A 136957-nucleotide genomic window follows, 5' to 3' on the forward strand; every position below is an offset into this window, starting at 1 on the left:
GTGCCAGAAGACTGGAGGAAGGCCAACATCACTCCAGTCTTCAAAAAGGGCAAGAAGGAGGACCCTGGGAACTACAGACCAGTTAGTCTCACCTCCATCCCTGGGAAGGTAATGGAGAGACTCATTCTAGATGTCATCTCCAAACAAGTTGAAGAGTGGGGGGTTATTGGAAGTGGGCAACATGGGTTTACCAAGGGTAAATCATGCTTGACCAATCTGATAGCTTTCTATGATGCCATAACTGGTTGGCTGGATGAGGGGAGGGCAGCAGATGTCATCTACCTTGACTTCAGCAAGGCTTTTGACACTGTCTCCCATAACATCCTCATTGGGAAACTAAGGAAGTGTGGGCTGGATGAGGGGACAGTGAGGTGGACTGAGAACTGGCTATGTGACAGGACCCAAAGGGTAATGGTTAAATGGAACAGGTTCAAGCTGGAGGCCTGTAACCAGTGGTGTCCCCCAGGGGTCAATACTTGGTCCAGTCCTGTTCAACATATTCATCAGCGACCTGGATGAGGGGACCAAGTGTATCCTCAGCAAGTTTGCTGATGATACCAAGTTGGGTGGGGTGGCTGACACCCCCGAGGGCCGTGCTGCCATCCCGAGAGACCTGGACAGGCTGGAGAGCTGGACAAAGAAGAACCTCATGAGGTTCAACAGGGAAAAGTGTAGGGTCCTGCACCTGGGGAAGAAGAATGTTAGGCACCAATACAGGTTAGGGGTGGACCTGCTGGAGTCAAGATCTGAAGAGAAAGATCTGGGGGTCCTGGTAGACAGAAAAATGACAATGAGCAAGCAATGTGCTCTTGTGGCCAGGAAGGCCAACGGAATCCTGGGCTGCATAGGGAAGAATGTGGCTAGTAGGTCGAGGGAAGTCATTCTCCCCCTCTACTCTGCACTGGTGAGGCCACAACTGGAATACTGCATCCAGTTCTGGGCTCCCCAATTCAAGAGGGATAGGGAACTACTGAAAAGAGTCCAGCGAAGGGCAACGAGGATGATTCAAGGATTGGAGCATCTCCCTTATGAAGAAAGGCTGAGAGAGCTGGGGCTCTTTAGCCTGGAGAAGAGAAGGCTGAGGGGAGACCTTATCAATGCTTATAAGTATCTGAAGGGTGGGTTGAAGGAGGAGGGAGCCAGACTCTTTTCAGTGGTTGCCAGTGAGAGGACGAGGGGCAACGGGCACAAGTTGGAACATAGGAGGTTCCACTCAAATATAAGAAGAAACTTCTTTACGGTGAGGGTGCCAGAGCCCTGGAACAGGCTGCCCAGGGAGGGTGTGGAGTCCCCTTCTCTGGAGATTTTCAAGACCCGCCTGGATGCAGTCCTGAGTAACATGCTCTGACGTGCTCTGGGCAATCCTGCTTCGGCAGGGGAGTTGGACTAGATGATCTTTATGGTCCCTTCCAACTCTAAAAAATTCAGTGAAATTCAGTGAAATTCAGTGAAACAGGCAGGTCCTGCCCACAGCCTCACATGACGTGACATGCTTTTCGTTGCACATTAGGACCACGTCTGCCCCAGCCAACACAGAGTGCTGCAATAAGCACAATGCTGGCAGACAAATCAGTAGGTTAGCAGGGTTTATCCTTTTGTTAAGTATAAACCTGTTGTCTCTACTCTTATTTGTACATAAAGGAAGAAAAAGTGGAAAGAATGAGAAACAGCTCCTGCATGGGAATTTTGTTCTGCAGGAGTGGTTTTTAAGGCTATTTTTTCTTTAACGTGATGATGGCTGCAAACATATTTAAAAAATGAAAGAAAAGCCTTTTTCTGAAAATTTCTTTGAGCTCCCAGAAGCTTCTATATGTGCCTTGTAGTTTTCATGAGATCTATGGGGCCCTCGGATTTCTTTGCTTGTAGTCCAGGAAGAGAGAGGTAATGGAATGACCAGACACATTGTAGCAATAAGACCAGAAGTAATGGTTTGACACCGAAAGAGGGGAGATTTAGATGAGATCTCGGGAAGAAATTCTTTGCTGTGAGAGTGGTGAGAGCCTGGCCCAGGTTGCCCAGAGAAGCTGTGGCTGCCCCATCCCTGGAGGGGTTCAAGGCCAGGTTGGAGGGGGCTTGAACAATCTGGTGTGGTGGGAGGTGTCCCTGCCCAGGGCAGGGAGTGGGACTGGATGGTCTTTAAGGTCCCTTCCAACCCAAACCATTCTGTGCACAAATGTCCCTTCCAACCCAAACCATTCTGTGCCCAAATGTCCCTTCCAACCCAAACCATTCTGTGCCCAAACCTGGGCACACTGCTGGCTCCTGTTCAGCCCACAGTCCACCAACACCCCCAGGTCCTTTTCTGCCGGGCAGCTCCAGCCACTCTGCCCCAAGCCTGTAGCGCTGCAGGGGGTTGGTGTGACCCAAGGGCAGGACCCGGCACTTGGCCTTGTTGAACCTCATCCCGTTGGTCTCAGCCCATCCATCTAGCCTGTCCAGATCCCTCTGCAAAGCCTTTCTACCCTCAAGCAGGTTGACACTCCCACCCAACTTGGTGCCATCTGCAAACTTACTGAGGGTGCACTCGATCCCCTCGTCCAGATCATTCATAAAGATGTTAAAGAGAACCAGCCCCAATACCAAGCCCTGGGGGACACCGCTCGTGACCGGCCGCCAATGGGATTGAACTCCATTCACCACCGCTCTCTGGGCCCAGCCTCCAGCCAGTTTTTAACCCAGCAGAAAAGCTCACTGTTCAAAGCTCACTGTTCAGCTAAGTGTCTCCACACAGAGACTGAGAAGACAGGAGAGAGGCATTGAGCCTCCAGAGGCTGCAGGAACTTGAACACAGGTCTGTGCCCAGCAGTTCCAGTGGCAACTCCAGACTGCTCCCAGCTCGGAGGTTTTTGTATTTCTGTATCTCTGCGCTTAATTCTTGCCACTAAATTTATAAGATATGCAGGTGCATATTAGCATTCTGAAGAGAAGCAGATGCCCAGGAGGACCCCAAAAAACAGAAAGCTGGAAGGAAATTGAAATAGGGTAACTGCTAGGTTTTCAAAATGAATTTTATTTATTTCTTTGAGAACAAGAAACATGCTAATTTTTATTTAGTTGAACCAGAGGTGAGATATGCTTAGGAAATAAAAAAGGACAAAGTCTTTATTTTAGAACAGTAACAAATAAGTTTATTAAGAGAGCAGGAGCTGTGTTGTACCTCAGTGTATACTAAGAATAACTCTTACTAGTTTGCCTATCTGTGAAGTTAGAAGGGGAATTAAAATGCTGATTTAAAAACACACCATGCACACACAAAGCTCATCACTTCTAGGCATGGTGCCTGCTCCTCCTTTGAGGTCCTGGGGGAATGGATGGAAGTGGGATTCATTCCAGTGACCTACAAGATTCTCTTTCAAGCCTGCAGGGCCTTTTGCTAGGAAAAGGGTAAATTGTGCTGAGAGTTACAGTCTTTGCTTATATCTGTGGCCAACATCAGGCCTTGTACAGCTCTAAAAACTTTCTGCAGAAAACTGAAATTCTCAGATATGAAACTGCACTCCCATGTGCACCATTAGCAGACAAAGCACAAAAGGACTCAGGGTTTGACCCTTTTCAATCACGCAATAAATTTGGTCTAATTCACCTCATACATTTGTTCTAATTCTATGAAATAATAAGTCCTCTTTATGTTTTCAGCCTGGGACAAAACAACTCCATGTATCAGTGCAGACTGGGGATGGACTGCGAAGGTGCAACCCTGCAGGAAAGACCTCAGGATTCTGGTGGAAAACAAGTTGGACCTGTGTCGGCAGAGCTCCCCTGCAGTGACAACACTGACCAGCCACGGGATTGCACTGCCGGCAAGAGGCCAGCAGGTGGGGGGACGTGGTTATTCCCCTCTGCTTGGCACTGGTGAGGCAGCATCTGCAATGCTGTGTTCAGTTTGGGGGCCCTCCCATTGTATGGTACATGTTGACATGCTGGAGAGGATCCACTAAAAGCCCCTGGTATCAGTCAGCTGGAGCACATGCCTTATGAGGAGATGTGAAGGAATTGGGTTTGTTTGGCCTGGAGAAGTGAAGGCTAGCGGGGGATCTAATTGCAGACTAACAGTGCTGATAACGAGGTTGTGAATTAAGATGCATCCAAGCTTTTCCTGCAAGCATACAGTGAAAGGACAGGAGGCAATGGTGTTGCAAACCAGGGAAATTCTTTTTCAACCAAAGGAACACATTATTTACCGCAAGAGTGGTGCAGCCCTAGGACAGGCTGCCGAGAGAGGCTGTGAAATCTCCATCTTTGGGGATTTATAGGATACATGTCGACAAGGCCCTGAGCAACTTCATCTGGCCTTGAAGTTAGCCCTGCGTTGAGTAAGAGATTGGACTAAAGACCCCCGAGATCCCTTCCAACCTACACTTTTCACTGATTCAGCTGAACTCGCTAATCCAGCAGGAACAGAGTTGTATTCTGCTGTTTGAAGACTGATCAATGCGCTAAAAAGGCTGAGGAACACAGAACTAGTAGCAGCCACAGGAAGATCAGGACCATGCAGCTAGCAGGAAGAGTGGTGGTTGGGAGAGGATAACATGGGAATGAGGCCTCTGTCTCAGGTGCCATCCAAATAAGCCATCAAATCACCTCCTTCAGCCTGTGAGTCCTCAAAGCAATGATTCCAGGGATAAAGTGCAACCTCTTCTTCTCATGATATTTTTCCAGCATAGATTTGTAATCATTGTCCTTGGAGATATTCAAAAGCTGTCTGGACATGGTCCTGGGCAACCTGCTTTAGGTGACACTGCTTGTGCAGGGGGTCTGGACCAGACGATCTCCAGGGTTTCCTTCCAACCTCAACCGCTCTGTGATTCTGTGACTCCGATTTTATCTGTTGATTTTAACGTTCTGTTGTGTTTTGTTTTGTTTTTTTATACTAATATGGTTCACTGCCCCAGACAGTCCCTATGGCCAACTTCACAGTTTTTTAGGCAGCTCCAGGTCCAGGCATAGCTTGCAGGGCACTGAGCAACCGCTAAGTGACCCTGCTTTTTCCCGCTCACCCAATGCAGTTGGCAAAGATGCAGAGTAGCCTGGAAATATAAGGGAAAGGGCTGAAGGCAGTCATCTGTGGGTGATGAGAAGAATTTGGGAGGTGGAAGAGTCACTGAGTGGATCCTCACTGGAAAATGGAGTGAGGAAAAGGTTAGCCACAGCGAGCAGTGTGTGCTGGGTCTTGGTCAGAAGGAAGCGGTGGAGTTGCAGCACCCATTTGCAGAGACAGTTTACTGCCGACCTGTTGTTGCAAATGTGTGTCAGCAACAGCAGATTTTAAAGATTAAAGCTGTCAAGGGAAAACTAATGCTGAGTTTCCAAGAGCTTATGGAATTGAATCCTCATCTTCAATACTACTCAGGATGAACATAGTTCTTGCCTAATTCTTAGAGACTTTCCTGTATGAGTCATTGTTCACAAGAGAATAGCAGCTTTATACACAGATGGTTGCAGAACAGAGACACCATTGAGAGTAAAACACTGAGACGTCTATGTCTTGCAGATACAGGCACATACATATACTCAGATCAACAACTTTATCCATAGAAAGCTGTCAGTCCTGCTCAGTGTGTTCAGGCAGAATCTCTGCTCTTTCATGACATAAGAAATCCCTGATGGAATTCAAGTAATGAACAATTCATGCTGAAGAGGGAAGTTTAGTGTCAGTGAAATGTCAATGTCCAAACTAGCACAGCCAGGGGGGTTTGGCTAGAGGACTGACTAGCTGGATTGCTCTTCTTCGCTGGCCAGAAGCCCGGTTCTCCATGGGATCAAAAGAAAAGATCAGATGTTCTGGGACCCACCAAGCTGTTGTAGATGATCTAGGAAGTCCAGATCACACCAAACCTGATACTAAGCCAGAGAGAAGGAAGTTTGAAGGAAGGTTTAGGTACTTTCACGGGAGTCCTCCTGGCATGTTTTCCTCCTTTTCCAGTGCTTCTCCATGTGATCTTGGACAAGTACCCTTAAAGTAGGTGGTTCATGTAGGCTCATGCCCACACCTCCCCATGCAGGAAACTTTCAGTTCAGTGGTTCAGGTTTGGACATTAGTGCTGCTATAACAGTACAAAGGCCACTGTGGTGAGTTGTGCCTATGATTCTGGGCCAGCACTGCCTCAGATGAAACAGGCAAGGGATAGCTTCCAAAATATAGTGCCTGCACTGGAAACCCTTGCTACAGAATTTTATGGATGCCAAAAGTTTTCATTGCCTCAAAAAATAAATGCCTTAACTAATGGAAACAAGCTGTTAAATACAACTTACCGCCTCTAACTGTGAAAGACCTGAGCTATCATTTGCTGGAAATCAAGAAGATTTTCTGCAGAAGTATGTCTCTGCACCCTAGATTTCTGCTATTGGATATTGCTGGAAACAGGACCTGTGGTCTGATCCAGAACTACTTGTCTTATGTTGTTTTACAAGACTTAGAAGTTGAGACCCAAACGGCCACAGCTTGCTTGTTCCTAATAATGAAATGATTTGATTTATAGATAATGCCTTTCTTCCTTTCAATGGCTTTTCCATTTAACATGAAATGGTTAAAAATTCAGTAAATAAAACTGTGTGACCTAGTGTTTATAGAGGTGGAAGAAGAGAGGACAATGCTATAGTATCTGCTCTAGTGAATATAAATGCTTAGGAATCATTGAGGTGGTCTAGAGGTAGGCCTGGCCTCTTCTTTGTGAGCATCCTGACCACCATGAAATACCCCAGATCTGCACTGCATATTTAGTTTGCACCAAGAGGAATAGCAGCAAGATGGACTGAGGGGAGCTTTCTCCTGAAATTCTGTAGCCAGATGACTGGAGCACATTGCTGTGACTTTTGCTTTCCAGAGCCTCAGGAAGACAGAGATGAACACTGAACTGCTGGAGAGAAGGCAAGGCATCACCATTTCAAACAAGGGTTTTGTGACAACTGGCTGCTGTTAACACCTAACTCTAAGGCGAAGAGTCAGAGTTATGAGTCACATTTATATGACCAAACACTTGCCTGTCATGCAACAGGGTGGGACCTGCCCTGCCTCCCAATAGGAAATATGTTGACTGGAAGTAGGCTGATGTTATCGGAACAGTTTGTTATTCTCAGCCTGCTTCCAAGAAAGGAGGTGAATGGAAGCAATCAGCTCTCCAGGTGAATTATCCTGGCACGCAAATCCAGTTTAGTCTTAGGTGAATCACCACAAGCTGTTTGTTCATGTAATATCACTGTCCATTTATAGACAGAGACTATGTTTGTTTATGTCTGACTCTAAAATAGTAGGTACAGCTCTGGGCACTGTTAAGACAAAGATGACTAAACCTGCCCTGGAACATCACTAAGTTTTACAATGGCCACTGCCAGGCAGGGCACTGCACGGATGATCTTTTCAGAACTGACCTTGTTCAAGGGCAGTTCCAAGGTCAGCAGAGCCACAAGAAACACTGCTAAAGTCAGAAATCAAAAGCAAAGCTATTCTGTACCATTAAGAGCATTTTTTAATTGTGTTTGAATCACACATTTGGTCATATGAATATGACTCATAACTCTGAATCCTCTCCTTGGAACGTTTGAGGTCCTGGATGCCTAAATGTCCAAGTGTGATACTCAAGAATATCTGGCTTAGGAAATCCCTAAACTGCAGTTTGGTGCACGATGAGAGAGTACTCAAGGGAAGCACTGCTATATGTTTTTCTGCTCTTTCACTCCACCCTATGCATTCTATTCTGTCAGAAAGAAGACTGTAGCCTAGATGTTTGTTCTGAGTTCCTGCTGCAGTTCTTATGTCTTGGCTGTTGAAAGCCTTGCGAATGGTCCCTTCCATCAAAAGCTACAGCTATAGCTTTTAAGCATTTTAACAACTGGAAGTATCTTTTGTGTACAGGCTCAGAACATTTCTTCTCCAACAATAGGCCTACTTTCTACTAGTCATTTAGACTTCAAAGGTAATTTAAAGATCCGGGGCTACATGTGGTTTCTTTTCAGTCTCTTTCTCTGCTGGTTCTTGGCCTTGGGAGATCTCCTGGTGTCGCTGTGTCTTGCAGACAGGTATGGCCAATCAATTATTCATGTGAATCTCCGGTGTAGCGTGACTAAAAAACTCCCCTATGCACCTATGCCAACCCGTTCTCATTTTGAGCTCTGCAGGATCTTCTCAGTGAAGACAGCAGGAGTAATTTAGCTCTCTTCCATGGGCTAGACAGGTTGTTGGATGATGCTTTAAACAAACAAAACATTGAACATGATGCTTCTACAGCTGTCAGATGTGAACTTTCTTCTGGTACTCCCTAGATGTTCTTAGGTCCCTCTTCAGGGAATCTGCCCGTCTGTATAGGGCTTGTTTTAGTGGTGGTGTTTTAAGTTCCAGGTAACAATCTGTAAAATCATGGAATAAGTTCTCTGACTGGATAACCATAACTGAGGCTCTCTGCAGTGTTATATGAAGTTGGCTCTTTCTCATTCACAGGTAGCATTTCAGTAACACTAAGGTTTGTTAAAACGTTTGATGTCTAAGATTGAGATCTTCACCCTTGACCTCAGTAGCAGATAGGGAGTAAAAGGTCCTTCAAGGGGAGATCTGTTTCACCCTAACACAGAATATGTTCGTGACACTAATTTTAGAATCGGTTTCTCATTGTTAAGCGGAATACCCTACTAGAACAGATGACAAAGTGAGTATGACGGTTGTGATGGGTCAGGAAATAAATTTGGAGAGATCTTACAGGCAGAGGGACTGTTTTGATCAGTCAGTCAGCCCTGCTGAGTGTTGGCCAGAGAACACTTGCATCCAGCCAAGATGCTTTAGCTGAGCTGGAACAGATGATAGAAAACAAGGCTGAGACTGAAAGGTGACCAATTCATTCTGATGCCTGGTACCCTCGAAGTTGCAAATCTGCATGTTTCTGGGATGGCTTCTATATCTTCCATCTAGTGACTCTGGCTCTGATATCTTCTGCTAGCTAAAGAAAGCTTTCTATGCTCAGAAATAATTTTCCTCAGAGAGGAAGGTTTAGAAAGAAAATGTAAAATAAGAATGAAGTTAGTGTTTACATTTACATTACATGTGGTGTTTACACCGGGCTTGCCTGCTGAAATGCTGAAGTTTGTAATTGCTTCAAGAAGTGACCAACCAACCCTAGGACTAAAACCCAGCCATAGGCTTTCTCATCAAGAAAGTTCATGCAGAGAAGGATAGAAATCCGCAAAAATATCAGAAAAGGAGATAAAGAGACAGCAGAACAAGTTGGAAGTATAAAAATAGCAGAGGAAAAAAATATCAGAGAATAAACCGAAGAAAAAATATTTCAGTATTCTTGCAACATTAAACATAAAAGAAGTAAAATTTAGACTAAAATTCAATGTTGTACATGAAAGTTGGGTTTGTATATGCTGAAGAAAAATATGGAGGTTTTTGGTTCGATTTCAGTTCTTGCCATCTATAAGAGGCATTGTTAGAGAGGACTGCTGATAGATGTAACTGGATGTGTGCCATGACATCAGGTCTGTTGCTTTTTGCCAAACAAGGCACAGCTGGTGTGATAACAACACATAATAGTTCATAGTTCAATAGTTATCAGCATAAATGCTTATCAAAAGGGGATGATTTTGAGCAATTTACCACAAATTCAGAGAATCAAAAATAGAACTGTGGAAAATAGCCCAAAAGTTGTTGAAAGAATACGAAGAAAAAAAAAAAAAAAATCCCTCAGATTGGTGCTTAGCCCATGTAAAATGAAGGACAGCTACACTGGAAGTCACCTTTTGAAATGTTCAGGAGAGGGGCTACAGTCAGGCTGCCTCATTACTCACATTAAAGGAAAAGGTATTGCAAACTAGCAAAACACCAGGAAAAGAGAGGTAGAAAATTACTCTAATAAAGTGTCACAGAAATAAAAAGCCTGTGCAGCTCCGGGCCAGAAGACACACACATGAGGGTAGATTATGGGCACAGAAAATGGTAGTTGTTCTAAACTTGCTCCTCACTACGGATTGCAAAGCAAGAACAAATCAGGAGAAATGGGAGGCTCTTCCTCCATGAAAAAAAAGGTGGAAGAGAAAGGGATCTGAATCTTAGAAACCAGCCAGGCCATGTGGGAGTGAGTGGAGGGTCTGTGAGAAGGACTGAGCCCGCAGCCAAACACTGCAAATTGTGCAAAACTTGTGATGCACAGAAGCACCTGCATCCTTTCCACCGGAGCAGAAGTTGATGCACGTGCCTTGAACCACCAGACCCGCACCAGCACCTTCTCCCCAAAATGAGCTGCACAAGCCCCTGGCTGTGCCACACATGGAGGGTCACCATGGGCCAGGATGCCTGACGCATGTGCTGCGGTGGGTCACATACACACGCAATCTGGGCAAGGAGCTCACACGCAGGCTGCAGCCACAGGAAGCCCTGCCTGCCTGGGCTCTCACAGAACAGAACAGGACACGCGGTGGGATATAGAGATGGTTTGTGATGTGCACGGGGGAATCACGTGCACTGACACAGGTCTCACTCTCTGGAGCAGCGTGCATGAACACACGGTGGCTTATATTGGTGCACACCATGTCTCAGCCTCCCTGGGTGGGTGATCTCACCAAACCACAGAGAAATGCCGTGGATGCCAGCTGCTGTTGAGATGTACACACACAGGGCTGAGGCAAACCACACCTCCCGCGTTTCCCGAGCTCACACATTCTGAGATTTTGCCAGGTTCACAATGGTCTGTGTCAGCGTGTTGAAACGAGTGATGTGTATACACATAGACAAGCACAGTCTCACACACCTGTGCGTATTCTGGGGTCAGTCCTGCACCCCTGAACTGCAGCTTCTCCTGTGAACCAACAAGGTTCTCAGACACACACACGTCGAGTTCAGTGCCCACACACTTGCATACACCGCAGGGTCTCACCAACATGCCAGAAGTAGCCGTGCGGCTTCCTGCTCACCCATGGACTCGCAGTGCCTGGAGGCAATCAACAGAGGGGACCTGGACATGTCTGCTGGGCACGTCTGGCTCCCACCCATGAGTGGGGAGAAGGACCCACTGGTGTCTGAAGGTTTGTGCCCTGCTGTCCCCTCTCCACCAACTGCCCACATGAGGATGCTGGGTGACAGGCGGGGACATGGCCATGGGGCTCCTCAGGCAGAGCCACCTCCTTCTGCCTCATCCCTTCCACACTCATGCAGGTGTGAATCTTGCACACAAGGAAGTGAGCAACACTTCCTCACACACACACACACACACACATGCAGAGCGGGTCAGGCAGCCCACCCTGCAGCAAGTCACACGTGTGTGTACCTGGGCTTCACACACACACAACCACACCAGTGCTCACGCACACAGGCACACAGGCACACAGGCACACACACAGACACACCAGTACTCACACGCGTGCAGGCAGGTGTGTATAACATGTGCAGTGAGTCAGGTGTGCAGAGACAACCTGTGCAGACACACACTCTCATACACACCTGTGTGCACAAAGGCAGGTGTGTCTTACACACACACACTTACGTGCTGCAGAGTAAGTCAGGCATGCACACCCGGAGCAAGCTGTGCACACAGAGTGGCTGTTCATAAACAAAATAAGCACACAGACATGTCTCACACATGCGTATGCACAAGTGTCACACAGATGAGGGTGTCACACACAAACACACATGGTGCATCTCTCATACACAGAGGTGTCTCACACGTGTGATTCACGCACGTGCTGCAGTCAGACGCACACTTGGAGCAAGTTGTGCACTCAGCTGAGTGTTGCAGATACACGCACTTGGGGATGTGTCACACGCACCTGTATGTTTCATACATGTTTGGGTGCGTCACACAGCGTCTTTCAGGCAAAATGGATTTCACGCACTCGGGTGTGTGTCACAAATGCACGCAGGGTGTCTCAGACGCGCAGAGCTGTCTCACACGGACACCAGCGTCTCCAGAGGTACAGGTGGTGTCTCGGACACACCGGGCCATACAGGTGGGCGTTACAGTCGCGCACGGAGTCTCAGGCGCTCACACGCGGGTGTCAGGCACACCAAGCGTCCCGCGGGGACGCGGAGGCGGACGGGTGTCTCGGTGTCACGGAGACGGTGCCCCCCCCACACACGCGGCCCCCGCCGCCACCGCGCGCCACCGGCCCCGCCCCGCCCCGCCCCGCGCGGGAGGGCGGAGGGGGCGGGGCAGGGCGGTCCCTCGCGCTGCCCTCGCCCCGGGCGGGCGCCGAGCGGCGGCCGAGGCCGGGGCGGTCGCGGGCGGAGGGCGGCCGCGTCCCCCCGGCGGGATGTCGGGGTCGCGCTGTCAGACGCTGTACCCCTTCTCCGGGGAGCGGCACCGGCAGGGTCTGCGCTTCGCCGCGGGGGAGCTGATCACGGTGCTGCAGGTGCCGGACGGCGGCTGGTGGGAAGGGCAGAAGGAGGACGGGCTGCGCGGCTGGTTCCCGGCCAGCTACGTGCAGCTCCTGGAGGTAGGAGCGGCGCCGGGGCCGGGAGCGGGGAGGGGGCGGCGGGGGGAGCCGGCCGGCGGCCGGGCCGGGCCGGGGGAAGGAGCCGTCCCGGGGCGCCCCGGGGTTGGTCGCCGGGCACGGCTCGCGGTGCCCCCGCCGCCGGCGCTGTGGGCGGGGGGGGGGGGGGGTGTGTGCCAGCAGTGCGGAGGGGACGCGGGGTTGCCCACGGGCGTTGCTGTCGGGGACCCGGCTCGGCGTCGTCCCGGCCTGTGCCGAGGGCAGAGCGGGCGCCGCGGCCACCCCGGGGCTGGAGGGTGTCCGGTAAGAGGACGCGGCACCGGGAGGAGCCCGCCCGGCCCCGCTGTAGCCGTGGAGCAGCGGAGCTGGAGCTGCGTGGCGACCTGCGAGCTCCTCCGGACACGGGCGTTTTCACAATGGCTGAACAGCAGCGTAAGTCAGCGGCTGAGGTGATAGCGCTCCTGTCAGTCCTACGTCGTGAGGCCAGATACTGGGCGAGTTCCTCTCCTCTTCCCTTTCCCTCCCATTTTCTTCCACTGAACATCTCTTGGCTTTATGGTGTGAAAGAAGTAATTCAGGTGCATCCCTTCTATTCCACCAGTTCCCCAGCTGGCTGGAGGTACCTTGCTGCCCTATGTGTGGCACTGCCCTGGGGAGCTCCAGCAGAGTTAGAGGCAGCTGCCCAGGCTCAAAGGTCATGGACATTCCATCAGGATGCTGAGAAGCATCAGTTGTTTTCAGGGCCCTGACAGCCAGGGCAACAGTTGTATTCCCCTCAGGACTGCTTGTTTCTGAACTTGCTTATTACTTTCTCTCCTGTGCAAACAAGACACAAGGTGAGTGTAAAATATACGTCCACAAAGAGTGCCTTCACAATCTCTGCATTTCTGAAATGTCTCATGCACCAAAGCAAGAACTTGCCGTGAGTCCATTGGTCCTTCCCTCGTTGACCATGCCCTGTTGTCATTTGGAACTTAACCTGGGATGTGGGTATGGAAATGGTCTCCTTAAGCCGTGTCCCTGCAGTGACTGGGCTGAAGTGGTTAGCAGCATATTTCTCGAGTCAGCCTCTGTTTGTCCTCCAGGTTTCTAGGGGGAACCTGACAGCCTGCTTTGCTTACATGTGAGGCCGGCACCACCCGCCCCAGGTTTTCCATGCAGACCCTCTGGGGAATTCAGAGTGGCAGGAGGCACTGCCTGGGGCAGACCGGGCCCACCAGATGCACGCAGAGCAGCGTCCTGTGAGCAAAAGGTTCTCTGCAAAAGGACATTTTGCCTATAGATTGGGCATTGCCTTTTGGTTTCACTAGTCCAAATGAATTTTAAAATCTGTGACGAATTTCCATTGAGTTCCTGTTTCTTATTCTTACCTGGAAAGACAGGAAAATAGAAACAAAATTTCCCCACTCAGTGCTACAGGAGTGAGACCAGGCAGTTTTCCCAAGTGCCACTGAAGCACTTGGGAATTTTTGTTAGTTTAAGAATGTGGGAGTCCTTTTGTTTGTCAGTTTTGCCACCTAGAAGATCATTTACTGAGATAAGTGAATGATTGTGGTTTCACAAATTGCTAAATATTTACACATCTAACTAGGAATTTAGGAATTGTTTGAGGCAAAATGTATCATAAGATGAGACAAACTCTGCTCAGCAAAGGCAGTGGGAAATCACTTCTGTGTACACAATAACTTTGCTTTCATACCATCTCCCTCTTGGAAACACCTCTCTTCCTACTTAAGTCTGAGCAAATTGCACTCGGATCGGTGCCTGCGCTCCCTCAGGTGTGCCCTTCTGACCTCATGTACCGCTGAAAACGTTGCTGGAGACCAATTGCCCACACAGCCCAGCCTCTCTTCTCTTGAGCAAACTTTCAGAAAGAAGGTAAGAAAGACAGCAGGTGCCGAGACGTGTACACTCTAGCATGTTTTCCAGAGGTGGTGCCTAATAAGGACTATGAGCCAGATTGAATAAATATGTCAAATGAGAGCTAATTAACCAAATTTATGGGACCACAGGTACTTGGCACATATTACAGTAGAGTAGATGTGTGAGAAGAAGACATCTCTGTGTGTCTCGCTCATGGCTCTCTGCAGGTAAGCTTTCACTCCTTTGCAGGTATGCAGCTAGCTGGCTCAGGGATCGGATCTAACGGAAAGACACCACGATAGAAATACTCTCCTTCTCCATTCTCTGATTCAAGCCCCTGCCCAACCACATTGACACTGGAGCTGGTGTCAGGGAGGTGATGACAACGCACAGTCAGATGGGGCCATGAACATGCTTCTCCTTCAAGTACCAACTGCCACTTATGTTGGCTTTGGGTGGCCCTGGCCCTGCAGCTTTTGCTAAGGTTCAGCGTTATGTTCTCAGCTGAACTTAACCACATGCTGTTGTTGAAAGAGGAAGATGTTATTTATTCCTGCCCTGTGCCCTGCCATCACTTCCCCATGCCTGGTACATAGCAGGTACCTGTGCTCCTCTCTCTGGCGCCCTGTCACTCACAGGACATCTTGGCTGCATTGTCTGCCACAGCAGTGGATGCACGTGGCTCGCGGCATTGTCCAAGGTGTGCCTGGGCCAGCAGGGTTTGCCCTGCATGGCACACACCCTTCCTCCTCCCAGCAGAGTTTGTCAGGGGGCTGGGTGCTACCAAAAGGAGATGGCCACCTTCTGAAGCCTTCATAGCTTTAAGCCTGCCACTGTGTAGAGATAGGCAGTCTGGATTTTCTTATTCATATGACTTCACATTTACCAACACTGAAGTCTTCTCCAACAGCGCTGCTCTAAAGCCTGCACTGAGCTGAAAGAGGCAAGTGAGAAAGGTATGAAGGACAGCAGCTGAGAGAGGAGTCTCCTCCACCCTGGAGCCCGTCTGCAGTGTGCTAATTCCTGCTGGGTGAAACAGAAGAAATGACTATTCCTGATGCTATCTCCAACTTGGGAGGAACTGCTCTGCACCAGCAGCACCTGCATCTCCTCACAGGCAGCTGGGCTGCGGAGCTGCCAGCCCTGGTCATCAGCTGCCTCGTGGTGCTGGTTGTCTTATCCAGGGGCTGAGGAGCTCTTCCTCCTCCTGTGCACGCACACTGAGTGGTAGCCCTTGGCTCTTGCAAAGAAAAATAAGTATCCATGGCTAGTGGTTAACCAGAACTGGTTTTAACAGCAAATGTGGAGTTGGACAGCTCTGAGAAAACCATGAAGGTAGCTTGTGGGAAACAAACTCCAGTCCTAGCGTTTGTGAGGGATTGCTGCCTTTCCCTCCAGAGCTCTCTTGCTAGCAAAAATGTGTTTTCAATTCATTCATCACTGAAGATCAAGGAAAGACCAAAGTTGTAGTAAAGTAAGTGTGGGGCAAAAGAGACACAGGGAGGTAAAGATGTTTGGCACCCGTTGGCTCCCATAAGCCCTCAGTGGTGGGTTAGAAGAAAATCATGATGACTGGAGGTTCCTGCTCATGGCAGTGATGGAAACAATAAGAAGGTTTAAAAGGGATTTCCTGTGTTTTAATATGTGCCCATTGCATCTCATCCTTTCACTGGATATCACTGAGAACAGCCTGTCTCTGCTTTTATTACTGTCCCCGCCATAGGTTTTTGTACACACTGATAACATCCCTCTTGAGCCTTTTTGTCTTGATGCTAAGCAGTCCCAGTTCTTTCAGCCTTTCCTTGTATGACAGATGCTCTGATCCCTTAATCATCGTTGTGGCCCATTGCTGGACTCTTTCCAGTATGTCCTTGTCTTCCTTGTGCTGGGAAGCCAAGTACTGTTTCTTGTACTGTTTCTTAGACTGTTGTGCTCTTGGAGATAGTAGGTTAATGGAGAAACAGCCCCCCACCAATGTTTCCTTAACATAAGAATCCATTGACACCAGAGGAATCCAAAGGAGTGCTGCCAAATTCATATGGTTTTGCTTTGACTGAGCTTGGAAGTGAGCAAGGAACACTCTTCTGCAAACTCAAGGGCTTGGGGAAGGAGGGATGTTCTTGCTTGTGATCCATATCCCATTGAGTAGATACACCACCAGCTTCAACCTTCACCCGTCCTTTGGTGATTTATAGCTACGTCAGTCATGAGACCTGAAAGTCAGGAACTAGCAGCTGCATCTTCTGACCATTTCCTCCCTTGTGAGTACTTCTATATTTTTGCCTGACATTTTGACCAGAGCCATACAGGGATCCCCTGTACCAGACTGCTGCAGTCCCAGGTTAGGCAATCCTCCTTCCCAGCCTGGTGCAAAGAGGAATCTGTGTAGATATGGGCGATAAGCAGTCCTTCAAGCCAGCACTTCCACGGTGAACACAGATATGGAGCAGGTGGAATGTGGGGTGTGATACAGTGAGGAATTTCTGAGCAGCTGAAGGTAACATGATGTTTCCTACCCAGAGGCTGATTGCCTCCTCACTCCACCTGCATCAGAGATGCTCAGGATGATGATGTGTAGAGAGAGATCTGTGCAGCTCCAGACCTGAGAGCAACCTAGGACAAGTCTCAGGTGTTTCCCAGTGTGTCACAAGCTTTATTGGTGCAGGACAGCATAGATGTCAAGAGGGTGAAGTGGTGTTAGACCTCTGGGGTATGTACTCTGGGAGGTCCTTTGCACGGGACCCTCTGGGGAAATACTGGATGTTGCGTCTGCCTTTTCTAGAGAAGTAATTTTCAAAGGGGTGGGGAGATGTGTCATTCAGTCACATTTGCAAGTGGTTTGTTTTAAAATCTATTTTAGGCGTTGCTTTTTGTATTTGTGGTTAGCTAGAAATCTCTTATATAAGCAGCAGTAGCAACATATGCAAATTTGCTGAAAATTGTCAGCACTTTTTATAGCTTCAGTCATCCCACAGATGTAAGTCTCTGTATGAAGCACAGTGTGTGCTTCCAGCAGGGATGGAGGTGGCTCTGGAATCTGGCTGAGCGAGCTGGGCTGAGTAGGATGAGAGCTGCCACTGATCCTGTGTGTGCTTTCACAGCTCGATTTACTGGAACCGCGAGGCGCTTTGGAAGGGAAGAATCGCGTGGTTCTCCCTGGTGTTGGTGCACGTGCCGCATCAGGAAGTGTTATACGTTACTGCCACTGCTGCCTGATACTCGGGTGTAACTCATCTCATCCAGCCCGACCTGTGACATCTGCCATGCAAACACTGCAGCGTGCAAGCAGCTGAGCCTGGAGGTTGTGGCACGTTCAGCTGCAGGAGACATGGCACGGCACAAACTGCTTCATTCTCTGTGCCCAGGTATGCTGAGAGAAAAAGGATGAAAGGAATTAATAGAAAGGATAATGCCTTTAATTTATTTTGTAATAGCAGAGAACGTGTAGAGGATTTCTGTGCCAAGCTGTACCTTGTTGTAAGCTGATATGATCCAAGAAGATGGGGTGCTTAAGGAGAAAACAGAACCTGCCAGCTGATTAGCAAGTAGAATTCCATTTCATGGCAAAATTCAACTTCCAAACATTTATGTGAAACACTATTGTGATGAAACCTCTATTTTTAGAGAGAAAAAAAATTATGGTTTATATTTCTCTTTCTTCACGTTAATGATGGAGCATATTTTGATCAAGGAAAACCCCAAAATATTTTGTCAGAAGATATCCAGCCAGCCCTAGAAATGGGCATTGCCCTCCCCAGGGCTGCGAGGCGACGGCGGTGCTGTGTGCTGGCACCAGCAGCTGCTGGAGCTGCTCTCTGCTGTCACAGGAGCTACATAATGCGTACAGTGCATTTGGAAGAGAGGAGATGTTGGTACCTATTGCAACAGAGCCTCTCCTGATGACTGTACAAAGAAGAATAAGGTTGCATATGGTCGGTTCCTGGCTGGCTGTGAGTATCTGGGGCCTGGGCTCTTTGTCTGCGCCCTCGGTACCTCCTGCACGCAGCAACAGTGCTTTGCTTTCTTAGCAGGTTCTTCTACATCCTTGGAGTTTGTTCTCTCACACTCTCTTGTTCCTCCATCTCACCTCTCAAAAATCAGCTCAACACAAAACGTCACAGACAGCAACAAGGACCGAGGGGATGTGTGATGATCTCAGGTACAAATGTGGCTGTTACCACTGCTATTTTCTAAGGATACTCCGTGGAACAAGTAATGCTCTGATGTGCAGTCTTGTGTGATGGGAGAGGAATCTGGTCTTTAATCCAGTGTGACAAGGGTGTGGGTGCTGAACTCCTCTGTGGTTTTAGGGAGTGAGCATGGGTTGTGCTCAGGAAACATGTAGGGTGTTCAGCTTCTGATGCCACATGCAGTTAAGCTACTTGGCTGATCAAGTGCCAGGCTGGGACTGGTATCCCCGTCTCCTGCCAGTCCCGCCCAGGGATGCCTGTGGCACCTCTGTGAGATTTCTGCTTTTCTGCTGCCCCTGGGAGATGGTGCTGGGGAGGAGCAGCCGCGGCCAAAGAAGGGATGGTGTCTTCTCCAGGCACAGAAGGATGATTTTGATTCTCCTGGTGCAGGGGGACCAAGGAGATTCACAAGGCTGCTGTGGGTGTTCTTTCAGGGGGAAGGATGGAGTTTTCAAAATTCAGCACTCACAGCCACTGAGGCTGGTCTGCCTTGCGAGATTCAACTGCAAACTTCTGTCCAAAGTGGAGCATTTGTGAGATAGGAGTGGTATTGCTTTGTGTTCTAGTTTCAAAGTGTTGCTTTTTATATCTGTGACTTTCTGTAACTGTATATTTTCAGACTTGAAACTTCTGGTCATCTGACTACTGACATTTCTGGAAAATGTGAACAAAATGAAATATTTTTTTTTCTCATATTAAAAGGGTGAGGAAATTGTGTTTTGCTGCCAGAAGATCACTTTTCAGTCGAGGTTTCTGAGGGATTTTAAAGCCCCAGAGGTATGTGAAGGAGATGAGATGCTACAGTTCACAATCCCTCACTCATAAGAGTGTCATCTATTGTGCATTGCCATCTATCGATAATTGTCTTGAACTGTTGAATTTATAGATAGAACTTAAAAACTGAAGAGCAGCATAAATACCCAAAATTTATGAAAGAAAGGGTGTTACTGATGGATGTGGCTTTTTTTGTGAGCTCTTCTGTCCTCTGCAGGAGTTGGGGTGTTGCAGATGCTGGGCTCATGGATGCTGCACCTGTAGCAGGTGAGAACAATCACATTGGTGGCCTTGCAGAAATTGCAAAGGACAGAATTTTTAAAGAATTTTTTCTTTATTCTTAGCTAAAAGATTAAAACGTGTCATGGGAGTCTTAATCTGGTAGGACCTCTTTCTGACCATGGATTACAGAGTCTAAAAATGGTCTCGCTGCAGATGCCTGCCTTGTAGATGTTAAAGATTAAAGGAGTTGCTGTGCACCTGCACATTAAAGGTGGTTACAGCGACGATGAAAAATGTGGGTCATTTTAAGACTTACTTGAAGATCACTTAGTTCCCTAAAGAATTCCCTGTTCATTCTGTGCTCTGAATAAGGAACGATTCCTGTACACAGACACAGCAGTGATTTTGGCAGTGTTAGGCATGGGGTACTCTAGACTCTCTTTCCAACTTGGGTGCAAAATTCACCTTCAATGTTTGAGTGTTGTGCTGCAAACACGTGCTGAATATATTATATGTTACTTTATACTGAATGTACTTAAAAAGACACAGTGGGAATAATGAAATATGCCAGATACTCAGCATTTTCTAAAAACTGTCTTTACTTTGGTGTACAAAATGGAAAATTTAGCCCTGAAACCAAGACCAGAAGATTCTGGCAGATTTGGTGGGATTTGGTTTTCTCTACTTATTTCACTTTTACCCATGTGTTAATAAATGACCACGTAAAATTAACTCATAATTTAAATAGCTGGATTAAACCTTTGTTTTATTCTCCATGGTTTCTTATCTTCCATGGTTGCTTATGTCCCATGGAACACTTTATTATCAGTAATGTACCCTGATTCTGCATTACCAGAGTCTTAAATCTCTGAGTATGTGCTCAGGACCTGTTTTCATTATTTCACTGACTACTGGCATCAAGTGAAATCCCAAAGATTGGACATTCTTCTGTTTTGGAGAGGTCCCACAATAATGGGAGCAAGCATGTGGTGCTGCAGCATTGAAGATAGTATATGTCTTGGAAATATTTGTGACTGCTGCAGTTGTTTTCGTACAGCACAACTCAGGGCAGCAAGAGTGGTATTTCTCATGTTGTGGGTGTCCGTGCTATCGGCAGAGCTTGGGGATCCAGCCCGGAGCCTGGCAGACAGGCAGCTCTGCTAATTTGTGTCTTGAAATATTTGATGGAAGGCACCGATATTTCTGTCTTTGATTTCTGACACATCCAGGGAGCACTTGTTCCGTGCAGGTTTTTCGGAATGCAGTGCTTCCAGGCTGTGCCTCGCTCGCTGTGCGCACACGGCAGATCTGCTGGAAGGCTCCCAAAGGCCTGGGGCCGTTGCAGCGGCTGCTCCCCGACAGGCGCATTTCCAGTAACAGAGCACGGCTCCGGGTTTACAGACAGGGAAGAAGGACCTGGGCAAGTCTGAAAGAAGCATAATGGACTTGATAGCCCCCGCTGTGCTTTGCATACTGTCATCAGTTTACATCAGTTTAAAGTGTCGTTGGCCATATTTGATTACATTTCATGCTCCCTTTTATTGGTATGACCCACTTAGAGTGCAGAACAGTGTAAAATCAAGGCTAACAGTTAGTTCAGCTGCTGGTTTTCAAGAACAGGGTGCTTCATCAAGTGTTTGTCTTGAAAACTGTAAGTATGCTTTAGCGCAGTTGGAATTTTTTATGTCACTCCGCTGTGTAAAATATTACCTATTAAGGGGACCTAATGTAAAGGGTTGGTATGTGGCAGGAACCTGGGCTATCAGCTCTACAGCTTTGCACTGTCTGTGATGCAGGCTTAGCCTATGCACATTGTGCTGAGTCCAGAAGAGCCCCTGGCATACCTGCCATACCAGCAAAAGTGCACTTTTGGCTGGTAAAACCTCTTCCATCTGAGGGGGAGAGAAGTCTCTACTCCATGGCCTGCAGAGTTGCCATTAGTCCTCTGCCTGCCATGACACCTTCTCTGTTCTCACTGTGGTGACCGTCCTGGGAAGCGCTCCTTTTACAGCTGTGTGGAATAGCAGAGAAGGTTTTTTTGCTCATACTAGTAATTAATTTTTACACATTATGCTATCAAAATAGCTTTTGTATTAGCCTAATACATCTGTGGCTTCCTTTTTTTTTTTTTTTGCTGGCAAGTTCCAGAAGGGAGATGCCATGGGTTACTCAGGAGCTACCACTCTGCATTTTGTAGAACACATCCAGCAGTCGAACAGACCAGTGTTTTTCAATATACACCTTTTTCAGCATTTATGAGAAGTTGTTGTTATGGGCCGCTTTGGAGTGAATTTGGGTTGACTGAATTTAGGTGACTTTGGTCACTGATCTTTGAACTCTTAGATGGGTGCAGAGCCAAAGGTCAAAAATCTTTCTTTGACATTGTTTGATATCTGTCTGGCACCTCTTCCTGCATTCATTGTTGGTGAGAGCAGACTGTTCTTGAGCCACAGATATTCCCACTGTGATGCTGGCAGCAAAAGCACCGTGGTCTTCCATTGCTGCTCTGAGCACCGGGTTTGTTTACTGCACAGATCTCCCAGGGCTTTCCCAGCCCTCTGCATCTCCGCTACTGCAGGGTCTATGCTAGGAACAAAATAACCTCAACAGTAACTGTTTTGTCTGCCATCACTTCGTGTGCCTCTGTTGATCAGTTTTGTGCCTATTTCTTCTGCCCTGTCAGCTGGTTTTTCCACTGAGCTCAGTACAAGTTAATTAAAAATAAGCCTTGTAAAGGCCTGGGGTGTTTGTGTCATAGGATGGATCAGGGCCAGGTCTGCAAGGAAGGTGTGTGGGTGAGTTTTCCGTTCAGTGCTCGGCAGCAGAGGAGGCAGGTGGCCGGGGGGACAGTGGAGAGGGTCAGCCCAGCCCAGAGCTGGGGGAGCTGCCACAGCAGGGGCTGTGACACCTTACAGAGAGAGCAGGAGCTCACTCTGAGCTGGACACACAACCTGGGGTTATCAGGCTGCCCCATTAGCACTGGATTTTAGTCTCTGAAATGCCCTCTGACACTCAGCAAGTCCAGGAATTGGTAAAAAGGAGAAAGGCGTGAGAGTGAGGACAGAGCAGAGGCACATCACAATATAGTTATAAGTCCCAAGCTGCTCATTTTATCTTCCCATACTTGCCCCTGTCTTTTACTTGAAAGCCCTGTAAAATCTTCCTTAACTTTCAGAGGCAGATCTGTTAGCTCAGAGTTAAGTTTGATCTCTTACTGAACCTGCAGCGTGCTCTGGCATTTCAGCATGGCTCATGGCCTCTGTCAGCCTTCTCACGCCCATTCAGAGACACGGTCAAGCACCCCCAAGACTGTTGAGGAAAAACAGAGCAATTGAATGGGGAGCATGGAAGGGGTTAAAATGAAGCATCTCCCTTCTCCTCAGAGCTCCCTGGATTGCCAAAGGACCAGCTTTTGTGGAAGACAGAGAGAAGGTGCAAGGATCTTTGAGCTGGTGGACATTGTTTGGGACGTGAAAGATACACGTATATGTATGTAATATTTTGCATTTATTGCTAGTGTAATTTGTTTGCTGTGATGTTACCTATTCATTGAAGACTTACTGAAGCTCTTCAGGCTTCTGCCTTACGTAAAAAAATATGTAAAACTTGAACATATTTACAACACACTTCTCACTCTCCTTTTCTTGAATCGCTTGAGGAGCGAGTGGCATCGTCAGGCCTTTGTGGTTGACTTTTTTTGACTTGAGGAAGACTAACTCTTTTTGTTTCTGCTCCTTGCTCTCTGGCTTATCTTTTTTTTTACTTTGCACAGTAGTTTTCTCAGTCCTTGACTGCTTTTCTTCTAAAAGTCTTTACAGAAAGTTTATGTTTTCACACTCATGCTTGTGATAGTTGGTCTAACAGAAGATATCAGCACTTCCAAGAGTACCAAACACACAGGTTTATGCCATCATGGCTGTAACATTTGCTATTGAGTGTATTCTGTCATTCTGCCTTTTTTTCCTCTGGTAATCTGTAAACATTTCAGAATGTTCCTCTGAATTTGCTGGCTGGATCTGCTTTGTCTTCCTGATCCTTTTTAATTCAGTTATTTAGTACTTTATTCATGTTTCCAAAACAAAACCCCTGCAGTTGCTGTGTGCCCAGTGCTCCTCCTTGGGCTACGTGCCACAAAGCCACAAAGCCAGACCTACAATGGTGCATGACAATAGCAGTTTCAGTTGCTGCAGAAATGAGACTTGGTTACAGGAGAGGCAGCGCCAAGAGCTGGCAAGTTTTTAGTAGTGAGGGAGAAGGAATAATTACTGTGGAGGAGTTTGGAGGAAAAAAATGGAGTGACATGAGTTTGCAAGGGGTGGCAGTAAATGAAGAATTAACACAGTTAGAATTTGATACTGATACGGCGAAGTGCCATGCAGAAATTGCACAGAAGAGGAATTCTATTTCTGAGGACTGGGCAAATGCTTAACTCAGAAAGGAAACTGGAATGATGAACGTAGTGTATTTTGCAGTCGCGGAGAAATGTGTGTACTGTCTGCGGAATTCCGTTTAAGAATCCTGCTGAGAGCTGTGTGTGCATCACATGGCCAAGCAGTTCCAGCCCTGCCCGTGTAATGAGCTGCCTGAGCAGCAGATTTGCTTCTCCTGTGCCAGTGCTGTATAATAGGACTAATTCATTACCCAAGGCCAAGTAATCACTCTCAATAGCACAATTTAGAGGAGCGCCTGAACTTGTCTCATTGCGCTGTGAACTGCTGATTATCACAGTGATAACTGGCACCAAGTGAAGACTGGAATTGAACCTCAGTCTGTTATGGGATGAAGAATAGAACTTCAGGTATTTCCAAAAATAAATCATGTTTAAAGTATCTGTGGGTCCCTTTTGGAAAATGATTTGAAATGAAACTGAGTCAGTGAGCTCCTGTGCCCAGCTCCAATCTCAGCTGCGTTGTCTGCTGGACCCCCTCACTCCTGCTCCCTCCTCTGCTCTTGGCCATCACGATTTACCAAGGCTGAATATGGATCTTTGGTGAGGGACAAAGTTTTCCCTCAGTGCTGGCCAGAGACATAATCGTGGGATCTAATTCAGCTCAGGGATGGAGCCATGGCAAATTCTTCTGATGTGGACTTTGCTGGCTGTGCTGGTAGTGGTGGGGAGGAGAGCTGGTGCCCATCACTACTGCCAGCACACTGCCATCCCTGTGGCCAGTGCTCTGCGATGGCCAGTGTGCACCAGGCAGATGCTGCCCTCCTTGTCACTGTAGGGGAGAACAGGGCATCTTCCAACTTATCTCTGATTAATGATCCCCTGCTCTGGCATTTTGTCAGCTTTGAGGTGGCACCTGCCACTTCTCAGAAGTGGGACTCTCTGCTGGAGCAGGACAGAAGGTGGTCTGGCCGTGTTGAAGCCTCATGGACAGGGAACCAAAGGTGAAGACCTGCTGCCCTCATGGTGAATTGGAGAAAGTGAATGCTACAACTCTGGCTGCAGGTTTTTCCTCAAGTAGGTTGGAGAACTTGATCACAGAGCTCCGCCCAGCGATGCCCAGCAAGTTCTTTATATTGCAGCCTTATAGGCTTGCACCCATGCACTACTCCTGTGTGTCCAAAGGAGGACCACTCCAGTCTGATCTGGGAAGTACAGGGACTGCCACCTCCCCTGTGACCGTGACCCAATGTCATGGTGTTCCCTAGGTCCTCTTCTCCAGGCCGAGAGCTGCTCCACCCATATCTTCTGGGCTGAAAGGCTTGTGACCAAGTGCAGATCATTCCAGATGCACAGATCACCTGGTTGTATTGTTTGCGTGGATGTCCCAGGGGAACTGCCACCTCGCGTCACCCCGGGCTGGCAGCCTGCTGGCACAGCCTGCAAACAGGTGGCACATCCCGGGACAGCCGGCATGGCCTGGGCAGCAGCTGGCCGCCACCACAGCTTCAGTGCCAGACAGCTCCTCTTGGGAAGGACTCTTCTGCTTCACCGCATTTTCTGTCTCAGCTGACCTCAGCGGACTTTGCGTTAGTCTCAGAGCCCCCACAGCCAAGGGCTCGTATCTTGTCCCCTGAGCTGTGGAGGGGCTTGTTCAGAGGGGCCGCCTGGGCCCGTGCACTGGGTCTCATGCCGGGCAGCAGCTCTGGGACCCTGCTCCTACAGCTGAAGACAGAGATTTGTGACACAGGGAACAAAGCCGGCAGCACTGAGTGGAGTGGCTTTTTGCTGGACAAGATGTGGATCTCTGGAAATGTCTCTTTTGGGTCTCCAGGATGAGAAATACACAAGCGGGAATGCCTGTAGCTGACTCTGTGTGTGTTCCTGCCCGATGCAGTGCTGTTAGAGCCACACAGCCGAGCCTCCTCCTCCCCCTGGGCCAGGGCTGCTCCTCCGCTTGGTCCCACTGCTGGGGTTGGGGTATGGCGCTGGTGAGGAGCAGCTCCGGAACGCCTGGCTGTTCCCAGCCTGCATCTGCCCTTGCAGCCAACGAATCCCAGCATTCATTTCCGTGGTACGGGATCCGCTTTTGCTCTCAGTGCTGGGGGATCCAATGTTTGCCTGTGGTTAGAGGGAAGAGAGTTGAAAGCCCCTTTCCCCCTCCCTTTGGGAGGGGAGGGTTTTGAGGAGGTTGATTTGAATTGCTGTGCTCAGGCCTTTCCCTCCCTGTGCTGGGATGGGATGTTTCCTCCTCACCACCAAGCGAGAGCCTCGTGCAGTCTTCTGCTGCTTTTTTCTCATCTCAGAGGCTTCATGCTCTAACCTCCGTGCAACCGTCACCCTCTCTGACACACATCACATATGGAAGAATCAAAATCAATGTGAGTTATTAGTCCTTTTTTGAAAATAACGATGATGCTGGTTAATAACCTTTGCCTTGCTCTGTGTGGAGGCCTTGTGGGTTTTTCATGGCTTATTCTAACGCTGCAGCTCCCAGCATCTCATGGTGGTGCCTGCCCGAGCTGCACACCCCTATCCCCATGGGGAAATGCAGCACTAGCATTGTCAGGACTATTTGGCTTGAATGCAACAGACAAGTGTCACGGGTGCTTCTCCTGACAGCAAATGTTTTTAGGTCGTGGTCTGTCATTGTCTCTTTGTTGATGTGGCATGCAGCTTGAGGGGCAAACATCCCCCAGCTTCTTATGTCTTTAAATGCATTGCAGTTAAAATCCTTTAAAAGACTCTTATTTTAACAAATAAGGTTACAGCTTGGACTCTGGTAGAGCTTGTACACCTAAGATGTCTTATTCTGCTCCATGGGGAGCGGCAATTGCCTCTCTCTGTTGTGTAATGTGTTACTGCCTCAGTTTCCTTATCAGAATATTTCCAAGGAGTAGAACTGAATCGTTGATCATTACAACGTAGGACACAATTTTTCCTCTGTTGTAAGCTTTTCCCTTTATTTATGATGTTGTCTTCCTTGACAGCTTCCACATTTTATTCTCAAGGTAAGAAATTTATTTATAAATATGTAATTCCCCCCTTTTTCTTCAGCGTTGACTCATTTTCTCCTCTATCTACTAGGCTTCAGCTCCAGCAGTAGGAAGGTAATTTCTTCAACTGAAGGAGTTAAATATATCACCCCAGAAAAGAGCAAGACAGATTTGAAAGCTGTTCCTGTAACACTAATTTTGATCTCAGCCCTGTTTCCTGTCTAAAGACTTTTCTCTTTCAGTGGAGATCATGAAATGTCACATTCATTATTTTTGCTCACAGCATGCTGAGAAACCGGCTTTCAGCTCCAGAGATTCCCTCTCTGAGGAACAGCAAACACGAGTTGCAATGAGTGAAGTTGCAGTTCTCTATATTTTTAAACAATGTTATTCTGAAGAACAGTAATATTAATATTAAGTGTGTTGCTGTAGTGTAGTAGGGTGTGATTAATTAGATACAGATTCAATACGTTTAGGTGTGCGAGTCTGGCCAAAAACAGGATAACCTCCCAGATTTCCCTCAAATAAAGCAGGTTTTGTTTTTCTTCACATGGTGAGATCCTGCAGCTGGGCAGGATTCACCAGGGAAATCAGACCAACTTCTCTCACTTAATCCAGTTAATTACAGGAATTTGGGATGGACAGCACAGAGCTCCTGTGGCAGGAGCACCACCGCACTGCTGGCACCCCCCAGAGTGAGGGTGGGAGACAGTCCGTGGTGGTGGCACCCGTACAGATGTCACAGGCACACACAGGTTGCACTCATCCCAGGTTATCTGTAAGCTTTTGCTGTTTAAGTTCAGCAACGCACACAATATTTATGCCAATGTGAAGGATGTTTAGGCTATGACAGGTGAAGACCTATGGTGAGGATGGAGAGCTGACCTGGTCTGACCTCCCCTTCAATCCTCCTCTGCCTCTTCCACCCCGCCTGCATTGGGCAGTGGTCCCAGGATGCCCCTGTTGAACCTCCCACCATGAACCCCTCCAGCTCTCAGCAGCCTGCGACCCGCTGTTTCCCAGAGTGGCTTCTCTGCTCGGTGAGCTCACAGGGCCACTGAGCACTGGAGATGGTTCAAAGTGAACGTCAGGAGTGGGGACAGGAGCAGGACCCTGCTGGGAGACAGCTCAATGCCTCTCCCCCTATTTTACCCTGTGGTTGCAGCAGCGGGTCTCCAGGGATGCTGAACATGTCCCTTGCCTCTCTGGGGCCAGGGTGGGGGATGTGTGAAGCAGTTGAAGCACACAGATCACTAGGTGTTACAGATGGCACCAGAGGCAGACCTCCACCTGGTCACTAACATGTAGGTGACTGCTCAAGCAGGTTATCTCCACGTCTGAGACGTCCAGCCATTTTCTGCAGACAACATGAGATGCTGGTTTCTCCAAAGGGGACTGAGTGTTGCTTTATGCTCAGCAGGAGCTGCCCAGAGCTCACCAGTGGGAAAGGGCAAGTCCTGGGTGTGGGATGAGTGAGGGCTCCTCCTGGCAGCTGTGGTGCCTGACGTGGCGCTGTGCGGGAGGGCTGTGCAGGTTCGGTGTCCACCACCTCGTTAAAAGCTGCAGTGAGAGGAGGCGGTTAACCACCACCCTCCTGAGCAGGCCAGCAGTTCGAGCACAGGATGTAGGAGATGTGGCCTCGGTTCTCTCTTACTCTGCACGGAATTGAGCGTGTTCTTCTCCATTCCTCAGTAAGCATGTGCACCGTCCTCCTGCCCCCACGGGGGCTGCACTCAGTCGGCGGGAGAGCAAGCATGGGGAGTCCAGGGTGACAGCAGCTTTCACATAAGCTTCAAGGATTGTTTCTGCTGGTCCAGTGTGGACAGGCAGACAGTCCTGGAGCAGAAACAACATGCAGACAGTGAAGAACAAGTTCATCCTTACTTTAGAGACAAAGCAGTCAGTTGGATTCCTTTGTAGCCAAATGAGGAAGAGGGACTTCTGAGGTCAAACTTTCACAATGCTTTTTCAGGTGTCCAGACTGAAGGAGCTGGGTGCACTGTTTCTCCCCGGTGATCAGAGAGCACCAGCCCAACGGGCTCGGCTGCAGGCACCGGTGCTTGCTTGGGTGAAGTCTGCAGTGCCAAATGGAGGCAGGAACGTTGACCAGCTCTGCATATTCACGTCCCTGCCCTCTAAACAGGCTGTATGGCAGTGTCCATAAGGAGCTACACTGAAATGTAATTTTCATGTCCTGCCAAACTGTTCTTCCTATGGCTAATTCAGAGCAGGAGCCTGGGGGTGTTGTTATCAATCTGTAGTTTGAATACAGCATCTGTTCTGCATCGTCCGGCTTCTTTCCTAGGCATGAGGCCAAGGCTGGTGTTTGGTGTCCAGGAGGAGGTGGGACCTGCCTGTAAACACAAGGCTGTGCTGGGGCTCCTCCATAAGCGAGGCTGTTGCAGCAGAATAGGAAGGTGCAGATACAGTTTTTACAAGCCAGAAAGTGGCTGTTGGGTTTGAATTAAAACAATTTTTGAAGAATTAAATTCTTTCTTTTCCCACCTGTGTCTTTCTGAGCCCAACACAAATATTCAGGCAGCTGGGTGCAGCCCCAGAGATGTCAAGGAGAGGTTGGCCTGTGGACTTTGTGGGAAGCTTCAGAAGGGAAGTGGTACAGACAGTGAGGTGCCCTGAGCAAGGCAAGCTCCTGACAGAGGTTACCTCTTAGGAGCTTGGGTTTTGGATATTTTCAAGAGGGTGTTGCCATGACTCCTGGATTGGCCGTATCAAAAGTTGTGTTCTAGTTCTCCTGTTTTTTCTGCTCTCCACAGGGTAGCAGCTTGTTAACAAGAAATTTCTGACCCTTTATTTTTACATCAAGTCTAGATTAAAAATAGAGTTCTACCTTTTCACCAAAACACATGAATTAAAAATCCTGTGGTCTTAAAAACCCCATCTAAAGCAGTGGATATAAGTGGCAGACTCATCAGAACGTTCTTGCTTTGCCTAGGTTGAGTTTTTTTGCAGGCTTCAAAGTACCTCAGCTTCAAATACTACTGTAGTTCACATGCAAAAGTTCTCAGTGGTTCACATGGAGAGGGTTTACAGTCTAGGAATCATTTCTGTGTGCCTTGGAGGTGACGATGTCTGGGTAAGTGGAAGTGAGAGCAGTGGCCGTGCCGGGAGCAGGGGGATGTGAGTGCAGGATGGCACCTTTGCTGGGCTGGGGGTGAAACGGCGGTTCCCAGTTCAGAAACCCTCAGTTGTTGGAAGCACGTGTGTGCTGCAGTGCCTCAGCTCTGCCCAGCGTACTTAGGACCAATCCAAGGCCATTGAGCTGAGAATCCTTTGAGTAATACAGCACAGGCTTGGATCTGCGATCCGATCAACCTCCATACAATTTTTACCAGGCCTTTTCAAAAACAATGGCCTCGTGTCTCTGTCATGCAAGAACATTCATTTTTTACCTGCATTTTTAAAGGCCTGCTGGATCAGCCCAGAAGCTTGTCTGACTTCGTGATTCAGAGTGGGTTGGAAAAGTGCCATCCATTTGGCTGATGGATGGAGAATTGTCTGAATTCAAGGGGAACATGGCTGATCTGGGAAGTGGTCGGTGAATAAAACTGAACCTAGGCCTTCCACCCCCCTTTCGAAATGGCCTGGTTTGGGTGTCTGCGGGGACACGTTACTGGTTTGTCTGGTGGTAGTTAAATGACTCGTAGTTCTTCTTAAATATCAGGATCAAGGAGAGGTAAAACCCACATCACGGTGGTCTCCAGGGCCTTATTCCCAATTGCTGTCAGTATAAATTGTTGCTTTTCCAGCTGAGTCCATTACCCTCATAATAAATTTCCCCCCAGAGGACGGAAATGAGGTAGAGTTAAGCAATTTCTCAGTAATCACATAACTCAAGCATCAGAGGCCTGTGGAAGAAAATGATTTGTGATAATATTATTAAAGATTGCATTCTGTATGCTGTCACAAAGATTACATAGTCCCCACCCCAATTCTTCTTAACTTTCAGCTCCAAGTGCTGACCTTTTCTAAGTAGCATTTTCTTACATTAGATTTTGGTTTATTTTTAATGCATGATGTCATACCTTAAATAATATTTCCATTTCTATATCAAGTGCATCTATTCCAAGCCACCTCAGGGAATGTCAGCATAATGTGATCTTCGAAAACAACTGCCCAGGATAAATACGTGTATGTCATATTATAGTCATAGACTCACTCCTCTGCTCCAAGAAAGACTCGGTAATACGTACATCATTTCTTATAAACAGCTGGTCTTTTCTTAAGGACATCCAAGCTATACCATGGCTTCAATATCACCTCTATCTTGAACCTTCCTTTCTGCAGTTTAAATCCATTTCTATCCCACCTATGATGGATTGGAAAATAAACTATCCTTTTTCTCTTTTCAGCAGCTTGATGATGAGACACTCCCTTCTCACTCATTCCTGCTCTATATTAAACAACTTTTCCTCTTTCCTTTCAGGTCATATTTTCTAGCTCTCTGGTTTTTACTCTCTTTTGGACTAGCCCAGTTTGTTCACGTCTTAAAGCGTGAAGCTCAAAACTCAACATGTAGCTCCAGCTGACGTCTTACCAGGTCCATCTCTCTCAGGCTGCTCTTGTTTGCCTTCCCTGTAGGATATTTGTCCCTGGTAAAGTGTACCACTGCTGACCCCACTACAGCCCCTCTTCCACCTTGGGGCTAGTGTTCAGTCACATGCAATTGATCGGATTGGTTCAACAGATCTATCCGTGACAAAATGATACAAGCTTTTAATTATATCCTTGTTGTCTGTCCAGGGTCCTTAAAAATTGTTAAGTAATTCAGTCAATTATTTTTTTAGGAACTGGAGTGTTCCACAACTCCGTTTCTTCTTTTCTTATTTCTCCAAGCTAGACACTATGTTTTGCCTTTCTCTCTTAATGGAACTCTACCTCTCTGATTTTCCATGAATTCTCAGAGATGATTAGCAACGGATCTGAGATTTATGAGCCAGTTCTTTAAAAGTCTTAGGATGAATTAACCAGCCTCAGTGTTCTCCAACTTATTCCTTCCCTATTGCAGACTGAGATCTTAACCCTTTGTTGCTAGTATTAACTGTGACAGCCACTTGATCATGGGTGACTTTTTGTTGAAAATATTGAAAATACTGAACGTGATCATCCATGGGTAGCTGCTGCAACTCGTTCCTTTACTTGGTCTTCCTCTTAATACTACTACATTTATAGAACATTTCCTGTTACTGTTAATGCTTTTCTGCTGATTTTATCTACTTTTGTGCCTACACTTCTGTACTTGTCGTAAGAGTAACTGGCAGCTTATTTTTAATTTAAAAGCAATCTAAAAGGTTCCTTTCCTTACATGCATAGCACCAAGCAAGGGTTCCCAGTCCCAATGACTTCTGTTGTTTTCTTTTTATAGTTGTTAAAATTCACTGCAGCAGTAAGAGGTAATTATATCCAGTGGACATAAGAGGAAGACATATATTGAAATGCTGAATTTCATAAACAAGATTAACTTGCTGGATGTAGAACAACCAAGCAGATAGATTTTCTGTATCTGCTTTGAGACACAGTGTGGCTTGGTGATGAGTCTTGAGTAAGCAGCAGGTCACAGTGTCTGGACCATGTTGGAAATGCATCCTTATTGCAGGACAGTCCCAGGGATTAGGGGGGCAGCCTTCCCCCAAATGAGTATGTTCAGTTCTCAGCTCTGTGATGAGTTTTATCTATAATGTCAATTAAGTCATACAGGCTTGGTGCCTCTGGCTCCCTTTGCGTAGCTGCAGTACCTCAGAGCCAAAATTACATTTAAACTTTCTTGTTGTGGTAATAGGCAATTTCAGTGCTTGCTCGTTCTGTAGGTAGCATGCTCAGTCTGAAGTTTACTTCTCTTGGAACAGCAAAAGTTGTGAATTGCACAGAAGTAATGATATTTGGGGATGAGTTCAGTGCTGAATTCTCTACTTCTGTGTCTCATCCCAAATCAAAGGGTAGTAGTGTAGTCACATATTTCATCAGTGGTGCATGTCACTGACTAGCAGTTCACCAACAGAGTAGCTGGGCTTGAGAAATGTGATGAGCTCTGGCAATATGGCAGCATTACAGTTTACAACCGGCTGTTCCCAGGGCCTGTGGAAGACCTGACAGGAGTACTACCACCTCCTAGCAAAACTTCTAAATTTCCTATGTGTATCACCCAAGTACTGGTTGACTATTGGCATAACCATGCTTTAACATTGGCCTTTTTTCTAAGAACTTCTTCCATCCTTTTTGCTGCATAAACAAATCTGACATGAAGCAAAAATGCATCCTGACAGACACCTGATGGGGGGCCTGAAGTCTGGCAAAGTCTGAAGACCATGGAGGGTCTAGAAGGAAAAGTGGCAGTCTTTAAATGTGCAGTTTATTAATTTCCTCTAAACCAGTGTTAGTGGAACAGAGGAGTGACCGGGCAAAGAGAGCAGGAGGGAAGTGACACAGTGACACTATCTGTGTTCTTCTGAGGATGCTCAGTTACCAGGAGAGGCGAATTAAAATTCATCAATAACTATTTCCAGGGATTTCCCTCCCACTGGCTCGTTTTGAGGCTGTTTTCTTGTACTTGCATTTTTTCCAAGCTGAATCTGGTCTTGATATTTCCTGTCTATGTTTCTGCCCACTCCACTTTGTGGTGTGCATCTGCCCCAGCTGCAGCTGATCACCTCCGACCGATGAGTCTCCCTGTCCTGAACCTGCTCAGTTGCGCTGTTTCCCGGCACTTTTCTTGAGGTCTGCCTTTGTCATCCCTTTTCTCCGCAGTCCTTCCCACTGTCGGCAGTGTGCTGGCTGAAATGTATGTGGGCCATCCCAGGACTAAATTAGTTTCACTGCACAAATGTGGTGACCTGAATATTATTCTTCTCTGATGAAATGCTTGTATGGTGGAGTTTTGTTAAAAAGAGATAGCCTGGGCAAATGAGATCTGAGTTTCCTTTAGTGTGCAGAAGGCCAGAAGCAGCAGCTTCAAGGACAAGAAGCTGAGGTTTTTCAAATGCTCAAAGGTATGCTGCCAATTAGAAAGTAAACATGAACAGACTTTTTCATGTCAGCAGTGGTATGTCAGAGATAAGAGGCATCCACCTTACCAAGGACTGCCCGATCTGTTGAAATGGCAGCTCACTTTGTAAGTCCTGGGTAGGTGGCATGTGGGAGAGAGACACAGGTGTCCTCCAAATCAGAAAGGCCAGAAGAAGGAGCAAAGCCTCTGTGCAGGAGTGCCAGAGAGGGGACAGCAGCTACGGAGAACACCTGGTGCTGCCAGGATGGATGCAAACCAACTCAGTCCCTCTTGGGAGCAGCAGGAGCTGCAGGGGGGAGAGTGGAGCACGGGGCTCTCGCACAGCCCGGACATCTGCTGCTGCTCTGCCCACCAAGGGTCATGTTCAGAAGCAGCTGATGGTGCTGCATTACCTGTATGTCGCATTTGCACTTTTTTCCATTCCTGTAATGGGAAGAAGCTTGGAAATGAATATAGCATACTCTGGTGCCAGCAGCAGGCAGCTCTGCCATGCTTGTCCAGACCTTCCTGTGGGAGGGGGTGAAGGCAGCCAGGCAGAGATGCTCTGGTCATGCTCAGCACATCCTGCCCGAGCAACCTCCAGAATCATTGAGCCTGGCAGAGAAGGAGGATTTTGCTTTAGTAACATCTCAGTCCTCTGACGGGGTACAAAGGCAGTCCCACACTTGGCATTTTTAGAGAAGGGACCCCTGGGAAAGTGCTGCAAATGCGGGAAGTGCTGGTGTCTGCAGGGCAGGACATGCCCACTGAGCCCAGCAGGAGACCTGTGTCCCAGCTGCAAGGGGGCAGTGGCTTTTCTGCACTGACCCAAAGCCCCCAGTCCTCCCCGTGCCACCTCGTCCACCCAGCAGGGGTGGGGACGTGGCCCCCCACTTGCCGTCACACCGGCCCCACTCCACACCAGCACCCACCCGTGTCCCTCGGTCTGGCTGCCACGGCAGGCAGGGGTCCAGGGCAAGACATGGCCTGGCCGGGGTTCCAGCTGCCTTGCTCGGCCTTGGCAAGTTGTGGGAACCGCCTTTTTTTTTTTTTGTTTGCTCATTTATTAAGAATTGTAGCAGCAGCAAAAATAAAAACTAAATATCATGTGTCTGTCTGAGTGTGCTTTGCTGCAGTTACAGGCAACAACAGTCACATTCCCCGCGCATGAGAGAGATTACGAGGGAGGGCGCAGGAATGTGCATCTGGTAGCACTTTTTATCTTGGCCATTTCATTGTTTTCTCTGCATCTGAGGTTCACAAAGTTTTGGTTGTGGAGGGGCATTTAATCCAGGGAATACCAGGTCGGGGCTGCATAATAGATTTCCTCTGCAGAGAAACATCGTTTGAGAAAAATTGAGGATGGTCATAAAAAAAAAGGCCCCATCCAGGCTGACTGAAGAAGTAGCTAGGAGCTTTATTTGGGGATCCTGACCTACCACAGCAACAGGGGGAAGCAAATTCCATTTTAAACTGCAGGAAAATGTAGCTGTAATATGCCAAAACATTAATAGCTTTGCTTAAGGCCTGGGGCCAGGAACAGAATCTGAATTAACTATTCCAATTTTATTTTAATTGCATAGATTTTGAGATAATATTTATAATAAAAATATGTTATTAGAAATGCAGATCATTAACATAAGGTTCTCAGGGACCTGATCCCAACCTTCTTCCTAAAAGAGAGAGGATATTTAAAGTCTTTTAAGAAGTAATTAAAAATAAATACAGATAACTAAGCCAGATTATTATTTGGACAATCTCAGAATATCCTGTCATTGACTTCTCTCGAGAAGGTGAATATGCCATCTCTGGAGGTATGAACAGAAACTCTTCTATGATGCTTTTACTTGCTTTTCTAACTTACAGATATGTTACTCACTTGCTCCAAAATGTTTTTGTAAATAGCCATTTTTGGCAGATGACTGCAGCAGAGGTGGAGGTTGCTGTGCCTTAGCTTTGCTATGCATGCTTGTGTGTGCACATGGGAGAGAGTCTATCTAATTTAAGGGAGAATCCTTTCCTTCCTAAAAGAAGAGTCATTAATTATTAGTTGTTATGAAGTGATTTTATTGTGTCTGTGAAGCTTCAGAACACAGCAGTGGAATCATGCTTGTAAAAAAAACATAGTGTTGTATGAGAAATGAAGCAAGTGAAGGCATGTCCCGGCACAGCCCCCTTGTCAGTGGCGTATGTTTAGGCAGGTATGTTGCACAGGTACATTGTACCCCTGAGAGAAAAATTTTCTTTCACAGTGATTCGAATATTTTTCATTATTTCATTTTTACTCTTAACAACTTCTTTTTGCACCTTGTGCACTGCTGGAATGGCAAAGCGTCCCAGTTCCATGTAAACCATGAAAGCAAGTGAGTCTGTGGCCAGTAGCTCCTGCAATGGCACCGTGTTCTTGTTGTCCCCGGCTGGAATGCTGCAGGTTTTTTTACCACTTCTTCTTGTTTCTGCTAGGTTTCTGTTCAAGTTTTTTCCTGTTTAAGCAGTTACTTTTTCACGTTTGTCTTCAGATAAAACCCTGTGGCATTGTCTGGGGGTGGTCACAGCAGGAGAGGGTATGGCACATCCCCAGAGTGGGTTGGGGCTCCCTTCCAGCCCTTCATGCGGGCATTTTGCAGCTCGCTGCAACGTCTTGTGAAATACCCAATCCTGACACGGCACCAAATCCCACAAAGCCGTCACTGCTTCTTGGCCCTGGCTGGAGAGGGGGGACATGTTCCCGAGCATGGGCTGGTGTGGGGCTTGGTCCTGGGCTGGCGAGAGCATGTTGTGTCAGCACATACAGCAGAGAGCACTGCGGCAGGCTGAGCCTGCATGGGCCGGTGGCCCCATATAAAAACATTTGGCGTTATTCCCAGATGTTTCATTTCTCCAAAACTAGCTGCACTCACAGGGCCCTAGGAGTGCAGAAGACAGTCCTGCTGCCCAGCTCTGCCTGCCCTCAAGCCTGCTGTGGGTGATTTCTCTGTCCCCTTTTACCATGGAGCAGCTGAGGAAAAGGTTCAAATTTAGGTGGCTGGGGGAAGTTTCTTTTTTTAACTGCTTCCAGCCATCTTTCCAGTGCAGAGCACCTGGAGCAAGCAGCACGCTCCCAGCTTCTCTGGGTGGCTCCTGGGCCTTTGACCATCTTGCTGGTGTGCCACGCTCTGCAGTCACTCAGAGGGGGATTTGCCCCCACAGTCATTTCAAACTGGAGACAAGTGGTGACACTGCAGCTGGTCTGACCTGGCCTTGTGACGCTCTGGGCGCATGGGGATGACTCCTACAGTACAAGGTTTGCTCAACAATAGCCCTGTTGTCTCTGGCTGCTCAGGACAGCAAAGCCCTTCAGAGCGCTTGGCCCTGGTGTTCTGCCTTGTACCAGATGCTGATGTCAGAGACGGAGCGGCACGTCCCTCCTGCGCCGGGTGCGAGGAGGAGGGCTCCTGCCCAGGGCACATCCAGCCCACAGCTCTGGGAGTGCTGGCGCTGCCTCATCCCCAGGCTTTGACCATCTCCTGCCCATTCCCACTCTACCAAGTCACGGTAGAGGTGGTAACTCTTGCATGGGGAAGTCTTAGGATCCAGGACAACCAGCTCATGGCAGTCTGTGGCAGAACTCCAGGTCTCAATTCCTATTGAGGGGATGGGGCTGAGACTCAAGTAGCTTGTGTCAAACTTTGTCATATCATAGAATCATAGAATCGTTTTGGTTGGAAGAGACCTTAAGATCATCAAGCCCAACCATTAACCTAACGCTGCCAAGTTACCACTAAACTATATCCCTCAGTGCCACATCTACACATCTTTTAAATACCTCCAGGGATGGTGACTCGACCCCTTCCCTAGGCAGCCTGTTCCAATGCTTGATAACCCTTTCAGTGAAGAAATTTTTCCTAATATCCATCCTAAACCTCCCCTGGTGCAACTTGAGGCCATTTCCTGGGGGAAGAGACTGACCCCCCCTGGCTACCCCCTTCTTTCAGGGAGTTGTAGAGAGCGAGAAGGTCTCCCCTCAGCCTCCTTTTCTCCAGGCTGAACACCCCCAGCTCCCTCAGCCGCTCCTCACAAGACTTGTGCTCCAGACCCCTCACCAGCTCTGGTGCCCTTCTCTGGGCAAGCTCCAGAATCTCAATGTGCCTCCTGTAGTGAGGGGCCCAAAACTGGACACAGCACTTGAGGTGGAGGCTCACCAGTGTACAGAAGTACAGCCACTTTCCGAGTCCTAGTGAGCCAAGCGTATGCAGCAGCATGCGGAGCTTGGGCGTGGAAACATGAAACTTTGCTACAGTCAGCTCTGGATCTCTTGAGAAATCAGCTTTGTCCCAGCTCGCCACATCCTGTTATTTTGAGACATCATGGTAGGAAGACACCATGGCTTCATTTTCTAATAACAGAAAGGGAGTGGGGCAGAGCACTCGGTGCTCTGCTTGTTGGTGACCCAAGCTGTCTGTATGCTGACAGCTGAACCATTCCCAGACCTCCACAGACCATATGTGGAGATGGCAAATGCTAACTCTGCGCAGCAAGAAATGATGGTGTTGAAAGGAAAACAAGAGGTAAGGGGGAATGCTAACTGCTGTATTTCTCTTTGGGAAGAAGAAAATGGACTACTGATATTTCAGAGAAGCTTCTTGACTGCTACAGGAAAACGGACTGCTGGGAGGGATTGCTCCATGTTTGAGGGAGGCAGTTGGACACCGGTGTGCTTGGGAATGGGTGAGAGGTACCTGCCTGTTCCTTCCTGGGATTCTTGCCTTTTAATTTCTGTATGGTACATATGCTGACTTCCTATGAGGGTTCCAAGGCCACATGTTGAATCTGAGATATGCCTCTTTTCAGTAAACTCTTTAGAGTTTAGGCAGACGTAGTGTGCGAAGGTATTTCTTAAATGGGTGCTGCAGAGCTAAGCTTCTGCATGAAGGCATTAACACAGAGATATGCTGCAATGCTCTCCCGTTCCCCCAGAGATATAAACGGGGGACAGGCACAGGAGGTATCTCTCTTCATCATTGCTTAGCTTTGTTTTGGACTGGGATTATTCCTCCTCAGCGAACTGTCCTCTGTGTCAGCACCTGGGAGGACAAATACCAAGGGCTGGGAAGTGCCTGTGCCCATGTTAGGGGCTGCTGAATCAGGCAAGGCTGCCACAGGTCCATATCCCTAGGTCCAGAGAGCAGTGAGGCTTAGCATGTATTCCCAGCAGGCACACAACACAAACTCACCTGCGTGGTTATTCTGTACGTATTGACATGGCCAGTCGCACAGATCGACACAGACAGAAACACTTGGCACCCTCACAAACGGCACCAACAGCCTCATCCCGTTACCCTTTCTGGCTGAAAATCTTAGTGGGATTTGCATACATATATAGAATGTGGAGCCCTCCAGTAACTGGCCTGAGACAATCTTTTCAGGAGCTGGTGCTGGATCCCAGTCTCCTGCTGGCACCTGGTCATCCAGGCCCCGAGACCACAGCCTCACTCTGCTGGTTCGCAGACCTCCTTGCACACACCAGCACGTGCACAGACACATACTGAAGACCCTTCCAGTAACTGGACGTAGATATCATGTCTACCTGGCAGCTGAGCCATGGAGCCTTTCGCCTGACACACACAGACACACATAAGCAGATGGGTCTCAGCCAACAACCAGAACTTATGGTCCCTACGGTAGTTGGCTTGGATCTCCTGGTCCCTATGGTAGCAACTCAAAGACCCTCTGGTCTCTCCAGTATCTGGCCAAGACTTATGGCTGTTTTGATACCTGGCTAGTCCAGCTTGATATGCACCCACATGATACACCCGTACTCCAGTGAACCTATGACTTGTCCCCACTGCAGTTGCTGGCACTAATTAAATCTCCATGCATGCACATGCATAATGAATGGAGAGGCCTTTACCCAGCAAGAAGTTAGAAGTGGATTTTAATAAAAAGGCAGAACAGACTGCAGTGATCAGACTGAGGGCATGGACAGACAAATGTGATGACCAGCTTCCCATTTACGCGTGACTAGCTCCTTTCATCCCCTTAATCCTCTGTTTTCCCACAATGTTTTCCTCCCTTCCTCCACCTTTGTTTCTTCCCCTAGCTGTCCCTTGTCTTGTATAATTTCAGGATACTCTTTGCCTGCATCCTGTAATGAGTCCCATACCCTTAGAGGCAGTAGCAGTCTGTAAGATGATCTAGAGAGCCTTTCCCTTGACTCATTGTGATAGCTTTCACCTCAGACAGTGGAGCTGATTGCTTTTATGCACAGAGGAGGCTCCAGGCAGGGTGCTCTGTGAGATTAGGTTATCATCTCAGTTACCCACCCATCATTGTCCCTCTGTGTTGCTGTTACTGTTCCTCTCTGCTCCATTGTGTGTGGAGCTGAGCCCTTCATCACAGCTATCTGCCAGTTGACCACTCCTTGGCCAAATGCACATTTCCCTCTCCCAGCCACGCTGGAGAAGCTCCACCTAACAGTGCCAGCTCCTTGCTGCTGCCCAATGTGGCCGCCCACAGCTTCTTTCCCATCCAGTCTCACTCTGGCCATCACATTTCCGTGCAAAGCTCAGCTGTATAACACTAGCTGGGAAGAGCTGCTCAAAGGGAATGGGATACTAAATGACTTTTTGTCCATTAGCACAGAAAGGAAAAACAACTGTGTATTTTCCTACAGGGTGATTCTTGAACTCCCTGTGAGTGAGTGAATGTGCATTATACTTGCAGAGAAACACGTGTGTGTGTAGCTATGGTCACCATGTTCTAGACGGGCTTTCTTACTCAGAGCAGACACCACTCCCATCTGGAGTTCGGGGTCTTCGGCTCCTGCTGTGAGGGTGGTACTTCACTTCCCCTTTCTTGGTTGCTAATTCAGTGCCAGGACTCGATGCCCTTGTCAGGTAGTGCTAAATCCTGTCTCAGGATAGCACTCAAACAGGCTGAGACCGCACTGAAAAGGGAGTGTAGGAAAATGATGAGCTCGCTTGGGAGCGTGCCAAGAGCTCCGGCAGAGAAAGGTGAGGAAGTCAGCAGCGCTGTCCTCCTCTGCCCTGTGCTCCCCCCGCCACACCTGCACTCCTCAAACTGGGAGCCGTCACAGGCTTTTTGTGCTCTTTCTTCCCAACCACCCTCCCCAAATCAGGTCTCCACTCCCATGCTCTTTCCCCGCACTGAATCTCTCCCTCACCCCTTCTTATCGTTCCTACTACTTACACCTGCCTAGTGTCCCTCTCCTCAGCCAAAATAGTCTATAGCCACTGCCAAGCAGCTCCCTTGGGAGCCTCCCAAGCACTCCCACCTTTGCCGGGGAATGAGCATCGTCTGTGGCAGGACCTGGACCAGACGTGGTGCCATGGGTTCCATGAGACCCACCAGAGGGGACAGGCTCAGATGCAGCTCAGTGCCGTGGCTTCTCCCAGTCTGGCCCCTCAGGTGGCTTCATGTACCAGGCACACGTTGAGAAGGAAGGGAGACGACTAAGCTGCACTGGAGTTACTCGGATTTTTTGCCTCTGGCTCAACAGGCCCTGTTTTGAAGGGGTCTAGGTGGGACTCACAGATCAGATTCTTTCTCTTCCCATCTATTTTGGTCTCTCGCACAGCACTGAGCCAGAAAACACCACCCAGTCTTGTCTCCCTGGGCCATGTATCCTTCAGAAACAGTTTGTATTTCCGTAGTTTAGGGTACTGGCAGAGAAAAGTATACCAGTCCCAGAAGTCTAATTCTCTGCAAACATGGTGCTATTCATGGGTATTAGCTTAAAGCAAAGTCCAGGGCAAATGCCTGCACCACAGCCAGGGACCTGGGTGGGAGAGGAGGGAAGATTTTGGCAGCTGTGGATCTGGCTGCGCCCTTGGCGGGGGGAAGATAGAGCTGAGGGGGAAGCATCCACCCTGCATTTCAGAGCTAAATGTGAAATAGAGGGGTGCAGAGCTACAGGAGAGTTGGCTCCAGAGCAGAGACCCATGCACAAGGGCCATCTGCTCCTCCTGGTCCGAGCTGCAGTGGGTTGGTAGGAAGATGGCAGAGATGGCATCCAAGGAAACAGCAGCTGCACGGAGATGCTGAAGTTACTTATAAGGAAGAAGGGGGGAAGAAGACTTTGGCATGGCACAGAGGAGACTTACAAGGGCAGGGAGATTTTTTAAGACTGGGAAAAATGAGAGTTGAGCTGCTAGACTGGCGTGTGGGTCTGTGCTGGGCATAGCTCAGCCCACGGCTCCAGTGCTCTGAGACACCGAGCACTTGGTAGAGGCAAAGAGACCATTTCTCTTCAAGGAAGAGGGTTGGTGTTACAGAACGTGGCCAGAGAGGAGGCACAGTGCCTGAAGGAGTGCCATGGGGGCTGAAGGGGCAGCGGCATTGGCAGTGTGTTGCTGTGTTTCTGCTGCAGAGGTAGTGCCCGCTGGGCCACCCAGGGAGGGCAACTTGTCCCCAGCAGCCATGTGCCATGAGATTCAGGCAAATGGGAGCTGTGCTGGTTGCCATGACAACCTAGACAGGTCATATGACCCGTTCCACTTTCTAAATATAAATCTGTTTCACACAGTGTATGGGACTCCATGGAAACCAAATGTTGAGCAAGAAAGATTGCATAAAAATGAACAAAATACAGAATGACTCAAAGTATGAGAGAGAGAGAGGCTGTGGGTAATGCTGAGGGGTTCAGCGCTGCCCCAGGCATCCCCCTTTTCCAGGGCACACGTTGGTGCAGTCACACCCATGCCCAGCCTGGGGAGGGTCTGTGGGATGCTTCTCAGTGCTGGCATCTTCATGCCAAACTTGGGGTGGACACGAGTGTTGATGTGGGTATCTGTGCTGCCAAGGGTCTTCTGTGGACTCCACTCACTAGGACATCCTATTTGCAGCATCAGCTGCATGAGCCTCACTTCACCGGCCACACCATATCTGCCTTATTTCTGCTTCATACCCTTGCTCTGACGCACACCTTTGCCAAGTTCGGTATGCATGAAAACTGCAGTTAGACGGAAACATGAGCTCAGTAATGTCAGTAGAGAGCAAGGTTTTCCCCACAGGACAGTGGGCTGTTGTGGTGCAGGTTCATTGTTGTGGCCATTTTTCCCTGCTGTGTCCTTGCATTGCTTGTTGCAGGGAGTTTGCCCCCCTGCATGTTTTGTCCAGTTTTCTGTCCCCAGTGATCCTCCAGCACTGGGCAGGGCACTGCAGAGGAGCTGCTTAGCTGGACTCTGTAGCCTTTCTTTGTGCTGTTGGATCTCAGCAGAAGTGTGGTGTGACTCTGAGCAAGTGGCAACAGCAGGTAATGACACTGCGTTTAATTCAAACCTTTCCCACAGCTAGAGGCATCCTCTTCATTTTCTCCAAAGCCAGATGCTTTATTGAAATAAAATCATAGAAGAATTTAAATTGGAAGGGACTTTTGGAGGTCTCTGGTCCAACCCCCTGTTCAGAGTTAGATCAGGTTGCTCAGGGCCTGCGTTTGTGGTTTTGAGATTGTTTTGCTTTACCTTGGGTTGTGCCTTCAGGAGAGCCCCTGGGCTGCACACCGCTGGAGTGCAATGCGAGCCAACACATCTTCAGGGAGCTCAGGCTTTTAAGTGCACAGATGTTTCCTCCCTAGGATCCCTCTTTGAAGGGGAATGGGGATTTCCTGCAGTTTGAAAATGAGAAGTGATTTTCCTCTATTGAGCAAGGCTGAACTTGTATGAGGGGGTTGGTCAGCATGGGATGGACTGATGTCTGCCAGCCCTTCACTCCCTGTTGCCTCACTTTGCTGCACAAAACGCCTCTTGGCTTTCTTTTTTTTCCACCACTGGGAGGGGATCACATTGCCAGGTAGTCTGAGCAGGATGATTTCATATGCTCGCCTTTGCAAGCTCTCTGGCTCATGGTTTGGTGCTGAAGAGCTCCAGTGCCCTCTCTGCTTTGAGGTGCCTTTTGCATTTGCTGCTCATTTCTGTTCCTTGCTGCTGTGCGTATACCAGGAGAATCTTGTCCCTGTGTTTCTGCAGGCAGCAAATGAAAACCATCGCTTGTCATGGAGAATGAGACCTGTTGGGTGGCTGGCTCTTGTCTACCCCTGCACGTACCCTTGCTATATGGACTTCTCATCCTAGGAAATCTCATAGGAGGGAAGAGCTTGTGTTCTTGGGTTTGAATGTTTTGAGAGATACTTTGGTCCCTTTTCCAGGCAGCAAACAGAGACGCAGGCAGATTTCACTGGGGTCATACATTCTCTGCTGTGCTCACATTGTTTAGGTTTCCTGTTTCCTCAACTGTGTGTTGCCGACATCCTTTTCAAGTCTAGATCTGACTGTCCACCACCATGCGGTGGCTGGTGACGCTCCCAGAAGTGACAGAGAAGGGAGTGGCGTAAGTGTTTCTCTCAGCTCAAAGGCACTGCTGGAGTTGCACGATTTGGAAGGCAGAAGCCCACCCAGCCTGAGCTTCTGCACCACCGGGTCAGGGGCTTCAGGGTCCCATCTTTTTCTCCAGTTGGAATAGAACAGATCTTCTAGAAAAAGGCACTTAATCTGGTGGAGGGACTAAAAGAAATGCACAGCCTCCTGGTAAGCTGCTCCAGTCAATACTTATCCTCATGACTGGCAGATTCTTTCCAACCTGAGCCTGTCTAGTTTCAACTTCCAGTCGCTGTTTGCTGTTCTGTTTTTGCTGGTTTGTAATTCTCTGTGCTGATATTGAAGCCTCCTCTCCATGTAGGCAGTCCTCTGTTGTGAGTTACTGTTCTCACGAACTATCCTGGCAGTACTTGTAAAAATAGGAACAAGAGATCAAAGTAATAGCACAGTCTTGCCGAAGAGGTGTCCCAGCAGAAGCACCTCACTTTTCTGTGCCCTGTGGCTGGGCACAGGCTGTGTGCCCATAAGAGCTGGGTTTGAGCAGCACTTTGAAGCGGGTCTGGGGCCCACTTGGCCACCTGTGCCAGCGTGGTGCTGGGCTCCTGAACACCATCTGCCTGTTGCTGCCCCTCTCGGTGCTGTCTCCTGGCCCCATCTTTGTCGTGTATCAGCAGCAGGAGTGCCTATCATTACATGCCAGGTTAGCCCGAACTTCTCCCATATGGGTGTGCAAACGTGGTTCCAGTTTAACTGTGCTGATGCCAGAAGAAGGGACTGCCTAGGGCCTGGATAGGACAGGGTTTGTCTGCTGAGAGCAACGGAGTGAGAAAGTCTCTCCTGTTATTCAGATCTCCTGTTTTGGCAGAGAAGGGACGATGTGCTGCCACCATGGCCTCCATGGCACTCTCATTTCTGAAAGGATGCACTGCTGAGTGTGCCAAAACTATGAGGTACTTAATCTGTGATGCATTATAGAGCCCAGCCCCATATGCTACTGCCCCACACCATCTATCCCAGAACCTCCAGTATCTTTGCTTCAATGGGTGTAGGGTGGTGAGAAGTAGAGGATGAAGCCAAGTTCCATTTCTTCTTTGGTTCCTCCCCTATGCCTTTTTCAGTTCCTCTTTCCCCCATAGAGTGTCAGTTTGGAGCAGAGCTGCTATAGGAGTGGGAGTTCAAGTGTGTGTGGGAGGGGATGGCACTGGGACCAGTTAGGGGCTCTAACAGAGAAGTGTTCCCAGCATCCAGAGGATCTTCCTCTGTGGTCCCCAAGGGGGTATAAAGTCCTACCCAGTAGTGAGCTGCTGTTTAGGGTCACATTTGTCTCAAACAAAAGGAAGAGATCCACACATCCACACTGTCATGGTTTCAGCTGGGATGGAGCTGACTTTCTGGCTAGCAGCTGGTGTAGTGCTGTGTTTTGGATTTGGGATGGGAATAGTGTGATAGCACACTAATGTTTTTGTTTGTTGCTAAGCCCTCCAAGGCCTTTCTGCTCCTCACACCACCCTGCCAGCGAGCAGGCTGGGGGGGCACAAGGAGTTGGCAGGAGACATGGCCAAAGGCTAGTCCATACTGTGTGATGTCATGCTCCATATATAAAGCTGTGGGGAAAAAGAAGGAAGAAGGGGATGCTCAGAGTGATGGCACAATAGAGCCCTGCTTTCCTGGAGATGGCTGAACATCTGATGGCTGATGGTGGAAAACAGTGAATTAATTCCTTGTTTTGCTTTGCTTGTGCTTTTGCTCTACCTATTAAACTGTATTTATTTCAATCCACTGGTTTTTGCTCACTTTTACCCTTCCCATTCTTTCCCCATCCCACTGGAGGGGAGTGAGTGAGCGGCTGTGCGGTCCTGTCTGCCAGGTCCTATCTGCCAGACAGGGTTAAACCACAACATGCACACACATCCAAGCAAACCATTGCCCGATTGTTTACAAGACCTTCTGCATTTGGCAGTGCTGGAGTTTTCCTCATATTCAGTCCTCTTGACCATCATTCAGAGTGACTATTGTGTTCACAACACTTCTTTACTGCAAAATCAGAAGCAAAGGTAGAAACATTAGTATATCAAAAATAGAATTAGTAATTGCCAAACATAATGCTTGTGTGCTTTTTTTGAAGTGATACACATTTTGGCAAGGACTATAGCTAAAATATTGGATTAACTTTGGTCTTTGTACTATTTCCATGCAACTTTTGCTGGTGTCCACTCTATACTGTTCATATCTGTCTCTTGGCATGACCTTTGTTTAACAGTACAACCATGGCACCAGTCTGCTTTTCCTGCAGTCCACCAGGGAAACCTGAAGCAACACTGAAAATGTGACTCAAAGGATGTTGGGGCAATTGCAGAGCTTCACTTAAGCAAACCAGCGGTATCTGTCCTTGCAGGGTACTGATGCTGACCATGTGAAATGAAGTAATACCATGAGCCTCTAAAGTGAGCTGAACCTAGTCTTGACCTTTTTGGTACATGGTATCACTGTAGGACCATATTAAGAAAGACAAGTAGCGGGAATGGATAGGACTTTAGTTCCAGAAAGGAAAAGAAGGTGTTAAGGACAGAAGTGGTGACCGTGCAGTAAAAATGTGTGAAATTCTGTACCTTCTAGATTCTGGAACAGAACCCAGGGTTGGATTATCCCAAATTCCTCTTATTGGGGTGATCATGCACGGCAGAGATAGCCTGGTGTAACTTTGTTATCTTCAAGGCCAGAGATCTGTGCAGAGATTCTAAGGGACCCAACCTGCTACCAAATACTTCATGAGCTGGTACATACACTGTGGAATTTATGTTTCCTTGTGTCTGCTTTTGCAAACAACAATGGGGGACCATTAACCCTGTGATGGGGAGAGTTCAGGAGCTCTCCCAGGATTTGTCCCAGTGCTCTGTGCTATCCCTTGGAATATGCTAGGAGAGAGACTGGTTTTGTGGTTCAAAAAATAGCTTGAGGAGATCATGCTTTCCCTTCTGATCTGACCTTCCCTGCATATGCTACTTGATCCTGAACCTCTGAATGCCTTTTAGCCCTGGCTTTCTCACAAGACCTACTTGTGTGTGGGACAAGGACTGTGGGTGGGTAAGGTGCAGGGACAGCCCCTCTGGAGACAGGAATCAACCAGCCACCTTCTTAGCTGTTATTGCAATTAATGGGGTGACTGCACTGGTCAGACATACTCTTTCTCTTCAAAAAGAAAGAGTTCTTTTTTCTCCCCAGTGTTTCGTTACTGGGGCTGAAACTGTAGAGAGAGGTGCCTGAGAGATGTGAGATAGAAAACTCCCCTGCATGGCAGGTCACAGGAGCTGAACAGGACCAAAAGTAAGCTTGCACAAACCAGCTTTTGTTTGTAAGGCCCACGTGATAAAAGTCTGTGTCAGTGCCATACACCAGTCCACGTACCTTCATCACCTGCACAAGCAATGCGATGCTTCCAGTCATCATGTCTGGGGAGCCTGCAGTGAGTTATTTTCAGTCTTGACTGAGAGTAAAACCAAACAAAAGGATGATGCTGGATATTAGGGCCATACTGCAGGTGTCAGGGCTGAATGAGCAAGTTTCTGGTGGTGCCAGTATGTGGCTGTAAACAATTGGAAATAAGTATGTGGTTGTTGGAGCTGTGGTAGAAGTGGCATTGCATAGTGAAACGAGGCACTTCCATAAACACCCATATCATGTTGGAGAAGAGCTCAGGTAACCTGGAGGTAAAACTGGGATAGCTTAATTTTTCTGTCATATCTATGAGGTTTAATTTTTTCATTAGTAGGATTTAGAGCTTTCACAGAAAGCTATGTGAAACAGGGAGGTGTTTCAGTGCATATATGGAGGGGTCCTGCCCCTGTGTTCATAGAAGAGGCATGGTTGTGCTAGCTTCACTAAGACAAGAATTTCCGTTAGTGCATTTCTAGGCAATAGACTAACACCAGCAATAAGTGAGAATATGTGCCTTTGGGCAGGCTAATGTGTAAGAGAAGTTTTCGCTTCTGTCCTAAGCTGAGATCAGAAAAAGAAAAAAAATCAAGTAGTAACATAAATTGTGAAAGCTTCTGCTTTCTCACATGTACAGCAGGGTAAGTGGAGCTGTAACTTGATTTGATTAAACCTTAGCAGAAACGCAAGGGATAGGAATAGATGGCAGAGATCCTACTGATTAATTCTGTATACCACCCTGCCAGCCATAGGCATGCAGAGCATGAGATTTGAGTCATGCAGCCAGCAGAGTCCCTTTGTAGCTCCCAAGCTAACTTGTTCAATTCATGTTGGGCCAGCTGAGTCTCCCAGTCTGTATTCCTGCTGAAGGAGAGGAGCTGAAATCCGAACCAGCATAGGCTCCATCTGTGCTGCAGCAGTGGGACAGTATTCATCTCACACTGGCCGTGGGTCCATATGGCTGCCTTGCAGCCTGTGACCTGTCTGTGCAAGCATGCTTGGTGAGGCATGAACACAAGATCATTCTTGAATTCAGTGTCTCTTGAGAGTCATTGTAATCAGAGTTTTCTGAAACTGAAAAGAAACATAAAAAACTTTTGGCTCCAAAATCATTGAATGTCCATTTTATTCTGGGTTGGAACAGAGTTAGAGTTTCACTCAAAGACTGAATGTGCAGGAGAAGGACACATCACAGGTTTCTTTCTGATGGTACTGTTCATACACCTGTCAGTGTTTGAACACTATATGCACCCAGATGCTGAAACCTTGCCTGTCGCCAGGAGGGGGCTGCTTGTGAATCTAGTGCAGTCACTTCAGACCTGTCCTGGAGAGAGATTAGCTTCCATGAGAGAAATAATTCCATTTCACACATTTTTCCTTGTTCTTTTGTATTTCTTCTTTTGAAAGCAATGCAAACAAACGAAAAAAAACATGCATGCCTGGTTTGCCTTAGGGAATTGCGGAAAGGCAAAGTGAAGCTCTCTGAATGTGAGCCAGGAGGAAGCTGTTGGGTTCATGGCTGCAGCCTTGTAGGGCTGCAACTGGCAGTCTTTGGCCATGCATTGTGTCTCTCTCCCTTTGCCTTACTCAGTGTTCCTGGTTGAAGGGACCAGATGGGGTTCATGCCTCCTGTGGGATGAAGCCCTCTCTACCAGTCTCACATCAAGCAGCTGCTGTAAATCCCAGGCTAACAAGGAACCACCAGAGCTACTTGGAAAAGGGAAATAGTCCAGGTGATGCCATATAGTGTGGACAATTACTTGCACTTCAGCTCCACCTCTTTCTTTTCCTTGCACCCTGAACCTGCACTGAGGCTTGCAACTGTGTTGGTGAAGAGATGTACAGCTGAGGTGGAACTTGAACCATGATAGCAGTTCTCTGTGTTCCTGAAGAGCAGGTGACAGCATGATGCTCATCTCCTGCTGTTCCTAGTGATCTGGATCACTCCTAGAAATCTGGATCCTAATGATCCTGTATCTGGATGCTGTGGATCCAGATTACCTCTAGATCACTAATGTATGCATTGCTAATTACATGCATTATTAGTATATAATCAGCATACTGATAAATTTACTTCACCAAAATACTGCTATAGGCAACATGGATCTGCAGTGCTGCTTCTTGAAAATATCCGAAGGTGGTGGTGCCCCTGTAAATTAAATTGGTGCAGCACCTCCATGACCAGCGCTTTGACCCACCAGTATATCCACATGAAAGTACCTGAGCGCCAGACGGATACCTTACTTTCTCAGACAATTGATTACTTTATGCTTTGCATTTTACTGCTTAACAAGAGTCATTTTCTTGGGTAGGTCCAAGTGCTCATGGGATATCATTTCTCTCCCAAAGGATGTTCTGTGTAGCCAGTGCTCCAAGGGAAGGTTGTTTCATGTTCTGGATGAAGCTAGGACAGATGAGGGGGGAAATGGACTGAAAGTCCTTGGGTATATTGCAATCTCTAGAATGTCAAACCACATGGTCCCTTTCCAGATGTGTATCTGGTTAGACTTTACATTATCTAGATATTAATTTAATAGGTTGGGTTTTTTTCTTTTCTCAGCAGAAACCCCGAAAGGCAGCTCCTCAGACAGGAGAAGATAGCTTGAATGGCCACCTTCCCCCCGGCTGGCAGAGCTATATGTCTCCCCAGGGACGAAGGTACTATGTGAACACCTTCACAAATGGTAAGTGGGGGTGGGGACTGCAGTAAATGTGTCACCCTAGCAGTACAGATCTGTTGCAGGAAATTGTCTCTCAAGTTGATTTTGATAAGAAGGTAGGCCCAGAGTCACAGGAATTAATATGACTGTGCCCCATATGAAAGAAAATAATTATGAGAAGATTTAATCTTCTAATCCTCTGTCATCTTAATTCTGACCATTAGAAGACATCTGAAGCTTTTACAGAAGACAGAGAATGTAAAGTAGAAACACTCCTGCCGTAAATGTTTTAGAATATAAAATACTGTTAAGGATATAATTTTTTACTACATTCCTTATTTCCTTCCCCTTAAGTTGGAGATATTTATGTCTGTATATGTACATCTAAGTAAAGTAGTTTGATAGAATGTCAGATACCACTAAAGCACCATTAGGGGAAAACAGAAATAGTTAATTGAAGAGTTTCTCAAGTCAGAGTCAACTTGCCCATGGAGACAAAGGAAGAAAAACACATGTAATGGGACATCAAAGACAGAATTTTCATTTTATATTTGTGTGCTTTTTTCACTGTTGTATCAGTAGATAAGCAGCCTTAACTCATCATCTGCTTATCATCTGCTCTAGACCTGTCAAACTTGTACAACCTCTGGCTTACCTAACATTCTGTGTCTACCTGCTTTTCTTGTCATGAGCTCACAACAGCGTTGCAAAACAAGGACTTGTCACCAGCAAAACCAGATTTCTTTAGCAGAAAGAATGACAGAATAAGGGAGGAGAGGACATCAGGAGTTCACCTTGTTCACAACAGAGTCAAAGCCACCAGGAATGACCACTAGCATTCCTCTTTCTGAGTCACTGTGAGTGCAAGGCGAGCCATGGACTGGCACAATGCGCCTCAGTTTATTCAGGGACTGATGTGTTTTATTTCAGAAGCCTTTGGCCTAGAACTCGGGCAAGTCATTATTTACCTGAGTTTTATGAACTGACATCTCATAGGAATCTCCAGAAGGCACGTCACCATTAAACACTGCCTTCATTTTCAAGCAGTCTGCTCTGGCTCATGGGCAGCATCCCCTGCTTGGCTGGGGAGGTCAGTAGGAGTTAGATACCCTGTCCCCACTGCAATTCACAGGTAGGTGAGGAGGTGATTAAGCTCAGTCCTGAGCCATCGTGGTGATGGACCCTTACTCGCATGCACTGGTCTGAGGTCAGATAAAAACAGTAAGAGACAGAACCTGGCTTTTATGTGATAAAAGCTCTTGTCACCCTACCCAGAAAGGTAGATGACCTGGACTCAGTTTCTTCATACTGTCAGGCAGCTTTTTACTTTCTTCACAAAAGTTACAGACAATATAACAATGGCCAATAGCAACATCCTGATTGGTAGGTCCAGGTCAGATATCAGGAAAGCAATTTTCTCTAGGAAGGCAGGCTAGCCCTGGCACAGGCTGACCAGGGAGATGGTGGAATCTCCGTCCTTGGGAGATCTTAGAACCTGGCTAGACAAAGCTGTGGCTGATCTGATCTGTTGCTTGCAGTGGTCCTGCTCAGAGTGAGTAGCTGGGCTGGAGACTTCCAGAAGTCACTTCAACCAGACCTTCTCAGGACAATGCCCAAACCACCTATGGTTCTGCTCTCAGCTACTTCAGTGGGATTGCTATTCAGCAAGAAATATGGTTCTCAGTCTAGCAAAGAATAAAGAGAGGTTAGTAGTGGGATTTCTGTGTTCTCTTCCTTGGTTTAGGGAGCAGTTATTCAAGTTCTGTTTAGATGAGAAAGATCCTCACCAGAGTAGTCCTGAGCCCAACTGGCTTTGAAGTTAGGCTTGTTCTTGTTTCTTGTGCTGGACTCAAGAATCATGCATTTCTGAGCCCCCCACACCTTCCACAAGAGCTGTAGCCTTTTGTGAGACAACAGGATTCTCCTGCAGCATGTACAGAGTCACTCTGGCCCCTCCACTCCTCCAGCTTAGCTGGTGTTCCTGGCAAGCTCAGTTTCTCGCAGACTGCTCAGTTAGAATATGCTGCTACCTGAAAGTCTTCTAGCTGTGTATATACTACTTTTTACTAGTTTATCATTTTAATGATATTGTTTGGGAGTATTTTTTCTCTAGTTGGGCTATGTTGTGCTGTCAGATTCACATCCCAAATGCCTATGCTTCCTCAAAGTGGATTATGTGGCAAAGAAGTGTCACCTGTGGTATCATCTAGGCCTCAGACAAAGCAGAAGCTGAATGCAACCTCCAGGCCTTTCTGTTGAAGTGTGTGATGAAGCATCATCCAGCCCTTGGCATGAGCAGCTGTCTGGACACTGTTTTGATTTAATCTGACTAATTGGCTCTGACCTTTGTCACTGCAAAACTAGTAGTGCAGGACTATCCATAGGCAGATTGTCCAGTCTCATGTTGGATATGTGCTTTCTTCCTTGACTGTGCTGCAAGGTTGGACCTGCTGAGCCATGCAGTCACCATAAAGCCACATTTGGCATGCAAGGCTTGCTGTCTAACAATGGGATTGCACCTTGACACTCAGGAAGTATTCTTTGGCTTTGAGTCATATGATAAGTCAAAGACAATATGCTATAAAACTGCAGTCCCCATCTTTCCTACAGTAGAGTTGCATCGGTGTGGGTAATGTTTATGGTAAGTCTCATAGACCGGACAGCGCACTGACTGCACCCGCTGACTTGTCTGAACCACTTATTTGTCCTCTCATTGCTGCAGCTGCTGCTGGGAGTATCAAGATAAACACTGGCAGTGTTTGTCGTGGAGACACAGTGCCAGCACATGTCTCTGTCACAGGGTTTCATGGGCCTCCTTCCTGCTTTGCCTCTGTAGCACCATTGTTTCAGCAGCAGGAGCTAGGTCTCTTTTCCATCAAGGTCTTATTTGTGTAGATGTACTCCTAGGTTGCTCTCTCTTTGTCATAGTTGTCACTAGATGATGAAAGTATGCTGGAGCACTTGAGAGACATACCACTGTTTAGTGCACAAACATGATAACTCAGAGGTCAGTGGAAGCTAGCTGGTTGGCCTTTGGTCTGATCCATGTAGTTAAAGGTCTTCTGCTCACCATTGCCCACTAAGAGGAATTGATGCAAAACTCCTGGTTTGTAAGGTCATAACCATTTCTCAGATCTCCAAGGGACCAGTCATCTCTTTACTGAGATGGATGCTCAGAAAGTGTTTCAAGACCTCCTCCACACTCTTCACAAATTCTCTTTTTTTTTCCCTTCCATGGGAAGTCTGGGTGTTTCACACAGTGACTCATAAGTGGCTGACTGACTGCATGTTGACTTGCTGTAGAACTGCTGTAGGAGTGACAGCCATTGCTAGAATGTACATCTGGTCTCAGCTGAAAGAGAAGGGACGTTGGTAACCCATCAGGAAATACTGTAGCCCCTGCATACATTGCTTTCCCATGGTCTTTCCCCTCTGATTCCACAGCTGAGACAGTCTGAAATGATGATTCTTCTCATGACACACACAGGCATCAGGAGACTCTGAGGGGTCAGGGAATACAGCTGTGGTTGCTGATGGCAATGGTGCCTCCCAGGAGGGGCGTGAGCACTTCTCTTGCTAGGACACTGCACATCCTGACAAACTATATTGGTAACTTCTGCTTGCCGGACAGAGGTCCAGCTTCAGTGGGGCTGATGAAACGTAGGCTCTTTTAGGATATAGCATAGCATGGGAATTAATAGCTCTGGGATCTGTCGATGCAGCCCAACAGAATCTGGATGCTGAGTCTGCCTAGGAGAGAAAGATGTTAGAGATTACCCACCCAAATTCTGCTGTGTCTGGTCTCAACCAAATGCCGGCAATGTTCTACATGAATTAATCCCATACAGATGGGTGCAGCAAGTATACTTGTTAATGTACGGACTATTACAAAATACAAGATTCTGTGTAAGATACATTTCATAGTTAACCATGCCAGCGAGTCATTAGAGGGAAGAAAAGGGAACAAAGTGTTAACCAGTCAGGGTAGGTCCCACCCATCTGAGGCAGAAATATTTGCATCTCCAAGAGAGTGATTCAGTCCTTATTTTAATGAATACAAATGGCCAAACTATCTCCTGGGCAAGGAATAAGTACTGTAAGATTCAGAGTGAAAGATTAAATCTGTCTGAACCCCCTTCAAAAGGCTTGGGAAGGAGCCTTCCCTGAGCCAAGGAGCTTCCCAGAGCTGTGGAATGAGCGTACATTGTGATGCAGACTTTCTCATGGAGGGCTCTCCTTAACAGATGCAACAAGGCATAAGGGATGTGCTTGGAGAAGAAAGCTCTTTCTAGCACCCTACCAGGAGAGGACAGCACTTCAGAGCGATAAGGGAATGAGAAAGGACTTTCTGGTTATTTTTAGTCTAAGTGGTTTAATTGTGGTGTTTTGTTTTTTTTTTTTTCCCACTTCTGTCTTTCACAAACATCTGTACCTGCTTTGCTAAAACTAGATGTTGTGAATAAAGTATTTTATTAGGATTGTACATTAACAGAGCTGCACTGGAAGGTGAGTTTAAGGCAACTTGGATAACAGCAAGGCACTTTCACTGAAGGTTAAGGTAGATGTTTCAGTTGGGGGTGACCTCAATAATACCCCTGTTTCAGGGGACCTCATCCAGTTCACTATCTACTCAGCCCTCCCAGGGCCTTCTGCTGCATGGAGTAGGTGGAGAGCTGGCACCAGAGGGGTGGACCCTCTGACATGCAGCAAAACACTGGGAGACGTACTTGAACTGTAAGGGTTTCCAGGGACCTTATTACACTGGGCTACACCGAAAAATGAGGTTTTCTTCCCTTCCATTTGGAGCCCTCTGTCACAGAGAACTTCAGTTTTCAGTCCCGCAGTGGAAGGAGGTTCTGACTTCAGATCTGTTTAGGTGTGTGCCGTGGTTTGGCCTCAGACGGCAACAAAGAACCAGGGGGCAGCCGCTCGCTCAGATGGGGCCCCCACCGCCACCGCGGCTGGGAGGGGAGAACGGGAAGAAAAAAGGCAAAAACTCGTGGGTTGAGACAAAGGCAGTTTAACAGAACAGCAAAGGGAGCAAGAAACAACAACAACAATAACACCGACAGAGGAATATACAGGCACGAGTACGGTACCACCGCTTGCCCACCGCACCCGGGATGCCCCCCGACCGCTCTGCTCCTCCGGGGGATGACTTCCTCTCCCCGCCCCCTCCCCCCCCCCCCCGCGACTGCCTGTCCCTCCCCTTCCCCGGCCAGCTCCGGCTACCCCCTGGGCATGGCTCCCATGGGATGGGATACTTGTGTCCCTGCTAGGTCCTGGGGAGAATTAACCCTATCCCCGCCAGACCCAGGACAGCGGGTCCCTCTGCATGTCTCATGTCTCCTGTTATCAGGATCTACAAAGCTTCCTATTCAACAGGAAGAAACATGAATTTGTCCTGGAAAGGCTCTTTTGTTGCTATCTGTCATTGACCAAAGATAGGTTCCCTCCCAGGCACCTCTGAAATGCTCTGCAGAGTTTCCTTCCGTTTCCAGGTGCAGAATCTGGACATGGATCAGAATCATCATGCCAAAACAAGGCTGTCTTCTTCAGGTGCTGAAGCACCGAATTGTCTAAAGGGACTGTACCACTTTATGTAGCCTTTTTTTATTTCCTTAAAATTTTTGAATTTTTTGAATTTTTGAATCCAAGAAGGGATTTCTGTGTCTCAACCATGGTCTGAGCTCTGCTTGCCAAGAGAACAAAAGGTTTCAAAGAAAATAAATATTACTGATTATTCTAGCTTACAGCAGGTCTCTCTGGCTGCTGTGGAGACTGTTTTTTATGCCTTTTTTTCCCTCTTATTTTAAATAACTTAGAATATCCCTTTTCTGTATTATTTGCTCTTTGCTTCTCCTACCCACTGAGGCTGAGCCAGGCAGTGGAGCTAAAGTAAAGGCAAAAGGCTATCTACTTCTACTCAAGCATGCAGAAATTTGAGAGAAGAAATTAATGGCAAGTAGAAGAAGCACAGAGCTGTTCAGTAGATGGAGTAGGAGATGCTAGTCCTCTTTCGTAGGTAGTGATCCGGGGGAAAAAGTAGCCAGAAAGTGAGTGGAAGGAAAGAAGGGCTCCTCTCCACGATGCAGAGCATCCTCAGCTCTCCACGCTGGAGCCCTGCTGGTGGTTCCTTCCAGCTGTGCATTGCGTGGGCTGTAGACACCCCGGGACCCGTCCAGCCTCCGCCAACAGCATGCGGCTGCAGGAGCTGTCCCTGATCCCACCTTTTCCAGAGGTACCCAGACTTGGCCGGCCAGTAAACTCAGCTAATTGCTGCAGTGCGATATTGTGGTTTTTCCTTCAGGGCTGATGTTAGGTGGCAAATGTGGTGCTGCATTTTTGGCTGAACAGCACTCTGCAAGGTCTCCTGTAGCCTGAAGCTCACAAATCCATGCTCTTGCCTTCTTTGTACACATGTAACACATCCCTTAGGCTTTGCTATCATGCTTCCTCCCTTTGATTGTTCCTTCCATGATATGTCTCTCATGCGTGAGGCAGAAGACAGTAACTTATCTCAGCCATATGCTAAGCATATGTGGAAGCTCCAGGCATTGGGTTCACTGTCTGTTCTTTTAAATGTTATATCTGGACATCCTCTGCATGACGTGTCCTTCTCTTGCAGCACTGCAGCATCCTGCGTGCCCAAACAGTTGCTCTGGCAGTCAGTGGGAGGCATATCCCAGAGCGGGGTGAGGGCTTCACCGAGCTCAGGGCTGCAGCTGAGCCCTGGGTGGGGTAAGAGCCCAACAGAGCATCCCCCCACCATCTGGGGCCTTTATGAAGGGGAGTTCTGGCAAGAGCAGGCTTTCTTGGCAGGTTCATGGCAGCTTTAGCACTTCCATTATTGACAAGAATTGGTGGGAGGAGGCACCTGCCCTCTCATGTGGTAGGACTATGGCTGAACATTTCTACAGCCTCCAGTCAGGGCAGGTCTGTGAGCAGAGACCCCGCGTGCAGGAGAGGCAGCTTATTCACAGGAAGACCGGTCTTAGAAGCAGCAAAGGTGGTTTAAAAGCTGGCTAGAGGGAAAGCAAACTAAAGGGAAAGGGGACCATAGTTAAATTACAATAAGATGGTGCAAAATTGCTTGGCAGATCGTACTCAGAGCATGGTAATCAATGGTCCCTTGTCAAAGAGAAGTTTGCGCCGAAGGAAATCCTGCAGGTATCTGCCCAAGGCTTCGTTCTTGTCAGTATTTCCAGAAATGAATGGCGTGTTGACATTAAGAGTACTTACTCAAACGTTAACTTTAACTGATGCTGGGAGAGAACATGGTGTGCTGCTCCGAACAGGCTCAGAATTCGCAGTCATCCTGGGGCTGAGGACACACGCTGTAGTAGAGTAGGATGCTGTAAAGATGCAGCTAAGATGGGAGATTTAATCAGAAATAATTGACAAGGACAGGCAATGGAGCAGTTTACAAAGACGTGGGGGCTCTGGAGGATTTAAACCGAGTGTGAGCCAGCAGTGTTGTGCTAGTACAAAACCAGCCAGCATTTTCCATTGTATAAATGGAACGTTGTCTGTGAGGGATGAAGTAAGCCTCCAACTTTACAAGGAAATTATAAAACCTCATGTGGAATATTTTATCTTGTTTGGGCTCTACACTTCAGGAAAGATGTAAACCAGTTGGATAAAGCCCAGAAGAGAATAGCAAGAATGATGGGAGATGTGGGAAACTTGGCCCATGGGCACATGTTAGGAGACTGGGGCTGCCTGCCCTAGGAAAGTGAAGACGTGGATAGGGGCATGAAAGTAGGCTTTGAATCCATAAAAAACTGTTGTGGAGAGGACTGTTTGCAATGCCTGTCATCACTAGAAGACACAGTAACACACTTCAGTCGCAACAACGACAACTCTAACTCTTCCTACATCTCTAAGATAGTAAGTGTGGGAGTAGAGAGCTGCCTGGGCGCCTGTATCACCGGAGTTCTCTAATAGCAGGTTACGCAAAACTGTGAAAAATCATGTTAGCCTTGTTTTGGGGCACAGCAGGGACAAAATGACTTCCTGAAATCCCTGTCAGGCCTGTTTTTTCAGTCTGTAAAGCCTAACCTATATGGAAAATATTTGTCAATGTAGGGGATGACAAAGGCCTGGGACTCACATGGGAGTTGTTCTTTATTTGGTATCTTTGTGTTTCCCCAGTTTTTACATACGTCACATCTGACTAGGCTGTTGTCACTCAACTGCTGATTTGCTTTTTCTAGTTGTCTAAGTCAAAGAATGTTAATACGGGTTCAGAGAAACATTTACTGTGGTTCGTTTGTTGTGTACCTACAAGCACCTGTGCTGAATGTTTCCACTGTGCTTTGGGACAGACCCTGCTCCTCCCTGGACAGTCCTGTCCTCTTGCTCCCAGGGAAAAGCTGGATCAGCCAGCACCATGCTGTCCATCTGCTGGGATGGTCACAGCTGGGAGGGGACGTGGCCTTTGAAGGAAGCCAGCAAGCAAAAGCTACACAAGTTTTGGTGTGGTGGGGCTCTGTGCTGCTCCCCAGCTGAACCCTTTGTGTAGTTCTGCTCCCTCCTCCTGAAAATAGGAGGTGTTGAGTGATCGGTCTATGCAACAAACTGCCTTTCTGAACATGCTGGCACTGCCCATCTCTGCTTCACCATTTGCTTCCCTCCTCACATGGTGCAAAAGCCTTTGTTTTTTTAATTAAATAGTTTTCTTTCCTCTTGGTGCTTGAGCTATTCAGAGATAGGAACTCAAGTATGCATTCCCATTCCTGGAGAGGGGAAATACGATTTTAGGGGCAAGTAACATCTTAATTCTTTTGAGTCTTCAAAATACAACAGAACCTTCCCCTTGCTGAGGCACTAATATTCTTGTCAGCTGTTTCCAGTGGTTAGTGTCCTTCCCTGTTTTGATTATCTGCCTGTGCTACCCATACATCTTATCTGACCATAGTAGTCACACCATGTGTGTTGTTCTGTGGTCTAATTTTCATTGTATTTACCTGAAAAAACACAAGGAAATTGGTGCTTAACTGGAAAGAAATAGAATTTATGAGACAGTGTTACAGAATCTTCTTGGTTGGAAGGGACCTTTGAGATCATCAAGTCCAACCACAAAAAAACAAACAAACAAACAAAAAAAACCCACCAAAAAACCAAACCAACAAACAAAAAAACCCAAACACACCAAACACCAAAAACAAAACAGCCTCTGCAAGCACAGCTTCAGGGATGTCCCAGGAAGGACAACATGCTTTGCCTCGTTCAGGGTAGCCAAAGCATATGGCTTAGAGCTGGCCAGAGCTGCAGCTCAGTGTTACAAAGCTGTGAGCCCCACAGAAAGCTTTTCTATGTGCTAGAAACTACTAGGTCTGAGCTGAAAAAAAAATGTATTTATGTGTGCAGCACTAATAGGTTTGATTCAGCAGATGGAGGGGAAAAACTTTTCTGCTGTTGGAGCGATGAATGAGAGACCAGTGATTACTTTGAGAAGTAACTCTGAGGGTGAGAAAGTCCTTCCCAGACCTGCAGTACTGGTTGTTCCTCAGCAGTCCATCCCTGTGCCCTTGTACAATATTACTCTGCCTTGGATTTTTTACTAATCAAATTTTAGATGTTAAGATCTCCTCCTAGCCAGTGTTTGGTTATCTCCATGCCCATGCTTCCCCAGTTTCTCCAGCCTCAGCATGACTACCGACAGCACCTTGCAATACCACAAGCCCCTAGGACGTGTGCTCAGTCCGTGCTGTCCCATGCCTGCTGCGTATGCCAAGGAAGAGGAATTGGCTGTTTGAAGTGTGTAAGCAGACCAAACCCCTTGTCTACACCTCCTGAAGCTCCTGCTGCCCTGCAGGGGATGTCTAGGCTGTAGCAATGGTGCTTGTGACTCCGGATGGGGAGAGCATGGTCTGGAACCCACTCTCTCTGTGCAACCCACCCCTCATATACAGAACATAGATCCTTCCCAGTGGCCCAGAGGGGTTTGTAGGGACGGCTGCTTCTGCTTCCCGGGGATGGGAAGGGTGTTGGCAGCTGGGGGTGATGGCAGCTGATGGGATGAGGGAGAAGGAGGTCTGTGCATCCCAAGATGGATGGGTTTAGGGTTCCTCTTTGCAGGCAGGAAGAGAATAAAGTGTAGAAGGATTGGAGAGAGTGTAAAACACTCTTGTGCACAGCTTCCATGCTTCTTCTGAACCAACCTGTCTGCCCATCGAATTCCCTTATTTGCTTCAGAAGAAATATGAACACAGGCTTTTTGTTATTTCTGCCTCACCAGAACTGTGCAAACAGTGGTGGGCTCCATCACTCGAGGCCAACTGTCCATCTGCACTGTCCTTGGGCTCACAGGTCAGCTCTAGTGTTGACCTGTTTGGAGAAACATGAAATAAGGCCTCCAGAAACTTCCAGTTAACTCGTGGCCTTCATATTTCAAGGGAGCTGGCTCAAATCCCAGCTTGATAAATTTCCCAGTGCTTTATGCATACTTCTGCATTTCTGTCTGTGACTGAGGTGAGGGCTTGTTGTGTGTGGTCTTACTGAAGTAAAGCCAGTAAGTGTTTATGTGAAGTGCTGTAGACTCTGTTGGTCCCTGGGGGCCTGTGTCCATTTCACCATTGAGCTGAGATTGCCTGTACCTGGCTGTAGATGGGGGGTGTGTGTGTATCCCTGTCCATTCCCTTCCCAAGACAGGTACCATTGTGGCAAGTCAGCAAGAAGCTCTGTTGTTCTGCTGAGAAATAAAGAAATAGAGGTCCCCAGGCTAGTCTGGGTTGCAAAATCACTCTGTGTGAAGCTTTCAAAACCTTTCAAGTGTATGAGCTGTTGGGAAGACTGTGAATAGGAAGAAACCCGGTCTGGGAGAGAGGGAAACAAACAGAGCGCTGACATTTCAACCCTGAGCACATCTGGACAGCCTGTGGGTTTTTTGGAGGCAGGTGCAGGTAAGGTGAAATCATTTCTGCTCTGGATATCTCCTACCTGACAGTCACTGTGAAATAACTATGTTTATATTCTTGCTGCTGTTTTGGGGGGGTCAGCAGCAGGCTTCTAGATGGTATTTTCAGAGCCTGGAGGAAGGAAAATAGCACTGCTCTGCCCTGCCTGCATGTCTTTACAATGCTTCATATTCAGTTCAGACAGTGTCAGGACTGCTGGCAACTTCATGCAGCTTACTAGGGCAGAGCCTCTCCCCTTCCCAGGACTACACTGGCATCATCTGAAAGAAATGTATATTTCTGAAGTAATTCACTATTACGACATTTCCTTATCAATAATAATTGTAGTGCTGTGTTGTGATTGCAAATGAGAGAAGACATGAGTCTGTGTACAAGTGATGGGGAAGGATGTAAAGACACAGGCTGGGATGGGTAAATGAAGGGGCAGAGAAGGTGAGAAGCAGTCAGGGTGGGAGGGTGGAGATGCTATCCAGTCTCTGAAAGGTGTCAAGAATTGTGTGCTTCACATAGCCTCTTAAAACCGTCTTCCGGGCATGGACAAACCATCTTTAAGAAAACTGGGGTAAGCGATGTTCTCTGCTTTGACATCCCATTAATCCTCTTTTCACATGGGAGACTGTGGACTCAATGGTGCCGGCAGAGCAGCTGATACTGCAAATAACCTGGACTGTGGGACAACATGGAAAAGTTTCCAGGCAGCTGGGCAGGGGAGGCCTTGGTGCGTTCTCTGAAAGGGGAGCCTTAGGATCACACTGCCATGCTGAGTTCAAAAGTGCTGTGTGCCCAGAACGCACAGCTACTGTGCAGTTAACATATGGTTGCTCAGTGTCTTTGGGAGTGGAAAGTGGGTGTGCTTGGGTGCTTGGGTGGAAGATTCAGCAGGAAAATATTTAATTATGCTGAAGAAATACTCTGATGTGCTGCAGCTGTAATACTTCTTGCATTAGTCAAACAATAGCGCTACAGCTACCTTATCCATCGCATTAAAGATGATATATATTTATGACACAAGAGTGCATGTGGCTTGCTGCCATTGTGCATTCTCAGCTGAGGTCAGACTTTCATGGTGTGTCCTTGTTTCCAGGCTTTTCTTGTCTGTGGTGTTATGCCCTTCCCATTTACTAAACAGCTTTCTGTCTCCTGGAAAGCAGGAATTCTGCTTTCATGTTATCTTCATCCTAATTAAGGTCCGTGTATTCTCATTGTCACAAACATCATTAGTAAAATGCCACATGCAACAGCAAGTTCTGGGGCATAGACTTTCAGGCAGTCCTGAAGTATGTAGCTGCAAGCAGTGGTTTCCTTGAAATGAATCTCAAGCCCAGCAGTTCAGAGTGTTAAGAATATTTTCTTGTTCTGCTTGAAAAAATACGTATCACTTAGTATCCTCCTGGTACCACCAGCCAGCTTGTCTGTTTCTGTTCTCCTGGGTACCCCTTCCTGCTTACCCTTCACCATTTTTCCACTGAAGTTCCTAACTCCAAGCAAGTCTCTGATCCAGCTGTGCAACACTGGAACCTCCAGCCTACGTACTGACCCCAGGAACAGCAGGAACAGCAGAAACAGCAGATTGTTCTAGCTAGCACGCAAAAATAGCTGAAAACTCAGTGCCATAAACACATTGAATTTCCCTTGCAAACCTAGTCTTTGGGGACCTTAAACAGCTTATGGCTAGTGATCAGCTGGGTTCTTCCATCCAGCATGATGCTGTCTGTCTCCAAAGTGAATTTACAAGGGCACTAATTTCTGCTAAAACATCCTGGTCCGAGTGGTTAAGCACTGACATGTCTAAGCCCCATTGGATTCCACAGCTGGAAACTCCACCAATCTTCATCCTCCTTGTGCCTTCTCCATCGGCTGCATCGTGAACGTTGCCTGGCACAATACAGGCAGATAAGCGATGGTAACAGTGGCTGTGGTCATCTTGTATGCGATACCTTTGTCATTAGGACACTTACTGGCTCTGAGAATACCCACAGAAAATCAAAGGTACTTCTGTGTGTTTCGAGGTTCTCCATCCTAAAATATATCCTTCACTACATTTATGTCTCATAGCTTCTATGCAATGCCAGAGCTGAGAGCACTCTTACATGTTGCAAGCTCAACTATTCTTTCCCAAGACACAAGCATTGTAAGCACATAAAAAGGATTAAATTAAGAAGCACCAGGTGCAAAGCAAACCTCCCTACTGCACCATCATAAGCTAGACGTTAATCAAGAATATGAAAGCAGTTTTAATAATGCTGCATTTCACTGGGTAATTGGAGGATGACAGGCTATGCAGAATTTTCTACAGTGATCACACAGTGATATTTGCATTTTCAGTGAGGCTGTTGTGAGTGAGGAAGGGAGTGAGTGGCCAGCTCTCCAGAGGAAATGAATATGTCCAAGGGTGGCACTAAGGCCACAATAACAGCTGGTCTTTATGTAACTTTAACTCCAACCTTTACCACATCTTGAACTCTCTATTTTCAGAGAATAAACAAGACTTATTTTGTCTTTGCTTCGTTAGAAAGCAACCTCAAAGTGCTGAAAGCATGCCATTTCTTTGAGAGAGGTGACCCAGTATTTCATCTAGACCAACGTGTTCCTGGAGCTCCTGGCCAGCACACCTTGTTGCGTCCCTGAGAGCCAGGGTGCACGTCAGTCTGCGGATGCATTAGAGGGGCTCGCTCCTTGAAGACAACCAGTATTGCGATGCTGGAAAGCAGTGAGGAAGTTCACCACTTGCAGACAATTGTTGCCTCTTCTGAAGTACTTGCTAGACCTGAAGTGAGAGATCAGTGGATGGAAGGAATATAACCATGACCTACTCTAGTACTTCCTCTGCCTAATATTTTTCCATCTCTCTGAGTCAGTTAAGGACCTTGGTAGGATTTAGTCTGTGGGTTGAGGTTTTTCTTTCATATCTCACCAGCTACGGTCAACACCTACTCCAAGTAAACTTATGAACTGCAGCTGAAATAGTATCACAGAATCACAGAATATTTTTGGTTGGATGGGACCTTTGAGAACATCGAGTCCAGACAACAAAAACAAAAACACCAAAAACAAACAAACAAAAAAAAAAAACAACCCCACCCAAAAAATCCCAGAACACCAAACACCAAAACCAAACCAAAACAAACACCCACAACCACACACCACACCACCCACAAACAGACACAAACCAACAATCTCAGGCACTAGAGCATGCCCTGAAGTGCCACGTCTACACGCTTCTTAAATACCTCCAGGGATGGCGACTCCACCACAGAATATCACAGAATATTTTTGGTTGGATGGGACCTTTGAGATCATCGAGTCCACCTCCCTGGGCAGGCTGTTCCAGAGCCTGACCACTCTCAGTAAAGTAATTCTTCCTAATATCTAATCTAAACCTCCCCTGCCCCAACTTCAGACCATTTCCTCTGGTCCTGTCATTATTCCCTTGGGAGAAGAGGCCAACACCCACCTCTCTACACCCTCCTTTCAGGGAGTTGTAGAGGGCAACGAGGTCTCCCCTCAGCCTCCTCTTCTGCAAACTAAACATGCCCAGTTCCCTCAGCCTCTCCTCATATGACTTGTTCTCTCGACCCCTCAACAGCTTGGTGGCTCTCCTAGTAAGTCGTCTGTGGAGACATCTAAGATTTGTCAAGCATTTTACTTACATGTTTTTTCTCATACAGATAAAACTTTTCAGTGACATTTTCCCTCTGGTACAGGATGTCCTAGCTTGAGGGTGGTATAGAAACCTGGCCTGGTAATGTGGCTTAAAACCTAAGGGAAAAAGTGTGTCTCAGAAAGTGCTAGAAATAGCATTATTATCACTACTAAGTGTGCAATGAAGGGCTCACTTTTGTCACATGGTGACTGCAAAAGGAGGGGCACGGTACAGGTCCCAGTGCTCATTCTGAAAGATCAAGTAAGGAGTATTGTCAGCAGCTTTTCCCATGCTGTTGAGGTAGTGACAGGCACCTCTACTCTCAACACATGGACAGAAGATTTCAAGAACTCTTGGACGGTGCCTGTCTCCATAACACTGTTTTGAGGCCAAAGATAAAAGCTGTGTGCCAGCCTCAGCCTCTTTTTTATGAAGCTGCCTGTGGGATGGAGCTGGACTTCAGTTCTGACACTGCAACTCCTGCTGAACTAGTTCATGCACTGCAGAGTGCTCTGCTTGCAGCACGTGAGAGACTGAATCTCATGGTCCGTGCAGGTGCAGAGAGATTTGCATCTGTCACTTTTGCCTGCTTTTCTTGTCTCTTTTCATTGGGTATGAGGATGGAAGTAAAGGTCAGGGTCCTGGGAGGCCCATGGAGAAATGTGACCTCTCAGTGCAATGTAAGGACACTGTGTAGAGGACCATGCTGCAGTTCAGAGGCTCACGCATGGGCTGGTTGGGCCTGTTGAGCTGATGTTGCTGTAGGTGACCCATATGGGCTTCAGTACTGCAGGGCTCACTGAGCACAAAGGCGGAAGAGCTGCTGTGCTGAACCAGGAGAGTCTGCAGGAGGTCAGGAGGGGAGAGCCAGGACTGTTCTGCCCGGCCTGGCGTCCGTTCTGTGAACGGACGCAGCGGTGAGACCTCCTCATTCCAGTGAAACAAAATCTCGTTGTGCTACATGTTCCTCTACGGAATAGGAGGAAAACATCACCATTGTACTCGCCTTCACCCACTCCTTCTGAAGTTCTGAATGGTTTGCTACAGTCTCAGGGCACTGCAAGCGATTTCCCCTCCTCACACGCACAAACCCACACACTCCCCCTCCCTGTCCTTTGGGCTCTTCTCTCCCACACACACTATCAAGAAATGAAGTGCCATGAAACCCTTTCTGATTCATCACAAATGTGGGGAAGATCTTAGTCAGAAAGGGGAGAAAAGATGCGAGAGCATGGACAGGCGAGGTGAGGTTTGCTTCCAGCCAAGCCAGCTGGAGCATGGTGGCTTCCAGCAGCCGGGAGGTGTGGGCTGGGGAGGGTACTATTGCGCTGTTTCCAAAGCAGGGCTGTTTGCACTCCCTTCGACTCACAGATCCAACTTTGCACTTTGGGGAGACACGGACAGGCTGCAAACCTTGCTGAAAGCCTATAGAGATGCAGTGGAGTAGCAAAGGAAGGCTAGGAGGTGTGCAAACCCTCTGCACATACAGGCAATTCCTACGTGTCACTGGCAAGAGCAAAGTGAATCCAAAAAAGATGAGGTAAGACCGTGGGGCCTGTTCCACCCTACTGCAAATATGACTTCTAATTCTACATGTTTTCAGGAACAGTTTGGGAGAGGCTTGCAGGGTTTCTTCTTGTGGCATTGAGAAGGAACATGTTCTGTTGCTGTTCTTCATCCTTGTCCGAGTGGCCTGTGCAGCCTGCACAGCTTCACACTATTCAGGGCAGAAACTGGGTTTGGAGCTGCTCAGCATGACAGATTTATTGCTGTTAAAACCAAAACAAAACCCAAGCCTATTTATAAAGACGTGAGGTAGCACCAGTAGTTGGGTGACATGTAGCTGCTACAGATCCTTAAGACCAGGGAAAGTTTCTGCACAGAAAGCAGACGCAGAGGTCCTCTGGCTTGCTCTGCCCCATTCTCGTAGTTTGGCCAATGGAACTATGGAGCATTTAGCTCCTAAAATAACACTACAAATGACACCATGCAGAGGTGCTAAACCCATTCCTGAAAGCAATATGAGCACACACTGGAGGGATTATGCTAGACCTTAAAGCCCTGATGTTTGCTGATGTTGTATGTTCAGACTGGAAAGCAGCTGCTTTGACCTCAGATTGCTACAGGATTCATGAAGAAGGGACATAAAATTCCTTCTTCAGCTACTGCAGTTTGATCACAAAAATCATCTGCATCAGGACCTCCTCAGAAGCTGTATTCTTGACTAACATGACGCCCCAGAGTGTGTGGCTCTCTGAAGGCCTGACACATCATGTCATTTCTCATTCTGCCAAACAGATGCAAAATGAACTTTCTTTCCCAAAACACCACAGGTTTCCGCTTTCCTTTGGGAGGAAACGCTTAACCACATCTGTGAAAACCCTCTTTGGTTCTGTTGGCATGTATATCTTGGGTCTTGTAACTGTTTTTCCTCTCACTAGGTCATTTCAGTTTGAACAAGTAGCTTTCTACTGCCTTGCTGTTCAGTAAATAATTTCCAGGTGCCTCCCAGGGCTGCAGGACTTCTTCCTGTTCACAGACCTCCTTCGCAGTCCAGAGAGTGACAAGGAAACTACTGATTATTCCTTCCCCTCATTGGCTAAATAGAATAATTAACACGTGGCTGATAAGAGAGGACAGAACTTGTTGGTGTTGATCTGCCAGTGCTAAATTGCACTCTCACAGAGTGAAAGGTTTAGCTTGACTTCCACATCCTCTCTGGAAAATTAGGTGGGATATCTCGTCCAATATTGAATCTATTCCTAATAGCAGTGATTATTGTTTTACTCCAGTGTTACAAGTAGTCTTCAGATTTTCCAAGCACCAGGATCAAAGGCCACATTTGGTATTCCAGGCCGGTTTGGCTGTATCAAACAGGGTGTTATCTCTCACCAAGACTCTTCTGTGTAGTTGTGGGAAAAAATCACCCCTCCCCCTTCATTCACTCTTAATAATGACTAAACTGCAGAGAAATTTGTAACATTACAGTATTATCTTAGTAAATGTAATTGCTTCCAGTAGATGGCATGATGGCATGACAGCAGTGCAGTCCTGATGGAGGCGAGTTCCTCTCCCTGCTTGGGTCGCTGGAATGATCCCTCTGTTCCTTTGTCCACAGAAGTGGATTTTCTTTTCTCCTAGCACTCAAAATACACGTGGTTAAAAACATTCTTGTTCTTTTCATTTCCTACACAATAAAAGATGTTATTTCTATTTTATGCATTTTTATCGATTTTTGGGGTTATTTTTCAAAGTGCATATCTCCATATTCACTTTATTTTAGAAAATTTGTCAAGACAGTGAGTGTTGTGGATTGCATTCACAAATATGCTAACCACTGGGCACTGCTCTTTCATGTATAAAATTTCTGCCCTCAAGTTATGAATCTGAGCTTTCTGTATGGTGGAGGGGAAGAATTGAGCACTTCACACCATCTCCACAGCAGCCAGCAGGAGCAGCAGAGATCAGTCACAAGAAGCAGCTGGTAATTTTAATTAATTGATTAATTAAATTCCAAATATATTTGTTAGGTTTTTAGGTACATTCCTCTGTATGGTGTCAAAAATGTAAAAATACTGTAAACAGATAAGCTTGATAAAAAAAGACAAGCCAAATATGAGGGTAACTGTTCTTACTGATAATGTCAAAGTCAGTTCTGACAAAAACGTGTTAACACTTGGGCATAACATGAGTGGACATCACAACCCCTCCACACAGATCTCCAAAAGTCATTCTTTAAAACGCTTGTCTTCAAGTCAACTCACATTATTCATTAATCAACAGTTTACATTAGAAAAAAAAAAAGGAAATGTGGGTAGCATATTCTGTTGTTTACCTTTGCATTACAATAAATGTAAACTGGAATTTGTCTATAATTAACTGTGCACTTGTGTATGTTAAGCCAAGACAAGCTGACTCATAAAAGACAACTCTTAGCGTTTCATTTTCCTTCTGTTTAGTTAAAACACATTGCAATTCTTCCTCATTGACCTAGCATGGAATTTATTAACTTAGTACCCAATTCACAAAAGGCCGAGTAAAATTTAAATATTTCCCCATGATTCATCAAAGTTTCTTGTCCACCAGGTTTTGCACTTGCAAGCAAAAAAAAATCTCGGAGTATTTTTCTTTGCAAGCCTAAGCACGCTATGGCTTGGGGCGATGGCAGCACAGGGGAAGCGGGGCGTCGCAAAGATTTGGGCATCACAGGTTTGGGGGATGGCACCTTCCTCACTCGGGATCCATAATCCTGAGGCCTTTCCTGATGTAAGGAACTTAATGCAACCTTTGAAGATATCTGTCTGCGTATGTATGTGCACAAATGCATACAAGAAGACAGATAAAATAGGACTCCCTTCTTTACCCAACAGGCCTTTGCTGGTTCTTGAAGCCTGTTGGCGCCTGGCCGGTGCTTGGCCCAGCACTTGCCTGGGGCAGGAGGCCCTTCGTGTGCTGGGGGAAGCGCTGAACCCCCAGCTGATGCACCCAAGGGCTTTCTCAGCCTCTCCTGCTCCGTCACCACTTTACCACCATCATCTGGAATCCTGAGATGCGGGATCTCAGGCTTTGGCAGGGTCAGATGGCTCTTGGTGGGGATTTGGGCAATGACAGTTTCAAACAAAGCGGCCAAAGTAGCCCTTTGACTTGATTACACTAACTTGCCTTATTTTCTTATTTGATATTGGCAGGCAGGCAGTATTTTTTATTTTGTTTGGTACCGATATATTTATTCAAAAGGAATGGTGGCTTGGGCTTTCTCGCTAGACTTCTGCAGAAGTTGCTGTTCAAAATCCACTGTCTGCTCTTTGCGACTTTTACAATGTTTTACAATTAAATCTTCTGTATTTAGCATGTGGTCAAAAATAATTTTCCATTTGTTGAGCAAATAAGCAGAATGGTTAAACTACAGAGAAAACGGAGAGGGGGAAAGCAGCAGCAGTCTTTTGAATATCGAAACTGGTGGGACATACATTTGCATATCCCACCTGCTAAAGAATCTGAGTGGAAAAAAGGAAATTTGCCAGGGAAATAGATTTTTTTGAGGGAAAAAAATGCTACAGTCTCTGTATACGTCACTAAACCCACATCTCTGAGTCATTCACAGCTGTCTTTCACGCAGAGAGCAGGGGCGAGGGCACTGCCATCACTTGGTTCTTGTTCCCAGGGTGAGGGCCACGTCTGGCTGTGCTGTGGCCAGGCAGTTCCCGGTGGCTGCAGGGAGCACTCCAGGCTGGGCTTGGTTTAGCTGCACCTGGAAAGGCTGCGCAGATTGTACAGCAGCTCACCGGCAGTGATCTGTGCTGTATCTCCGCTTTCTTGCTGAGCATGGCCCTGGGGCAGACCTGCACTGGAAGAACCGGTGGTGTAGCTCCCAGTCTGCTCTGTGTCCACCATCCCAGCTGGCTGCCAAGGGAGCCAGGGCTGGGGAGCAACAGCAGAAAGAGATGGGAGGAGATGGAGAGTGCTGAGAACCTGGTTCAGAGAACACTGAGGGTCAGACCCATTTGTACATGTGTAATAGACATTAACTCTGATGTGTGTGCAAGGCCTCCATCACCCTTACTTGATGTTTCCCTTCAACAGAAACAACCTGGGAGCGGCCAAGCAGTGTGCCTGGGACTCCAAAGAGCCCTGTGTCACAGAAGAGTTCTGCAGGTACTGTTTGGTGCTGTGCCTGACCACTGCATTGGGTGAATCTGCTCCTCTACCATGCAGCAGAGCAAAGGGAAATGCTTTGATTACATGGGATGTACACTTAATGTACACAGTCATGTGAGTGTGGCAGAGTAAACATGGTGGGGCTTTCCCTTCTGATACATCTTCACAGATTCATAGAATCATAGAATGTTTTGGGTTGGAAGGATCCTTGAAAATCATCTTGTTCCAACCCCCTGCCCTGGGCAAGGACACCTCCCACTAGACCAAGTTGCTCAAAGCCCCATCCAGCCTGGTCTTGAACACTTCTTGACTGTTGTTTGCCTACTGATGCATCTTCTGGCTGGCTGTCTGAAGCATCTGCTAGAGCTGAGGTGGCTCCCTCCCTGGAGTGCAGGAGCAGGCGGTGGCACAGGGACCAGCGGGGTGACCAGCTCTGGGAGAGGAGGACGGGTTGCTGTTCCCAGTCTGCTCTCTGCTGGATCAGAGGAGGCAAAGAGCTGCAGAGGAAGGTGGGCTGGCTGTAGCTCTTCCACACAGAGCACATGGGACAAGGAAGCATTTTAGCATATGGTAGCTACAGGGTTGACCACTTCACCTCTGTCCAGACTTGAAGTTGCAGGGAATCCAGTAAGAGTGTAACAGCATTAACTGTACTGAAAAGCTTCGGGTACTGCAGAAAGACAAAGTAAAGCAAAAATTACTCTAGAATTAAAAGGGTTAAACATAAAGGCCATTGCTGCCAGCTGACTGTAAATAATGCAGTCTAGAGGATATTTTTCGTATCATTTTTTCAAACTGATGCCCCTCTTTATTGGCACAAGTTGAGTGGGAAGCATGCTTGAAGGTTGCACATTTTGTTGTCACCAAAGGATTTGTAATGTGGTTGAGTATCTTGTTTTAACCCTACTTTTAGCATTATTCTTTGCTCAGTATATTTCAAAAATAAAGCAACCTACAGCTGTATACATGGACCATAAATATCTTACAAGACTTGCTTTCTTGACATGAAAAGCCCATCTCCATTAAGCCGGTGCTTTTTACATAAGTGGCGGGTTGACCGCAGCTGGACGCCAGGTACCCTCCAAGCTGCTCTATCACTCCCCTCCTCAGCTGGATGGGGGGAGAAAAATATGACAAAGGCTCATGGGTCAAGATAGGGACAAGGACATCAATCAGCAATTACTGTCATGGGCAAAACAGACTCAAACTGGGAAAATTAATTTAATTTATTACCAATCAAATCGGAGAAATGAGAAATAGAAACCAAATCTTAAAACACCCTTCCCCCACCCCTCCCTTCTTCCCAGGCTCAACTTCACTCCTCATTTCTCTACCTCCTTGCCCTCAGTGGTGCAGGAGGACAGGAATGGGGGTTGCAGTCAGTTCATCACACGTTGTCTCTGCCGCTCCGTCCTCCTCAGGGGGAGGACTCCTCACACTCTTCCCCTGCTCCAGCATGGGGTCTCTCCCATGGGGTGCAGTCCTTCAGGAACAGATTGCTCCAGTGTGGGTCTCCCACAGGGTCACAAGTCCTGCCAGCAAACCTGCTGCAGCATGGGCTCCTCTCTCCACAGGTCCACAGGTCCTGCCAGGAGCCTACTCCAGCAAGGGGCCTGCATGGGGTCACAGCCTCCTTTGGGCATCCCCCTGCCCTGGCGTAGGGTCCTGCACAGGCTACAGGTGGATATCTGTTCCACCATGGACATCCACGGGATGCAGAGGGATATCTGCTCCACCGTGGACCTCCATGGGCTGCAGGGGGACAGCCTGCCTCACCATGGTCTTCACCTTGGGCTGCAGGGGGATCTCTGCTCTGGTGCCTGGAGGACCTCCTTCCCCTTCTTCTTCACTGACCGTGGTGTCTGCAGTTGTTTCTCTCACATATTATCACTCCTCTCTTCTGACTGCTGCTGGTGTTGCACAGTTTTTTTTCCGCCTTCTTAAATATGTTATCACAGAGGAGCTACTACCATCGCTGATGGGCTTGGCCGTGGCCAGCAGTGGGTCTGTCTTGGCTCTCGAGGACATACGAGAAACTTCTAGCAGCTTCTCACAGAAGCCACCCCTGTAGCCCCCTCCCCCCCCCCCCCCCCCCCCGCTACCAAAACCTTGCCACGCAAACCCAATGCAACATTGCCTACTTCTTCAAACACATCATTTTACCAAACAGCACTACGGGAACTGTTTTGAGTTTGGGTGTCTCTTTTTCTTGGCTCTTTCCAGCTCAGTAACTCCTGTCATTCCTCCTGGTAATTGCCTGCTGCAGGATCCCAAGGGCGGTGTGGGTCCATGGGCTGAGCTTCTGCAGAGTCCAGTTCTGGGGTCTTTCCGGGTCGGAGCTGACACATCCCATTGCCAGCCTGTTGGGTGGAGAGAAGCTTCCATAGTTTCTTAGGCTGCAGGCAGTGGACACTGGTGACTTAAAAAAAGGCACTGTGATTTATATCTGTATATTCAATTATGTGATTAGCTTTTAAAATGTGCAATTATTCATTTGCTAGTAGCAGCAAGCCTGCTAACCCTCCATCTGTTCTTACAGTGAATGGCTACCACATCTCTGGGACTCCAGTACACCAGCTTGACTCTGGTCATATGAGCCTCCGGAAAGCCAGTGGGGATCCTCAGGTAAGTTTTGGGGAAAAAGCCAAACAGTGGTATCCAACAATAAATGGGTTTCCACTTCAGTAGTTTAGGAATTCCCCCAGAGCAGGAGGTCAAGAGGCATTTTCTCTTAGGAACTGTCCGATTAGATAGGTTTGTTGCATCTAGTTAGTCTTCGTGTTCAAGTGGCAAAACAGTACAAAATGCCAAGATACTTGGGATTTTTTTTGTCCTCTCGCTCCTTTCTGAGAAACCCACCAGGCCACTTGAGTCACTATTAACAGCCCTACAGATTTTGCTGCCCCTCCAGCCTGAAGCCTCCAGCACACTCCTCTCTCTAGACTTGCACATCTGCCCATGTCTGTATCTCATTGTACTTTCTTGCAGCTCCAGCTTTCCATCCCAAAGACAGTATTCACAAAGAATTCATCTGAAACTTTTTTCTCAATTACTTCATCCATTCCCGCATGTTCCTTTTACAGGCCCTCCTCTGTGCCTTACAGAGCCTGTGCCTCACCCATCTCATCACCCTGGGCTGGCGTTCAAGACGCTGACCCATGGACAGCCAGTCTCCCCTGCCTGTTTGTCCAAATTTCCAATAAATATCCATGCACTTTATTTTGCACCCCTTCATGTCCCTGGGAGGGTCTTCCCTGCAGGTCTGCAGATGCAGCACAGGGCCCTCTTCCAGCTCGTCCGTGAAACTCTTCCCTCTCCGCTAAAAGAGCAGCAGTTGAATTGCTGGTGGGTTGCACTCCCCTTGGGTTGTGCTCCCCTGCCTGTTGGGATTTTTCCCCCAGTGGTACCGGACCCGAGTTCTCTGTTTCATTTCTTTATTAACTGGTAGGTTCTTCTGCAGTGCAACTCCCCCAGTACTCCCAGTGAAACTCAGGCGTGATGAGTGTGTTGCTGCCACGCTGGCCTGGGGTGCCTGTTGCTCTCAGCGTCCCTCTGATGTTGCCTATTCCTTGGTCTAAATTTTGTGTTGTCTGCCAACTGTCCCTCTTTGCTTCAACACACTTTCTCACCCCCTGTCCTCCTTGGCAGCGGCTGTCAGCCTTGCCCTCGTGTGCTCTTACAGCTAAGTAACCATTTCTGCTTTTGCTTCCTCACCAGTGGATTCAAGGCATCTCCCACGGTACAGTCCAGTACTTTGGCTTGGTGCACAAGTCAGATTAACTGACTTCCTCAGAACTCACTTTGTAGCAATATTTGCCATTTTCCATTTTTACGGTGCTGTGTCTGACTCAAGTTTATAGCCACCTTTTTTGTCAAATTCACATCTCGGATACACAGGGAGTCCTTTGCCATGCGCCGGTTTGCTCAGCTGACTCAGCCATCAGACTGACAAAAATCCCTTTCATGACTTTTCTCATTCACTTTCAACAGCCTCCTGTGATATTTTTCTTTCCATTGCTCCTTTATTACAGTTTTTTCCAAATTGAAGTCATGGTTTCATTCCTGCTTTGAACCTATAAGTAGTTTTGAATCTATAACTGGCTGCAGGTGCCATTAATTCTAGGAGCAGCCTGTACCCACGCCCCGTTGGGAGCCGGCTTTTCCTGGGAGCTGTTTGCAGCTTTAGCAGAAGAGTCCTTAGTAAGGAAAACATCTGACCATAAACTGCTGGTTGTAAGAAGCTGTTCCCTACACCCCAAACTCCCACGCACTTGAGCCAGCCCCTCTCCTACTTGCCAGCCCTGGGCCACCCCCAGCCGCTTTCCCGTGACGGCTCCTCTCCCGTTGCGGAGCCGCTCCCCGCACGCTGCGGGAGTCTCCCTCAGAGCCGGGCACCAGCCGCCGTGCGAACAAACGCTGGCAAGTGCCCTCAGGCGAGATCAGCCACATTTCTTGGAAACAGGTCAAGGGGGAAGAAGCCGCAGCGGAGAACAGGATGGCGCGGCGCTGTGCTGGGCGCAGGGCCAGCCCCCCTTCGGCTTCCTAGAGAGCGGCGGCAGCCCCCCCACCCCCCGCCGGGGACCAGCGGCCCCGGGGAGTGTTTCGGGCCGGGCCCGGCCCGGCGGGGTGCGCCCCCGCCCCGTGCCGCCCCGCCTCCGGTCCCGCTCGCCCCCGCGGGGCCCGGCTCAGCCACCGCCCGCCGGCTGCGGATCAGCTCCCGCCGCCCGCGGGCCAGCGGCCCAGCGGCTCGGCCCCGACCACCCGCTCCGGCGCGGCGCAGCGGCGGGGAGAGGCGGAGCAACGGCCCGGCACCGCCCCGAGGGCCCGGCCGGCAGGCGGTGGGGCCGGCGGTGCCTCGTCGGGCCGGGAGCGGGATCCGCCGCTCGGCGCGGCCCGGCCCGGCCCAGGCCGCCATTGGCCGCGGCGGCGAGGGGGGGCGGTCCTGTCGGACGGCGGCACCGCCTCCAGCACCCCCGAGGCGGGCCGAGCCGAGCCGAGCCGAGCCCGGCCGATCCGTGCCGAGCCCGGCCGAGCCGCGCCGCCGGGCGATGGGGTCCGCCTAGCGCCCGCCCTGGGCGGCCCGCACCCGCCATGCTGGGCTCCGAGGGCGGCCGTGACGATGCGCCCCGCTTGTCTCCACAGAGCCCGGGGTCCCCGGCGGCGCCGCGGCGGCAGAGCAAGGAGAGCAGCCTGACGGTGAGTCCGCGGGGCCGGGGGCGGCGGGCGGGCAAAGCCGTGTCAGTGTTTAAACACGAGTAGGTCGGGGGCCCGGGGGGGCTTTGGGGTCTCCGTGCCGGGCAGAATCCCGGTACCGTTTTCGCCCTGATCCTGGCTGACGAGCAGGAGGTTCGGGGAAGGGGACCGCCGAGCTCCGGAGGTGCGGGCTTTGGACCCGCTGTCCGGGAAAAACTTCCTCGGCCGGTGGCCGCCCCCGGCCCCTGGGCTTGGAGGAGCCCGGCGAGGCGAGAGGAGGGCGGGCGGCGGGGCCGGGTCACTGCCCCCGGGCAGGACCTGTCTTCTGTTCGCAGAGGTGCGGGAAGGTGTTTTTCTGTGGCAGAGTATCCAAGTGAAGATTTTTGATGGGAAGTATAAGCAGAGATTTTAGGTTTCAGTGTGAACTTAATCTGATATTTGCTTTTAATATTAGTAATTAAGTATAGTTTACTCAATTATGATGTTCTCAGTATTGTGTTTACAGACATTAATATCTCTTGTCTGCCTGGTGACCTCATCTGGAACACAGTTTGCACTTCTCGACTCCTCAGTGCAGGACAGATGTTTAAAAACAGGAAGGAAATCAAAATAGATTAATGAAAGTGGCTGGGAATAAAAAGATTTATTTAAGAGGAAATAATAGAGAAGATAAATGAGAAGATAAATGACTTGTAGTGATAAAGGAGAGGCAATAAACATGCTTACAGCTGCAAGCATTGGTAGGTATAAAACCCACGAGAACAAAAGGAATAATTTAATACATCATTGTTAACTGTTACTCTGAGGTTGTTACGTGTTACCATGTGCGGCCTGTTGACTTACCCATCGGTGGGCACAATTCCCAGGGTTTCTGGTGACAAGGACAAGGGTTCAAATGAGCACATACAGGTGTCTCTGCAGTGCAGGTCAGTCATTGCCATGTAGGCAGTTTTCTGGGGAAAAAAAAAAATCTTCAACAGTTTACTTGGTTATCAAAATCAGTCATTATGAATGAAAAATGTGTTATTGCTGTTAATTATTGAGAGGGTTGTACGTCATGAAGTATAAATCTGTTGGTTTGGGCAGATCTGCTAATGTCCTGGGGAATCCAGCTGCAGAGCTGCCAGGGCTGTGGTGCTGGGCTGGGAACGGGTCCCAGCCACCTCCTCAGCCCCTGCCCGACGAGTCGGGGCAGCAGCAAACTGTGGGCAGAAGATGGTCCCCGGAGGGATGAGGGATGGTCCTGGGGCAGCTCGGGAGTGACAGTGCTTGTGCTTCTGAAAACCTCCGTGCTTACAGGGGTGAGGACGCAGGCTGTTCACCGAGGTGGTTTTCACTGCCATGTTTGCTGGCCCATGTGCCATCTGGTAGCATCTGCAAAGCAAGAAAGTGTTGTGTGTTATGTCAGGGTCACTGGGTGTGCGTTTCTCCAGCAGGAGTCTGAAGCTTTCAAGTACAATGCATCAGACAGACAAAACCAAGCTAATTTTAACAGCTGTTTGCTCCAAGCCGTTGCCTGCATCAAGGAAGCATTGTGAAAAACAACATTCTCATGCAGAGTATAAACTGTAAAGCAATGTAATTTTCCCCCTTGTCTCCTAGCAGGTTATATTTGTTCCGCACCACTCAAGCTGACATTGGGATGTTCTGGCTGACAGAGCTGCAGGGCACGTCCTTAGCGTGCTGTCAGATGGGTTTTCTTGGTCTGTAGCAGTGCTCGCTCAGAACCTCTTCTTGCAGAGGGGAATTTTGTGATTAACTTTGGGGCTCTCAGTCCAGCAAACCTCCCCCCAAACCGAAACCCTGTGATACGCAAACTGTGGACATCAGGTAATGTCCAGCCTGACCAGCGGCCGCAGCCCAGCTCCCTCTGTTCCACTGCTTCAGCAGAGGGGTGGGAGTTCATTCCCGTCTTCCTGGGAATGCATCTGTCTCCTCTGCATCTAAACAGCCATTTGGGAGCATGGCTTCCGGAAATCCTGAAGGCAGGTGGGAGCTGGGCTATTTCTCATCTATATGCACCCAACAAGGAGTGTGGTGTTTTCTCTTTGGTGAATGACTGTTAGCAACACTGTGGTGTCTGTTTTCTTTGGAAGGGAAACCCCTGCTGGGTTATATCAGAGGCTGTTATGAAACTGCTGCTTGCACAAATTATTATTGATGCTCGCTTAGGAAGCAGCAGTGCGGGTCTGTGGTCTGCGCTGATTTTGCAGTGGGTGCACTCGTTAGTTTGAGGCTGGATGGCTTTCTGTCTGGTTCCTGAAAAGCTGTCACTGGCCGTGAGTTGCTGTGGAAGCTGAAGCTCCTTTGCCATAGGTTTGGGAGAGTTAAACGGAGAAGGCGCAGGGGGATACAGACTCAGATATGACAGAGCTGTGTCTCACTTGAAGAGCAAGAAACCTGTCTGATGCTAAGGTGTTTCTGAGCATGGCTTTCTGAATGATGCTCTAGTGCCTTGCCAGGATTTGGCATGACTTGGAAAATGCTGGCATTTGTATCATGTATGTCAGACACAGAAATGAACATGTGCTGCAGATGGGAAGAGGGGCAGCCTAGATGCAGTAACTGGGTATTTTCTGCCGCTGTGCTGTGTGTCTGGCACAATGTGGTGAACACCGTATAGGGCTGCGTGTTCCGCACCAGTCTCCCTTCTGCCCTGGGGCTGGCTGCATGGCAGAGACGGTCAGACGTCCCCTGCTTTGACTTTTGCCTTTCTACAGATAGACCAAATGAAGAGGACTTCTGAACACTTTTGGCAGAATCTTCTCTTTGAAATAGGAAGCCTATCAATTGAATGTGTTACTGGTCAGGACTTCAGTTGTCTGTTCTTCTGTTGTACCATAGCTGCAGCATCACACTGCCTGCACTAAAACCACATGCAAACTCATGGTATTGAAGCTACCTAGACACATCTAGGCATTCCTGGGCTTCCCTGTCTGGCTGGAGTTAAAAATTCCTAAGCCTTTTTCTGTGCCTAAGCTCTTCTGAGATCTCCTCCTGCTTTTGCATTTGGCTATTCTGTGCAAATGGTCCCATTTGGAAGGTGAACTCATTACAGCTAGTGGAGTTGGCCGTTGTACTTTTCGAGTCTCAGCTGAAATTGTAACACAGATACTGAAGTTAGGCAACCTGGAACAGCTGTGCAGTGTTTAAGGTGCTGTGAATGTGCAGAAATCAGGACAAATGATCTGCATTTTTAAATTGAAGAAATCGGCAAGAACGTTACCCTGCTTTAGTCGCTTTAGCATGGCACAGCAAGCTCACCCACTGTCTTCTTATTTATTTATATAGTGTCTTATGTAATAAACATGCAGTTGATTATCTAAGCCTTGATCAAATTATTCTTGTATTATTCATGTTGCTTGGCAATGTCTCATTTACTGGTGAGCGCTGGTAGCAACTTCAAAGCCTCCAGAGGACTTTGAAATCCATGAAATGAATGTGTGTGGCCAACCTGGTTTTGCTTCTTACAAGTTTATTGCTGCTGTGCGCTCTGTGCACTCGCCTGCCTCCCTCTGACTCTTCGTCTGTCACTTTTTCATCTCAGACATCATCAAGAGTCACCTACGACGTAAACAACTCATTTTGCCATCACTGCTGATGTAGTCGTGTGAAATATAGCTGGAATATGTAGCTGTTAAGGGTATAATTGCCTTTGCTCATCATCACCGTACAGGCAAAAGTATTTTAATCTGTATATTGAGTCTGGTACACAGCAGCCTTGTCAAGAGAAATACATCAATTTGTGTTGTTTGTCTGATTTTCTTCTCCCCGCCCCGAGCTCTGTTGTCACCATGTTTTTCACAGCCTGTGTACCTTCTCCCGGCTCCGATGACCTCGCCCGGGTTTCATGGTACCACTCGTGTCCAGTGGCGGCTGGAAGGACAGGCTGCTTTTGCTTAGCTTATACTTGGAGGACACCTTGCTGGTGTCTTGTCATTAATTTCGCTTCATTGCAAGCTGACAACAGCCATTTTATTAGCAAAGAGGCTAGATGAGGATTTAATATCATGGTGAGGCTGATTATCACCTTGGCTGTCCCAGTGGAGCCTGTGCGAATGTAATGCAGGTCATAATGCCTTGTTTTCTCTTAAAGTTTTGTGACTCCATCATTAGCTGAGATACGTGTTTTAATTTGTTTTGTTTCTTACTGGCAATTACAGCTGTAATAGTCGGCTTCTGCAGACTTTCAATCAGGCCTCCTCGGCTAGTCAGCACTGTTGAAAGAGATTAGCACTGTAGTTTGAATTTGGACTTTGCGTGTCTCCTGACCAGCTCTCAGGGATGCTCAGTGAGAGCAGTGGTCCCTGGCACGGGGAGAGGGCGTTGCTGATAAAGCTATTTACTGCTGTTTAACATCAGGACGTCATCGCAAGATGCTTTGGCTCTATTTAGCATCAGTAAAAAAGCTCATCAGTGGGACTAAACTGGTGAACCGACCTGCTTTTTGTCAGCTACCTTTGATCCTAGAAACAAGAAAAGGAGCATTTCAGAGGGAGGATTGTGGTGGGAGCAAGATGTGGTCACTCCAGTACTGGCCTGTGGCCATGTCCTGCTCAGTGCCAACACGGTGTTCCCCTCCCTGCTGGGAGACCCTGAGAGGTTTTAGAAATGTTCAGAAATACAGATCCAAGAGCTCTTGTTTGAGTATAAGAAATCTGTGGTGATGAAAGGAAAGAGAGAGTCACGGGATTTCCTACACAGTTGTATATAATTTTTAGTAATATTTTGAGAATTTTGAAGATTTTCATGCCCGCTCCGGGAGTTTGTGTAGAAAACTGAAAGTTCTCTTAAGTTCTGTTTACCATGCAAGTAATCCCTTGGGTTTGCGTTGGATTTTTTTTCCAGATTGCAAAAGCTTCTGCATTTTATTTTTTTTTAAATTCTGAGACCAATATCCTTTTAAATGTGATACTGGAGCCAAACGGCCTCATGACTTTTCCTAGGCAATTCAGCATCATTTCTAGACAATTAAGTATAAGTTGCTGAGAACTGAAGAATGTTTTATTTATTCATAAAACTCTGAGTCTGATGATAGTCCATGATACTCTCACCAGCTGATGTGCATGCTGACTGTTCCTTTTTCTGCTGTGTGTGTGAACATGATCTGTCCATCACACTGGGGACACCTTCAATGGTCCAAGCCTGGGCATTTCCAGGGACTCTGTTTGTTTCTTGAGGACGTTAGTGATGTAATGGAGATTCTTAAAGTTCCTAAGCAGCTTCCAACCAACATAGATTTAATTTTTGTGGAACAGGTGCCACTTTTGCCACTGCCCCAGCAGGGAATATGAATTTCCTTTGCAGTTTTGCTTTGCAGGTTTTTAAGCTGCAGGGAACAACTCGTGTGCCACTGTACAGGCTCTCTGCTGCACGTCACCTCCGCGACCTCATCCACAGTGTGGTGATGCCCAGTCTTCTGGTGAAGGCTGCAAAATACACCCAGGAGGTGCCTTTTCCCTGCTTCTCATTATCCAGTGTGACAATGAAATTCTGCCTTGAAAACGCTGCTGTCTTCATGGGAAAAAACATAAAACTCCACTCAGCAGTGTGTTTCCACAGGGAACCTCCTAGCCATTCTCTGCAAGACCACCAGTAAGAGGACAGGTGGAGACCAGAACAGCTTCTCCTTTTACCACTGCAGTGCTGATGCTCCTGATGTGATGTGAATCATTTCCAGCATCCTTAAAACCCCCATGCAGTCTCTTTACTTGTTTTGCCTTCTGCTGCTAACTGGTTTTAACTGGAGCTAAATCCCAAGCTCCTGTAGCTTGGCAGTCTGCTCTCAAGAGGTAGCACCTTGTCCTGGATACCCATGAAATAAGTGGGGTAAACACACGCGGTGGCTGGACAAAGGGTATTGTTTCATGCAGGCTGGAGAGGCTTCAGGGGATGGAGATACTGGAGGTGCTGGAGTTGCTGAGGGGGTTGGAGGTGCTGGAGTGGCTTCAAGGGATGGGGGTGCTGGAGAGGCTGGAGTTGCTGGGGGAGCTGGAGATGGTCAAGGGGCTGGAAGGGCTGGCATCCAAGTTACCCTTGGCTGTGACCCAAATTTTTATTCAATGAGTGTGAAATGCAGCATCAAAGTCAGAAATCCTCAAAGCCAGAAGCTGTTTAAACCTGTCTGACACTGCACCTCTTCACATGGTTACCTATAAGGTTGTCATTGCTGACAACGCTTTGTTTCCCCCATCCCCTGCTGTGGGAGGGTGAGCTGCAGGAAGGAGCTGGCCCACTACAATGCGTGGCAGAGCAATTGTGTGCGACTTCTGAGGCCATCTCATTTTTTTTAAGGCAAAACTATATATCGTGTTATTTGAGAAACAGCGTGTGGCTGCGGCAGCAGAGGCATGCCCAGGTGGTCAGCAGGGGCCTGGGGGCAGTGGTCAGTGAAGCAAAGTGGAGCCTTTTCTCCGCCAGCCCCTCTGTGCCACTCCGGCACTGGCCCAGGTGGGCACCTGTCGGACACTGTCCGAAAGTAGCAATTTGGCTTAAGGTTTCTAGACGGTATTTGGTAGACATCTGGGCTGATCGCTTGTGGAGCTTTGTGGCAGGGGTGGGAGGAGCTGAGATCTCCCAACAGGGTGTCTGAGGAGAGCTGCCGTCTCCTCTCCTGTGCCTCTGCCCTTCCCAGTGACGGGGTCTGCTCCCAGGCTTTGGGAGCTGGTGATCCCTGAACGAAGCTAGCCCAGCCTACCTGTCCAAAAAACCAGATGGGCTGGCAGGGGTGTTCTGAGCTGACAGGGAGGAGGCAGCAGAGGAAAACTTCAGCAGAGGCAGAAGGTGCGCCCTCAGTGAGACGTCTCTCGTGGAGGGGCTTCGTGCTGGAGGCTGTGGTGGTGACAGAGGTCAGCCTGGGATAACGCAGGGGCCCATGGCTGCAGTCACAGAGTGTGACTGCACTGGCCTGTCCCTGGCGTGTCCCCCAACCTGCGGGAGTGCAGGGTGCCTGGGCAAGAGTGAGCACTGGTACCTCTGTCACGTGGCCATCCCGCTCTGAATGGAGCTAACAACTCCTGGTGCACGGCACTTCTGATGGGGAGCCTGAAGGAACGGGGAGGTGTTTCCAGCAGCTCCCGTTGTCTGTTGTTGGGACGGTGTGGCAGGTGACGGCTGGCTCTGGCTGGAGATGCGGGCTCAGCGGTGCACACCTGCTGCCTGCAAAGCGATGGTGAGGTGAGTGCCCTGGTCTCCAACCTCCTGCAGATCAGATCGAAGTCTGGTGGGAGCTAGAAGGAAGCCGGAATGAAACATGCATGGTTTAGGATATAGCTGAGGTGACAGCCAGAGACGCCATAGGTGTTCTGCTTTGAGGTGGATTTGGCAAGCTCTGATAAGAGTGATTTTGTGGAGAAGGAGGGTGAAGAAAGCTCTTGCATTACATGTAGGAGAGCCACTGAAACTTCAGCATGGGCAGGCAGCAGCAGAGTGTGGGTTTGCAGGAACAGCGTTGTATCAGCTAAAGGTCTTGTCTGCATTGCTCTAGCATGGTGGGTTTGCACTGTGTCAGCGCTTTGCAGCTTGTTGCCATGTCCTTCTTGATCCTCTCTGAATAGCCCAAAGGCAGACTCACTGTGTGCAAGCACTACCTTTAGCTCTGCCTGCGCAGCTGTGCTAACCCTGCCCACAGCTTTGCTTTTGGGTGTCTTGTGAACAGTAACTGATCAAAAAAAAAAACCCCAAACCCATACAGTTACATTTGTGAGTCTTCCATCCCCAGTTTCTGTTGGTTCTTTGATGAATGCACCAGTAACCCTAGTGTCCAGTGAGCCTGTGGGTGCAATAGGAGGGGCTGCTTTTAGTGTGCCTGCCTAGCAGAAATTTTAGGCGAGCATTATGTACTGGCAGTGAGCTCTGACTCTGGCTGATGCTTCCCCTGAAGGGCTTAACTGCGTCTAAAGTTGTTCTGCAGCACATTCTACAGTAGCTGTTATGCTCTTCGCTTCCAGTGTTCCTTTATCAGGCTACGTTTCCAACTGCTATAACTTAATGAGCACTTGTACTTTTTTATGCCTTTGTTAAATGACTGTGTGATGCATCCTGTCTCACAAATTACTGTGGGTTTTGTGCATTGGAAGGCTAGCTGACTTTAGAGATCCCCTGTTCATTTTTGCAGTGAGCATCACTTTCATCAGAAGGGGTTTCTGGGATAGATGGAAGGGCTATGTACTGAAAAAATAATGCCTTTTTTGTAATCCTGTAAGAGGCTAACATAGCCAACATATTCTGATGAGGTATGCCGATAGTGCCTCTGGTACACTCTGCTGCTTATGGTATTTCTTGTATTCAGGGTGTGCTAAGGGTGTTTCACGTCAGGATTTGTACTGCAGTTTGTTAGGGATCTAGGAGAACTCCCTGTATGGTGCTTTCCAAATAAAGCAGGTTTTCCTCATGTGAAATGGGTAGTGTATTTTCCTCCAAGCTGACACTCCTGCTTGCTTAGAGTTGCTCTCTTGGAATACTTAGCTGCTGTTTCCATGCAACAACCAATTTTTTTTAACTGACATGCATTCACTGTGGATTTTCAGATTGGAAGCGCGTATATATATGACCTTTCATTTGCATATTTCTCATCAACAGCTACATTTCATTACCTTCTAACTCTCTTTTGGTTTTTTTTACAGATAAACTGTGTGACTTTCCCCCATCCTGACGTAATGCCAGAGCAGCAGTTGCTGAAACCTTCGGAGTGGAGCTACTGTGATTATTTCTGGGTAAGTAGGCAGCCAGCCACATGCCATATTGCAGCTCCTGAGCTTCCGAAAAAGTGGAACAAACAGCTTGATTTGTGGTACAAGGTAAAGGAGAATGTGGGCTGAAATGCAGTGTGTTAGGGCAGCACCAGGGAGTGGATGCCAGTGAAGATCAGGCGGAAACCATCTAACCCATTAGAGGGTTGTGATCAGCGGTGCAGAGTCCAGTTGGAGGTCTGTAGCCAGTGGTGTTCCCAAGGGGTCAGTACTGGGTCCAGTCCTGTTCAATATATTCATCAATGACCTGGATGAGGGGACAGAGTGTACCCTCAGCAAGTCTGCTGATGACACAAAAGTGGGAGGGGTGGCTGATACACCGGAAGGCTGTGTTGCCATTCAGTGAGACCTAGACAAGCTAGAAGGTTGGGCAGAGAGGAACCTGATGAACTTCAACAAGAGCAAGTGTAGGGTCCTGCACCTGGGGAGCAATAACCCCCTGCACCAGGACAGGTTGGGGGCTGACCTGCTGGAGAGCAGCTCTGCAGAGAGAGACCTGGGAGTGGAGAACAGGATGCCCGTGAGCCAGCAATTTGCCCTTGTGGCCAAGAAGGCCAATGGTCTTCTGGAGTACTGTGTCCAGGTCTGGGCCCCTCAGTTCAAGAAGGACAGGGAACTGCTGGAGAGGGTACAGCAGAGGGCTACGAAGATAATGAGGGGACTAGAACATCTCCCTTATGAGGAAAGGCTCTCAGCCTTGTGTCTTTTTAGTCTGGAGAAGAGAAGACTGAGGGGGGATCTGATCAATGCTTATCAATATCTAAAGGATGGGTGTCAGGAGGATGGGGTCAGGCTCTTCTCAGTGGTGCCCAGCGACAGGACAAGGGGTAATGGGCACAAACTGGAACACAGGAAGTTCTCTCTGAACATGAAGAAAAGCTTTTCCTGTGAGGGTGGCAGAGCCCTGGAACAGGCTGCCCAGAGAGGTGTGAAGTCTCCTTCTCTGGAGATATTCAAAACCCACCTGGACATGTTCCTGCGCAACCTGCTCTGAGTGACCCTGCTCTGGGGTTGGACTAAATGATCTCTGAAGGTCCCTTCCAACCCCTACAATTCTGTGATTCTGTGATCTCAGATGTGGGCAATTATCAGAAGAGTGTCCAGAAAGGCAAGGTCAACTGTCAGGAGACGGTGTTTGTCAGGAAATGGGGAGGATGTAGGACAAACTACACATATAAAAATACCTCAGCTAAAAGGACTGTGCAGCAGGAGGGGGGATAGCGTGATGGCTGACAGGAATATTATTTCAGTGTTTTCCAGAGGATGAGAGCTAGGGATGCACAAGGAAGCTGAGGGTATTGCATTTAAAACAAGCAGATTGTTACAAACTTTGTGCTAAGTTGTAAAACTTGCTCCCACGGGATATTCTGGAGGCCAGATGATAAATGACTTTTTTAAAGGATGAGATTTGTGGAGGACAGGCGCATTAGTAGCTCTTAAATTGAGTAGTTTTAATGCAGCCTTTGGCATGGGAAGTCTCCAGTGGCTGTGTTTCTGTGTGTGCCCTCTTGTGTTTAGTTCTGCTGTCAGGATCCTGAATCAGATTGAAATGATGCAGTAGTCCTTCAAGTGTGCAGCTGAGAGAAAAAAATCTTTCACTGGAAAACTGTTTTTTGGCAGGTGGAAGGAATACTACCTCAACAATGAAGATTTTATGAATTTCACATGTGTTTTCAGTTACTGGTTATTGAAATGTTTCCGTTTAAAATAGTGTTTCACTTACAAAAGAGTCTTGCTGTTGTCACAGCAGCACTTCCCCTCGTGTGTGCTCAGAGTTGGTGTGAGGACTAATGACAGTAACTTGCTAAAGTACGCTGACATACTTGTAAATGGCCACATTACCAAACCATCGAAGTTTCTTCCAGTCTTCTGGTCCCAATGAGCAATAAATCATTAATAGTGTGTGGGCTTGTTTTTTACATGTGTCTTACAGAAGTTGCTGCCCTGCGTGGTTCTTTTCATTTAGGCTTGGCTAGTGCTTGGCTCCTTGGGTTTGGTCACATCTTGCTCTTAGTGAAACTCCACTTAAAGCTGCCTTTCTTGTGAAAACTTTTATCCTCCCATAGCTTCACTCCCAGGACTTTCCTCTTGTTTGGCCTTGTCACCTATGGTCCACCCTTCTTCTTCCATCATCTCCACTCCTCCTGTTGTCTCAGCTGCTGGTGCCTAGCATGGCGTCCTGCAAGTCTCATGCTTTGATTAGTGTGGCATTTTTCACTGTGCAAATGTGCAGCACCCAGGGTACTGGAACAAAACCTCTGGTCATCAGGGAAGCGTTCTCCGGGCCTGTTCAGTGGAAGAGGTTAGGAAATTAAATTCTGAAATAGGGAAAAGCAGAGAGAGAGAAAAGAGAGAAGAGAGCAGAGAGAAGACTGTGTTAATCCTTGCAGCAACCCTGAAGTCAGTGGAGCAAAAGGTGGAAAGGACTGTGTAGGAGACAAACAGTGAAAGCTGGAACGTATCGTGGTAATCTGCGGAACATATTGCTGTTTCACCCTGCTTTACAGCAGATCTCTGCAGACCGGCTGTATTTTTCTGAGTGCAGATCAGGGTTGAACTTGACAGTCTATTGAAGGTTGTTTAGGGCTGTGTTACCACTGGAAGGAGCAGCAGTGTCGCTCCTCTCCCCCAGCAGTTCCTTGCTGGCTCCAGGATCCCGTTTGCCTTTGCAGGGGGAGCTATCGGGGCTCACGCTTGCTGGGGCCAGCCTGTACGAGAGGCCATGGGCAGAAGGGAAGGCAAGGCTGCTGCTTTGGCCCCAACATAGTCTTATACTAGCTAAAAATAACTGTAAAACCTCCTTTTTTGTTTTTCAAATTAAAAAAGGAATAAGAGGAGGGGGAATAAGAGGAGCTGCCCAGGTGGCCAAGAAGGCCAACGGCATCCTGGCCTGTATCAGGAATAGCGTGGCCAGCAGGAGTAGGGCAGTGATGGTGCCTCTGTACTCGGCCCTGGTGAGGCCTCACCTCGAGGGCTGTGTTCAGTTCTGGGCCCCTCACTACAACAAGGACATTGAGCTGCTGGAGCGTGTCCAGAGGAGAGCCACCAAGCTGGTGAGGGGTCGAGAGAACAAGTCCTATGAGGAGAGGCTGAGGGAACTGGGCATGTTTAGTTTGGAGAAGAGGAGGCTGAGGGGAGACCTCATTGCCCTCTACTACTCCCTGAAAGGAGGGTGTAGAGAGGTGGGTGTTGGCCTCTTCTCCCAAGGGAATCATGAGAGGAGCAGAGGAAATGGTCTGAAGTTGGGGCAGGGGAGGTTTAGGTTAGATATTAGGAAGAATTACTTTACTGAGAGGGTGGTCAGGCACTGGAACAGCCTGCCCAGGGAGGTGGTGGAGTCGCCATCCCTGGAGGTATTTAAGAAACATGTAGACGTGGCACTTCAGGGCATGCTCTAGTGCCCGAGACTGTTGGGGTTTTTTTTTATGTGTGTATGGTTGGACTCGGTGATCTCAAAGGTCCCTTCCAACCATGAAGATTCTGTGGGAAAGAGAAAGTGTTGGACTATTCCTCTGAGAGGGGCCGAGGTACTGCGACTGTCAGCTATTGTCAGAGGAGGGCTCTTTGGACACCACTGCTGCCTGTGGCTCCTTGGGCAACTGCTGCTGGGAACTATGTGTCTGTGGTTTTGATCCCCATATCTTTTTGTTGAACTTCCTTTTTCCTTCCAGGCTGATAAGAAGGATTCACAAGGGAACAATACAGTGTCGGGATTTGAAATTCTTCTTCAAAAGCAACTGAAAGGGAAACAAATGCAGAAAGAAATGGCAGAGTTCGTTCGAGAAAGGTAATTAGCACTTTGCTATCAAATTAACTATTTATGGCAATATCTTTTTTCCAGATTTAGGTATTACTTCAGTACATTAATGACATAGCATAAACTATGTAAAAGATATGCTACCAATTCTTAAAGAACATTTAATATTTCTTTAATGTCCATCTACACTCTCCAGTCATCTCCTGCTGTGCCTGTCTCAGTCATATTGCACACAGGCTGTCTGATTAGATAGAGGGAACTGAGAAGGATTTAAGCTGCAGATTCAAGGAGAAAACATGAACATGGGAAAAACAGAGCAGAGGTGATACTTAGAATGGTAATATTTTGTCTGCAAAATAGAGAAGCAATTTGTTGACATGGAGCATATGCACAGTTTCCTAGAGGAAGATGTAAAAAGACATCACTTGGGGCTTAATCTGATTATAGAGCTAAACTGCACGTACAGATATTTGGAGTGAACCCCAAGTCATAAAGGCAGATGTCTCTACCAGAAAACACCAGAATGCCATTAATGGTTGGTTGCTCTGCTGACATGGGAAGTGCACTGAGCACCAAACAAGCAGTTGATAGGTGCTCAGTTCAACCATGTACTGGAGATGATATGACATCTTTACTCATAAGTAGCGTCACTGTTATTTGAAATTGCTTGTCATGTGTCCAAGCCAGTGTAAATCATTTTGAGGATGACTCTCAAAACTTGAGAACAGTCCATAGGGAACAAGCAATGTTTACTCCCAGGAGGAAGGCAGAGCACATTGATGGATGTTCTCTCCTGGAGGCAATTGCACCAGTTGAAGGAGCTTCTCTCCTCTATGTTGGTGCTTGCTTCTGAGTTGGTATTGCCTTCCTGCTCTGCTGCTGCTGACACAGCATGGCCCTGCTGATATAAATCAATAGTGGTGGAAGCAATGGACCGGGCAATGAACAGGCACCTGTGTGGGCATTTGGGGGGCAGTTTGATTGGACAGAACTTGCAGATAGTTGCTTTCATTTGTGGTTTGTTTTCTTTCTCCCTCGTCTTTTTTTTTATTATTATTTGGGATACAGCAGCAGTGAAGAAATGCAAAGTATAGCACAGGCAACAAAGACGGTCTGATACAGGAGGTGCAGATTGCCTAGCATCTCTGTGGATTCGTAAAGCCTTTTATGTAAGACAGTCCGAGAGACAGTTGCCTTTGCGATCCATGAAAAAGTGCAACCAGAGGATGCAGGTAGAAGAAAGGACCAGCTGGGAAAGGAAAAATACAATTGAGAAATAGTTTTGCTAAGCTAGAAGATGAGGAGAAGGCAAGCAGAATTGTGATAGCCACGGCCAGGAAAAAGAGGAGGAAAGCTGCTCCAAAGAAAGTGATACATAATGAAATTTGACAGAGTAAAAGAAAGGAGCATTCAAGAGGGAGGCGTGAAATGAGAGAGGGCAAGGAGAGAGTGGCTCTGACACTGGGAAGAGACATGTTGGTGTTGTCAATAGAGGAGAAGTAGGCATGTTATAGAAGCAGAGACAGAAAAGATTCACTGTGTGCTGGTAACAAAGAAGGTGTGGAATTGAGTGTGAAGAGGATCTAGATGGGAGGTATAAAAAGATGAATATATTTTTCTTCTGTTTGGAACAAATGATTTCGAATTGCTCTATGTGGAAAAGGAGGAGGACGGTGTTGAGCTGGGGAGGTTACTCATGGAAATGAAGCTCAGGCCATCAGGGGAACCTTTACATTCCCAGATAAGAGGGAAAAAGTACTGATAAGATTTTCACGATGACCATCAGGTGGCTTGAGGAGTACAAGACCACATTTAACTAGGGGGTTTCACATCCAGAAAAATTCTCTCCATCGGTACAACCAGCCTTCTGGAGGTGAGGTTCGGGCAGCTAATAAAAGTAGCTTTAAAAAGGAAGCTGGGATGAGACACGCTAACCAGATTTCTTCATCAAATTATCAACAAGAGGCAATACTAACTGAAATTTAGTTTATCAAATAGATGCTGTTAGAGGAGCTACTTGAAAATAGCAGTCTGACCAATTATGTGTTCATTCAGTTCTTGTTGACAAAGGTAGGGCTATAATACAGACTTTGAATTTTAATAAGACAAACCTCAAATAAGGGAGAAAAAGATCTGAACTGAAAGATCAAGGGTGTGGGTGTGAAAGAAGGAAAGAATTACTTTAAATCAAAAGTGAAAATACGGTTTAGGATTTGCATTCAAGTAAGCACTCCAAAACGGCCAAGAAAATCTGCAGACTGCCCTGAATAACGTCAGTCTCTCAGAGTATAAGAAGTGATGTTTTTATCAGCAAAGTAACACTGTCGTAGGCTTTTGGCCACTCACTTTTTAATTGAGCTTGGCTATGCTTAGAAAATTTAAAATAAATAGCAGATTATGAAAAGAAACACAAGCAGGCTGATGGCTGTAGTGAGTCTGATGAAGGTCTGTCTAGACCACTGACTTTAATCTGACCGTGGCAGAACTGAGTGTGTAAGAGGAAAAAGAGCATGAGAGTCTCTGTCCTCCCAGCTTCCAATAATGAGAAGCCTGGGGATTTCCAGGTCCAGAGTTTGCCTTAGGTCTGCCATGTTTGGCAGATACTTGTAAACGTCTTCCACTGTTTGTCTAATCCTTTTGAGTCTTTTGATGTTTTTGAGCGCTGTAGCAATTTGTAGAAGACTTCTGCAATTTATGCACTACAGAAAAGTAATTATGCTTCTGTTGTTTGATAATTTCATTGTTGCCTCCTAATCTGGACAAACAATGTAGAAAGGCTGATAGTCACTGCCTTCACACAGTGACAGTTGTGTTAGATATCTGTCAGATATCCTCTATCGCTTTTTCTCTGTATTCCCTGTGTTGTCTTAATATATTTAGTTTCTTCTTGCATGGTAGTCACATCACATCATCTTTTCCTCCCTTTGTGGCTCTCTAATTTTTCTTTATCCGTTATAACATGGCGTGACTGAAACTATTTGAGTGTGGGCACACAAAGTACTTTATTTCAAAAGAAAAGAGCATAAGAGAGCAGGGAATAAACATCCAAAGAGCAACTAGAACTAATAACATCAAGACAATATGGGTCAAAATGCACTTACAATCTGTAACGCTTCTGACTACATAGGGAGTGAAATTCCAGAGTTTTCAAAGACGTTAGTAAAAGCAAGAAACTTAGAGGTTTTTTAATGTGACGCTGGAGTAATTGCGGAACGGTCGTGTGGATTTCTGGAGGCAGGCTCACAAGGCTCAGGAGTCCCTGTGTACTGATGTGTTGGTGTTTCAGTCACCATAATCCAGAGTTTGCAAGGTGTTTATGTCTGCCAAGGCCAGGAGGCATATTTTTTTCCCTTTTTGAGGTATATCTTCATCTTGTTTTTCAGCCTCTTTTGAAGTGTTCAAGGTGTTTTGGCCACAGATGGGGACAGGATACTAGACTGGGCTGAAACAATTTAAATCTTATAAGTGGGGCTATTAAGCAATCACCTTTTTATTGTTACTTTTTATTGTTATTCCTCATTGCCAGACAGTCTGCCCTATTAGTAGTGCAATCCACCTCCAGTACAAGTAACATTTGAAATCCCAGAGCCTGAGCCAAAACTGGGACTGATGAGGAGCACTGCCATGTAGGGGGCCACGCTTGGGAAAGGCACTGATGGCAGCAGACATAGTTTGTCTTGTGTGCCAGTGTGAAAATCACGAGGGTTCCTTTTGACTTGTGTTCCATACTTCCCCAGCTACAGCAGTGTGAAGGAACTTCATGCGGTTTTATGTTCATTATTTTCACAGCAAACCTTTATGATGGAAGATGGTTATTCCTCTGTTTGTGAGATGAAGGACCAAGACACGGATTCTGTGAGGGTCTGTCTGTCTGGGCGACTCAGAACAGTCAGCAGAGCAACTAGCACCTTGGCACACATAGCTAGCATCCACAAGTAAATCACTCAAAGACATACTTAAGCCAAAATCCAGTTTTATTGTGAAGGATGTAGACTAGACCTTTGGTTGGGAATTCCTGGTAACTGAGGCAAAAGCAGTGAGCCCTGGTACTTTGGGCTGGACACTTAGGTATTTATGTCAGCTACATTTAGACATTTGCATCTTTATTATAGTTGACCTATGCTCCATTTCCAGTCCATAGAAATTATTGTCACTTCTGAGACAAGATCAGTAGGTATTTAAAGTAGGTCAGGTGAAATGTGCCTGGATAAAGCCCTTTTCATAATGAAGTCCTAACCACAGTGTAGCTTTTGGTGCTGTATTTGTTGGTCTGGCTGCAGCAAGCGTACCCCTACCACAGGGTAAGGGGGAAGAAGAGGCCCCCCACACAGGTGACATACTGTGCTGTACCAAGCTGGGTGTCGCCTTGAGCCTTAGCCAGCTATGTCCCACAGAGTGACATCCAGATCATATTTTCAGCAGCCCAGAACATCAGACCCCTCTTAGCTGCCTCACAGAATCACAGAATGATATGGGGTTGAAAGGGACCTCTGGAGATCATCTAGTCCAATCCCCTGCCAGAGCAGGGTCACCCAGAGCAGGTTGCGCAGGAACGTGTCCAGGTGGGTTTTGAATGTCTCCAGAGATGGAGACTCCATCTCTGGGCAGCCTGTTCCAGGGCTCTGCCACCCTCACAGGAAAGAAGTTCCTCCTCATGTTTAGGTGGAACTTCCTGTGTGTTTATGCTCGCTACCTCTTGTCCTGTCAATGGGCACCACTGAAAAAAGACTGACCCCATCCTCCTGACACCCACCCTTTAAGTATTTATAAGCATTGATCAGATCCCCCCTCAGTCTTCTCTTCTCCAGACTAAAAAGACACAAGGCTGAGAGCCTTTCCTCATAAGAGAGGTGTTCTAGTCCCCTCATTATCTTCGTAGCCCTCTGCTGTACCCTCTGCAGCAGTTCCCTGTCCTTCTTGAACTGGGGAGCCCAGAACTGGACGCAGGACTCCAGATGTGGCCTCCCCAGGGCAGAATAGAGGGGGAGGATAACCTCTCTCGACCTGCTGGCTACACTCTTCTTGATGCACCCCAGGATGCCATTGGTCTTCTTGGTCACAAGGGCAAATTGCTGGCTCATGGGCATCCTGTTGTCCACCAGGACTCCCAGGTCTCTCTCTGCAGAGCTGCTCTCCAGCAGGTCAGCCCCCAACCTGTCCTGGTGCAGGGGGTTATTGCTCCCCAGGTGCAGGACCCTACACTTGCTCTTGTTGAAGTTCATCAGGTTCCTCTCTGCCCAACCTTCTAGCTTGTCTAGGTCTCACTGAATGGCAACACAGCCTTCCGGTGTATCAGCCACCCCTCCCATTTTTGTGTCATCAGCAGACTTGCTGAGGGTACACTCTGTCCCCTCATCCAGGTCATTGATGAATATATTGAACAGGACTGGACCCAGTACTGACCCCTTGGGAACACCACTGGCTACAGACCTCCAACTAGACTCTGTACCACTAATCATGACCCTCTGAACTCTGTTTTTCAGCCAGTTTTCAATCCATCTCACTGTCCATTTATCTAACCCACCCTTCCTAATCTTACCTATGAGGATGCTGTGGGAGACAGTATCAAAAACCTTGCTGAAGTCAAGGTATACAATAACCACTGCCCTCCCCTTATCTATCCGTCCAGTCATGCTATCATAGAAAGCTATCAGGTTAGTTAGACGTGATTTCCCAGTGGCTCAAGGGAGCCCTTTTTGTCTCCAGTGTGCCGTGCTTAACGGTGCTTGCCCACCTAGCTACTGCAGATAGGTGTGCCAAAAATTCCTGTGCAGCAGGAGTTGCTCCACCTGGGCGCCGCTCAGCTCTCTTGGTGATATTCTGCAAGCTGGTGGGAAAACCAGCAAACAGCCAGTTGTTTGCCCTGGTTGGGATCATGCGTGCTTTGCAAGTGTTGCCCTAGGAGAAGAACTCAGGTGAGACAGAGGTGGGTTGCAGGCCTGATGCACATCACCGCTGAACCAACAGCTTCTCCTTCCCTCCCTGCTGTGCAATCAATATTTACCCTTGTCCCCCTGCTCAACCACTACACTTGCTCTTCTCCCTGCAGCCATTCCCATAGTGGTTGTGTCAAATAGCTCCCTTCTTCTGCACCCCGCCACTGGCAAGCTCGGATCTTGCTGCTGGCGTGCTGTTGCTGACTGACTGGAGAGAAGAACAGGGCAGGAGTGGGGTGGGTGAAGGGCAGGGGATGCACCACAATGTGTTAGGGACAGAAGTCTCTGCCACATCTTCGCCAGCTTTGGTATCTGTAACAGGGAGCAGGAAGCATTTGGTGTCCCTAGAAAAGGTCCAGCACCCCAAACCTCATTTGGAGTTCTCGTGTATCGCTGCATTCCTTCATCTTTGCTTCAAGGATGTGTGACCTCATGTGTAGCAGCAGGCTGAAACACATGCTTCTGGAGTGAGCCTAGTTTTGCAGACAGTCCATGTTGCACAGTAGAAACACTTTGTCCTTGTTATTTGCTCTCCAGAACTGTAGCTTTTTTTTCTAATTTGATTGCGCATGCTGTCCTGCATATATCCCTGCTCTTGCCACTGCATTTTTAGCATATGGAGGGGAGAGATGGATCCTGAAACTGCTGCTGCCAAGCCGTGGAGACTGAAAGGAAAATTCCTGTAGCAAGATCTGTTAACATGCAGAGAATTTCTTTAAATTATGCGTGTGGGTTTCTGCCTTAAAGCTTACTTACTGCTGTCTTTTTATTTTCTCTCTGTGTTTGTGTGTGAGTGTAGGATAAAGATTGAGGAGGAATATGCTAAGAACCTGTCCAAACTGTCTCAGAATTCCTTGGCTGCTCAGGAAGAAGGGTAAGTGTGTCTGTGTGCCTTTTCAGAAGACATTTTAACATAAAAGGCATTCCTTCCATGCAGGTACATGTATTTTTCCTGAGCTCTCCCACTGAGAAGAGTTTTATTTAGCTTAGTATCCTGGGTGTGTTAGAGAAGACAGAAATGCTTTGGAGTATTTTTCTTTTGAAGATGTTAACGGTAAATTTTTAGGAATATGTGTATAGAACATTGCATTTCCAATAATGTGTTTATGCTATCTTTGTTCTAGCCAGCACTAGTTCCTTTAGAGTTTAGCACGTATAAGTACTAAATTACTTTGAATATGGAAGAATATATGGAATATATATACGGCTGAAAGTAGATCCCTAAGATCAGGCCAGTGGAATTGGAGCAGCACAGACAGAGGGAGGATGCCTTCTCATCGTGGGCCTGGTCCTCCAAGAAAAGCAGCACATTGTCCCTTATTTACAGCATGTTGACACTTTGGAAGTTAGGAAGGTATTAGGCAATGCACATCAGACTAGATTGCCATTCATAAGTAATAATGAAAAGACACAAACCCTCTAAGCACTGAAAGCCAAGGTTGGAAATGACTGTCCTCACCCTAGTTCTGACACAGCCTGTTTATGCTGGCAGTGAAGCTCCACAAGGTGTTTGCTCAGCTCTCAGTAGGCAAGGACAGAAATTACAATTCTCTAAGCACCTACATTGATGATGGTTTCTGTGCTTCTTTCTCCTAGAAAGCTTTGCTCCTAGCAAAGCTAAACCCACTTTCTTCTGCATCCTCCTCCCACTTTCTCCTACCCCCAATAGGAGAAGGAGGGAATGCATGAAAAAATGAAGGCAAAGGAAACTAGGGGAGAGTAGACAAAAAAGAGAGGGAATGAGGGCCAAAGCATAAAAAATGTTGAAGTAGGGAACTGAAGGTGACACAGAGCAGAGTGCAGGGAGCTAGGAACACTGCCCAGTGGTGCTCTGCCTGGACGGTGAGGGAACAGAAGGAGGTCTTGCTGGAGTTTCTCATCCTGGTGCTGTGGTAGCCAAACTGTCTCGGGCCAGGAAGAGGTTCATGAGAAGATCCTGGGAGTTGGTGAGGCCCAGGAAAGGGAAAAATTCCATTTAAAAAACGTGAGGGAGAAAGAACAGCCAACAGGAGGATTTGAAGTAGCCAAAAGTAGGACTACAGCGTAGCACTGTCAAAGTAAACATTTGCTGTGATTTTCCTCTCGTTCCTGAGAAGGTGTGAGTCGGGGGACCTGATGAACTGCTCTATGAACACAGGAGTTACCACTGCTGGTTTCATACTGCACAGAGCATTTTCCATCTTTGCTGTCCAGCAGCCTATGGAATTGACACAAAATGTGGGCTGTCCCTCTAGTGTCATTTGCCCTCCTCTGGTGGTTAAGAAGACCCACCATCAGGCATGCGAGTGGGACACAAGGGTGGCAAGATGGGACCAATTTGTGGTATCGGGATGGTTCTGTCCAAGTTGCTGTGAGTACAGTGCTGCTGCACGTACACAGAAGGGGATACAATCCATGGTCTTTTAAGTCATCGTTGTTGGATAAGAGATGCAGAAGGTGCTTAGCAGGCTGAAATGCCCTCTTTACTTAAATATATTAGATAAAACAATTAGTGCCAGTGAGAACTGGACAGTGGGAGAGGACCTCAGGGTGGGACTAGGGAAGGAGAAGAGTTGGGAGCACTTAGGTAGATGAAACAATCTTGGGTTGTTTAGCTGTGATGAACACCATACTTGAGGACTCAACTCATTGGAGCAACATCAGAGATTACAGATCATTATTTTGAAATTGCAGATGACAGGCAATTTTTCAGGCTATCAGGAAAGGGCAAATATAACTATTTGAAAAGGGGATTAGGGAGGGAGAGAAGGAGCTGGGAAATTGTAGATCACTCAGTTTTATTTAACCTCTGCAAAGTTGTAGAATAAACCATCAAGCTTTCTAGAAGCACTTAGTGGAAAACCAAGGTGATGAGCAATTATTGTGGATGCATACAGAACAATGTCAAACTGACCTAAATTCCTCCAGTGATGGAATAACAGAAGAAGTCAGTGTCATAGCTCTTAATTTAGTATAGCTTTTTGCAATGGGAGATTCTTGTAGGCAGGCAAGAGAAATGTGGCCTAAATAAAGCCTAAGGTGCAAAACTGTGTAAGAAATTGTACCCACTTCTTACAAAAAGTAAAGTGCAGGAAGGAGCTACGGAGTGAGATCCCATAAGGCTTGTTCCTCCCAAGTCCAGATTTTTTTCAATGTGTTAATGACCTATAGAATAAATAATAGGCTTACTGTAATCAGAGATGAGACAGAGCTAGGACGGATGGTATGTACCATTTGAACAAAAGATTGCAAGTCAGAATTATTTGTTAAAGTAGAGAAAATACTGAAAAAAATTAAGATGCATTTCAATGAGGACAAAGTACCAGGTTTTATACTTTCACAGGATGTGAAAGATACAGTTACATAAGAGTTTGTGGGAGAAGGATCTGGCTGTAGTGAATCACAAGCTTATTCATCAACAACTTCATGCTGTTGTCTAAAAAAGCAATCATCCTGAGATATGTAGAAGAAAGAGTGTCTGATATGAAATAATCTGTTACCAGTTTAGCAATTGGAAGACCTCTGCTGGAAGACGGTGTAGTTTTGATGATGGAGTAATTTTCAAATAGTAAAAGGCTTCTTTGAGGAGAAGTAGGGTAGTCTGTTCACCAAAAGTAGGGTGTAACGTAGAAGAGGCAATGGAAAAACTGCACTGCTGAAGATTTACTGTAAGGATTAGAAAAGAAAAACTGTTATGGTAAGGATAAGATACTGAAGTATCTTGCTTATGGAGACTATGGCATCTCTGTAACTAGAGGTCATTACGAATAGTGTTCTCAAAGATCTGCTACATACCGTGCCAACAGAATTCTGCCTTAGTCACAGAGATTGCTTATCTTTTCAGTTTTCTGCTATCACTTTTCCGTGATTTTTCTGAGCAAGATGGAGTACAAAGCTTTGTACCATATCTGTCCAACACATCTTGCTGGGAGGATGTGCAGAAGACAGGGCATTGATCATTGTCACTCTCTGTTCTTTCAGCACTCTAGGGGAGGCTTGGGCTCAGCTAAAGAAGAGTCTAGCTGATGAAGCAGAAGTTCATCTCAAATTTTCTTCAAAGGTAAATAGTTCTCCCTTTTGCAAAGATTTTTGCCCTGTAATTGATGTGGATCTCCCTTCAGTGCTTGTTTATGGGGAACATACACATGCATATGGGATGGGGCTTTGATCAACCTGGTCTAGTGGGAGGTGTCCCTGCCCATGGCAGGGGAGTTGGAACTCAATGATTTTTAAGGTCCCTTCCAACTCTAACCAGGTTATTCTATGGTTCTATGGTATGGTATAAATATAGAAGAATTAATAAGTTGGTGAATAAACTTAATGAAACTCTATCCATTCTTGCTGCCAAAATCATAGTTTATTTAATCTACCTGATAAGTAACCTAAAACACATCTGGCCTTAACTTTTCATAAAAAAGAAGGAAAACTGATTCTAGAGGTTCTAATTTCCAGACTGGTCAGGTATATTTACCTAGAGCTTGTACAGATTACTTATGTAGAGGAATAAATAAAAAGTAGTATTTAGCTTCTCAACAAGTATCTACTGTATCTGTCTGGAAGGAGGAGAACCAGGACTCTCACATCTTTGTATCTTTAGCCTTTCTGAAAATTGGACTGGGAACTTTGTGTTATTTTTTGATTTTTCTCTCAAGTGGTGCCCAAGGAGATTTCTTGTACAAATTATGGTATTAATCGTTTTTCTCCCCACCACATGTGGTGCATCTTGCATCCTGTTACATTATGTTAACCTCTGTGGGTGATCAAGTTCAATACAGTGGCAGATATCTCGGCACAACAGCCATGTTCTGCAGGAAAATTATAGCTCTGCACTGTTTGTAAGCGATTATGCAGAGGTTACTCAGGCAACCAGCCGCTGCCTTGGTAACCCACTGCTCTGCTTCAAACTTCTACTTCAGGGCTGTAATTAGTGAAATAGGTTTTGCTCCCCATTGTCCTCCTGTATTGTTTTCCAAGATGAAGAAATGTACCCTGGAGTGATGTGAACGTGTAGGCAGGCAATGTGTAGGGGCTCTTTTGTTATTTTACTTTTCCTTAGACCCTGCACAGAAACTCCTATAGCATTCTCTGAACTCCCCCCACTGTTCCCGTACCTGCTTTGGGAGTTCCTAGTTCCAGGTTTCTTTTATTAACAGAATATGTTTTTAAACATATTGGTTATCGGAATTACTTTCAGAGAAGTTATTCTTAAAAGTAGTAATTATTTTTCTCGTTGATAGTCAAATGAAGCCAGTCAATACTGGCACGAGCAGTCAGTACAGTGCAGAGCACGCCGAGAGTATTCAAACATAAACACCAGCCATGAAGACACTGAACACCTTCCCTGACAGTCCCGCATGGCACTGTTACACTGGGTGTCACAAACGGATCAGAGAAGGTGACAGCACCTTATTGGAACATAAAATATTATTACACTGCTAATGCCTGTACAGACTGGATGGCAGCTGTAGGTACACGCACGTGAGGAATTGTTCAAGAAGGCCACCATGGCACTAAACCTCCAGCTATCTGCTTGTCCCTCACTGAGCTCCAGGAGGTGAATTCTGCTGGAAGAGAAGGTACACTAGTTGAAGTCATGGTGGGCTGACCTGGATATGATCGTGTATTACTAGCCATTCTGGAAATGGTGTTAATGGAGCCAAAGGAAAAATAAGTACTCGTGAAATAAGAAGAATTTCTGAAGTGTGGTATGGCCAGCTATAATGCAACATTTAAAAGCCAGCGTCATTCACATGTGAGTCTATTTTGATAGCTTATGGTACCTCTTGCAAGACAGAAGTTCAAGCATGATAATGATGCTAGAGATGATGCTATGACTGCCTTCACTGAGAAATCCACCTCTTTGATTCCTGGAACACAAAACTGGAGATGACAGTTGCCTTGTTTGCGTTTTGAGCTTCCTGGTGATGTGTTTCCCATCTTTATGAAGATCTCAGAATTTCCCATCCCATTATAAACCATGTGAAATAAACAAATATATTTGCTTTCTATTAGGCAAGTAGAACTACCAGTGAAATGCCCTCCTGTTTGGTGTGGCCCTGGCCCTGGGGATTTTTATAAGGGTTTTCACAGCAAGGTCTGCTTATGTCAGATGAGTCAGGCTGCCATTTCTTCCACTGAGGATGACTGACTTATGTTGAGTAGTTTACCCAGGTTAATTCATTTATTAATAGAGCAGTCTGAAGGGCACACAGACAGTTTAGCTACTCCAGACTCAGTTGGACACAGACATCTCTATCAGTTGCAATATGTTGCCTCTGGAGTTCACTGAAGCAACCCTCAACTTCTTTCTGTTCCAGTTCTTGTCTTGTTGAGCATTGACAATACTCCTGGCACAGCTATCGGTTTGTACCTCTGTTCTTGAGAGAGCTTGTGTAACCATGTGTCTGGTTTGGCCTCAGACGGCAACAAAGAACCAGGGGGCAGCCGCTCGCTCAGATGGGGCCCCCACCGCCACCGCGGCTGGGAGGGGAGAACGGGAAGAAAAAAGGCAAAAACTCGTGGGTTGAGACAAAGGCAGTTTAACAGAACAGCAAAGGGAGCAAGAAACAACAACAACAATAACACCGACAGAGGAATATACAGGCACGAGTACGGTACCACCGCTTGCCCACCGCACCCGGGATGCCCCCCGACCGCTCTGCTCCCCCGGGGGATGACTTCCTCTCCCCGCCCCCTCCCCCCCCCCCCACCTCGACTGCCTGTCCCTCCCCTTCCCCGGCCAGCTCCGGCTACCCCCTGGGCATGGCTCCCATGGGATGCGATACCTGTGTCCCTGCTAGGTCCTGGGGAAAATTAACCCTATCCCCGCCAGACCCAGGACACCATGCTGGACCACAGAGTTGTGAACAGGTCTTTATTAGCTTGCCTGGGGTCATCCTGATGAGACTGTCATAAAAATATTGCCCAGAATTTTCTAGTCCAACCCCCTAGACAGAGCAGGACTATCACCCACAGTGGATCAAGTCAGCTACATCTTTGTCTAGCAGAGTGTTGAATATCAATAAGGGCAGAGATTTCATGACCTCTCTGGTCAACCTGTTTCAATGCCCAACTACCGTTCTGGTGATTTATTTATTTATTTATTTAAATTACATTCAACCTGAACCTCCTAAAGCTCAGTTGTCTGTTGTTACAGTGCCTGGCCCTACAAAGAAGAATGTGGCTTCATTACCCGTGTACTTGACCTTCACATAGCTGTAGGCCATACTGGATCACTGTGGTGCCAGTCTTCATGTGCCTAAACAAGCTGTGCTTTAGGGTTGTTTAACCTCTCTTGGATGTGTGCTGTAGGGCTTTGACTGTCTTTGTAGCCTCTGTCCATTTAAAGACTGTACTGAGCTTGAATGAAGCTTCCTTCTCCATTAAAATAGCACAGGAGAAAGGCTGAAAATACTTGCTTTCAGGGACTCCTTGATACTGCTCCACTGTGGGCCATGTTAGGTGATTATGGACTCACCTACACTGATGGACTCCAGCATGCTCACAGGAGGGACTTCACAGAAAAGAAGTATTTGGTTGCTTCTGGGGAGGTGAAATACCCATCGCTTCAGAACACATTTCCTAGATGTCAAAACTGTGTATCAGAATGCCAAAGTGCAATATGATACAAACTCTACTGGAGCTGTGTATTACCAACTGTCAGGTCCTGCTTGTAAGAGATAAATCGTGTGCAGTCTTGATAGATCTCTACTGAGTTCATTTCAGTGGTTTCTTGCCACTTCTTAAAGAGTTTCATCTAAATACTCAAGGCTCCTCTTTAGGCTCCCATATCCTTGGCAGAAATAAATAAATTGTTCCCTTATTGGATCCCTTTTCACTGTACAATAAATGCAGACATGTCACCACGGTTCACTGAGTCACCTTAGTGCAGTCAGGGTTAGCGGCTTTTGTTTGTGTGCTTTTCTTTTTAAGCAAGTTGCATTGGTTAGGCCAGAATCAGAGCACCTTAAGAAGAGGTCTGGATATTGCCTGCCATTGGATCTTATGTGTAAGAAGAGAGATAGGATTTAATAGGAAAAAGGAAGACAAGATTTCAGTCCTTTTGCTCCCTTCAGTAAATACTGCCTTAACAGAGCTGTCCTGTGAAGACCTGAGTTTTGCAGTAGCTTCACTCGGAGTTCTCCTGGGGAAGAGAATTTTTGCTGTGTGGCATTGCCTTTGTCTGTGGTGTGTGTATTGTTTCGTCTCTGTCCTGAGCTCTGCTCAGCAGAAGAGTCAGAAATTGCTGCCCAGCTCTTCATTATTGCCATTTCTTCCTTTGTTTTCATTACCAGCTTCAGAGCGAGGTAGAGAAACCCCTGCTCAACTTCAGAGAGAACTTTAAGAAAGACATGAAGAAGTGTGACCACCATATTGCAGACTTACGGAAGCATCTGGCCAGCCGCTACGCAGCCGTTGAAAAGGTGGGAGCAGAGAACAAACTGGAGAGTTGCTGGTTTGGACAGAAAAGCAGCTGCCCTGTGAAAAGTTTCTGTTCTGCCACAAAGAACCACAAAGATTCTGCTAAGTGCTTTCTGCTGTTAGTTGTGCTTTGCCAGGCCCCTGCCGTTTGCTGCTTAGCTGAGATTTGGGAAACTGGGGGCTACAGGCAGGGCAAACACCTTACAGCAGGGCTAACACACTACTGCTGAGCTGGCTTTTTGTTTCATCCTCCCCTTCCTGATTGGGACAATATATTTCTAATACATATGATGAAAATACTCCTGCATCTAGAAGTCACATGTATTGCCCTCAAAATTTAAAAAACCGTGCCTTAGATTAGCAGCAGGGTCAGGCCAAAGGCTTGCCTGGCTCAGTATCTTCTGTTGCAGTAGCCAAAAGCAGATGGCTAAGGAAGGCAGCTCGAAATTGGCACAGCAAGTCACAAACCCTCTCCCAGTTCCTGTTTTCTGCACCTCACAGCAAACATCCACACCTGAAAAAACCCAAACAGCAGCAGCACACTAGTATCAGGGGCTGTTTTGGCTTGAATATCCAATGGGTGGCTGAAGTTGTGATTTAGGGAGAGTTATACCCACAAAAAGTGCTCTCTTATCAGCAGCAGATATTAGGCCATGTGATACCCATGTCCCGGCTGCCGAGACGCTTATCCCAAATGGTATCCTCGTGTGATTTGCTCTGAGGTGTAAGTTGGAAAGGAATGTGCCATGCTTAGTCAACACAGAAGGGATTTTGGGCTTTCATTAGAGATCAGAGTGTACATGGGGGAGTTTACCAGGGACAGAATTGTTGCAGCGTACACATGGTTGTTAGACTATATCTACACAGGGAAGGCATTTTTCTGCAAAACAGTAAGTTCTTCACAGTCATATCTGCAAAGAAACACGGCCCTCAGTGGGGTATTGAAAAGAATGGATTAGAATAGCCTTGAGAAGAAGGAAAAAAAAAAATGGAAAAAGCCATACCTGCAGTGTGCCTGATGAAGCACACAGCTTCCCACTCGATTGCTTCCTTGCAGCTCCCTCTTGCGACCTGCCCAGCCAAGCACAGGGACTTTAAAACTGCAAATTGAAAAAATTCGAATAATGCCTCAAGAGTGTTGCAGGCTGGTGTGACTGTAGAAAACTGCAAGGTGCTAACAACGTGTAATCATCCAAATTTAGTTTTTAAGCCTGTAACTGGGTGAACAGCAAATGTGACCTATTTTATAACAATTCCGTGCAAGACAAGTTATTTTTATTTTATGTGTTTAGGCAACCTCAGCAAATGAGGTGGCAGCATGCACGTATGGTAATGATTTTTATTTGTTAAGACTTTTTACTAATTTCCCTGTAGCAGTTCAGTAATGATACTGATCAGTCAGATTTTAAAAGCCTGAAGAACTTTAAAGTAACTTAAATAACCAGTTTTAATGAGGTCTCAGGTTCTTGACTTCTACAGTATGAAGTGCTGTTGTCATGAACCTGAATTAGTTTTTATGAAATAAGTTTAAAAGTTGCTATTGTTAGAGTTTCCAATAAGTGCATATTGAATCAAGAAGGTACTTAAAAATAAATTTTGTAAGATACTTGGAATTCTTTCAACAGTTTAGATCCTAAGAAAAGCAAATAGAAGAGGTGTCTCAGTGATGCTAGTTAAGATACTTGGAAGAAGCTCCAGTTCCGCTTTCTTCCAGAAGTAATGAGAAAGTTACTAAGAAACATGAAAGTCTGATGATGCCTTTTATACAGTGCCTTTCTAAGAACCTATGAAGAGTTCAGATGCTTTTGTGTTTTGTTGGTGACTACTTCTGTATGGTGGTAGGACACTTCTTTGAAGACCACGTGGTGTCCTGAGAACTTGAATCCCAATTCTATGCAGAGTCCCTGACTCCATGTGTGTATGAAGGAGTCATAGATGACTGAAAGCAGCTGGCAGCTCTATTCCCGTAAAACATGTGACTCTTCTTTAATTGCTCGAAGGCCCGGAAAGCCTTGACAGAGAGACAGAGGGATCTGGAAATGAAAACACAGCAGCTAGAGGTGAAGCTCAGCAACAAGACAGAAGAGGAAATCAAGAAGGCAAGACGGAAGTCCACTCAGGCGGGTGAGTTCCTGTGTCTGTCAGTGGCAGGAGGTGAGCACAGATGGGGTGCAACTGCTCATCCACCCATGTGTTTCTTGGGTTTTTTAATATTGCTACAAAGTCAAAGTGAGCTGTGCTACAAATCTGTTTGGTATGAAATCCCCTGAAAAAAACAAGCCAAATTTTTCCAGGTCAGATGTCACAAAATGATAATTTTGAAAATTGGGGTGACAACAGTAAAAGGAGGATGAATTGTCCTTTTGTTTTGTGAAAGTGTGATGGAATAGCTGAATGTTAGTTAAACTTTTAAAGTCAGATTCAAATAAGATCAGCTGAGAATGTGATTTAGGAAAGAACCAAGGAAGAAACTATGATTTAAGGAAAAAACAATCACCCACAACTATGTGGGTGCCTATTATGCTTCCTATTACTGTCTTTTTCCTTGAAAGTGAACTTTTTGTGTTTTTTCCATTGCTACTTAGTAATTAAAATGAGGATATACTAGTGTGTAGACCTGGACAGGCTGGAGAGTAGGGCAGAGAAACCTAATGATGTTCAACAAGGGCAAATGTAGAGTGCTGCACCTGGGGAGGAATAAACCCCTGCACCAGGACAGGTTGGGAGCTGACCTGCTGGAGAGCAGCTCTGTGGAAGAAGACTTGCAACATGCCCTTGTGACCAAGAAGACCAATGGCATCCTGGGGTGCATCAAGAAGAGTGTGGCCAGCAGTTCTAGAGAGGTTATCCTCCCCCTCTATTCTGCCCTGGGGAGGCCACATCTGGAGTCCTGCGTCCAGTTCTGGGCTCCCCAGTTCAAGAAGGACAGGGAACTGCTGGAGAGGGTACAGCAGAGGGCTACAAGGATGATGAGGGGACTAGAACACCTCTCTTATGAGGAAAGGCTCTCAGCCTTGTGTCTTTTTAGTCTGGAGAAGAGAAGACTGAGGGGGGATCTGATCAATGCTTATAAATACTTAAAGGGTGGGTGTCAGGAGGATGGGGTCAGTCTTTTTTCAGTGGTGCCCATTGACAGGACAAGAGGTAGTGGCCATAAACCTGAACATAGGAAGTTCCACCTAAACATGAGGAGGAACTTCGTTCCTTTGAGGATGGCAGAGCCCTGGATCAGGCTGCCCAGAGAGGTGGTGGAGTCTCCGTCTCTGGAGACATTCAAAACCCACCTGGACACGTTCCTGCGCAACTTGCTCTGGGTGACCCTGCTCTGGCAGGGGATTGGACTAGATGATCTCCAGAGGTCCCTTCCAACCCCATATCATTCTGTGATTCTGTGTGCTATACTGTGTTGAGGGCACAGGTACTTGGTATGACCTATGCATGTTTTATAGAGGCTCAAACCACTTCTACAGGATCCATCAGAAACTGTCTCTTGAGATCTGCAAAGCTGATACGTTTAGCTCTGTTAGTACCTTTGCTAAAAAAATACGGTTTAACCACGGGTTCCATATTTCATCCCTCCATAGGTCCATTCCTTGGCAGAGTGGTCTTTCATAGTTCTGAGGCTTATGAAACTTCAGGATAGCCTGTGTGAGTTTTGAGGAGACTGAGAAGAGTCCTTCACAATGTGACCATGTGTATAGACAACCATTTGAGGAGAAACAAAAGTTACATGTTAGTTAGATAAAGAGACGCTCTTTATCTGTCTGTATTCTCTTGCGTTCTGAGAAATGGTTTGTAGTAGGTATTTATTGAACAAGCAAGGGAGAGCTGAAGATCAGATGGGAGTAACACAGGGTTTGGTGTGAGGCTCCCCCACTTTGTCCTGCTGTCACGCTGCATGGCAGGGCAGGACCTGCCCCATCCCCACAGTGGTAGTACTTCGCAGCCTGGCTGGGCACTTGTGATGATGCGTATGGTGATCTGGCTTTGGAATAAGGCTACCGCAAGTGGAAGGTAGGACCAGAGAGCTACAGACCAAAGCCCTCCTGCCATCCCATGGGTTACTGATCCATGGCGTTGCATCTGCTCCCAGGGCTTCCTCATGTGTTTCATGGCTGTCATGTTCTGGCTGTACAGTGGCTCAGATTGACTCAGGTGGGTGGAGGATAACCCAAAGTCAGATAGTTCCTGAGGAGTTTCCTGGAGTTTGGGAGCCATTAGTTTGTACTTGTTGATAAGCTTATTGCTGTGCGTTAAGCCCTGATTCCTTTTTCCTTTGTACAGTTTGGTTGCCACCCCAGGTTTTAAGTCTATGAGGGGCTTCCAGATGCATTGACTTCTTTGACACTTGTTTGGTCTATGGAGTCCTGTTCTTTGTCCCCGGTTTATGTATAAAGACCTTTTTGCACCTAAAAGAACAGGATGAATTTGAGCCCTGGACCTAGGCATCAAACCATTAGGGAAGGTGTAACTGAGCCTCATTTAAGGAAGAACAAGAATTTATTAGGTGGAAAGCAGTAATTTCCTTCCAGATTTTCTACCCACCTTTCCCTCTCTGTCAGAACAGAGCCCTGCAACAAAGGAAAAATGGAAATAATCGCAGCTTACTGTGTTACTGCCCTGAACACAGGAGGAAGCCAGAGCTCGACTGGGATCATGCATCCTCAGAGGCTGGAGCATGCAGGAGTGTGCAGCTGGGCTGAGGCTGCACAGGAGCATCCCTCGGTCTCAGACGGTGTCAGCCTGACTCTTTGTGCCTGTTTTTCACGGACTTCTCTTAGAATGCAGTCTCACCTGCAGAGTGCTGCCCTGCAGCTCAATAACTCATTATTATAGATTTTCCATTGCAATTATTTTATTTTTCAGATATAACTTTCTGACCATTTATTTTTTTAACTGAAGTAACTTGCCTTCATAGTTCTGGGCATTTTGTAAAATACTGCTTAGTGTTCCTATATTCCTTTTAAAATCTTGTCTTTCCCGCTTATTCTTTTGTCACCACAGTCACCTGATCTTTTACCATACATGGACTGTGTGCACTTTGTTGAAATTTTGCTGCATCTCACAAATGCCATGTACCAGAAGTGCTTTCAGCTCCATCAGTACTGACCTTCAAACCCCCTGGGTCCATCTCCAAAACCTGAACTGCAATTTTCTTCTAAGCTCCGTAACACTGGCTAGAGAGGACTAGTGTGTTGCTGTCTTGAACTTTTCAGGAGATGACCTGATGCGCTGCGTGGATCTTTACAATCAAGCCCAGTCCAAGTGGTTTGAGGAAATGGTGACCACCACTCTGGTATGTAACTCTATGCAGCATCTTGAAATGTTACACATGTAAAATTGTACTAGCGTACAACATTCATCATTCATAGCTGGTTTGAATGCCAAGCAGTGGGAAAAATAGGGTGACAAATCTCCCATTGTATTTCCCATTCTCAGTTCTAAGAAAAACTTATACCATAAGGGGAAGGAAGAAATAATTGTTTCTTTGCAGAAGGCATTAAACCAGTTCAGGACTGCTTAGGGGCCAGAAGGCTGGAATTGTCCCCAGGAAGGATGAAAGAATGCACAAGGAAACGTGATAAATCACTGAGTCCATTTATACATTAATGAATTTTTATATTCCGTGATTTTAGAATTTCTTCACAAATATTGCCAGCTTAGAAGAGGCATGCTTTAAATTGCTTATTGTTCTGTTTCTCTGAAGGCAACATAGCTCACGGTATTCACCCTAAGGGCATATACCTTAAGGGTTAGTCACCAAGATGTCAAGATACAGCTTTGAGGTGCTGTGTTCCTTGAAATACCTGTACTTTGGCTTTAGGGCTCCTCCCTCATGTCATTCCTTAGAGCCGTTCTGGACAACAGCCAATTGCTTCCAAAACTGGGAAATAAAAACGTCTTCTGCTTGTATTTTTCTCATTGGACAAACACAAAACTGGAAACGCCTCCTAGTAAGAAGCAGGGTAATAAACTGTTCAGCATTTGGAAGTGTGTCAGTGCAATATTTAAACTGCAGTAAATAAATAAAGGCAGATGGGTGAGTGGAAAACCAGGAGGCAGGTATCTTCCCAAAAGCAGAACAAGAGAGAAAAAGTTGGCTGTTCCTATACATAAGGGATCTAATTCTCTTCTCACCTTCACTGGTGGTTTCTCACTGATGCACGTGACACTGACCGTCAGTGGCAGTGTGTCCAGATATGGCCAGGTACGTGTTAGCTACATATTTGCTCCCGGAAAAGGACGACTCAGAAATGCTTTAGTAGATAGCTCAAGAGGGAAGTCATAACCTGCAAGACTGCATGGCAGGTTTGTAGGTTGTGGAACTCAGCCTGGGAAGCATTTAAAGGTAAGTCTTGGTATACATGAATATAAAATCTGAATTGGAAAAACAGTCTGCATCTGTTCAGCTCAGATACAGATTTGTTCATATGCAATACAAAGTCGAGAGAGTCAAGGTCTGAAGATTTGCTGTACCTTCCTCCCTGAAGTTTCTGGTGCAGATACAATGCACGTTCTACGTATAGCGTGCTTGCCAGCATTAGCACGCTGGGTTCTGTGTTCTGGTCCTGCACATCTGTGCCCTAAGTAAGGGAGTCTGAGGTCAAAGTGGGCCATTTTTTCCAAAAGGGCACTACCTCAACCAGCAACAGCAGCTGGAGCTCAGTCTCCTTCAGCCCTGTCCATACCATAAACTACTTTGCCCTTCTTCCTCCCCAGGCAGATAGTCTGCCACCTGAGATTTTGGTGCTGTAATGATCTGTTTCCAAACAGACGTTTAACAAATTGCAAATAGCACAGGGAAGGCAATATAGCATCCTGCCTACTTGTATGTGTTCAGCTTGCACTCCACCAGCGTGCCCAGTAAGTAGACACCAGAAACGCCCTCTGAAGGCAGGTTTTTTAAGATTTGGCTTCATTGATGTCCCTGTGAATACAGAGCTTTCTATTGAAATGGCAAAGTTCATTGCAGTATTTAAAAGCAGACTTCTGTAGCATGCTGCTTCCATTGCTGCTGTTCAGATGGACAAGGAAAGACTAAATGCAGATTTTGGGGTATAATATCAGAATCCAGGAGAAGAAGGAGGCAGAAAAAAATCAGGAGGAAAGTTAGAAATGACCTGCCTTTTCAGCAGGTGATTGCTGGGATCTGCTTACTGCCAGGTGAGTGAGGCGGAGACTTGTCCCAGTTCACCATCTGATGGACAGATAAAACTGCTCTTGGAGGTGTCTGGTCAGACTGAGGGCAGTCAGGCCCTCTGAGCCACGCACCCAGTGTAGTCTTCTGCTTCCCCGAGGAATCACTGTAACTTCTGGAGCTAGTGACACAGCTTACAAAGCTTCTTGCAGGAAACAGATTCCCTCTTGCTTGCAGCATCCCTGAAGACAGTAGCTTCTCTCTCTGCCTTGATTGTCTCAGTTTCCAAGAAAAATACGGATTTGTTTTCCTTTGTGTCCAGGAGCTTGAGAGACTAGAAGTTGAAAGGGTGGAGATGATTCGTCAGCATCTGTGCCAGTATACACAGCTGCGGCATGAGACAGACATGTTCAACCAAAGTGTAAGTCTGCTTTATGTTTGGTCCCTTTGGTCTTTGTTGCACTTCAGTGGAGCAGAACGGTCCCTATCCTCATCTGACTGACTTGTATCAAAAGGAGATGTGAAAAGGGCATGCGGTCAGTCTATTAGTGTGCAGCAGTACTGTACTGCTACCCTGCAGTTCTGCTCCTCCAAGACTCTCTGGTCCTGGTAACGTTTCATACTGCTGGATCGCAACTTTTTGCTGGGGAAGACACAATGAATTTAATTACATTTGGCCAGCATGAGCCTTTATTAGCTCTCCCAGCATGATGCACTATTCCTTGATGTCATGTGTTCTTGCAAGGAAGATGGTAAATAATTTCACTCTTGGAGGAGGGAATATATATTTTTTAATATAGTTTATATTAAATTATATATTTTTTAATATCGTATATATTAAAAAGCTGGCTTGTTTTCAAATATTAAAATACAGGGAATGTACGCTGACCTCAGTATGTGGTTGTATCTGGTGTAAGGTACAGATTGCAGGACAGGAGTCAGAGACCGACTGGCCAATGCCTGGCATAGGAAGCGTGTCTCTGCTTGACGTTAAAAGTCTGCCTCTCCTCTTCTTCCTGCTACGAGGCTCCAAACTCACATCTGGCTGTTGTCCACCGAGTCTCGTGTATGTGCAGTTCTCACTTGTCTGCAAATGCAACATAGGTGTGCCCATAGATGCTCTGTGCTTCAGAGCAATGGCTGTCTCTGCTTGAAATGTACCCTTGACATTTTGATTCTTGTTTTGTTCATTTTAGACAGTAGAGCTCGTGGATCAGTTGCTTCGGAAAGTGGATCCTGCCAAAGACAGGGAACTGTGGGTAAAAGAACATAAAACTGGAGATATCCGACCTGTGGACATGGAAATATAGACTGTTCTGTAGTTGTATGTGATGAGTCCACTGAATTAACCAGGCTAATGTTCGTTTTTTAAGGGTCAGAAGAGCATAGGGAAAAGGTTGTTCCACTACCAGACACCTTGTAATTTATGCCTGTATGGGCTATCTCTGTTACATTTAGCGTTAAAATGGTCCTTGTGCTAAGCCTTAAGCACCAGACATTCTGGGGTGAAGAAACCAGATATGTGGTTCCCAATTGCACGCAGCTTCCAGAAGAAATCTGCTTTCTGTTACAGAGAGAGCTCTCTTCTTCAGTGACTTTGTGCTACATTCCTTGCATGACTTTATACAGTATGTTAGAACAACCGTGCAGTGAGCCTCTGGCCAGCAAGTAGATAAATGTTTGAACATGATGCAGGAGGCAAGGAAGTCCTGATCATGAATCCCAGGTCTGCTGACTGCTTTCATGGCCATAGGCAAGTCAATTAACTTATCTGGCTCTCCCATCTATAAACATGTGTGTCTTGCAGCAATGTTGTGCAAATTGATTTATTTCATATAACACAGTTGAACCATGGCAGTGAAGTGATGGTCCTTCTCCCAAAATCTACGGAGAGGACTCCTGTTCTTCCTGTTTTATACTCCCTCTCAGGGATACATAAACCCATTATCATCGTGATTTCTGTTCTAGACCAATCAATAAAGTTGAAAGTGTTGCCATCACCATTATTTATCAGGAAAGACTTGGTTGTGCTATACCTACCTCATTAGCTGTCCGAGTGCCCTCAATGACAAAAAGAGGTTATATACCAAGGAATAAATGAGGTGTTCAAAACCTTTCCTACTTATGCAAGGTGTTTTCTCACAGAATCTTCTTAAAGACAGTCCTCTAACATTTGATTTGGGATCCAGGTTTAAATTGCCCTTTGTTGGTTCCTTCAGGCAAATAACACAGCCTTCAGGTATCTTTAATTACCAAGTTTGTCCAGGTAAATTGTGAGTTTTATCTTTTTAGAGACTGATTGTCAAAGGTGCCGTGAATCTGTGATGCTAAATTGCATTAAATGTAGATGCAGGTGCCCAGCACTTCTGCACCATCAGATTCTTAACCTTAGGTTTTTCCTTTGTTACCCTTACCGCAAACAACCAAAAATTCAGCACTGCTGTTGGCACATCGTGTTAAGTAGTTTGTAGACGGGTTGTGAAAAGGTATTAATTTTATTCTCCTGCAGTTATTTCTGATTGATTATTCAGCATTGCTGTTAATATATTTTTCAGCATTTCGTACAATGCCGAGATTCTTAAGATTTTTGCTTTAGATCCAGCAGAAACCTTGATTCTCACCACTGTGGCCTTTACTTAGTGTTTACTGGGTTGTCATCTACAGTTTCCCAAACCATCCTATTTCATTTGATTCACGGTTATGTTCCACTTTATCTCATTGTTACCATCCTTTTTTCCCCATTACTAATACTGCATCCTTCTTTTGTTCTACTACTATTCTAGGTTTTCGTTCACCGGCCTCCAAGTGCTGTGATTAGATAATTGAGAATTAATACTCCCTTTTACAAAAGCAAACTGAGACACAGTGAAGTCTTATCTGAAGACATTTTTAATATTGCTGCAGTGATTATTTTTCAGGTTTGTTATTTCAGACTGAATTCTGTTGCATTTTTCTATTGTTCCCTTTTCCTCAACCATTTCTTTACCAGTATAGATTTGTTCCTTTCTTGCAAATATCTCCACAACCCACTTCTCTGCTGTGTCATTAACCCTTATAAACCTTTGCACGTTGGCAGGTGTGATGCCACGACCACTGCACACTCGGGATCACTGTTCCCTGTGTGACACCTCCCGTACTGCACTTCCAGTACACACTGCTGAATTTGCAACTACTATTTTATTCTTGGTGTTGGAAGCATCCAGCAGTTTTGTGAGTCTGTCCTAAGTACCTGCAAAGACTGTTGCAATACAAATACATGGTTTTCCTAAGCGTAGCATCCTGTAGTCCTCGAGCTCAGAATACATACACTTCTCTAGACTCATGCTGCTCAAGCAGGGAAGTTTTGTGATGATTGCTCTTTTTCAGTCTTTCTATTGATTCATTCTCTGTCCTGTTAATTTTTTTGGCATACCAGTATCTCTACTGTGCACTTTGGAGGACAGGCACTTTTTCTCTTCTTTTTTTTTTTTTTTTTAACCCACAGGTGCAGGGTGAGCTTTCAAAACTTCAGTGACCAAAAATAACTGGGGTACTTAAGAGCTGCATCTCAGGTTGACCCCTGTATTCTTAGCTGTCTGTAAATTGAAATGGACAATCTTGACACCTCACCACATTTGATTGCAAAATGAAGCTAGTTGTGCACTTTATACAGTATTCTCCTTAATAAATACCTGAAATAATCTGTTATCAATTACACTTTATTTTTCCTCTTTCTTTAAAGGTGTTTGTTATTTTATCTATTTTGGACTGGAAATACTGTCCATTGGCACAGGTTTCTCTGAGGACTGAAATGTATTTTGGTTCCTCTAGTAAGGTGTATTTAAGCTGCTCTCAGTTCTCAGTTATATTTTCTGGTAATTTTTTTTTTTCCTTTTGTTTTGTTTCCAGACAGTTTACCTACTTCTAGCTTTTGATCCATTTGAAATATTGCAGGAATGTGTGAGCTGCATGGAACGATAATTCTCTTGATGGAGTCTGTATCTCTTTTTCACTTCGATAACCTGAGGAGAGCACTTGTACCTGGCTGTTAATCTTTACTAGACCCAGCAAACTGCCGTGCAGTGCTGCTCTGCAGTGCGCGAGATGCTGCCTCTGCAGCAAGAGTTTAATCTGTCATTGGTGGAAGCGTTAGGGAAGTTTTGCTGTCTCGTGTAGAGAGTTTCCAGCTTATTTCCTGCAGAAGGCGATGTTCCCTTGTGACTTGATACTGCAGACAGCAGGATGGGTGTTACCTGTCTCATTCACTTCTCTGGCTGATGGGTCCTCGACGGTGCGATGCTTTACAGGTCACAGAGTGCTGGAGCCCTGGTGCTTCTGAACAGACAGCATCTCCAAAGAAAGTGGTGGCGTGCTTGAAGGGAAGTATGCACACCTGCCCTTGTATTTGTTCCTAACAAGGTAAATTTGGGAGTTTCAGCATTGCTCTATTCATCTTCCATTGAGTTGCAAAAATGAGACTTTCCTCATGCAATAGCTCAACCTAAACAACTTCTCTGGAGCAAGATCAAGCTTCATATTATGTTAAAATAGCTAGCTTGTGAAAAGCATGATGATGATGCAATGTAGCTCATTAATAGGAATAGTAAAGTGTCCTGTCTCCATAGGTACTCGATGCAAGTTTTTACTATTTTAGTCACTACACAGGTATCGGTCTTTTTTTTCTGTTGAGTGACAAGGCTGTCTTACATCTTCATAAAGCTTTGTGGTCCCTGAGCAGAAGGTGAGCTTTCCATTTTTGTTTGCTTTCACCTGAAGATGTAGAATTAGTGGGAATTTGCCTCTGGCTCTTACCTGGTACCTCTGCTTCCCCGTGTCTTTCTTGAAGCCGCCTGTGTTTCAGGAGTCCTGCCACTCCTGTGGAGCTCCTTCGTTGTCTAAGCGATGCCTCTGGCTCCCTGGCAATCTCTGCTTCACCCGGAGCCTTTTGGCCCTTGTCTGAGCTCAAGGGGTTCATGAATCCCATGGCTTTGGATCTGCTGGGTGTACTGTCTCCAGTGCCAGAGCTGATGAGGTGCTTACCAGTTGTAACCTCAGCTACCATACAGAATGAGAGTATCTTATTCATCATCCGTACCAGCCCACGTATTTCTTCAAAGCCATCTTCTGGCACAGTTTACTCAATAGAGAGTTCTGGTTGGAAATCTTTCGCTAAGGTATTCTTTCAGCTTATCTCCTAACAGAACTCATTCTGTATCCAGTGCTGTTGGCTGATTCCTCTTGGAGTTAATGAGCTGAAAGCGATGATTCCTTTACCACATGGGCCAAGTACACTTTCTCCCATCGCTGGCAAGATTCCAATTGCTTTCATAGAGCAACATCTAAAGCAGCCTAATTCTCAGATATCCAGTCTGCTTCAGATTTACTCATGTCTGTAACTCACATTTGTTCACCACTTCTTTGTGTTGAACATCTTTTGAAGGACTTCAGTTGTTGGCTTATAGGAATGTTGTTTCATTATGTGATGACACTGGGATCTTTAGAGATAGCTTTAATATTTTTTTTAATGTTAAAATACCATTACAGCAGTGAAAGTCACATGGAAATCCCTGTTACGTTTCTAGAATCCTTTTCCCCCTCTGCAGCCCTCCCCCAGCTGCTGGGGGGTAGCTGCGCTCCCCCTTGCATTGCACAGTTACAGTAAACACTGAAGTTGTTCTTCCTTTTGTGCACAACAGGCACTGTGCAAATTTGTGCTCTGGTTCTCTGTACCTGGCTCTGCATCTGCACAGTTCCGTGTTGCAGAGTTAGCTGCTTTTTGTTTAACTGACACCCCCATGCTGTAATGTCAGTGTGTGTAGCTTTCCTGTGACAGTGAACTACACTCAGATCATTTTTTTTTTTTTTCTAATAGGAATTTTCTGTAAAGCATTCACAGAAAACTTTTACATGCTCAGTAGCAGTCATAGTTTCTCAGACCTTCTCAGAACCTCTTTAAATTTGTCCCTGTTTTTAATGCCATTATTTAAATATTTGCTGCAAGTCAGACTATGTAGAAATGTGCATTCTTCACCTGCTCTTTGGAAGTGCTCGGCACTCAGAGATTTCTTGAAACACAGGGAGCACGTAGGTGATAAGAGGCTTTGAAAATCAGGCTAACAAATAGAAGTGCACAAGCCTCTTTTTTCCTTAGTTGTTGAGTGCATGTATAAGGTAAACATTAAGAAATGAGAACCTCAAACACTTAATGAAGACCTAGCTGCTATACCTGCAGTTCCCAGCAGCTCCATGAGTGACACTGTGTCAGGCTGTGGTAGGAGCACAGCTCGAGAGCATGGGCCTACAGCGCACCTTCTGATGCACGTGGAAAAACTCAAATCCAAAATTAAGTGAAAATGTGGCTCTGCCCATCTATTTCTTCAGTCACACATGGGGAGAAAGAGCTCTGCTTACCCAGGTGGGTCCTTCACTATCAAGCACCTTAAGAAATCCAGACCAGCACCTTGAAGGTCCCCCTGGAATGAGTAGATGTGACTTCTTGGTGTGATCAATTGATTGATTGTTTCCTTCCGAATCGAAAACGTATTTGCTATTCTGTAGTAGCTAGTGTGCTCTTTGGCACTGATGTAGCCTGCGGGTCTGTCCTTGGAGATGGCAGTCAGAGTCCGGTGTCCTGGAGACAGTCCTGCTCACCTTTCTGGTTTGTGAGAACTGGGTCTTCAAAAGGCAGCGTCAAAAAGGCAGTTTTCAAAATAATGAGCTTTTCTGATCACAGACCTTTCTGGAAAGTGGGTAGGCTTTTTTTTTGCTACCCAGCATGTGTTGAAATAGGACACTGAAGCCCCAGAGGTTAAGGAAGCATTGCTGGGAATGGTTCCCGCTGTGTGGACGTTCCTCCTGTACCCACACGGTGGCAGGGAATGGCTGATGGGTGTCTTTTGCACAGCACAAGTGTCTGACCTTTTACCAGAGGAGCTGGCTGCTCACATTTAACTTAACCAGGTGGGCAATAGTCACAGGCAGGTTCAAATTAAAAGCAGACACATAGGGCAAGAAAATATTTAGCTGCCCCAGTGGCATTTGAGCTGCTCGGCGTGAGGCACTCACCTCCCTCAGACCCCAATGGGCTCAGTAACAGGCTCATCACTCTCCAAATTCTGCTTAGCATGTGAAAATCAGTCACGAAACTTCCCTTGTATCTATTGCTTGATACAGGGCTCTCCAACTCACACATGGTTGTGCCAGCAAGAGTGCAGTGTGTGGCAACACCACGTCGGTGACTGCAGAATGTTTCCTGGCGTTGGCAGCGCTGTGGTGTCCTGCGCCCTGGCACTGAGCTGACGTGCTGAGCCTGGCGTGCAGGTATTCTCCAGGGGCTTGGAGCACACAGTCTTTCTGTAGCATAATGGTGATGAGTCTTTGCGTCGGCAAATCCTTGTCTTTTCCTGACAAGCACTGTTGTATAAATAATATTCATTCCTTTGTCTTAAAGTAGATCTTATTCACATAAATATGCATCTTTCAATTTTTTTCTTTCTTCGTTGTTACTGTAGCAAACCCACCATTACTGAGATACACCAGTTTTCAAGATCTTTTCGTTAATTTTGAATTTTCACAGAATGTCTCTGTTGCTTTTGTGTGCTGACCAAACTTCATGCTTGTGGATATTTTTTGAGTGGTAAATGAATGCTTTTTGGAGAGGTCATTTTGAGTTTTGTTTCAGATTTTTCTTACCAGCCCCCGGGTTTGGAAATGCAATGTCAATTTCTGTACTAGTCACAGTTTATTTTTTCTTCCTGGACATTTTTTCTGAAGGGACCAACACATAGCACAATTTGACTTAAATTTCTACTCCCATGTGTTCCTCAAGGCAGAAACCTTTTGTGCCTAATGATGCATCTGATTCTAAGAATTGTACATGGACAAAATCTTTCATAGACCAATAAGAAATGTCTTAGCTTAACTGCATAATACTTACAGAAAAAATACATAAATTTGAAACATTCAACTTTAATTCCCTCAACTTACATTAAGTTGAACTATTTCAGGTGTGTTGTAAGAGAGAAACTCAGTGGATATTCAGAACAAAAGCTTTTCAGCTGCTGTGTTCACATTCAGTGAGCGGACAAGACTATAATTCTGAATATATGCAGTCTTTCAGGGCTACTGATTTAACAAGTAACTGAGTAATGGCTTGTATCACAACCCTACTGAAATTCTGCTAGTAGTTTCCCTTGAAGTGCCTCTTTAAATTGTATCTGCTACAAGCGTGTAAAACACACAGATTCACCCTACAAATTTCAAAAACTCAGGAGCAGCCAGTGTGCACAGATCTGTGCAGAGTTTTCATCCCTCCTCCCTTGCTCTGCCTTGTGTGCTCTTCTAGAATATCCACGTATCCAGGAGACCTGCCTTTGTCTCACTGACCATTTACTGTCCAGCACAGCCATCCTGAATTCTCTATACTAAAATGGAGTAGGAAATGTTAGACTTAAAAGCAACTGGATTAAAAGCTAACCTGATCTTCTGACATGTCCTTCAGTATAAGGGTCTCAGTAGAATTAGCAGGGAATTCTGTATAAAAATAGTTGAGTAAGTGGCATTTGGGGAGTAAGTATGCCTTTATTGTGCAAAATAAAAAAAAACTTGACTCTTTTTAAAGCAGTTGCTGAGAAGAAATTTTCTGGTACTGGAAGTCTAAAGCTGAACAGTGATTTCAGAGATATCACATCTGCATGACATGACAATCTTAGTCATTTGAATTTGGGAGCACTTGACGTGAAATGAAATCCCTTACTCCTTTGGAGTTTTTTGATGTGATGGCTGTTATTTTCAGAATAGCCTAAGGAATTCACATGTCCATTTACCACTTTCTCACTCCAGCGGGTCAAAAATGCTCGCTAGGGACAGCAGCTTCTATCCATTATGAAAAAAGCAGTATTGGACAAATACTCTCCTCTCCTCCTTAGATGGTTTCCTTTCTTTTGGCAGCCAGAGACAGTATGAAAAAGCCACCAAATGGTTTTGCAGACATTCTAACAGCAGGGATTCTAAGGCGGACCAGATCACCAGTCATACACTAAAACAGAGTTTTCTACTAAAGTTGCTTATTCGGTCCTTTTTGTGTAATTTTTGCTAAATACTTCTAAATTTCCAGAAAAGTTGACTTTTGCCAGTACTAACGATGTATTTGTAAAGATGTTTAACCAAAATTTTATAACTTTCCATAAATTTTGTCTCAGTAGACACCTTAAATAGCTTATGTATCATGCAGCCTCTGTCTGGGTAACTTGTAAATCTTGGATCATCGTGCAAATTATCGGATGGCTTTTGTTCAATAAGGATACATGAAGGACTCACTGAACTTAAGAAGTTGAAAGCAGAAATGACTTAGGGGGAAGATCTTCAGCTCGGGTAAACTGGTAGAGTTCCACGGAAGCTACTTTATGTCAGCTGTGGATCTTGTCCTTCAGTGTTGAAGGCGTTTCCTATACATAATTTCTCTGTCTTACTGTAAAACAATTTCATATGGTTAAACTGTATTTTCCTACATTGTTCTGCAAGTTTATATGCACCACAGTGCTCATCTCATCTCCTGTAAAATAAACTGTACAGAGACACATTGAGCATGGAATTGTCTTTACCTAGTTGCTTTTTTCTTCTACCAAAGCCACACACCTTTTGAATGCAATATCATCAAAGAACACATAGGGTGCCATATGCACATGTACTGCTTAGGTGACACCAGTTTAACATAGCTTGAATTTGCAATCACTTTACTTGCGCGTCACCTACTTGTACTTATCCTTTCCAGATCTTTGCATCATATTCAGATGAGTACAGTCCCTAAAATTTCATTATTAGTAGGAAATTTAAGAAACGCCTGTAGTTAAGTGGGTTTGTTTTGTAAACATGCAGCAAGCTGACCATGATGATTATGAAAGCAGCTGTCGTGAAATGCTTTAAATGGTCTGGAAGTCTTCTACAGCCAGTCAGTCCTTTGCGTGCAAGTTCCATGTGCATCTTGAAGCTTAGTTGAAAACACTGTTGTAAAATGTTGTTAATAAATTGCTTTACTTTGAATATTTGAGTTAACATACATGCTGGCAGGTTTTCTGACAAAGTTAAAATCAGCCTTGCTAAAATCCTGCCTGATCCAACAACTGTATTCAGAAGTGACCACTGTGGGATACTGCTCTGGAAGCGGAGCTCAGAGCAAGCAGGTGTTGCAGTTCTGAGGAACACGAGTCCACCTCCCCAGCAATGTGTGACTTGGAGACCTTGGAAGTGACAACATTATCCACACGTCTCATAAACCTCAGTGGAGCTTTCTTTTAAGAATTTGTCTGGCTTTGAACTCATGTAAAAATTTAGTTTCTGCGGCCACCGGCAGAATGGCATCCCACAGCTCTGTGGTGTGTCTGCACACTGATTCAGTAAGTAGTTGCGGAGGTGTGCATACTCTGCTCAGCAAAGGATAAAAAAGGTAAGACACTGAAAAAGTTCCAGGTGGAAGCTTGTTTTCACAGCAGAGTCTTTGCACCTTGCCCAAAGTAGCCTAAATCTGTCAAAACATCTGAGAGTGCTGTTTCAGGTGTTGGTGCATGGTGTAGACCACTTTGGTGAATATTTAACAATTCTCCACATACTGTGGTACATCTAACTGCAACTTGCCAGCAAAAAGCATTTTCAGTTGTAGAGGCCTTTGACACAGCTCTGAAAGCCAAGATGGGGAGTTTGTCATGGTACAAGCCATGGCACTGGCTGCACTGGGGTAGTGCCAGCACCTGGAAAACCAGTGGTGAGAGGAGTAGAGCGGAGGGTGGGAGCAGCAGGGTGGCAGCCTCACCGTCCGCCACATTTAGATGTAGAGGGCAGGAGGTTTTACTCCATTCTGCGCGGGAATACTCATGCTAGACTTTCGCAACCAAAATAATTGAAAAATCAGCTTGGATTCCACTGTGCGATTAAGCCTTTGACCCTCTCACGTTCCTCAGAAGTGGAAAGAAAGCTGCAAAGGTATTGGGCAATTTGTTTTTAGGCTGCTTTTGGAACTCGGTAAACATGCTTTGTGCCTCAAGCTGTTACCTAATACTTCATAAGTTCCTGTTAATTATAAATAAAATTATGTCAATACAGTCTGCATCTTCTGCTGCTTCCTGGATCAGCAATATGATCCTGAAATCTCCAGATAAATGCAAGTTTCCTATATGGTGAACTGGACAGTACGTTAGGAGTATCCTAACTTCTACTTTAGTGCAAATATTAAGTGAAAGTGGAAGTTAGAGGCTGTTTGTGCACCGTCAGATCCCATTTTGCTCTGGCTGCTGTTCCACAGCACCCGCTCTGCTCTTGTGCTGGGTCCCCGCTGCTCTCCGGCATGGAATAACTCGGTCCTGTTGAAGCAGAGTTTGGGAGCGATTCGGTGGCCGGAGGGAGGTGCTGTGGGGGCGGCTCTGGGTGCGCACCGCTAACGGCGCTGCAGCCCTGCCGCCACCGCCCCCCGGGCCCGCCTGCGCCGAGGAGAAGGCGCCGCAGCCGGCCGGGGGGTGCTGCGAAGGAGCACGAAGTCCCCGAGAAGCAGGACAAGCTGTTAAAATTCCTCCCACTTGAGGGGGTGGGACATGTTGGGGTGGATTTGTGTGAATCCTTCCAGTGCAGCTCTGAGCAGCGTTTTCAAAAGTGAAGCGCTGGGTGGCTGTGATGAATTCCTGCTTTGGGAAGCCCTGGCAGGGGGCAGCCCTGCCACCTCTCCGGGTGGGTGGGGGGTGATGCGGGTTCCTCAGCTGTTCTGAAAAGCTGGACTTTTCTGAGGAGGGCACTGGTGACTGCTCACCCCCCTGAGAAATAGCCTTTCAGACTCTACAGAGCTGAGAGAGGTGCAGCTCTGGAAGTGCTGTGGATGCGCTGCGGCAGCGAGGAGTGTTTGGGGCAGACACAGCACCATCTCTGCCGGTGTTGCTGTTGGGGGCATGTGCTGTGGGCAGGAGCCTACAGCCCCTTCCCAGGTCCCTCAGTGGGCAGATCCTGAACCGATGGCCCCATCGACAGGAGCCTGGGGAAAACATGAGCTGACCCCTGTGACTCAAAGAAAATGCTTTAGCCAGCGTAGGTTTTGTTTGTGATGGTCCTGAGAGCCGCGGGGACTGCAGCCTGGGCCAGGTCCTCCCTCTCTCTGGCCCGTGTTACTCCAGCACAGCCAGATTGTATCGGCATGTAACCAGGCGGTGATGGCTGAATGAGGGGTTTATGCAGAGTATTTAAAGACCAGGCATCTCCTTTGTTGGCTGTGGGTATCACTTTGTGTTTGTCCAATGCTGTTGAAACTAAGTATTACCTTTTGATCCTGTATGCTCTGTTTCCATGATTGATTTTGGACTGTCATGGGGGAAAATGCAGCGTTTCAGGCATACTTATTTCAGCAGTAAGATTGTGTACTCTGCAGTGACCTCCTATGCAATAAAAGCCCCATCAATTGATTTGAGGAAAATGTTGTAGTTTTTATTTATTTTTTATTTCAGACAGGGACTTCCTGCAGGCAGCATACATTGCAGGGGGATGTTTAATCTAACCCATGAGCCCAGAAAGCCTTGCAACCTGTTAGAATCATTTAGAACTGACCCTTTTCACACAAAACCAATACTTTGTCACCTAAGATGAAATGTTTGTGTAGATCTACCTTACAAAATGGCATTTCTGCAAGTTTTTCTCATATGCTCGTTCATACTGTCCCACCGTTCCCAAACAAGAAAGTGGGAGCATCTGGAGCCCCAACTCTGCTCCTGCTACGGTGGAAGCAAAGTTAGTCTTTTATCGACAGCAGTCTGCTTTACCAAACAGACAGACAGCATCGCCTTGTGGCTCTTACACAGGTCTGACTCCGGGCAGTACCTTTCATCGCAGTGCCCAGTAGTTATTACCTCCTTTGACAGAAGCGCCCTCCAGTCCTTCCTGAGCTGCTCTTTCTTAGCTCTTGTCTGATAAAAGCCAAGTAGTCAGTAGGTTAGTAAAACTTAACAGGGTCCAAGGAACATTTAATTAAAAGCCTTGTATCAGTTTTGTGTTTCGCAGATGACCTCTTTCTGTGGTCACCGTTGGGGGTTTTGCATGGGAGCTTAAGTCCAAGAAGCTAAAGGCTCATTTTTAATGGCCACTCCTAACTCATCTGAAGTCCAGGGCTATGAAGCCTTCTTCTCAACAGCCTTCCACATCTCTTCCCATCCTGTATTAGTCTTCAAGTGTACCTGCCTGTATTTATCCTATTTTTTTTTTCCCTCCCTTCAGTTGTGGGCCCCATCTCTCACCTGAAGTTGAAACAAGCCAGGAAAGCTGTTTTCTTCCCAAATCCCTCCTGGTAGAAGCATTTAAATTCACCCAAAAAATGAGCAAAAGGTGGTGATTCCTCTTGGGCTGTTCAGTCAAGTTGCAAATTCTTATGCTGAGGATGTCAGAAGTTTTCTTAACTCTGAAACAAATTTAAGCTGTTGGGAGAACAGCTGGAGCTTGAGATTTCCTGCAGCTGCATGGGCAGGGCGTTTGACCAGAAGGAGCACCAGGCGTGTGCCTGTCTGTGTGCTCTTCCCTGGCCCTATAGGGATTTCCACCACTGGAGACAGAGCACAAAGCAGCAAAAAATGTGAGTTTCAAGAATGTGTCAAAGGTTGTCATAGGCTCAGATTTGGTCAGGCTTTGTGGTTAAAACAGGACGTGCCCCAGCAAGTTCCTGCAGTCCTCTGCTTCTGCCCCATGAGTGAGCTTGGCAGTCTTGTTGTGAGTATATGTATTTATATCTGATCCCTGCTGGTTTGGTTTACAGTGGAGATGTGAAGAGTTCAGAGGGAGAGGCTTCAGTTCTTTTCTAGTTACAGACGAGAAACACACCAGCTGCTTGACAAAAGCATAGTTAAAAGACCAGTCATTGAGTCAAACAGAGAAACAAGTAATCTAATCAGTAGCATAATTAAATCTATTTATCACAATAAAAAATCTGCTAAAAATAGCACTGAAAATGAATCTACAAATTCTCCTGAACACAGGGTAAGCTGATTCTAGGTGTTTATATTTTAAATATAGGAGATGATGTTATGTTAGGCATAGCTTTTCCACATTTTCAGCAACTTGCTGCCTGCCTGACCAGAAACCCTAGGATTATTTGCCAGTGTCCTTTCACCCTCCTGCAGTTCAAAACCATTTCTGCATCTTGCAATGCGGTTTTTGGAGTGCATGTTTCAGTCTTTAACACCAGATGTCAGTGGGTCTCCCTTTTTGCCTTAGAGGACTTCAGGCTGGGATGTCTTTAGAGAACTGCTGCTGTGTCAGTTGAAAATTATAAGGTGTGTTACTGGGACTGGTAACGGACCATGTTCAGGCACAGACCCAACAGCATAGGAATCCATCACCTTGGCCACAAATGTGAAAGCTGTCTGCATTTTAAAAACTGGCTTTATTGCCATAACTGACTCATTCTTGCTCACTGTCAGTCTTCAGTCCCTCAAGGTATCCCAGTTTGGAGCAGTACAAAGGAAGAGGAAATGACAGTCCATTTCCTGTGATGTCCCATGCGACATATTTATAACGACACCATTTTCTTTGTATATGACCTTGACATACAGTCAGCAAAGGACAACAGCAGATCTGTAGCCACATTGCATACCTTACTTCAAGCATTACTGCTTAACGCTAATCCAAAACCTTTGGTAGGATTTCATGGAAAAGCCTTCCACGTAAAGCATTCTTCTAGGGCAGAGGGCAGAGCAGTGCTGGTACAGCACAAGATGCCTTGCTGAAGGAGGAGGGCAGAACTTTCGAAAGAAGTGATGCTGAACCTTTATATCATGGGGAGCTACAATCTTGGAAGCACCAAAGCACTCAGCATCTCCACATGCCAGGTGGATGACAGGGTGCCACGTTTGGAAAAGCACCACATAATCCTCTACTGGACAGTTATGTCCCCTGATATCACCCTAGTTGCTTCTTTTATCTTCTAATATTTCACATAAAACTATCACAAATAGCCACATTTCCTGATGAAAAATGCGCTGAGCAATGGTGTCAGGAAGCAGCAAGAGGCAGGGTTGCTCCATGAGAGTGGAACAAACCAGGACCTAAGTGACCGCAGCACAGGCAGAGTCCTGACTGACTGGGACACGTCTGAAAAGTATGGGAAAAGCAGGGTACTGGTTATCGGGTGCATCAACATCCTAAGACAAGGTGAGGTGATAAACCAGGTTCATCCATTTTGTCAGGAGCAATAGGAGATGAAGCAGACATAGGACTAGGAGACAAGGCTACAACAAAGGTCTGAGGTTCATCCAAGAGGCAATCCTGGAAATATCTGCATCTACAACATAGCTTAGACACCGATGACGTAGCTCAGGCCTGAACTTAAATGGTGCTCCTGGAACTGTGGGTGTGGGTGGAAGCCCCAGGTCAGGCTGGTGAGGGCAGTCCTATTGGTGCACTGACAGTCAGTCATCTGTTTGGCCTGTCTGTGTCTGTGTTGACCACTGTACAAACACAAGAAGAGACAATGCTGCTTTGCAGGACTTAGAATGGACAGAGAACCAGGCTGTAGAAAGTTAGAGATGTTCATGGTCATTTGCACTGCTCATGAAAGGATTCATGTGGATCATTGAATAGGAGCAGTCATAACTACTGCTGTAAGTCAAATGAAAACATTAAACCTCTTCTACAAGTTGAACGGGCTGAAGGTTTTTTTGAACCCTCACAGGTCATTGTGACTGATATCCTTCATGAGGCCCTCAAAAGCAAAGCTATGTGCAGAGTAGAAGCAATTGGTTTAACTTAGCTCTTGTAGTCTTTCCTGGTTTGCTACACAGGTGCAACTATCATTTCGCTCACATGTTCATTAAATACAATGGCAATTTCTAAACTGATGGTCAAGACAAAATGGCCCAGGGAATGCGGTTTGCACACCTTACGTTGAACTGTCCTCACACACAAGTGAGGTTTCGGCGGTCAGGATCTTCTATCTTGACTCAAACCACAGAAATACTAATGTCACATTTCTTACTCAAAGAATCTTGCTTGTATAAATTACTGTCTCAGTCGTTATACAAATGAGAAAAAAATTACAAACCTGCACTAGTGAAGTGTTTATTGTAGGGACAAACAGTCCAGCCTCGCTGGTTAATGCTGTGTGCTCTGTTTGAACTGTTTTTTTCACAAGTGCCTGAAAGTAGAGGATGAGAACATCTAGCTCTGATTTTATTTTTACTTCCTGTTTTATAAAGTAGAAAACCAAACAGTCTCCTGGAGCTACAGCATAAGTTATAGTCTTTTTATTTACAGAGCTATGATTTTTTTTTTTACTTTTTTTTTTTTGTGTAGACTTAGTAAATGCTTTAAGACTATCATTTGTTTCTGCTTGTTTGCTCAAAGAGACTAGGACTCTCTTTTCTATAAGCTGCTTAGATGTCTTTTATTTGACTTCTCCAAGATGATGACAATCATGGCTCTCTGCTCACAGGTCCAGGCTCCAGGAGCTCTTCTCACTGCCCTTTCACTTTCTGTCAAGTCTATTTAAAAAGGACAACGGTTGCTGGATGGTGCTGTGGTTAATGTGGAAAGTGAGAGTCAAGTCGGGAAACCCTCTTAGAGCTGCTCACAGTCCTCAGGAATCTTTCATGTTGGCTCACATTATTGTGAAAATGCCTGCAAATGTGTTACACTTGTATGGTTAAGAGTATAATTAACTGACTGGTTGCTGTGGTGTTACATACGTTGAAGGAAGATGTGTAGTCAGTCCCTTTTTTGTCCTTTGTAGCTTTATGCTTTTCTTCAATTTTCCTATTGTTGAAACAAATTTGTTTCTTACCTCCCAAGTCTATGAAAAGTAAAAATTTGGGTTAGGCCCGAGGTCTATATAGTCCAATATCCTAGCACAGACAGTGACCACTCAGTACCAGTTTCTTTGGGAAGGATAAGAGAAGAAAACTTTGTAATCAAATATGTTGTGATTCGTCCCTAGATTACACTTTGAGCCCCTGGTGATCCCTGCTCAAGCACTCTCTTCCCCAACAGTGGCAGTGTTGTATTTAAGCAGCACTTGGCAGATTTTTTTTTTTTCTTCCATGAGCTGATTTTGGAACTCATATAAACTTCCCGTAACATTATGTAGAAAACAGCTGCACAGCACAGTGATGTATGATGCAAAGCATCTCCTTCTGCTTCCTACTAATCTGCACCTCTCCAGGTTAATTTTTTGTCTTAGTTCTTGCATGGGAGGAGACAGCTACTTGCCTTCTGTAGTCAGCTCACCATTGTGTTCCTTCCCTCCTGCCACAATCACTTGTTGTTCAGGGTGAGCATTTCTGATCCCAGAATCCTCCTAGTTCTGCTCTGTCCTCTCCAGGTGGGACGAACATAACTACAGAAGGTATTTAATATGTAGGCTCACATAATGCTGAGTGGCTATTTCTTTCCTAATAAACTATAGCACTTTTTTATTTATGTTGCTTTTTCTCCTGACAGTTCCTGCACTTTGCAGTGCCTTGCCTCTGAGTTAACAGGAACTTTAGCTAACAACTGTAAGAAAACAGTGTTTTGAATTTGTTGCATAGAATTTTTTTCTGCAATGCTTATAGATGCTCTTATCTAAAACAGTGACATTGAAATCCAGAGAAAGATCTGTATCTTCTAAAATCTTAAAAGAAAACAAACATAGCCTCTACTGACTTGGTACAGTAAAGAAGGCCTAGAGAAGCAGTTTTGTCACAAGATAGTAGTAAAAGCGAGGCGGTTACGACAGTTAAGTAAGATCCTTGCTACCATCCATGTGTGAAACTGTCAGAGAAGTAAACACCGAAGCATTGACTCTAGGCAATGGCTCCAGCACAATGATGGTCTTGTCAGAGTAAATGCTCTTCTTGTACAGATATGCTGCAAACCAGCCTCTGCTGGTTTGGACTGTACTTTTTTTAACCATCACACCTACCTGTCGCTCACCCGGCAAAGACATTGCTCCACCTTACCCTCCGAGCTACCCTTGGCCACAGGGTATCATTTCCTCACCCTTTCTTCAGGTCCCTCAGTTCCTGCCTGGACCATACACACTCCTCTATTTCATTGTCTCCTTTCAGAGCCAACCCCTTCACTTCCCATAACTCTGCCTCCCTTAAATGACTCTCCTTTTGACCTCCCTTTTTCTTCCTGCTTTGTCTCCCACTATACATCACTTAGTATCATCCAATGGCATCTTCTCATCCAGCCACCTCTCCAGCCACCTATTCTCTCACCTGAGTTGCTAGTTCAGTTCATGGTGGTTATTTCCTGAGTTCCTTCAGCTGTCGTCTCCTTCTCCACTCCGCACCCTTTCCCTCTTAACACCATATCTACTTTGTTATCCTGCAAAATCCATTCTTGTTCCTTGAAGAGTTCAGTTCCATAAATCCTCTCCACAAATCCACTTTCTTCATTTCCACCAGACTTCATATCTACAACTGCTGCTGTTTCTACGGTGTCTTTCACTCCAGCCCTTACAGGACTGCCCCTCTTTGTACAGAGCTGCACCAGCAGCCCCAGGCAGAAGGGTGTGCTTTCCCGGACACCTCAGGTGCTGGGGATCTCCATGTTTAATATGTTCCAGGGGACATAATATTCTGACCATACCCCAGTTACCAGATAAATGGACAGATATACATATAGATAGATCCGTCAAAGACTTATCACTTAATCTCCTGTTATACCTTTTTCAAATGAAGTTCAATAAAATCTACCCATCTCCTTCCCTGATCTCCTGTCTTTCCCGTTTCCTTCCTCTGACACATTGAACTCTTTACTACCCAAAGATTTGGAGATTTTTCTTCTGCTCGTTTTTCATTTGTTCTCTTCAACTCTCCCTGACATTGACACGCCTCAATTCCATTCTTCCTCCCTCCTTTCTGTTACTTTGACTCTTTGCTTTATTCTGCTCTTTATTGCTTTCAAATGGCACATGCCTGGAAAAAAACAAAACAAAACAAAACGAAGCAGTGGACTATGTCTGGGCTTCTCAGTGCTTGCCCCATGAACCTGATTGTCCCAGGAGGGTAATCAAGAGGTGCTGTTTCAGGTTGCAATGCTCTTTGGACTGCAAAAGGTGACAAGAAGGAGCCTCCCATAGGTTACAAAGGCTGCCTCAATACTGAAGAGGTCGATGTGCTTTAGCACATCCTAAGGTCCTTAGCATTCAGGCCCCTCCAGACTGGGGTCTCTAGGCCTCTCTAGACCCCAAGATGGGGTCTTGGCTGGAGGACACCATGATTCTCTTCCAACGCAGAGACCGAAGCTTCTTTCTGCGTAAGTGTATGGGGAGTTGGGATGACTGATGTATGGCCATGTGTCTCTTTAGCATCACAGTATCATTTAGGTTGGACTCGGAAGATCATGGACTCCAACTGTAAACCCAACACTACCAACTCCACCACTAAACCATGTCCCTAAGCTCCATGTGGACACATCTTTTAAATACCTCCAGGGATGGTCATTCAACCACTTCCCTGGGCAGCCCGTTTCAATCCTTGATAACCCTTTCAGGGAAGAAATTTTTCCTTATATCCAATCTAAACCTCCCCTGGCACAACATGAGGCCTTTTCCTTTTTGTCCTATCACTTGCTACTTGCTATCTCTTCTCCCAAGAAGAAACCAACACCCACCTCGTTTCAGGTAGTTGTAGAGAGCAATAAGGTCTCCCCTCAGCCTAAACAATCCCAGTTCCCTCATCTGCTGCTCATAAGACTTAGGCTCTCGACCCTTCAGCAGCTTCATTGCTCTTCTTTGGATGCGCTCCAGCACCATCTTGTAGTGAGGGGCCCCAAACTGAACACAGTATTCAAGGTGTGGCCTCACCACTGCCAAGTACAGGGAGACGGTCACTGCTCCATTTCTATTGGTCACACTATTCCTTATACAAGTCAGGATGCCTTCTTGGCCACCTGGACACACAGCTGGCTCATATTCAGCCAGCTGTCAACCAACACCCTAAGGTCCTTTTCTGCTGGGCAGCTCCAGCCACTCTTCCCCAAGCTTGTATCACTGCATGGGGTTGTTGTGACCCAAGTGCAGGACCCGGCAGTTGGCCTTGTCAAACCTCATACCGTTGGCCTTGACCTATCAATCCAGCCTGTCCAGATCCCTCTGCAAAGCCTTTCTACCCTCCAGCAGATCAACACTCCACCCAACTCAGTGTCATCTGCAAACTTACTGAGAGTAAACTTACTGTCCAGATCATTGATAAAGATATTAAACAGAAATGGATGCAGTACTGAACACCACTAGTGACCGGCCACCAACTGCATTTAACTCCATTCACCACAACTCTTTCGGTCCAGCCTCCAGCCAGTTTTTTTCCCAGCGAAGAGTGTGTCCATCCAAGCCATGAGTGGCCAGTTTCTCCAGGAGAATTCTGTAGGAAACAGTGTCAAAACTTTACTAAACTCCAGCTAAACAATATTCACGGCTTTTCCATTGTTCACTAAGTGGGTCTTCTTGTCATAGAAGGAGATCAGGTTTGTCAAGCAGGACCTACCTTTCATAAACCCATGCTGACTGGGCCTGATCACCTGGTTGTCCTGTACATGCCGTATAATGGCACACAAGATGATCTGCTCCATAACCTTTCCCAGCACGTGGTCAGACTGACAGGCCTGTAGTTCCCCAGATCCTCCCTGTGGCCCTTCTTGTAGGGGGCATCACATTTGCTAACCTCCAGTCAACTGGGACCTCCCTGTTTTGCCAGAACTGCTGGTAAATGATGGGAAGTGGCTTGGTGAACACTTCCACCAGCTCCCTCAGTACCCTCAGGTGGATCTCATCCTTGATACACCTAGTGCTCTCCTGAACAGTCTTTCTCTTTGAAGTCTTTCTTTTTTTGAAGTCAAAAAGTCTTTCTTTTTGAAAGACTCTGCACACCTCTGCAGGTTCATGCATGGCTTCTGAACACTGACCTGGAGCCAGCCAGCAGAATTCTGGCACTAGGCACAGGCATGTGCCAGTGCAGTTCCTAACTCACAGCATGGCATAGGAGGTACCTTCACCCAACTGGGCTTCAAAGCACAGAGTGCCCTTCCAGTGCATAAGTTTGCCCTTGTGCTGTAGAGTGGAGGAGGTCGGAAGCAACACCTCTGACTGTGAATTTCATATCAACTACAATGCAACTTAATGTGTTGGCTAAGAAGAGAATTAAGGCAGTTACTCTTTGATTTTTTTCTGTTGTGGAATTTTGTGTTCAGTGATACTCAAGTGTCTGAAAATGGGGGAAAATCATTTAGGCTACACAACTCCTGGGTGCTCATTCCCATCCTATACAGCTATGCTAGGGATCAGAGCTAAGGGTCCTGCTTTGTAGTGTTCAGAGCAGAGAGCTGCCAATAGATCTGTGGACACACCTGTCAGATTTTGTCCATATGTCCCCAAAGCCTCAAAGCTTAAGGCTTTAGATATATTATTTATGCCTTATAAGGTACAAATGAGAAGACTTGGGCTATGTCTTTCCGGCTGCCTTACCACTCCCCGTAGCTGTAACCCTGAGCCGTTACCAACCCACCTCCCCTTTCCTGCCTTTAAGGATGCTACTGTAAGAATGTTAACCTAAATGCATCAAAACACCTAAAGAAAGGGATTGACTGGGGGAAAAAACAAGATTTAGAGAAAAAAATTAAAAAATAAAAGTACTATAATTTATCCCATCTTTGGACTTTTATATTTATTATCTGAATCTTCAACATTTTTGTTTTAAGTAATAAATAATAATGATGACCCCATCACTCCCTTGCTTTGCACAAACAGTCATTACTATCACCTTTGTTTCACAAAGTAGAAATTGAAGTACATGGAATTGTTGTGACTTTTCCAAAGCTACCCAGCAAGGTAGAAGTTATCTTGTATAAAATTTAAACATCCTGAGTCTCAGTCCTCTGTTCATCATGTCCATGAAATTCAAATGTGAATGTGCTTAGACCACATACTGGCAGCTTTAACTAGAAATGCCATTTGCCTCCTCTCACCCGTAAACTCTGTCTACCTGCTGGAGATGGCATTGTGAGACAAAAGAGGCAGAAAAGGCTGAGGAATTAGCCATGGTGCAATTTAATTGTTCTTTTCTTTAGTTATTCTCAGTGGTGTTTAGTACACTCTTTGCTAAGCCTCACTGCCTGCCCGAAGAGAGGACTCTGCAGTCGGGCAGACTGCTATTCCCAAAGCATTGCACAGAGCCAGACCTGAGCACCAGCCCTTAAACACAAAGGAAGAGAGGAAGCCAGGAGCACTTTGTCAGCTTCCTCATCACTGCTGTTGATATAGCCTATGTGGTTTCTGTGATTAGGGCTACACATCACGTAGAGTCAGCTCTCCACATTCAAACAGGCCTAAATTCCCTGCAAATCGTGCCATTTTCTGGCAATCATATGGTCCTTCAGGCAAGGAAACTTTGGCACTGTAAGGAAAGGACCCATGTGGAACATGGTAAAATCAAACAAGATTTTGGCATCTGGGTAGGTAGACATGGCATGCAGGGGAGACAGGACTCTCAGTCAGCCCCAGAGGGATTTGGATACAGGCATGGAAGAGGGCAGCCTCTGGAACAGAGTAAACAGCCCAGGACTGCTGCTCAGCAGTCTCTGCAGAGATGCTGCTGGGCTTAAAATCAGAGCTGACTCTTAGAAGGTGAAGAAACAAACTGAACTGCAAACAAGGAGAGCAGTGAGAATTTGGCCGTGATGGACAAAAATAATCATTACAATGTGATGAACATGATGCATAAGAAAACTGAGCCTTCAAGCCTTTGAGGCCTGGTTCTGTGGCAGCTCCAGTTTAATTTCCTGGAGCTGATTGCAATGACACAGTTTACAAGCAGCTGCTTCTCACCGTAGTTCTGTGTGACTCCAGGAATGACTGCAAAGATACCTAAACACAACATGACGTTTAGCACAGCATATGGTTTGTGAGATTTGGCTGAAAAGAAATAAAAATCCAGAATTGTGTTTGCTATGAAACGTGAAAAAATGATGTCAGTAAAATATTCTTGATTTAAAAAAAAAAAGTAGCAATGTCAGGAAGCATCTTACAGATCACAGAGACCCTCTCACTGGGAGTTGAGACTGATGGGAAAATTCCTGAAGCAAATGAAAGGAAGGATAGCTCCTACAAAGTTGAGGCATGAATGCAGCCTTCCTAACAACCTGGTACCCTGGCCAAACCATAAGCCAATATAGCAATGGTAGATGGGAATGCATGGCTAGCTAGGGAAGTGAGAAGTGCCACAAGAGACCCAAAAGATGGTGACAGTTGGTGAACTGAGGACACCACAAGTCCCTAAATGCAGCTTCTGCCATAAGGCTGTTGTGGAAGTGCTGGTAGAAAAGCTTTAACTGTTGCAATGGAAACTGCCAGCAGCATCAGATGCTGGTGATGCTGGTGCTAGAGAGATATCAGAGGAGTGGACCAAGAGACAATAGGTTGCAAAACACAGATGTAGTCAAGTGGAAGTGGTTTGCTCTACCATGCAGGTGAAGAAGCTGACACCAGCCTAAAGTGAGGGGATTATGCCCAGAAAGTTATGGCCTACAGCCTCCTGAGGAGGTCATGGTTTGGCATTTCTCATCCTTCTGCTGTCCCACACGCTCAAGGTTGTCTTCGGTTTCCACCGTAGACTAAGCACTCACAAAGATCAAGGCTGCTGAAAAAGGTACGTGCCTGCTGGTAGGACTTCCCTTCCTCCAGTTCTGGTATGAGGCATAGGTGTATGGAATGTCCAAATAGACCCAGACATGCAGCATCATCTTTTCATCTCCTGTAGGGACACCAATACTATGCCATACTTTGGTCAGTAGCTAAGACAGGCCTCCTCCCATCCCAACCTCAACATCCCTGAGAGAAGATCACTGTAGTTTAAGAACAGTTTGTCATAGGATACTTTATCTACGCTAATAAAGTTGTCTTTTCTCTCTTGAAAAAAAAAAAAAAAAAAAAAAAAAAAGGGTTGCTATATTAATTCATGTTTGCATTGGAACCAAACAGAACATTAGCACTGGAGTGTCTCCCAGGCATCCAGCCTTCCCTAACTTGTCTTTTTCATAGGATTCAATGAGGTGGCACATGTGTGACACTTTGCCTTACTTCACTTCTTGTTTGGTGCCTTGGGAGGTGAGTAAAACAAGCATCACAGAACTGGCACATCTCTCTTAATCTACCAGGTTTATTCTATATTTTAAAAAATACAAACCAGTATTATTGATTGCAAGGTATAACTGACAGAGAGCTCTCCAGACTGGAGTGTTTGTGCTTTACTTCTTGAGCCTCTGAGACACAGACCCTGGTATGTAGAAGCAATATATTTAAACAAAGAATGTAAGTACACATTTATAATTAGCATATAGTTGACATCTCTGGCCATAGAAGGAACCATTGTGTCTGGAAGGTTGTGCTTTATGTGTAGTAAAACATAAAAATTTATAGCATGTCTCACAGCAGATTATTAAGATTGTGTAAACTTGATTTGTACAAATCAGATCAGTTATCACACAACATCTAATGGGAAAACTCTGTTGAACCCCATAAAATATTTTGGCTTTGAAATTCAATCTTTTGTCATACAAGTTTTGATGGAAAGCAAAATCCTTGGCAAAGACAACTTCAAAGCTGTGGGAGTCAGATTTTAGTGTGGGTTGTCTCTAACGTCCCAAGCATGAATATCCCACCTTGTCTTAAAGGACTGACTCAGCAGAGACCAAACTCGCCAGAACCATGGGAGAATGGACTCTCTTGTCGAGAGGGAAGAAGCCTTTAGCTCACATCAGTCTTTCTCATAAGGCAAAAGCAGTGGAAAACTGGGGAGTAAAGGTGAGCAATTGATTGATAAAGAGAAAAATCCTGTTATTAGGTCTACATAAGCATTAAACTGTGGGCTAACATTAAGGTTTTTGTTGTCTGATAATTAATCTATGCGCAAATTGGATAAGCAATTTACACAAAATGTCACCTACAAACACACACCAATTTGGGTCAATCTGTCTCCTCCACCTCTTGTTTCATCAGAGCACGATCATATTTCTTGCCCTTTTCCTCACAGCTGTCTCTGTCTCTCCAATCTGTGCACATGCAGGAACCCTGGCAAGTCCTCTGGCTTCTGTCACGCTCTGCTGCAGCTTTTCTCATCAGCTCCTCTGACTGCAGTGTCCCTCCTGTGAGCCTGGGGCTCCACAGAGGCTGGAAGGAAAATCCCAGGAGGACACCTACCTGCAGACCTTCACCTGCCTAGGAGGAAAGTCAGCTGTTTTTGCTGACTCTTTTTGCAGCCATTTTCACTTGACTCTGCTAACATGTTGGAATTGTTGCATGTGCTGCTGTCTTCTAGGCTGCTTAATGTTTTATTTAGAACTGAGGAGCTTGTCATGTTTCTGTAAAGATACGTTGTGTGTGTGGCCATTCAGAATTAACAACTTCTGTACTTTAGTGATATAATAAATAATGCCATATTTTTGTGCTGAAACTTGCTGATTTATCTACTCACAAACATGCTTTCTGAAGGAACACATGATGATTATTTTTATCAGGCCTCCAGTGTCTGCTTATATAAAAAAAAGTTGTTTTTTTATAAACTGGAAGAAACAAAAAGACCATACACATAACAGAGAGGGATAATGCACCTAGCAGTGGCTGCTGCTGAGAGCACAGAAAACTGTTTTTTTGACCATTTGAGATACTTCAAAATGCAATTAAAAAGTAAACTATTTTACTGATACAGTAAAATCTTACCATTTTCACATTTTTAACACCCAAGTAAAACACATTCTGAACAACTTCAAGCTTTTTAGTATCTTAAACAGCAGCTCTAGAAGAAATTAGTCTTTTTTAAATTGGAGAAGACACAGTCAACAGATATGTAGTGTCTGGTACTTACAATGGGTGGTTGAGAAATCCACTGCAAAATAATGCTATATAAGCAGAGTGCATGTTCTGGTAAAAAGCCTTTTAAAACTGCAGATATATTTTTAAATGTATCAAATATGTATATTTTACTGAAATATACAACCTCGTATTGATTAAATAGGTTAAGTTCTTAATACTGATAGAACTGTAAAAGAAATACTTTTTGAAAAGTACCAGAAGGTGTATAGCTCAAATGTGTTCTTGACCTAGTACTAGTCAATGGGCTTATATGTTCTTTGCAAGTAAACAGTCTATCATAACTGGTAAAGTTTACAAGTCTAAACATTTGTAGACAGACAAATAATTTTTAAAAGCCTTGGTAAATTATATAAGCTGCATAAACTTAGTCTGCTCAAGCAACAGATTGAAGATACAGGCAATCTGTGTCAAAAAAGTGCCATTTGCAGTTGTAAAGTTGGCAGCAGGGGTCTGAGGACAAAACCACCCTATGGGGAGATGTAGAAGCAGGAAAGGCCAGCAGGGCAGCCACAGTGTTGGCACCTGGTGGAGAGAAGATGCACGAATAGAGCCCATGAGTAGCCCTGAAAATTATTTATTTGACATACAATGCTTTCACAGAATCACAGACGGGTTAAGGTTGGAAGGGGCCTGCAGAGGCCACCTGGTCCAACCCTCCTACTCAAGCCTAGAGCCAGTTGCCCAGGATATGTTTTATTACATTTGCAGGTATTTAGAGTGCTTGCCAGTAATGTACAGGAAAATTTAATAACAAATGCTATGTAACTAGCTGTAGGCTAGAGAGTTACATATGTGTGTGCCTGGGATATATGTTTATACTGTAGATAAACGTTGCCCACTAATATTTCTGTTGCCTTTTTCTTTTTTCCTTTCAATATGCCAATTGGCTCGTGTTCGCAAGTTTAGAAACTGGCTCATCAAATATTAACAAACTTAATTGAATTTCATAGGTCTCTGGGTGAACTCTATGTGACAAAATTTCATCATGATTCTTGTTAAGTGCTGGAAGAAGGATTTCACAAGATTCTTTTGGTGCTGTTACAATCCCATGTCATTATCCACTTCGGGTCCCCTGGGAAGAAGGTGAAAGCAGCACTGATCTAGTTTGTCATTTGGGCCTGTGGGTAGGGCAAACCTGCAGATGCATCAAAATGTGTGGCTTATGTCAAAAAGCAGTGAAAACATAAATGAGCAAACAAAAATTGCATCAAAAAAATTTTGGGGCACTTCCAAAAGAAAACATTTTGGTCTTTCAATTCATAATGACATTTCTAGCACTAAACTTCAAGAGAAGATGATCAAAAATGGAAGTAAAACTTTTTTTCTTCCCAAGAAGGTTTTGTTGTTGTTTTCTTTTTCTTTAATATATATAAATCCTTTCATTTTGCTTAAACACGATGTGTCTGGTTTGGCCTGAAACTGTTTTTTTGAGACATGGGATGATTTCAGTCTGTGGAGAGGTCTTC

At 46.4% G+C, this 136957-nt stretch overlaps 1 protein-coding gene across 3 annotated transcripts; it reads left to right on the plus strand.

Moving 5' to 3' along the window:
• The first annotated feature begins 12178 nt into the window (after nt 1-12178).
• Nucleotides 12179-111756, plus strand: GAS7 (growth arrest specific 7). Of its 3 annotated transcripts, none has more exons than XM_074160142.1 (14): nt 12179-12417; nt 50155-50275; nt 70400-70471; nt 73014-73099; nt 75617-75670; nt 84292-84381; nt 88089-88204; nt 94910-94984; nt 98071-98149; nt 102384-102512; nt 104511-104634; nt 107727-107806; nt 109971-110069; nt 110845-111756. In XM_074160142.1, exons 1-14 carry the CDS (start codon nt 12235-12237, stop codon nt 110956-110958), a joined length of 1422 nt encoding a protein of 473 aa, XP_074016243.1. In that variant the 5' UTR covers nt 12179-12234; the 3' UTR covers nt 110959-111756. The 3 variants fall into 3 exon arrangements, with proteins under 3 accessions (XP_074016243.1, XP_074016242.1, XP_074016241.1); XM_074160141.1 differs by having other exon boundaries at nt 12193-12417; nt 50152-50275; XM_074160140.1 differs by having other exon boundaries at nt 12235-12417; nt 70400-70451; nt 72976-73099.
• The last annotated feature ends 25201 nt before the right edge of the window (nt 111757-136957 follow it).

The sequence above is a fragment of the Numenius arquata genome, chromosome 17 (genome assembly GCF_964106895.1).
Source record: "Numenius arquata chromosome 17, bNumArq3.hap1.1, whole genome shotgun sequence".
NCBI lineage: Eukaryota > Metazoa > Chordata > Aves > Charadriiformes > Scolopacidae > Numenius > Numenius arquata.

What these genes read in the sequence shown, in the direction of transcription:
- GAS7 (XM_074160140.1), top strand. Translation starts at nt 12,235, where the DNA reads ATGTCGGGGTCGCGCTGTCAGACGCTGTACCCCTTCTCCGGGGAGCGG. An exon ending in GCTACGCAGCCGTTGAAAAG is followed by an intron (nt 102,513 to 104,510) that starts GTGGGAGCAGAG and finishes AATTGCTCGAAG; the next exon opens with GCCCGGAAAGCCTTGACAGA. An exon ending in AAATGGTGACCACCACTCTG is followed by an intron (nt 107,807 to 109,970) that starts GTATGTAACTCT and finishes CTTTGTGTCCAG; the next exon opens with GAGCTTGAGAGACTAGAAGT.